The 144,179-nt window shown below is 39.4% G+C and overlaps 1 protein-coding gene across 1 annotated transcript; it reads left to right on the plus strand.

The window, feature by feature from the left end:
* Positions 1-34,385: 34,385 nt before the first annotated feature.
* On the plus strand, positions 34,386-108,556 carry lrrc4ca (leucine rich repeat containing 4C, genome duplicate a). Its single transcript, XM_056239181.1, has 3 exons — positions 34,386-35,479; positions 88,678-88,748; positions 106,468-108,556. The coding sequence occupies exon 3, from the start codon at positions 106,522-106,524 to the stop codon at positions 108,466-108,468; it is 1,947 nt and encodes a 648-aa protein (XP_056095156.1). The 5' UTR covers positions 34,386-35,479; positions 88,678-88,748; positions 106,468-106,521; the 3' UTR covers positions 108,469-108,556.
* Positions 108,557-144,179: the final 35,623 nt, after the last annotated feature.

The following is a 144,179-nucleotide window of genomic DNA, read 5'->3' on the forward strand; positions in this document are numbered from 1 at the left end:
TCCTGTGCTCCTCAAGCCTTCCATGGTTTCTGCCATGGAGCTGCTCGTTGAAACGCGGGAGCTTTGTGGTGTTCCAGCAGAGAATCCCTTTATGTTTGCCAGATGTGGAGCAATGTCAGCCTACAGAGGTGGAGAGTGCATCAACAAAGCTGCTTGCGAATGTGGCATAAAGAACCCTGAAGCACTGTCATCAACTAGGCTCAGGAAACACATAGCAACCATGTCTAAAATTCTTAACCTTGATGAGAATGAAGCAGACCAACTGGCTGATTTCCTTGGTCACGATATCAGAATCCACAGACAGTATTACCGGTTACCAGAGGGAACACTGCAGCTGGCAAAAATGAGTAAAGTCCTAATGGCCATGGAGAAAGGAACACTGTCTGACTACAAAGGAAAGAAACTTGATGACATTGAAATTGACCCAAATGGTATGAGTATATTTAGTCTGTGTGTATCTGTGCTGTACTTATTTGCAAAACACATCATGTCACAGATACTAAGTATAAGCAATATAGTGTTAATTTTATTGTCATTTAATTATTTAGAGCAACTTGAGGCCCAAGGTGATTCCATGTCAAGTGATGAGGAGGACTACAGTGACCTATCTCAGACAACAGCACCAGCAGAGACTGATCGACCTGTTCAACCTGTTCAATCTGATCAACCTGTTCAACCTGTTCAATCTGATCAATCTGTTTCACAGGTGGATCAATGTAAGAAAAATCTCTAAACTGCACAAACAACAATAATCAAATAAACATGAATTAGCTCCAAGCAGCAATATCCAGCCAAATTCAAATAATCAACACATGAGGACACAATCTTGATTTGGTCTTTACTCACCGATTTAGTTGTAATGAGAATTTACTTTTTAACTATTTCATAGGTTCTTCACACGCTCCAAAAAAGAAATGGGAGGACAGTGAGGTAAAAGCAGTAGAGAGACACATGATGAAGTTCATCAAGACATGCAAAGTTCCTGGTAAGCAAGACTGTGAAAGATGCATTCACGCAGAGCCAGAAGCTTTGAAGCAGCGAACATGGACTGGTGTGAAAAATTATGTGCGGAACAGGATCACGACTCTTAAAAGAAAGGGTGGTTTGTAGGGAGCCATCAACACTTCAACACTTTGCATATTATGCTCTTTTTGTAAGAAATTGAGCTTAATTAAAAGAAATGAGGATAAAGGTGTAGAAATATTCTGAGGATGGAATGAAACAGAATATAAAGTGAAAAGTTAGAGTATAAGAAAGCTAATGAAGAAGTAGAGGATAGTAATATAGTCTAATTTCATTTATTCAGTTTTCTTTGTTCAGTTGCAATGAAGTTGGATGGAATGTCATGTTAAACTTTTTGATATTTCTGTTATAGAGGGAGGAGAGAATGTAAAGATGATAAAGTGAAGAGTGATTAGCTGTGTTGGACATGGGCTGTGGCTGGATGTAACCGATCGGTGAGAGTTGCCGTGTGGAGGCGGGAGGAGCTGAAAACTGAGACGTGAGTTTGACACTTTCTGCTTCCCGTAGTGACGCTTGCGCTGTGTTTGCATACTTTACCACAGCTGAAGTGGAATAAATGCATTATTTGCCAAATACACCGATATTTCAGAGACATTTTGATTCAATACATGTACTGCTTAATACAGCGTCTGTTTGTACAAGAATATAGTTCAACATAAGCCTAAATCCCAATGAAGTGGGGTCTACATTGTATCAGTTTTATTTTGATAACCATGACAATATAACATCGCGACTACATGAAAAGAGCTTTCACTGTTATAAAAAACAGATTTGTGCGGTGGATTCGGCAAATCGTGGATCAGTTGTGTCGTCATCAGAGCTCGTGAGTCGCTCTGGAGAAAGTGCTCTGGCTGAGTCCTGCTCTCGAATCGCTCTCGCCGTACTCTGAGACCATACGTCACAGTCACGGGGCGTCGCTGTCTGAAGCCGTACACAAGCTCTAACCGTCATGCACTGCTCAAGTCAGCCGTCTGTGCAGCGCTGTCCAACAAGTTCAACAAGCATAAAGCTCTCCTCCCTCTTTACATCATCTTTATATTCTCCTCCCTCTTTACATCCCCTTTACATTCTCCTCCCTCTTTACATCTGTAAAGTAAAGGGGATGTAAAGAGAAGGAGTGAATGTAAAGAGGAGAGAATGTAAAGAGGATGTAAAGAGGGAGGAGAGAATGTAAAGAGGATGTAAAGAGGGAGGAGAGAATGTAAAGAGGATGTAAAGAGGGAGGAGAGAATGTAAAGGGGATGTAAAGAGGGAGGAGAGAATGTAAAGGGGGTGTAAAGAGGGAGGAGAGAATGTAAAGAGGAGAGAATGTAAAGAGGATGTAAAGAGGGAGGAGAGAATGTAAAGAGGGAGGAGAGAATGTAAAGGGGATGTAAAGAGGAGGAGTGAATGTAAAGAGAGAATGTAAAGAGGATGTAAAGAGGGAGGAGAGAATGTAAAGAGGATGTAAAGAGGGAGGAGAGAATGTAAAGAGGATGTAAAGAGGGAGGAGAGAATGTAAAGGGGGTGTAAAGAGGAGGAGTGAATGTAAAGAGGAGAGAATGTAAAGAGGATGTAAAGAGGGAGGAGAGAATGTAAAGAGGATGTAAAGAGGGAGGAGAGAATGTAAAGAGGATGTAAAGAGGGAGGAGAGAATGTAAAGGGGATGTAAAGAGGGAGGAGAGAATGTAAAGGGGGTGTAAAGAGGGAGGAGAGAATGTAAAGAGGGAGGAGAGAATGTAAAGGGAATGTAAAGAGGGAGGAGATAATGTAAAGGATGTAAAGAGGGAGGAGAGAATGTAAAGGGAATGTAAAGAGGGAGGAGATAATGTAAAGGATGTAAAGAGGGAGGAGAGAATGTAAAGGGAATGTAAAGAGGGAGGAGATAATGTAAAGGATGTAAAGAGGGAGGAGAGAATGTAAAGGGAATGTAAAGAGGGAGGAGAGAATGTAATGGATGTAAAGAGGGAGGAGAGAATGTAAAGAGGAAGGAGAGAATGTAAAGAGGGAGGAGATAATGTAAAGGATGTAAAGAGGGAGGAGAGAATGTAAAGAGGGAGGAGAGAATGTAAAGAGGGAGGAGATAATGTAAAGGATGTAAAGAGGGAGGAGAGACTGTAAAGAGGGAGGAGAGAATGTAAAGAGCATGTAAAGAGGGAGGAGAGAATGTAAAGGGGATGTAAAGAGGGAGGAGAGAATGTAAAGAGGGAGGAGAGAAGAGAATGTAAAGAGGGAGGAGAGAATGTAAAGGGGATGTAAAGAGGGAGGAGAGAATGTAAAGAGGGAGGAGAGAATGTAAAGGGGATGTAAAGAGGGAGGAGAGAATGTAAAGAGGGAGGAGAGAATGTAAAGGATGTAAAGAGGGAGGAGAGAATGTAAAGGATGTAAAGAGGGAGGAGAGAATGTAAAGGATGTAAAGAGGGAGGAGAGAATGTAAAGGGGATGTAAAGAGGGAGGAGAGAATGTAAAGAGGGAGAAGAGAATGTAAAGAGGGAGGAGAGAATGTAAAGAGGGAGGAGATAATGTAAAGGGGATGTAAAGAGGGAGGAGAGAATGTAAAGGGGATGTAAAGAGGGAGGAGAGAATGTAAAGAGGGAGGAGAGATTGTAAAGAGGGAGGAGAGAATGTAAAGGATGTAAAGAGGGAGGAGAGAATGTAAAGAGGGAGGAGAGAATGTAAAGAGGATGTAAAGAGGGAGGAGAGAATGTAAAGAGGATGTAAAGAGGGAGGAGAGGATGTGAAGAGGGAGGAGAGAATGTAAAGAGGGAGAAGAGAATGTAAAGAGGGAGGAGAGAATGTAAAGGGGATGTAAAGAGGGAGGAGAGAATGTAAAGAGGGAGAAGAGGATGTAAAGAGGGATGAGAATGTAAAGGGGATGTAAAGAGGGAGGAGAGAATGTAAAGAGGGAGGAGAGAATGTAAAGAGGGAGGAGAGAATGTAAAGAGGGAGAAGAGAATGTAAAGCGGGAGGAGAGAATGTAAAGAGGGAGGAGATAATATAAAGAGGATGTAAAGAGGGAGGAGAGAATGTAAAGAGGGAGGAGGGAACGTAAAGAGGGAGGAGAGAATGTAAAGAGGATGTAAAGAGGGAGGAGAGAATGTAAAGAGGATGTAAAGAGGGAGGAGAGAATGTAAAGAGGGAGGAGAGAATGTAAAGAGGGAGAAGAGAATGTAAAGAGGGAGGAGAGAATGTAAAGGGGATGTAAAGAGGGAGGAGAGAATGTAAAGAGGGAGGAGAGAATGTAAAGAGGGAGGAGAGAATGTAAAGAGGGAGGAGAGAATGTAAAGAGGGGGGAGAGAATGTAAAGAGGGAGAAGAGAATGTAAAGAGGGAGGAGAGAATGTAAAGAGGGAGGAGATAATGTAAAGAGGATGTAAAGAGGGAGGAGAGAATGAATGTAAAGAGGGAGGAGAGAATGTAAAGAGGGAGGAGAGAATGTAAAGGGGGATGAGAATGTAAAGGGGATGTAAAGAGGGAGGAGAGAATGTAAAGAGGGAGGAGAGAATGTAAAGAGGGAGGAGAGAATGTAAAGAGGGAGGAGAGAATGTAAAGAGGGAGGAGAGAATGTAAAGAGGGAGAAGAGAATGTAAAGAGGGAGGAGAGAATGTAAAGAGGGAGGAGATAATATAAAGAGAATGTAAAGAGGGAGGAGAGAATGTAAAGAGGGAGGAGAGAATATAAAGAGAATGTAAAGAGGGAGGAGAGGATGTAAAGAGGGAGGAGAGAATGTAAAGGGGATGTAAAGAGGGAGGAGAGAATGTAAAGAGGGAGAAGAGGATGTAAAGAGGGATGAGAATGTAAAGGGGATGTAAAGAGGGAGGAGAGAATGTAAAGAGGGAGGAGAGAATGTAAAGAGGGAGGAGAGAATGTAAAGAGGGAGGAGAGAATGTAAAGAGGGAGAAGAGAATGTAAAGAGGGAGGAGAGAATATAAAGAGGATGTAAAGAGGGAGGAGAGAATGTAAAGAGGGAGGAGAGAATGTAAAGAGGATGTAAAGAGGGAGGAGAGAATGAATGTAAAGAGGGAGGAGAGAATGTAAAGAGGGAGGAGAGAATGTAAAGAGGGAGGAGAGAATGTAAAGAGGGAGGAGAGAATGTAAAGAGGGAGGAGAGAATGTAAAGAGGGAGAAGAGAATGTAAAGAGGGAGGAGAGAATGTAAAGAGGGAGGAGATAATATAAAGAGGATGTAAAGAGGGAGGAGAGAATTTAAAGAGGGAGGAGAGAATGTAAAGAGGATGTAAAGAGGGAGGAGAGAATGTAAAGAGGGGGGAAAGAATGTAAAGAGGGAGGAGAGAATGTAAAGGGGATGTGAAGAGGGAGGAGAGAATGTAAAGGGGATGTAAAGAGGGAGGAGAGAATGTAAAGGGGATGTGAAGAGGGAGGAGAGAATGTAAAGGGGATGTAAAGAGGGAGGAGAGAATGTAAAAGATGTAAAGAGGGAGGAGAATGTAAAGGGGATGTAAAGAGGGAGGAGAATATAAAGATGATGTAAAGAGGGAGGAGAGCTTTATGCTTGTTGAACTTGTTGGACAGCGCTGCACAGACGGCTGACTTGAGCAGTGCATGACGGTTAGAGCTTGTGTACGGCTTCAGACAGCGACGCCCCGTGACTGTGACGTATGGTCTCAGAGTACGGCGAGAGCGATTCGAGAGCAGGACTCAGCCAGAGCAGTTTCTCCAGAGCGACTCACGAGCTCTGATGACGACACAACTGATCCACGATTTGCCGAATCCACCGCACAAATCTGTTTTTTATAACAGTGAAAGCTCTTTTCATGTAGTCGCGATGTTATATTGTCATGGTTATCAAAATAAAACTGATACAATGTAGACCCCACTTCATTGGGATTTAGGCTTATGTTGAACTATATTCTTGTACAAACAGACGCTGTATTAAGCAGTACATGTATTGAATCAAAATGTCTCTGAAATATCGGTGTATTTGGCAAATAATGCATTTATTCCACTTCAGCTGTGGTAAAGTATGCAAACACAGCGCAAGCGTCACTACGGGAAGCAGAAAGAGTCAAACTCACGTCTCAGTTTTCAGCTCCTCCCGCCTCCACACGGCAACTCTCACCGATCGGTTACATCCAGCCACAGCCCATGTCCAACACAGCTAATGTAAAGGATGAAAGAGGGAGGAGTGAAGGTAAAGAGGGAGAAAATGGGGAGGAGTGAAGGTAAAGAGGATGGAAAAGAGGGAGGAGTGAAGGTAAACAGGTTGAAAAGAGGGAGGAGTGAAGGTAAACAGGTTGAAAAGAGGGAGGAGTAAAGGTAAAGAGGATGGAAAAGAGGGAGGATTGAAGGTAAAGAGGGAGAAAATGGGGGAGGAGTGAAGGTAAAGAGGATGGAAAAGAGGGAGGAGTGAAGGTAAAGAGGGAGAAAAGAGGGAGGAGTGAAGGTAAAGAGGATGGAAAAGAGGGAGGAGTGAAGGTAAAGAGGGAGAAAATGGGGGAGGAGTGAAGGTAAAGAGGATGGAAAAGAGGGAGGAGTGAAGGTAAAGAGGGAGAAAAGAGGGAGGAGTGAAGGTAAAGAGGATGGAAAAGAGGGAGGAGTGAAGGTAAAGAGGGAGAAAATGGGGGAGGAGTGAAGGTAAAGAGGATGGAAAAGAGGGAGGAGTGAAGGTAAAGAGGGAGAAAATGGGGAGGAGTGAAGGTAAAGAGGATGGAAAAGAGGGAGGAGTGAAGGTAAAGAGGTTGAAAAGAGGGAGGAGTGAAGGTAAAGAGGGAGGAGTGAAGGTAAAGGAGGAGGTAGAGATTTTGATGGGTGGATGGAGGAAATATCGAGGATGGTTGTGCACTGAGAATCATTCCCACCTCCAAGTTAATTGATTTTTCATTGTTCTTTTTTTTTTTTTTTATGTTTTTGAATTTCTGTCATTAACTGCAATGTGTACTTTCAACACAATGTGTTCAAGACTGTTAATATTAAAGAGTCATTTAATTGGAGTGTGTGTCACTCGAGTCCCCAAAGAGTCATTTAATCGGAGTGTGTGTGTCTCTCAAGTCCCCAAAGAGTCATTTACTTGGAGTGTGTGTCTCTCAAGTCCCGAAAGAGTCATTTAATCGGAGTGTGTGTGTCTCTCAAGTCCCCAAAGAGTCATTTAATCGGAGTGTGTGTGTCTCTCAAGTCCCCAAAGAGTCATTTAATCGGAGTGTGTGTGTGTGTGTGTGTGTCTCTCAAGTCCCCAAAGAGTCATTTAATCGGAGTGTGTGTGTCTCTCAAGTCCCCAAAGAATCATTTAATCAGAGTGTGTGTGTGTGTCTCTCAAGTCCCCAAAGAGTCATTTAATCGGAGTGTGTGTGTGTGTCTCTCAAGTCCCCAAAGAGTCATTTAATCGGAGTGTGTGTGTCTCTCAAGTCCCCAAAGAGTCATTTAATCGGAGTGTGTGTGTGTCTCTCAAGTCCCCAAAGAGTCATTTAATCGGAGTGTGTGTGTCTCTCAAGTCCCCAAAGAGTCATTTAATCGGAGTGTGTGTGTGTCTCTCAAGTCCCCAAAGAATCATTTAATCGGAGTGTGTGTGTCTCTCAAGTCCCCAAAGAGTCATTTAATCGGAGTGTGTGTGTCTCTCAAGTCCCCAAAGAGTCATTTAATCGGAGTGTGTGTGTCTCTCAAGTCCCCAAAGAGTCATTTAATCGGAGTGTGTGTGTGTCTATCAAGTCCCCAAAGAGTCATTTAATTGAAGTGTGTGTTTTTTTTGTTTGTTTTTTGGACAATTACTACACTTTACAGAAGAACATGACTAATGTGTTAAAGCCCCAGTGAGTTAGCCTGGCTCCGCCCTCCTACGCACTTCCGCTCAATTTTATTTTCCTTCAGTACTACGTCTGGGATTGTGCTGTAGACTTTGGTTTCCAGAAATAATTTTTTTACCGGTCCAATCAGCGAACAGAGGGAGTGGCTGAGAACGATGACGTTGATGTAGCGCGTCAGTTTGAGTTGGAGTTCAGTAATGGCAGCGGAGAAAGACGTGAGAAAATCTATTCGGTCCGTTGTTGCAAAACTGCCGAATATCCAGAAGTTAAAGCCGGAGCAAGATCAATGTTTGCTAAGTGTTGTTGGTGGCCATGATGTTGTGGCCCTCCTCCCCAAGGGGTTCGGGAAAAGTTTAATTTTCCAGCTCACTCCGCTAGTGGTGAATGAGTTAGCTAAGGCGAACGATAGGATGCAAAGCCGATAGTTGTTGTCGTCTCCTCTTGTTGCACTAATGGAGGACCAAGTGAGGGAGGCAGAAAGGTTAGGAGTTGGTGCTGGGCAGCTCGGCGTGCACGATGATCACTGTACAGCATTTGCGGCAGATCCGAAACGACCGCAGCGGCGTATTGTTAATGATTACACCCAGCTTCGACAGTTGACTGAATACATCACTGTCCTTAGTGTCAAATAAACATTTAGAATTTAGAATTGTTCCTTGAACTCTTAAATTCGATGAACAAAACATGCAGCTCTCGTTGACAGACATCTTATTCTAAACATAATCCTCTGATCATTCGGACTTGTTTTTTTATTGCTTAAAACAATACACAAGTAATAACAGAAAACATAATACAAAAACAAACAAAAAATAATAATAAAAACAAAACAAAAATAAAACAGTAGGAGGATAATATAAAATAAACATGAACAAGTTAAGAGAATTACATGACACTGAAAAAGGAAAATAATTACAAACAGTTAATGTTTTTAAGGCTTTTTTTGTTCTCAGACAACTTAATTGAAAAGAGGTATTTTTAAAATTCTTTCACAAATATAAGAAAGAGAGGTTTAGCATTTAGATATTTAGATTTATGAATATGGAATTCGGACTTGTTGTTTCCAGCCGGTTACGGCGCATGACATACGTCACGACCACACGTTAGCGATTGGCTATGGCAGATCCTGAGTGACGCTGGGCAGATCCAATAGTTTTGAACTTTAACAGAGAACCCGCCTACAAGGAAGTAAACGTTTCTCAATGGAGCGAGGCCAGACTCTCTGTACAAATGAAATGTACGAGAGTCTGGTAGAACCAGGCTACCAGTGAGTAGCCAAAGACTCAAGATGTTTTTGTGATAATGATTATTTTGCAGTCGATGCTAAATTAACTAGAGGGATGCAGGCCGTGGTCTTAGAAAAACTATTTAGGCTATATATATATATATTAGTTTGCGTGCCGTGTGCTCGGCTGCTTGCTGTGTTGTGATCGTAATTATACGATCACGCGAGAGAGAAAGTAGATGTGTGCAGTTTCAGCCGTCCTCCTCTGATTGTGATGTGATCGAAATAACAAACAAAACAATTTTGTAAAATGATATATGAATCATTTTTATTTTATCATATATCATTTTACAAAACTTTTTTGTGCATGTGCTCCCGCACACACAATTTCAGTCACAACACGCAGTCAGAGGATGCGCTGAAACATCAGCTCGCGATGCTGTTCCCTTCATTCATAACTCGGACTGAGAAGGATAGGCTATATTTGTGTAAATAGTTGTGCAACTGCGCAAACTTTATGAAGTTTAATGTTTGGGTTCCAGGGGAATTTATGACTGTTTCACCTTTTCAACCTCATCAAAGTTTCGTAATTAGTAAGTTCTGTGCTTTTTCTCTTTTTTTTCTTGTGTGCTGACTGATGAGGGGCCGATGTGCCTTGGTGAAACGGTGTTTGTACATGTAGCTTATTTTTTTAATTATCGTGGCAAGCAATCATAAAATACAGCATATTGCACAAAAAAAAAGCAATTTACTGAGAAACGGACCTCGGGTTTGGGTCGGGCTCAGGCTTAAAATATAACCGTAATGTTCGGGTCAGGTTAAATGATTTCGGGTACGGGCCGGGTTTGGGCTTAAGTTTAAAGCCTGTGCTGACCTCTACTTCAGGCACATAACTTGTAAAATTTCAGCAATTATTAAATGACTTCTGTAGAGCTGTTTTACAGTTGAAATAGAATTGAGCTGAATAATGACACTATTGTCTTCAGTTCCATCTTTGGTTCTCTCTGATAGTCAATCAATCAAATACAGTCAAATGAATAATATTTCTGAATGTTAATTGTCATTCCCCAACTGAGCAGTGAAGGACACTTCATCTCAAGCTACAAATCAGACAAAAATGTTGGCTACCCATTTTCTGTGATCTTGACGAAATAAAAATAAAAATAAAAAACTGTTTACTCACTAAATATATACCATCTCAACAAAGTCCTGATATTATACCTTTACCAGAATCTGTGTATCACCATGGTCCTCAAAGTATGACTTAACCAGAGTCTGTGTATCACCATGGTCCTCAAAGTATGACTTGATCAGAGTTTGTGTTTAATGTCCCCAAAATGGACATAAAAAATACTGTCCCTAAAGTGAAGGCAAAATGTCAGGTCTTTAAGGAAGACTTTTATTAATAAAATCAAGTGATAAGTGTGATGACAGCTTCTCCAGAAGTGCAGTCATGTCTTTCTTTTGTCTCTAGACCCTTCAGAAAGGGGTGTCCCTAAAGGTAGGGTTCCCAGTCATACGTCCTCACATTGTGGTTAAGTAGGTATGTGTGTGTGTGTGTGTGTGTGTGTGTGTGTGTGTGTGTGTGTGTGTGCGTGCGTGAGTCGCCCGCGCGATCGAACAGTGGAAACTGTTGTTTTTAATACCTCGTCATTATGTTAATACAGGACATCATTCAAACTGCAAAGTGTTAACTTGTTTATTATCCTCGCAGCCATAACCTCCGTCGTTGTTCTGACAAAAGCTTAGTATTCTCACATTCATGAAGTCTAAAGATGGGTATACTGTAAAATCCAAATTTAACTGAACCTCCGGCACGATTTGAACATCCATTGACCCAGCAGGAGATGACCATTTTCACTTTTTATCACGAAATTAACTCGTTTCAGCTTCTTCTTCTAATATTCTGCCCGAAACATGCCCAGAGAAATGGCGCCGGGTCGGCAAATGCCCGTATGTTGTGACGTCATGTGGGAACTATGTATTGTGTCAGCACAACTGTGTTTACCTGTGGGTTGCCTGGCAACACTTGTTCGTGTGCTGTCGCCTACTTTATCTGTTCATAGTGAGAATTTGCTGTTTTGCTTTTGATTGCAAATATTAGCATTCAACACTTTTGTTGTAGCCTATATTATGCAGTGATTTCTTCACATAAAATACAAAAAAGACTAACGTGCAACCCTGTACAGAATTTGTCCATTTATTCCAACCCAAAAACACTGTGTGAATGTTTACTGCTCATCATCACAGATCAGCAACTTTCTCCAAGAGTGATGAACCATGTAGTAAAGTGAATGATTTTAACAGGATGAGATGGCGGGGGCAGTATCCTTTTTTTCCCCATATATATATATATATATATATATATATATATATTTGTAGGAGGTATTCAGTACTTGTAGGAGGTATTCAGTACCTCAGAATGAGTAGGCGGACGTGTGGGATCTTGCTGTAGGGGTAGCAAACACGGTTGATGAATTTCATGGTTTATTTATCTCTCCATCCTATCAAAACCAGAGCAAAGAACAAAACACACACATCAGGATTGACTTGCTACGACAACCAGTCAAAACCTTTTTTAGAGCAAAAACGTTGACCCTGCTGGTGGTACGCTAGGCCTCTAGGGCTAGAGAATGATCACATCACTCTGAGATCCCGCTACAGACTTTTACTTAAAGAGAAAAAGAGCTGGAAAAAACAAAGGAGACAGTTCCGAAGCAAAACTTGAAAGAACATAACACAAAGCCGGCAACCGCAGGTAAATCCACAATTTTGAATTCAGTTAAAAGAGGTGAAAAATCTCCTCAAGTTGTTCTCCTGAGTGCTAGAAAATCTAAGAGCTTCCCATGAACTTTGTTTTTATCTGTGTACTTTGTGCTTTGTGGCAAGCAGACAACGTAGACATACCTTGCAATTTCCAGACCCCAGTGTCAATTTGAGAGAAATGCAAGAAGGGAAAGTACAATAAATAAAAGATTCAATTGCAATTCAACAAAAGGCTATGAATCAAAAGTTTCTGTGCTCTGTGAAATCAGTTTCTCTGCATACACTTGCTAGGCTGGAAAGTTTGTCAGGAAGTTCTTTAGTTTCTAGAGGTACAGCATACTGAGTGAATTGATATATTTTGCCTGTTTTCAGCACATTACGAGAAACAGATGGAAACTTGATGTCTTAAGCCGTTCATCTGCAAGAGGTTGATGTAAGTTGGTTTCCTACTGGGTCCACATTGAGAGTAAAGTGGATAAAGTGTGATGATTCCTGCTGGGTAAAACGGATATGGCTCAGCATGCCACTCCGGACTCTGAGGGAACCAGGGAGGATTATCAAAAACCAAGAGCTAGAGCTTCAACATCAGGTGCTATAGACAAGGCTTAAGCAAGTTAATTAGGTTTTATATTTTTCCCAACCGCCAAGCCAACTGCTTGCTGAAGTTTGCATGGATTTTATGAAGTCTGTAGAGTTGTATGGGTTCCTGGAAGCTATGTGCCGCAATAGTCACGTTTGCATAAACAACCTTGTTTTAGGTGTGAAACGTGTGAAAAGAAATGGTGGCAAATCAGATGAGAGTAAAGAGTTGCAACATTGCTGGAGAACTTCTGTATTGATGTGGTGTGTGAGCATTGCCAGATCGAGTAAGATTCGGACGTTCTGATGTAAGACGTCAGCTCTCTGTCTGATGCAGTTACTTCATGCCATTTGCTTGTGGGCTTATGTGAGGCGAAAATCTTTAGTTTTACTGTTCATAGCAAAAATGCAGTAGACTAAACACAAGCTATGTTGCCATCCAAAGACAGTTCTGGAAGGTAATTATACCAAATCATTTTGATGGCTCAGGCTTTTCAGAATGACCAAATCAACATTTGAGATGCTGTGCGATGAAATTGGTCCACTGGCCAGTTCAGTTATCCAATCACATCCTCTGTTGAGGCAAAGCACGTGCACATGTGTTTTTTTGCATTGAGGGATTTATTCGGTAAATGTGTTTTTATCGTAGTGTATGTGCATCTCTTCTTACCGGATGAAAAATTATCCATCTCAAATAAACACATACGGTTTTAATGTGCATTTTTAGAATTTATGCGCACCTTGGTGTTTCCATCCAGTGTTTTTTTCATGTGCTATCCCAAAATTTGCCTAAAAATAGGTGGATGGAAATATATATGAACAAAATGTATCAGCGCCGAATAAATCATCTCCCTGTCCCATTCATGTTGGTTAATATAGCCTAGATGTATTTCCTGACAATCAACAAACATCTGGTCATATTCTATTTCAGTCTCACTAATATATAATTGTGTATATAAAATTGTATTGACAATATCATTTATTATTAAAATTGACTTTGTCATATTGCCATCATTATCCTTTCAGGAAGTGAACTGTTTTTGCTTTGTTCATATATCATCATTATCATCACCACCATCACCTGCTCTGAGTGAGCGACTCCTGACATGGCTCAGCGTTTGCGTGTTTTATTGTGAAGGTTTTTTTTTTTTTTTTTTACTGTTTTACTGTTTTACTGTATGTTATCTTTCACGTTTTGTTCGTCGGGATGTTGAGTGAAATAGCTCTGTATCTGGCCTATCTTTGGCTAATGATTGCCAATCTAAAGTATGTAAATGGACTTTGTTTACAACCGGTGCAGCCTCTCACTGCAGCCCTGCATACTCACGCGACTACCTAATGGAGCTGAGACACCGGCCGGGGACCGAGGGATCCCTCCACACAAACAGCATACCACTTGAAATACTTCGGGGGCACAAGAGAAAGCAGATACGAAGGAAAAGAGGCTCGAGAGGAGGGATACGGAACAGATTGAGGAGAAGAGGCAGCCGGCTACCCTTACCTGCCATAAGCCTATCGAACAAGACCAAGGAACTTTCCACATTTATCAGATATGACCTGGACTATTGGCAGACCAGTCTCTTATGCTTTACCGAGACATGGCTTATTGAAGATACAAATTTTCATCTGGATGGTTTTAATGTCATTCGCTTTGACAGAGATGCAGCAAGAACACGGAAGTCAATTGGGGGCGGGCTTTGTATGGCTGTCAACGACAAATGGCCAACAAATACTTCGGTGAGAGAGACTGTGTGTTGCAAACACTACGAGCTAATGACTGTATCCTTTAGACCACACTATTTAACCCGAGAATTCTCCCAGATCACTGTCACCTTAGTATATGTTCCAGGGCCCGACTTTAATCTAGCCGCCGAACACATAGCTGAGAGCTATAACAGAGCTGTCAATCAGACTGGAGACTAACCAGTGTTTATTCTGGGCGACTTTAACAGGTGCGAAATCACCACCTATATGCCAAATTTAGAACAATATGTCACAATCCCCACCGGAATGCAGAATACACTTGACTTACCCTACAGTAACATCCCAGACGCATATATTTCAAAATCACGCCCACCTCTCGGCCACTCTGATCACAATGTCATTTTGTTACTGCCAAGATACAGGTCACAATTGAAAACGGGGGAACCCATAACACAATGCATTAGAGTAGGGTATAAGGAGGCAGCCAAATCCTTAAGGGGCTGTTTTGAATTAACAGACTGGGATTTATTTTTTAATGATAGTGACAATGATTTTAACTTTCTAACAGATTTACTTACCTCCTACATTTTATTCTGTGAGGATACTGTAACACCCATCAAACAAATAAGTATCTTCCCAAATAATAAAAAATGGGTTAACAAGGACATGAAAATTTGCCTGCTCCAGAAGAAGAAGGCCTTTCTGGAAGGAGATAAACTCAGGGTGAGGGAACTGGAGAAGGAGTTTAGGAGGAAGGCCAAGCTGGCTAAGATTGATTATAATAATGGCAAGGCTTAAACATTGCCTGCCCACCAACTCTGCCCTGTAAAATACTCTAAAATACTACAGACCAGTGGCACTAACATCTGTGCTGTGCAAATGTATGGAGAGGGTGGTCTGTAACCTCATATCGGGCATGGTGTCAGACAAGCTGGACCCATTCCAGTTTGCCTACAGGGCGGGACGTGGGGTGGAGGATGCAAGCCTCACACTTTTAGACACTGTCACTAAAAACCTGGACTCAGCCCATCCACATACCAGGATTTTATATAGACTTTTCCTCAGTTTTTAATACCGTGAGCATTGACAAACTTTTATATCACCTCTCTGATCTTCAGGTTCACCCAACACTGACCCTGTGAACAAAAAGTTTTCTGCTGGACAGACCACAACAGGTGTCTTTTAATGGGGTTAAATCAACCAAGCTTACCTTAAATACTGGACTCCTCCAAGGCTGTGTTTTATCCCCAATCCTCTTCTCTGTGTACACCAAAACATCTTGTGTAACAGTGAAGGTATGGCACTTTTTAAATATGCCGATGACATCGCTTTGGTTGCACTCATGTGTCTAACATTGATGCCCTAACTCGCTACCAGCAGATAGTAAATAATCTGTCCCAAACTTTTGTTGAGCTCTCTTTGGAGCTCAACATTACAAAAACGAAGGAGCTATGCTGTGGGGGCAGAGACAAGGCATCACCTCTGTTCCAGCCACTTAGCATCCAGGGTCAGCCAGTGGAACAAGTGCAGGTATTCAGGTACTTGGGCACAGAAATAGATACTTCACTGTCCTTCTCACAACACACAGATACAACATACAAAAAAGCACAACAACGTCTCCGCCTGCTCAGAAAACTTAGAACTTTTCAGATCAGCAAGGACGTGTTAACTTTGGTATACCGCTCCCTCATTGAATCAGTTCTTACTTTCAATATCTCTTCCTGGTATACCAACTCACCATCAAACACAAAATAAGACTTTCACGTATAGTGAATCACGCTGCCAAAATAACTGGCTCCCCCCATCCCTCCCTATCTGAGCTGTACAGCCGCTCAGTGATCAGGAAAGCCAACCTGATCACAGAGGACCCCTCTCACCCCCTCCATCACTCTTTCCAGCTATTACCATCAGGCAGGCGTTTTAAGGTACCACTGGCCCGCAACAACATCTACAAGAAATCGTTCTTCCCCTCTGCAATAGCCATACTGAACAGCAAAAAATTAACACTAGAGTCAGTTACTTGTATATGTCTGTGTGAATGCCTCTTTGTGACTGAAGCCTTGTCAAAGACATTTTTCTGTAACCCTTGTGTAACAGACAATAAAGTATTATCTTATCATATCTTATTATATCGTTATATAATCATGTTATCTGTTTTTTCTGTAATGTGCACTATAAGATTGCAGAATTAATGGAAATAAAAGCTAGTATTTGTTCTTTAAAAGGGGAAAAGTAGGGGCATGAATTGATCAGAACAGGTTTTTATGTGTGTGAGTGTGTGTGTGTGTGTTATTATTTCATAGTGGCATGATTATCCTTACATGAACTGAACTCGCTAAGGACAAATTAAGGACATTATTCATTGATTGATTGATTGTAGTTTTGTATTTCCAAGCCAAAAAAGACCCATTAATTAGGTTTCTTGTGTGACAGTTTTGTAGCCGTGTGTTACATCACTTTGTCCAGAGGACAGTGGAAGCCAGAGCAACAATGCGACATAATAAGTGTATTTTAAATGTAAAACTTTTGTAATGTTATTCTACAATGTGTGCAACTAGATGTCACAATAACATCTTTCTGGAACACGACAGCAAATGTTCGGATTCCCACACTCTGCCGCGGACACCCTTCCTGTCTCCACATTCTTGATCTCATTCTGCTGAGATAGAACGCCTCCAAGTCTCATTCAGTTTCACTCTGATAGAATCACTCCCAAGAAACCAACATTCGCAACGAGCCACATTGTACTGCGGCACAAAAGGCACCAGGGTTGTTCTAGCCTCATTATGCTATGCACCTTCTAGTGCAGTTAAAGAAAGGAATAAAGACGTAGATAAATTAGCTAAACAATGTCCTCACCAAAATAACATGAATTTCAGACTCATTTTACTGTTCGCGAAAAGTAGTTAATGCGCACACATCCTGAGGAGGTGCTCGGCTCGCAGATTAATCTTTCCTGCCAATCTAAAAATGCCAGTGAGCACCTTTTCTGCATCAGTACATTACGAGCACATAAATCACTAGATGTGTCTAAAGAAGGAGTCTATCAAATTTTATAGCTTTTAGGGACATTTCAGCTAATTTAGCACACTTCGCTACATGACATAACGATGATGAACCCACAGTGATTTTTCTAGTCAGTATCGCACAAACATCTTAAAATGGTGTCCTCTTGTTTGGCTCTGAATTAAATTTTCTTTCACATTAAAAAGGTCTAATTTCTGGAGAAAGCTATTTTGCTTCCCATTCATCTCAATGGCAGCTGTTAGGAAGTAACTGCAACCTGCTGCCGTATTATCTTATTTACCTTTTTTTTTCAGTGACGTACAGTGTGATTGACTGGGACATTTTAGTTAGAAGTGCAGAATTTCAATTACTTCAGTATCTCAGCAGGAGACATTATTCATGTACTATGCTATATACTTGCTATAAGCTTTCTGACTGTGCTGGAAAGAACCAAAGGAAAAGTGTGTAATTTCACCACTTGTAATATCTCAGCAGTGTGGGCAGCCTCGGGATGTCCGCTAACAGTATACCACTGGATACGTATTTGAACTTCTTTTTACCCATAAGCAAAGGACGAAAAAGAACTTCGCAATGAGTATTTCAGGGCTTTAAGTAGAATGTCTAAAGCTGCGTTTCCACCAAAATTACCCGGAACAATTTGTCCCAGTACTTTTTTGTCCCCCAGACATGTTGCTGTTTGCGTTTCCATCGCGGTCTAAAGTACCGTGAAGATTAGGCAAATTAGTCCGGTGACGTAGGACTGCGCACTACTTTCCAGTTCCCGCTGGATTTCATCCTCTGAATCTAAGCCTGAACCTTGTCGTCGGTCCATCGGCCGTATTTTTTAAACTCCATTGCTGATGACAACTATTACTGCACGCACCGCAACAGACTTTTAAAAATGGTGGTTGAAATAAAAATGCCGGATGGAGTCAACCAATCGAAATGCTGATTTAACTCAACCAAACAGCATGTTCAGCGCCCAAGTCCCACCCATCAAAAGTTTCTGAACTTTGAAAAAGTACTACCTCGCCAGCAGGGACTTTCTGAGTGGGAAATCTTTAAAAATATATATATTTTTTAAATTTCATTTAGGCCCTGGTTCTTGCGGTCGAAACACACCGACTACCACCCCAAAGTTCCTGCAGTGGAAATGCTGCTTAAAGTGGACGATCGAAAAAAAGTGTAACCAAAAATGAATCCCTGATTGTAAAATTCACAGTCAACCCCTCAGCATTTGTCTTTTCAGGAGCAAATCCATAATAGATTGTTGATTTCACCACACAAGGCAAGTGTTTCTGGGAATGTTCCATATTCCAAATCTGGTATGTTTACAGCCAAATCAAGGTTAACTGCATCATCATCTACTCATTTGTCTCCACTCAATGCTGGCATGAATGGCACGCTGGTGTTTTTAAGAGACCAACTGCAGCAGCTGGCGTAACCGTTGCTTTAAATCACACCGGACCGCAAATGCGGCTAAAACTGCTTGATGGTCAACAGGGTCGTTTCACCCGCTCTCCTCCCCACCTGCTCGATATTTCACTCCGTTCTTCCACGAAATGCATTTTCACAGTGTTTTTTTTTTTCTCAGTCAGTCTGACCACATCTCCTCCTCCATTAAGCAAAACGGCCTTTGAGCACTGAAAATCAGATTCTTATGGCGACATTTTTTTTTTGCGTTTTAGTTTGTGTATTTATACTATGCACTGGCAGAGATCAAGTGCCTTTTTGCCAGCAGGTTTCTTTGTGTATTTTCTCTCTGCTGTTATTTATATTCTCATAGTGCAGAGAAGGAACCTCTTACGCTGACTCAAATAGAGAATATGCCTTCCAGCTATTTCTGCGTTTCCAACCCTTCCTCTCTGCACATGAATGCCAGTCCCTCGTGTAATTGTTGCTCTACTGTATTTTTCAAACAGGATTTCATTTGTTTGTATAGATGCCGTTGCGTTCTGCCACACCAGCTGATGTTAACGTGAAGAATTCGGCTGGTTTCCCTTGCGATGGCTCGGTTTGTGCATTGTAATATATGTATGTTTTTTTCACTTGCCAAAACATTCGAGCGTCCCTCCACGGCTGTCATGCCTTTCTGTTCCGGCACAACTTCAGTTTTTACACAACATTATATGGCCCTGCCATGGGACTGGATCGATAAAAGTCCCACTCGCAATTTAATTGCAAAAGGATGCAGGGAGAGGAGAGTCCTTGATGGGAAAGCGAAGAGTAAAACAATTATTTTATGAGTTAAGAAACCTTGGCTAAAGAAACGATGCCACACAGAGAGCCATCGCGATTGGAGTGTGTCCTGCGAAGATTGTTTTTCACAAGCTTGCGGCGGATAATACTGCGAGGCTGTTATGAGCCTTTTAAAACGATGTCACTCTGTGGAATTTCTTATTTAACAAGCAATTCATCTAGCCACCCGCCTGGCCTTTTTTCCTGCATGCCAAAACGCCCTCCTTTGCCTTCTTCAATTTGCTTTCCGGTGTTGTCAAAACGATGGCGGCATTATTCGCTCATTATGTGGATAGAGGCTGTGGCTTGTATTTGCTCACTAGATTGTGCTTTGGCTATTACCTTGAGGCCTTTATACACACCAGGTTATTACTTGTTACAGAGAGTTAATTGCAGGGGTCTGATGCATGCTTAAATCTGCACCGCAAATCATTTATAAATAATTTACCGTATTATTGCTGTATTTCAAAAAGGAGAACTTCTCGTGAAAATTGTCAGCATAATTCACTAATGCACATGAACTTGTTCCTAACCTTGTTCTAATGTTAAAGTGCCTCTGTTAGTCTTTTTTAAAGGTTCCTGATTTTTGGAGGTCTCCTACAATAGGTTTACATGAATTCAAAGTAAAAAAAAACACTAACTCTTTCCCCGTCATTGACGGAAATTTCCAGCTTCCCGTGTTTTCACTGTTATACGGTAGGGGGGACTATGACACGTCTTCTGAAAGAGTACTGAATCTCCTGATTCAAACCCAGGCAAAGAAGAAGCAAAATCTAATTTTCATCATTTTAAACCGCATATAAACCAGCATATAAATCAAACATTAAACAGCATATAAATAGCTGTAGGACTGTGAAGCTTTGTGGGGTGTTGATGGACTCGTTGTTTTGATCATCGTTCTGAATCCGGTCTGGATGTCTTTGACAAAAACACGTTTTTCTCAGCTTTTTCTCTAGATGTTGCTTTTTCAATGAAACAAAATATTCTGGGGGCCATGAAACTTTTGTGAAAATGATTAAAAAAATGCTGGCAATGGCTGGCAACTTTTTCCAAAAACACTGGCGGGGAAAGAGTTAATTTTCTCATAATATACATTACACATCAACCTCAGTTTAAAGAGTCGTTCGAAGATTCAGTCTCTCTAAACCCCTCCTTTCTGAGAGCTTCCTCTGCTCTGATTGGTCAGACGGCCCAGTCTATTGTGATTGGTCTACCACTTTTAGTGCGTATTACCATATCTGAGGCCCTGTTTACACGAGAACGATTCCGGGTGAAAACGTAAAAATATTTTATCGGATGTGCCTTTCGTTTACACGGCAACGGCGTTTTGGGGACTTAAAAACGCAAAAAAAGTGAAACCACCCTCCAGAGTGGAAATCTTAAAAACGCTCCACCGTCGCGTTCCCATCTAAACGGTAAAAACGCAAATCTGCTCACGGTGGCTCTCGTCGCGTACGCGTTTACGTCACATGCGTGCGCCAGTGCAGGAAAATAACAACCAACATGTCAGATTATTTCCATACGTCGGACCTTCAAGATGCCCTAGCAGCTCTGAAAAACATACAAGAGTCTTTTCAGCAGTTGTACAAAATATTCTAAGATATTGGTGTTGTTGTGTGGCAGTGCTCCACATTGCCACCTAGCCGCCTGGAGTGCATACTACATCGAATCTTTTGCGTCACCATATGCACGCGGATTTCCCAACCATAACGCTCGTCTAAACGCAGAATAAAAAGTGATAACGCAACGCCACTTTTGCGTTTTCTCTTTAGATCGTTTCCGTGTAAACATAGCCTGAATTTCAGCTTTGGATGCTTCCTCAGCGCTTGATACACAGTGATACGAACAATGGTGTGGTTTTTCCCTATCAATACCAGCTCGAGTCCTCATCCTTTGGAAGTGCATGAAAAGTGGATTACAGCACTGTAAACAGAGTCTTCGCGACATGTTGATAACACAAACCAAACTCCAGGCCTTAGCTACAACTACAGTGTTTCAGGGTGGGACAATAGACGTCGTTTACAGGCAGCCAATGAAGACTGTTGGCTGGCATTATGCAAAATTGTCACATAGGTATGTAAGAGGAAGTGAGACTGGAATTGCTGACGACTCGTTTCGGCAGTTCAGAATCTTTTTTTTTTTTTTTAGGAGACAATAACTTGATTTATCGTGCACTTTGATCTCTAAAACTTTGCAGACGTTTCACAAACAGCCATATTACACTCTGCATGAAAGGATATATTCGAAAATGCATAAGAGGGGCACTTTCTAAAATTCTAAATTATTTTAGAGAATTCTAAAATAAATGGCCACAGAGTGAACTGACTTTAGTAGGGTTATTTAAATGGTGTGAATTTGTCGTTTTATTGAATGATTTCAAAACACATATTGAACATATGGAACACATTTATAACAGTTGAGTTAGCTTGTTCTTTTGTTTCTTGATATTTGATTTGATACCAATAAATAATAATATTTATATAATTTGCAAGAAATTTACAATGACACAGCTACTTGCCGACTATGTGTTTATTTTTTACACCATAGTTTTTGGGAACCCAAGTATTTTACAGTCTTAAATGTTTCTATTGCTTGTTTAACTTATGGTAGATAAGTGACTAAAGACAGTGAGCAACCAACGACTACACTCTTTCCTGACCTTTGTGTTGTCTTATTTAGTTTACCTTGACATCAGTCATCTGTCTTGTTTGCTGCTCGGTGGCAATATGACGTCTCCGAGAGAATCTCCCAGCGCTGTTCGTAATTTAAATCTTATCAGCTCAGAGGTGACGAATAAAACGAGTGCCAAATTTGATATGACCTCTCAATTAAACCTCGACAATCATGTGTTTAAGGAGAAAAATAGCATTTAAAATCATATTTTGAAGAATCAACCTGATACTTGTGCATTTAAATTGTGCTTCCATTTGAAATTGTGCTAAATTATCTCCAAGAGTTGACTTTGAAAAAAGCGCATTTATTTAAAACGTAAAGCATCTAAATGTCACTGTATTTAACTATCAACTCAAACTTGAATCCATATTTTTATCTGGGAGCTGATTTTTACGCACCGAATTGATGCTTTGTGTGAACTGCAACTGATCCAGCTAGCAATTTGTTATCTCCACGTGCAAGCTGTTTCTTGAGGGAGGAAGCCTGCTGAGGTCGAAAATTTATCATTTTTGTAATGTTTAAGGCACCTGCAGAAGCATAGAAAGATGTTACAAGAAACAGCAGGGTGTGTGGGGTGAGAGAACATTATGAAGGGGTCAAAAGTCTTGATATATGATTAAACTTTTATTATGGTTCTTCAATCACGTTTTATTTTATTTTATTTTATTTGGAAAGACACTCACAAATCATAGTGCACGACCCCTGACCGCCCCCATGATCTTAAATACCATAAAGTCTATACCATTTAAAGTCTGCATTTGGGTTACCAAGGTTGTGCTTTTTGGCAAGAGTTAGGTCACTCTCGGAAGAGCACAATCGCATCTTATCCTTTCTTTTTTCTTTTTTTTTTTTGCATCACGGATTGAAATGTTCTCTGTCTGTAGTCAATTAAATCTGCATTACATGGTCTTTTATGTAATTATGAGATATTAAGTCAAATTTATGAAACAAAATTGTGAATGTGCAGTACGGATGGTGCTTTTTTTATTAAAACAGAATAAGATGAACAATAATTGCAGGCTTGGTAGATTCATTCTTCAGCGAATTACATCTAAGGGTTGTTTAAACACTTTGATGGTGGATAAAAACAAGCTCCTCTCTAATGCTGTTGTTGTCTGGGGTTAGTCATAATGGCTCTTCATCTTCGGACAGTAATTGCACCTTGTAGCCTTTTATTTCTATAAAATGTGTGGTGCTGATCAATAATGTCAAGTTTACTCTATTTGGAAAACAAGGATTATATATGTATGCTATATATTTATGCTGGAAACATTCCTCATTCCGCACTCCAGATTTTGGTCCATATTGACATAACATCATTCTGCAGGTTTGTCGGCTGCACATCCATGATGCGAATTCTCCATTTCACCACATCCCAAAGATGCTCTATTGGGTTGAGATCTGGTGACTGTGGGGGCCATTTGAGTGTAGTGAACTCATTGTCATGTTCAAGAAACCAGTTTGAGATGATTTGAGCTTTGTGACATGGTGTGTTATCCTGCTGGAAGTAGCCATCAGAAGATGATGCACTGGTCATAGGGGTGGACATGGTCAGCAACAATACTCAGATGTTTAAACGATGCTCAATTGGTACTAAGTGACCCAAAGTGTGCCAAGAAAACACCCCCCACACCATTACACCACCAGCAGTCTGAACTGCTGATACAAGGCAGGATGGATCCATGCTTTCATGCTGTTTACGCCAAATTCTGACCCTACCATCTGAACGTCTCAGCAGAAATCGAGACTCATCAGACCAGGCAATGTTTTTCCAATCTGTTGTCCAATTTGGTGAGCCCGTGTGAATTGTAGCCTCCTGTTCTTAGCTGAAAGGAGTGTCATCCGGTGTGTCTTCTGCTGCTGTAGCTCATCTGCTTCAAGATTTGACGTGTTGTGCAAGATTTGACGTTGAACGTGCATGATTCTTTTCATCCTACAATTATTGCATCTATTTACTTGTTGTTGTATTTTAATTGGTATAATCTAAAGCCATTGAGATCTGCACCATTACAAATAAACTGAATGTTTGATATGTATTCATCTTCGTCATTTTGAAAAGACACTTGTGAATGTTCAAAAGTGGGAAACATTAGTATTTTTCTTTCCATGTTTCCATTCACCAGCCTTTGAAATGCACAGAGCGCCTGTATTTGTGGTTATTTATTCCATAATCAGGCGGTAGTAAACAGTGATATGCAACCATTAGGTAGTTCAAAATACGCCTGGAAGCTCTTTTAGTCCATTATATGTTTTTTTCTTGTCAGAAAACGACGCCCCTGCTCCAAACCTAAGTAGAAAAAAAGCCCTCCTTCATCATCGAGATCCTATTTGCAGTGACAAGATTCAAAGAGGCATGTTGTGTTGCCTTTTCATTTATCTGCTGTGCGTACTACTGTGCAGGTTCATAACACTAATTAAGATGCAACTTAGAATGTCATCGGCCCAGCAGGAGAGAACCTTTATCGCTAATGCAGAGTCTTCCCTTGCCAGATCTGTACATTGATGTGCTGTTGTAAAGGGATATTTCAGTCTGAAATGGACCTTAGCTGTTTGTTTAAAAAAATAGATATCTTAGGATGTGTTCACACTAGGCAGGTTTGGTTTCGATTCAAATAAACTCTGGTGTGATTGCTCTGCTAGTGCGATTCATTTGAATAAGTGTGAACGCTGCCACCCGAACCCTGGTGCACACCAAACAAGCGGACCAAGACCCCTGAAAAGATGAGTCCCGGTCCGCTTCCAAACAAACTCTAGTCTTGCATAGCCAGACCAGACTTGCTCCTTGTTTTCTTCATTATGCTACAACTGCTGTTGATGGTGTTAAAAGGGGCTTTCACATCGGGTAGTTCTAGGAAATAGCCACCAGGGTGGTTCCCCGAGAACTAATGGTTCCCCTAGGAACATTTTCCTGGTTGCATTCGCACCGCCAGTAGGACCTCTGAAGTGACGTAAGCCACGCTGACTGTTGTGACTTTTATTTTGACAGCGTGGCGGACCACGCTGAGAATGCCAGCCAGAACCTGAGCACACAGTCCTCGCATTCTCTGTGTTCATTAGTTTACGATCTGTAACAGTCCTGTCTAATACGTTAATAGACAGAACTGTTATACATAGAAAGTAGACTGTATATGAAAAGGTGTAAGCGTATACCATGTGGTTGATGTCCAGTGTTGCTAGCTGAGCAGAAATACATAATCATGTTTTGCTTGGTCCCCTTAAAGTTGCGTTGGATATTTTCCTTGGCGTAAGAGGCCCATCTATCACTGTTTTCCATGTTCGTGGAGTTAGTTTCTGGAGTAAATATATAGGCTATAATCTGTGTGTTTTCAGCCAATCAGTGTACACTAACGTCACTGGTAGTTTCTATAGTGCTGGTTTAGACCCTACTCTGAAGTAGGAGTTAAATTAGTTCCTCCAAAAGGAGTTCCTGAAACTAAAAGTTCCTAGTTCCTGCGGTGCGCATGTAACCCCTCCACCCAGGTCCCACTCGACCCGCTCCGAGCGGGCCTCGAACCCGGGTCTCCGGCATGAGAGTCAGGCGCTCTAACAAGGAGGCTAAAGACTGCAGCCTCTAGCATCTGTCGCTAGAGAGCCTTTTGAGATCAGAGGAGTGAGGTTTACTCCGTCCTTCGGATGAGACGTTAAACCATCCCAGGTCATTAAAAATCCCAGGATGTCTTTCGAAAAAGTAGGGGTGTAACCCCGGCATCCTGGCCAAATTTGCCCAGTGGCCTCTGTCCATCATGGCCTCCTAATAATCCCCATATATATATACACTGATTGGCTTCATCACTCTGTCTCCTCTCCACCAGTAAGCTGGTGTGTGGTGGGCGTTCTGGCGCACTATGGCTGCCGTCGCATCATCCAAGTGGATGCTGCACATTGGTGGTGGTTGAGGAGATTCCCCCTTCCATGTGAAGCGCTTTGAGTGCCTAGAAAAGCGCTATATAAATGTAATGAATTATTATTATTATTACTCGCACAGCAACTACTAGCTGGCCTCCGTTATACGCACACTCCAAAAAAAACGTGTATTTCCGCCAATAGTTCGAGGAACTATGAAAAGGTTCCCCCGGTGCGAAAGCCCCTATTGAAACACCGAAAAAAAAAAAACTATAAAAGTGGTCCAAACAATGTGTGTCTTATACGGAAGAATTTTAATTTTGGGATTACTAATTTTTGGGTGAAAGCTCTCAGTAATGTCCTTATCAATCTCTTCGCCCTAGTGGCCCCAGTCTAGTACACAGACATAAGAGGCGGAGCCTGCTAATTATTCCGATGTACCCTGATGAAAGGCTGTAATAAAGAAATAAAGTCCACATCCAGTCTGTGTTGAAAATCAGGAGTGTGCTCTTCGATTGCAGACCCTCCGGGCCAGAAGAACCCTTGGATAATGAGTACGATGAGAGATTAGACTGGATCAAAGTGGAGATTAAACAGGGCAGCAAACACATCAATGCTTCTAATTAGCAAGTCTGTGAAATTTCCTGAATTGGTGCAAATATCATGGATGCCGCTGAGGTGTTCATATCATTCCATTATTTTCCAGGAAACCTATTGACTGTGCCAAACCCAAAATCACACGGAAGAGGTGAGAGGTGCAAGAAGACTCATCTTAATTAGGGAAATTGGTGAATTATTATTTGTGACACATGCTTTTGGTGAGTCACGCTTTTTGGAGCGATCAGTAACTGTGATTAGTAATGTGTCGTTTCACAGCTGTGATGGCAGTGAATCTTCAATACTTTGATCAAAAAAGGCCTTGCTGATACTAATGAACATGCCCAAACAGAACCCGCTGACTATTTATACATTTTCAGTGCGGTTTATAGCAGTGTGTGTGTGTGTGTGTTAGGGCTGTCGATTTAACATGTTAATTTAAATAATTAGTTATGGAAAAATATCGTGTTAAATGATTTAACGCATTTAAAGCACCCGCCCCAGCACAGACCTATAGGTCATCTTACATTGCATATAGTCAATTGTTGACGAACCAATATAATGCGGTTAGAATGCCCCTAAAATTCAAGATATCAGTGGCAAAAATGACCCTGTATGAGATTTTGTCTCATATTAATATCATGTGATTAAGCAATATTACACGAGTAATTAGTGCAAAATCCCACGAGTGCTTTTTTTGTCCCGAATATAGCATGTGTTGATGATTTTATACAACAGTTAATAAATAATAAGTTAATTTTGTGTAATATGTCAGACACAATATTGTCTAACGTTTTTGCCAACGGAAATACCTATAAAGTCACAGCAGAACTGTTCAACACATTCTCATCCTTTGGCGTCATATAGGTGACGCCATGTGACATTTCGTCGAAATCTTACGCACATGGCATCCTTTAGCGTCAATATAACACGCACTGTTATGGGTAGGTTTAGGTCTGGGGTAGGGTACGGTTATGCCGCCTTGGGTTCTGCGTCTCATATTGACGCTAAAGGATGCCATGTGCGTCGGATTTAGACGAGCGTCACCTGTATGACGCCTTGGGTTCTGCGTCTCATATTGATGCTAAAGGATGCCATGTGTGTAAGATTTCGACGAAATGTCAAAAGCGTCACATGTATGACGCCAAAGGATGAGAACGGGCTGAACTGTTGTATACATCTCCAAACAACACAGCTGTGTTTAGTTTTTGAATGAATCGTTTTCAACAAAATGGGTGAACCAATGATTCAATGGCCTATTCATAAAGAGAGCCATTTACTTAATTCCTGAATGAATCAGCCATTTGATCGAATCAAATTAATTAATGACTCAATGACTTACCCATTTAGACATTGAACACCACCTACTGCAATTAAAGTTTTTTATAGGTATTGTAGAGTATCATTTCGTTCCCTTTTTGTCAGTCATGTTTGACATTATGTTGAGATTGGGGCTCCCAAGTTTGACCCCTAATGTCGTCACCTTAACATAACGTCTCCGTTCCCTCCATCAGGGAAAGAGGGTTACACAAGTAACTGAGACGTTCCCTTTCTGTCAGTCACGTTTGATGTTATGTTGAGTGATGGCATTAGGGGTCATACTTCGAACGCGACTGACAGAAAGTTTTTTTTTGTGAAACATTTTATTTTGAAGAATGTTGGTAACATTGACTTCCATTGTATGAATACTGAGACATTTCTCAAATTATCTTTTATGTTTCACAGAAGAAAGAAAGTCATACAAGTTTGAAACGACACGAGGGCGAGTAAATGATGACAGAATTTTAATTTTCGGGGAACTATACCTTTAATACCCATTTAAAACCCGTTAATCTCGTGCCATTATTTAAGTGTTAATGCATTCATGCTACCTCTGAGCTGCAATAAACGGTCTGTAGATATATCTACATACCAATTCAGATGCATAGCTTCAGTAAAAAAAAGGCTAAAAATCTGTGTAATAAATTCTGTTGAATCAAATAAAATACTTTTTGTAAAGTCTACTTGACATTTTTTTTTTATACTAATTATAGCTAAGAATAATTTGTACTCTTGAAAGAGCAGGTAATTGTTGTAAGTATAACTGCTGATGTTGTGCATTGGCTGAAGTTTGAAAAGCTCCATCATATATAGGCAAGAATAGAATATTTCACACAAGGGAATAGCGTGTGGAATGATGTGCATTGGAATTCTATGGAATTCTGTAGCAGATTCTATATGGTGATGCTTTTATGCCGAATTAAGCTGTCTGCTTTGGCAAAAGTATTTGAAGATGTGTTCTTACAACCTTTGAGGATGATGACAGAAGCCTTGTATCAGTGGTGCTTGCCATATAAAGGAAATATATCCGTTTTGACGCATGCAACATGGATATTGCATTATCCCACTTCCCTCATGTTTAATTCAGCTGCTAGCCGCGTGTTCACCCCAGGACAGAAAAAACCACAGCTGCTCTCCTCTTCAAACTCTGTTAGATCGTATCTGTGTTTTCTGTTTGTGGCGTAAGTGCAAAAGATTAGTCTGCTGCATGTAAAACGCAACCAGATGTTTCAACGGTCAGGCAATGACAAGGTCCTAACAATGAGGTGCCCTGCAGGGTGTGTGATATTGACCCCCTACCCTGTGCTCGATATGTTATGCTGCATAGTGATTGTTTTGCTGTGACGTTTGACCCTCCTTTAGTTGTAAAGTCCCAAAAGATGGAGAGGACGCAAGGACTGAAGGGCGACAAAGATTTATTCTCTCACGTGGATAGTCAACTGTACTCTTTGGTCTTTTCCTGAAGGACGCAGCAACATCAGCCAGGACAAATAGACAATTTTTTTTTTTTTGCTCAGTCTCAGGGTGTGTTTTATTTTGAGGTTTTCTCTTCGCATTAAACTCACGATGAGTTGTTTTTGCAGTCATTTTGTTTTCAAGCTTCAGAGTTGCTCCGACTTAGGGATTTGAACTGAGAACAGGTTCATTTAAAATGTAGAATAGCTTGGTAACTCTGACTTCTTAAGAAGTACATGGAAGACCGTAGCAAATATTGCAGCAGTGTTTTTTTGACGGGGTAATATAACAAAAAGTAGAGCTTTACATATAAATAACAAATAAGGTGAAACTTTACTATAAGGTCTCATTTGTTAACATTAGTTAATGTATTAACTAACATTAATTTAACCGAGAAATACATTTGTACAAGTATTGATTTATCTTTGTTAAAGGGGTCATATAATGCCATTTTTGTACAAGCTAGTATGATTCTTTAGGGTCTAAATTAAAAGTTTGTAATATACTTTAATTACAAATTCTCATTAGTATTGTAAGAAAACACTTATTTTACCTGGTCAAAAACAGCTCTGTTTTCAGCACGCCGTTTCAGTGCATATGACTTTAAATGATAATGAGCTTTGCTCACCCCGCCCCTCTGTTCTGTGTGTACACCGTTTGAACACAATAACACAATAAACATAACGCGTTGTTCAGTATAAACGTGGGATTATGAATTATATTGAGAACATCATACATAGAAAACATGCCGTAATGTACCCTAAGTGTAAACCTTAGACGCATTCATTGTGAAACGTGCAGCTAGCGATTGGCAAAGATTAATATAAATATTAATATAAAGTTTAATAAAACGTTACACTCACTTCATTTGTTCTAGAGGTTCAGCAGGAACACGAATATCTGGTACCGATCCTTTTTTCATGAGCAGCTTCTTAGCAAAACCAGCTTTATACTGACCCTCCTCGTTTATAAAATAAAGCAGTCTGGTGAGAAATGATTCGCGCAAACATGAAAGCATTGACGTTGATCGTGGGGAATATTCCCTTCGAAAACAAACTCAGCCACTGCGTCTTCAGCGGTTCGGATTTAGGAACATCAAAATGACTGCTGTGTTCCTTATTACACCCAAGAACAGAACACCACAATCGCTTAGACGCCATTCTGCTCATAGACAGTGCTCCAGCATATCAACAATGACCGCGCCGGTCCGCGCAGACTATGATTGACAGCTGGCTCACGAGCGAGGGCGGGTCTGTGTTGAAACGTTGCTGTCAATCAACAATCGTGGGAGGGGCTTCCGAGCGTGTGACGTCACAAGGTCGAACGGCTTGATTTGAGACAGGGGAAAACATAAGGAGATTAAAAAAAAAACACTGGATGGATTTTTATCATTATATGATGGTTGTGTACAGGCACTGCCAACACACATTTCAGTACAATCAACTTGTAAAAGTGCATGTACCATTATATGACCCCTTTAACATTGGATGGATGCTGACAAAAATACAACTGTTTATTGTTAGTTCACAGTGCGTTAACTAATGTTAACAATTACAAATACATTATTTTAATCAAATGTTGTATATGTTGAAATTAACTTTATCCAAGATAAATATGCTGAAGAAGTATTGTGGGGGACTTTTTTGCGAAACGCCCAATCTTGTCGATTCCTATTGAAATGAATGACTGGATTCTTTGTAGTGATTCAAACACATACAGCGTGACCAGTGCAGTGACGAGTGAATGATTCATGAGCCATTTTAGTGAATCAAACACAAGCCAGTGAAATCAGTGTATTTGCAGAGTTGTTCATCTGACAATAGTTAAAAATACAAATTGTGAATTTTGTAGGTTTTTTGTTGTTGTAAATGTTACGTTAATTTGATACCTTACCACATTTGTATTTGTTTAGTAGCTATTATTTAATGTATAATTATTAGATTGCATCCCTGAACTAATGACTCTTAAGAACTGACTCTTTTTAGTGAATCAATCCCAGTATAGTCCGATCGATTCCCGAGCAAATGATTCTTATGAGCCTGTTCTTTTTAGTGAATCAAACACTAGCTAAGTATCAGTGTAGACTAGTTGTTCGTCTGACAATGAGTATTTTAATTTTATAGTATTTTTGTAAATGTTAAATGAATGAATTTACCACATTATGTGTTTAGTAGCTATTATTTAATGTTTAATTATTTTAATTTGAATTATTAGAGTGCATTCTACAACCAAGACAGTGAAATTGACACTGGAATTGAACTTATTTTTGTAAAATATTCTATAGTGAATTCTATACCATCCCCCCAACACAGAAAACCTCTGTTTTATGTGATACTGGATGCAAAGGTCTTGTTGTGTGTTAACATGCATAAAGGACAAGCATTGACATCCTGTCTACTTCACCATTACAGCCAGTGAGAGGTAACGACATGTTTTAATTTAATTCAGCTTCTTCTCTAAGCTCAACCTGTTTCGGAGTAAATTGAAAGCACTTTGCTATAGAAATGTTCCGTCAATCACCTCTTCCTCTGGTGTCCCCGTAGAGAAATGAATGGTTGCATTAAGATAGATGTTATGGTCATTCAGATGGTTCCCACAGAGCAAATAACATCCTAAGTGAAACGTAGTGGTCGCAGGAGAATCATCGGAGGGCTGTAAAATGAAAGCTTTAAATCTGGACCATTAGATAAGGCTGTCATAACAAGGCTACCTTGCCATCACGTTGCTGTGGGCATATCATTCAACCGGGAACTGTCAGATAATGTATTTATGTTTCAGAGATGCATTGAGAAATGTTAGATGATGTTAAAGCCATTGTTAAGTGGGCCTCATATGCGTTTGCTTGTGTGAATACTAGACCACGATGGAAACTGGACTGTCAGTCAAAGAAACACACCTGCCCTTTAATGTCAAACAGTTATTAGAATGACTCAATCAGACAGCAGGAGAGGAGGAGCTGGTCTTCACCCATATTTAGCTGATTTGGCCGCGTTTGACGGACAGGTGGACAGGCGCGCGGACAGATAAATGACGAGATGTCCGTGAAGCGTGAGGATGTGACGGGATGCTGACAAGCATGTTCCGCCAAAGGAATGAGAAAACAGGTTCTTAAAATTTCACTCACAAAAAGTTTGGAAGTAAGTCTTTTTTTTTATTTGCATGCAAATATGATGTACTCTAGTCTTGCGTAGCCCGACGGAAGCAACCAGTCACAGTTTAGGGGTGTGAAAATGTAAAGTCGATGTCAGTCCCCACAATATCAGACCGGCGTGCAATTCATTTGAGGTTTGTGCAATTTTACTGCAACAATGGTCCTGTGAACTTCATATTGATCCTGATAAAGGTTCATTGTCTAACATTTTCTTTTTCCATGAGGGGGTTTGGCTTCATTGTGGCTTTGTTTCCAGGCGGACCGTTGATAACGTGACACACACCTCTCCCGAAGTGTTTCCCATTTTGTGCGCTTTATGCTTAGACGTTCAGCCAACGGTCTGAGGCTGATATATATTTGAAAATAACTTAAAAATATGAGTTTTAGATTATTCGCTTTGACGTCACCTGTATATGCTCCTAAAAGCAGATATATGCATTTAAAATGGACTTTCTTTCTCTTTTGGGGAGACAGACCAAAATATTCATTGGGGTGTATCCTAATTTTGGTCCTATAAAATGCATTTTAGTATGATGCCAATGCCAACTAGCAAAAGAGCACAACGGCCATTTTTAATGGAAGTATTTTCCCCATTAATTTTCTTCATAGGGATTTAAATGAGTACTAAGCTTTTCACTAGCACAGCCTTTTTTAAGATGAATCACTACATTACAGCTTTTGATCTGAAGCAAAAGAGAAAAAAATATAGATTTTTTGTTATTATTATTATTATTATTTAATGTGTTTTATAAGAGTATGAACTACAATCTCTTGAAGCAGTGTGTGGTGCAACAGAATAAAAAATGACAGTAAACATATATGGATGTATGGTCTGTATATCAACTCAACCAGATCCCCTGCCTGATAAATGAAGAAGAAAGCCAAAATATTGAATACCGTGGATGAATATTTTTTTGCGAAATCCACTATTTGTAATTACTTTGAAAAAGGCAGCATCATTATTTTATGGTTGGTCTATTAATTTGACTTCCTTTCTTGTTGCATTATGTACCAATGGTGACAGTTCCCCCAAAAATTCCCCCAAGTTTGCATGACTGTAACTCAAGAAGATTATCTATCCCTTTATATTCTGGTTCTTAACAAACTTCCCTTTTGTCTGTCATTATTTTTAAGACGATTCAATTACAGAGATATGGGATCTCAATGTGGCTCCGTGAGTAAATTGTACTCATTTTCAGAGGTCAAAAAACAAATGTCAGTCACTTTGCACACAGCTGTTACTTTTTTCTTTTAAAGAGGAAGTCTGAAGAACAAATGTGCTTCTTTCTTTCTTTCTTTCTTTCTTTCTTTCTTTCTTTCTTTCTTTCTTTCTTTCTTTCTTTCTTTCTTTCTTTCTTTCTTTCTTTCTTTTTTTACAATGCACTCCCATCCATGTCCAAATTAACTTTCTTCGTCTTTAGCTATTTTTGAGATTGAAAATCCTTCTATATGTTTTGCCATGATCTGTGCGTTTTGCAGTCACCGTGAGCGTATTACTGACTTCATAACCGTCGGAGGCGTGTGCAGGTCACTAGAACGCGCTTATGATCTACGGTTTGAAAATTACATGCTTGCTTTCACGCACCAGGTTTCCTTTTTTTTTTTTCTTGTTGCTCAAGTGGTCGTAAGGCAGAGTGCGGCGTCTAGACAGGGGACGGAGAGTCGGTAGATGGCAGTCGTGTCCCTTCTGCACTAGACAGGAAGAAGCAGCGCATCAAACACTCACACTTAGTACCCAGGCTATACACAATCACACACGCACATGTGTGCGTCAAACAGGCACTATACAGACCTGTCCGAACGCGCGCACACCCCCTCATCATATAATCTATAGCGTTCAGGGTTATTGCACTCGACCAATCATTCGTAAGATGGAAAAAGATTATAGGACCATTGACTTTTACGCATCCAAGAAGACGCCAGTGAGGACAGTCAGAAGAGTGAGACTTTGGGCTGAGGGCTACATCAATACGTGTTAGAAGATTCTTGGTGTCACCAGCGGAGTGCGCTGAGCCGATGCCCACCGAGAGCCGCGCGTCATTGGACACGTCTGGGTAGCACACTAGTACTTCACACTAGAACTTCATTCACCGAAGAGATCTCGACGTATTCGACGAGTCTCACCTCTTTAGATGTTCCTGCTCGCGGAGTGACTCACTTGTAGCTGCTCTCCGACCGTAATACGGCTCGGCGCGGAGCGCAGGATCATTCGCGTGGATTTTCGTCGCGTCAGTGGATTGCTTTTCGTCGGAGTTGAGGTGAACTGTACTGAGTATCTGGCGGGATGTAGCTTTTGATGAATACCTCGTCTCTGACAAGTTTATGCGCATCTGAAAAGGAACTACGACAGTCGGCTATATTAACCAATCAACTAACTAAGAAAGGGATGATTTGACTCACATTTGGCGCATTTTCATCCACTTTCCTGAAGAGAAAAAGAAACTCGGAAGATTGTGTCCTTTTTTTCCTTTCCAGATGATGCTGACTTTCTTGGATATGATGTGATACACGAATATTTGCGTTTGCCAACGCATGAGGCTTTCTCTCGCAAGGCATTCCGTAGGACATAATCACATTTCAAGGAAATAAGCATCTTGAAATCCGCACTGGGCTGTGAGTAGAAATCTAATCAGATCGGGTGCGTAAAGGGGGAAGAAAAGTTCCGTTTTAAAACCATGACTGTGGAATAAGAACATCAGCTGTCTGCGTTTATGGGCTGTTGAAGATTGAGATGAAGATGCAGGGAATGGTCCATCTCAGGGATAAAACCCATCTATGCGTATTTGCTGAATGTGAAAACCCAAATCTGTAGTGCTGAACGCCAAGAATGACACGCAGAACGAGGGAGACGACGAATTAATTGATTTATCAGCAGGAAAAGACTTGGTACACCGGATTTTGATGATGCAGGGCAAGAAAGCATCGAGATATTTGCTCTAGAGGCACTCGACCATATGATGGCATTGACAGGAAGACCGAATGGATATACGGGAGCGAATTTCTTCTCATAGAAGCTTGTAAAACTGCTCTTGGATAGCTTGGATAGTCCAAAGTACACGCTGAAGAACATTTCATTCGCACCGCGCCACGTTCCTTGAGAATTGCGGATTGATTTTCGTGCTTTGGACGCGAACGGAACGGTGATTTGAACCTCACCGATTGAGAAAGTAAGTCATTCATGTTTTGATATTTGCATCACTGGACACTTTGACGTCTTTCTGACATCAAATGTTTCTGGTTGCCTGGTTGCCATAAACGTTAAGTGTTTTAAAAACAATAGCGTCCTTGCCATAGCCTTAACATTTAAGGGCACTTAACATACAACGGACAATGTGGTGATTAAAAAGGTAATTTGAATAGTATTTCAGTATATATTCATACATGTATCCACAGAAGCGTTCTCTCACCGGCTGTGAGCTCTCCACCCCGTCTTTATCTCTAGTGTGTGTGTGTGTGTGTGTGCGCGCGCGCGCGCGCTCGTGCGTGAGTGTGTGATAAATGTGTGCGCTATTGACAACTGCACAGTGTTCCACCTTTGCGGTCGAATCTTTTCTTCATTCATTCATTCTTCCATTCATTCAGTCCGAATGTGATGCCACATCCGTTTTTAGGAATGATTTGGTTCGTTTTATTTCATACAATTATTGATCTAGGCAAAATGAACAGTTATTCAGATGGTTATCAGCTAAGACTCGGTCAGAATGAGGGTTATAGTGCAGAAAGTACTGTTGGGCACTGGAGGCAGAATTGCGGGCTGTTGCTGCTTTGCTTGCTGATTGGTCCGACTCGTTTGTGCATATATATAAGGTAACACTTTATTTTAAGGTGACGTAGTTAGACGTTACTACTACGTGTACTTACTAGCAATAACAGTAAATTATGCATAATTACAAGCAACCTACCCTAAACCAAACCCTAACCGCAACTCTGTGGTAAGTACCAGTACTAGTTAATTAACATTACTCAGTACAATGTAACCACGTCACCTGTAACAGTTTAACTATATATATATAAATATATATATATAGCCTATATGGCATAATTTAAACTCATAACAGTATTTTTTGTTGTTATATTGTTTTTATTGTATTTTTATATTTTACTGTAAAAGTATACATATTGTCTTGCAGATTTTCTCTTTAAATTACAGGTTTTAAATTCATACTTTTTACTTATGAAAACCCTTTTTTATAATATTCTACTGTATATAGTGTGAGCATACATTTTTTTATTTAGTTAAGTTTTACTGTAGCCTTTATATATATATATATATATATATATATATATATATATATACACACACACTGTATATATATATATATATATATATATATATATATATATATATATATAATTGAAAAGTTGCTAATGGTAACATTTCGTATAGATTAAAACAAATTAAATGCCTATAAATGCCATTCACCCGTATTGGTTGTATATGTGCATACAGTGCTTTTATGAACAGGCCATGATATGATTCAGGGCTGGAGAGTTTGGCCTTTATCCGGGAGCTGTCCGTGGTGCTGAAATCCCTGCCAGAAAACCGCATAACCGCTCTACTGTTTGTGTTTCTCTGCTTCCTACTGCCTTATGTTGCTCTGCCTCTGATTTTTTTATTTCTTTTTTATAATCAACCATACAAGCCAACCATATTGAAGTGTGGATTACATTCCTGCAGGAAAGGAAAGCATCTACATCAGGATAATATCGAGGAGATCCATTTTAAGCGGATAGACTTGAACAAACGTGCCTAGATTAGCCATGCGGCATATTCTGAGGTCATAGCTGTCAGTCATAATTAACTGTCCTCTCTACCTGAGGAAAATGATTATGTGCCTTGTACCACAGGTACCGGCGGTTTTCTTTTTGACTTCATTATCATGTGTAACAAGTCAATAAAACCTTGGCAGAGAAGTTCTACTTTTTAATTTGTAATGAATAGCCAGAGCAATCCACGAAACGGTCTTAATTCAGATCAGTTCAGGATGTTTTGCTTTCCCGGCATCCCGGCTGATGTGTATTGGTTTGAAAAGGAAGTGATAAATGAGGCAACAGCCAACAGCTTATGCTGTGTGAATGTGGGATCTGAAGGAGCTGACCAGGTTGACCTTGAAAGCAGAAGTCAGGCAATCTTTGACTGTAGTCTGTGCTTATTTGTTCCGAAGAAACTAGCTCATATAGTGCATAGAGCATCTTCAAACTGCAGTCTTGTTATTATGTTTCTTCTCATGAACCAAATCTCCTCTGAAGCTCGGTGTATACAATCTAGACTTTCATCTTTCCTTTCCCTTTTTAAGATCAAGAATGTGAAGCTCTAGCTCTGCTTGATGTTTTGAGGTCACGAGGTGAAGTTCAACGTTTTTCTGAAAGCCAAGTGGAATGAATTGGAGGCCGTGCGTGTAATGACTGAATTATATCCATCTGTCTGACGAACTCCATTTTGTCCCTTCGAAGCAGGCTGTGCATGGCCGCCCACTCACCGTCACCCTTTGGGAGAGCTTCCTGTTGGCCGGACGCCCGATCCGAAGCTTAGTCCTGCGTTAACACAAGACCCCTTTGCTGAGCTGTTATATACATAGATGTTAGACTTGTAAAAAATGTCATAATTTACTCACCTTTATGTCATTCTTAACCTGTATGATGTTATTTTTTCTATGAAAATAGAATATTACTTTTTCAAAAATATTTTTTTAAAGAAACAAATTTAGTAAGGATGCCTTAAATTGATCAAAACAGTGACAGTAAAGACTTTTATTTTGTTATAAAATATTTCTATTTCAAATCAATGTTGTTCCTTTGAACTTTCTGTTCATCAAAGAATCCTTAAAAAAAAAAGTATCATGGTTTCCACAAAAATATTAAGCAGCACAACTGTTTTCAACATAATATTGATAATAATAAGAAATGTTTCTTGAGCACCAAATCACCAAAATGCAATCACAGAAAGAAAAAAAAGTAACATATATTTAAATAGAAATCAGCTATTTTAAATAGTAATAATATTTCACATTATTACTGTTTTTTTTCTTTTTTATCAAATAAATGCAGCTTTGGTTGTCATAAGATACTTCTTTCAAATCCATAAAAAAAATCTTAGCAAACTTCAAACTATTGAAACAATTTTTTTTTGTTGTTGGTTCATATGCTGTTTGGACCCCATTGACTTTCATTGTATAGAGGATTGCACTTTATTTTACAGTACGTGCACTTACAGTGTACTTACCTAAGAAAACACTGGGTAATATAAGGTAACTATATGGGTTAAGGTTAGTAGGTTCAGGGTTAGTATCTAGTTATTACATAGTTATTGCAATTTCTATAATAAGTACATAGTTTGTACATTGGGAGCATGGCTGTAAAATAAACATTAGCAGTATTCTTCAATATATCTTATTCAAAAATATTTTATTTTCTTAAATTCCACAAAAGTCAGTCATACAGGTTTGGAACAACATGAAGGAGAGTACATTTAGACAGCACTTTCTTTTGCGCTGTTACGTGTACGTGTGAATCGGATCATGAGTAGGAGAAATGGTGTTGAAAATGAACATGCAGAACTATATTTAGATTATTCCAGATCCAGTGTCAAACCAAATAATGACACAGGAAGTAAGAATAATAAGTTGCCGTAAACAGCGCCAATGTTTGTCTTGTTAACAACCGAATATAAACAAAGCCTTCATCGCATTCGCACCTTCAGGCTCCTGCCCCTATTCCCTGAGGTGAACGAAGGATTTTTTTTCCCTTTATCTTCGCTCTCTTCCAGGTACTTGATGGAGGGAGAAAAAAAAAAAGTAGTAGAGGAATGATGGAGTGATGTTGCCTTGGGGAGACGAATTGGGCCGCTCATTTTATGTTCCTTTGCTGTCAGGAGCTTTAGCATGATGAAGCTGCCGGGTTGGGTGGAGAGATGACATTTGTTTGTTGGTGAATGATGCAGCGTGATTCATGTTTCTGCGGAGACGCTCCATTCCTCACTTCGTACATCTCCCAAACTTTTCTACTCGCTCATTCCGGCATGGGAACCCGGCGAGGAAGGTAGAACATCCATTTATCGAGTGTTTTTTTTTTTTTTTTTAGGTCAGTCATAAAATGCAGATGTCAATACATTTATTGTCCAGCATTAAGATCGAGCTTCGCATTGTAAATGATTTGTGGAATTGCCTCGGCCGAGATTTTTGAGATTTATTTAACCGGTTATGTTGTCACGTAATTGATGAATGACATTGTTTTTCAAGCCCCAAAAGAAATCTGGGTTTCATATCAGTCGTATTTATGGGGTGTGCTGATGGATTTCTGGAAACGTGTGCAACTCAGGGCTTGTTTATTTTACTGTTCGAGTGTGACAGTGGTAATATCCCATGAGTCTCTTGGGTGGCTTCTACAAAGTGATGCATGAACAGGGATTAATGATGGTTAAAATAAAGCCACTTCCTTGAGATGTAAATCTAGTCCCTCTCTCTTTGTCCTTTTCCATTGAGAATCACCTAGGAAGATTTAATGAACAAAACTTCAGAAGAAAAATTAATAAATAAGTAAAGCTCTAGAGATGTAACATTACGTGTACCAGGATTGGGTGTAATTCAGAACTGAATTGAAAATGCTTTTTATATTCCTGAATCTAAATAGAATTTGAATCCAGTTGATTGGTAATTAGAATCTGAATGTAATGAAGTACATTTTGAAAGGATTTTAAATTCAAAGACGTTCATATAAATCAAGCGTAGCGTCAGTTCTGGCAGGTCACGCTAGTCAAGCTCGCATCAGCTGACTCTCAGCTGATCCACGTCTACCTATAGGAATACGCCGCCTATCACTGTGTACATGTGTAAGCTCCTTCAGTATTTTCAGCAGCTATCGCGTTTCTCATGAGCGAATTACCCACCTCCCTCCCCAGCTCCTCCTCTCGCCCCGTTAGGATTTGGCTTTCTGATTCCCGTTGCATCAGAATGAATTCTCGAATTATGTTGTACTTTAAAATCTTGAATTAATGATATCTGTATACATTCATGTTGGTTCTGTTCTGTGTACCCTAAGGGGGGGTTATTGGTGCTCTTATCCATGCTATAGGCTGCATGGATGCGCAGGGAGTTCTCGCCCAGAACGGAACCATACCGCCAATCCAAACTGTATGCTAATTGTCAATCGTATTTGACGATAGTGGTCCTGACAGAACTGTAATTTTCAACTAGAAAAGCACAAAAAGCGACAAGGATAGATAGATAGATGGATGTATGGATATAGAAAACAAATCTTTCTCTGAGGGATAGAAACTTTTGATCAATTTAAAGAATTAGTTAACTCCAGATTTCAAATTTCCGGATTATTTACTCACCCCCATATCATCCAAGATGCTCATGTCTTTCTTTCTTCAGTCGAAAAGAAATTCACTTTTTTGAGGAAAACATTCCAGGTTTTTTTTTTTTCCATATAGTGTACTTCAACGGGGACCAACGGGTTGAAGGTCCAAATTGCAGTTTCAATGCAGCCTCAAAGGACTCTACACAATCCCAGCCGAGGAATAAGGGTCTTATCTAGCAAAAAAAAAACAAAAAAACATTTATATACTTTTTAACCAAAAATGCTATTTTTGCACCAGCTTTGCAGCGCGTTTCCACAACTTCACTTATTACGTAATCACGTCGGAAACGTAATCCATGAAGTCGTGGACGCGTAACGCAGAGACAGTGCAAGATTTGGTTAAAAAGTATTTTTTACCGGGGACCAATGGGTTGAAGGTCCAAATTGCAGTTTCAATGCAGCCTCAAACGACTCTACACAATCCCAGCCGAGGAATAAGGGTCTTATCTAGCGGAAAAATCGGTCATTTTCGGAAAAAAATAAACATTTATATACTTTTTAACCAAATGCACTGTCTCTGCGTTACGCGTCCACGACTTCATGGATTACGTTTCCGACATGATTACGTAATGAGTGAAGTTGTGGAAACGCGCTGCAAAGCTGGTGCAAAAAGAGCATTTTTGGTTAAAAAGTATATAAATGTTTTTTTTTTTTTTTTTTTTGCTAGATAAGACCCTTATTCCTCGGCTGGGATTGTGTAGAGTCCTTTGAGGCTGCATTGAAACTGCAATTTGGACCTTCAACCCATTGGTCCCCGTTGAAGTCCACTATATGGAGAAAAATCATGGAATGTTTTCCTCAAAAACCTTTAATTTCTTTTCGACTGAAGAAAGAAAGACATGAACATCTTGGATGACATGGGTGTGAGTAAATTATCAGGAAATGTTAATTCTCTCTATATATATATTATATATAATATATATATATATTTCTTTGAGTTATAGTTCAGTAAATGTTTCTTCCTTTCATTCCAATTCAAATTCCATATCAACTTCCTCTGAAATGTGGCAAATTCAGTTCAAATCCAAACTCGTGAATTGCAAGGGAGCCAGTTCTTCAATTGTGAATTTTGCCCAACCCCAAATGTGTACAGCATTTCCCTAAAACCCCGTGATTCCCAAGCTTTATCCGTCAGTTCTGCGATTCGCACCCTTTGCTATACACAATAAACACTTTGAAATCAGAGAGATTAGTGTAAGACCCAGTTTGGGCGTGAATTAGCATTCATTTCTTAAACTGCTGGAGACTGCTATCAAAAATGCAACCCATCTGTCAAATTTCTTTTTTTCGCATCCCGAGGTACAATTTCTCCCAGGGGGATTTGGTTTAGTGTGAAAGGCAGATTAAATGACGAGAGAACCCTGCTTGACGCGGTACCTCACTCTCCATTGTCTAAATCTTCCATGTCACAGCATAGAGATTTCTTTCCCGGGAGTCAAACTCCAAGGCCGCGTACGGGAGGTTATGTAGGTAGTGTGTATTGATTGATGGACTGGAGTTGTGGCGAGGATGACATTGAATTGATGTTTTTGTCTTTTTTTTCTGTCTTAAAGCAAGTGGGTTTTCTATGTCAGAATTCAGCCGTCAGCAAATGCTGTGTATTTTGTATTCACTGCACTGGTGTGAGCAAATGGGCCAGTCGACCTTGCTTCAGAGAGAGGATATGACCATATATAACACAATAACACATCTAAGAGCTTTTAAACAATCATTTCAAGTCTTCTAAAACTCTCTCTTCAGGATCGTGATATAAGCTGCATTTTAGAGGTTATCCTTATTAAAGGGATAGTTCACATTGACCAAAATAACAATTCTGTCATCATTTACTCACCCTCAAGTTGTTCCAAACCTGTATGAGTTTCTTTGTTCTGTTGAACACAAAAGAAGATATTTTGAAGAATGTTGGTAACCAAACAGTTTTTGGTCCCCATTGAGTTCCTTAGGAAGTCAATGGCTACTGTCACCTGTCTGGTTACCAACATTCTTCAAAATATCTTATTTTGTGTTCAACAGAACAAAGAAACTCATACAGGTTTGGAACAACTTCAGGGTGAGTAAGTGATGACAACATTTTCATTTGTTGGGTGAACTATCACTTTAAGTCCAGATCGGTGTGATTTGTGAATGAATCATTCAAATGGATCAACTGATTCATTGAAAAGATCGGACTCAAAAGAGTTCGCCAATTAGTTCACCAATTAGACAGCACTACTTGTACTTTCCTCAGAAACAGAGCACGGAAAGCGGAGCGGATCTCAATATGTTCAGTCTATTTACTGTACCACACTTCAGTAGGGCTTCAGAAGAGTGAGTCATGTAGACTACTTCAATAATGCTCGTGTGCCCCTTTTGAAGTTTGAAAGTAATTGCATGAAAATCAGGATTTCAAATATCTCCCTTTGTGTTCCACGGAAAAAAAGTAAGTAATTGGAAAGGTTTTGGAAAGACATGAGGTGAGTAAATGATGACAGACTTTTCATTTTTGAGCGATCTATCCCTTTAGCAGATGCGTTCTGTACATTTTTGCTGCATGTACGTTTCACCCCAGCCCTGTACGTTTCGCACACACTTACATTGACCTTCCATTCATCTCCTTCTCTTTGACCTGAGTGTCTTGAAGTGTGAGCGTGTGTGTTTTTCTCGAGTGGTGTCTCATCCACAGTCCCTCCTACGGGATGAGCGCAGCACATTCCTCCAGTCGATTCCCTAATCAATCAGCACTCTGCCTCGCCCCATCAGTCTTCTGGAATAATCTGCCCGACATCATAAAACGGCCATCTTGACGTGCTGGATAGACACCGTTACCCCCCACACACACGGCCTGGGTAATGTGGATGGGTTAAAAAAAGTATACATATATATATATATATATATATATATATATATATATATACTAAAATTAAAATATTCAATATAAAATTATTCTAATGAAAATTTTTTTTATTATGAAATACATTTTTGTATATACAGTGCATATATATGATAGATTATGGTAAATTATATATATATACGTATATATATATATATATATATATATATATATATATATATATATATATGTATATATATGTATATATGATGGGTCAGGACAGTTGACTAATACAGGAATTGTTATTGAATAATTATTATTAAATCATAAAAATTATAAATTACATAATTTTATGTTTTCAAGGTTTCATTCCTCCTTAAGACTATTTTATTGACAACTAGCATAGGCAACCTTACGAAGGTACATCTAATTGATAATAAATAATTTACACATATTTACACCTATTTTTATTTTCCACAGTGCTGTCAAATCAATTAATCTCTTCTAACATAAAAGTTTGTGTTACTATAATATATGTGTATACATATATATATATATATATATATATATATATATATATATATATATATATATATATATATATATATATATATATATATATATATGTATGCATATATATGTGTTTATGTATATATGTACAGTATGTGTGTGTGTGTGTGTGTGTCTGTGTGTGTACGTGTATGTGTATATAAATATTAAGGCTTGCATAGACTAGTCGAGAGAACGACTACTTCAACCACTAGTCGGCGCTGTCGGAAACAATCGACTACTTGAGCGTGCATTAACCATAAATTAATTTAAAATGGCGAACGTCACCAATAGACATCACACATCAGATGTGTAGAAGTATTTCATCAAGGATGACAAAAGTATCATAATTTGCCAACTCCTTTAGACTACTTTAAAATACAACAGCAGTACAACAGCTATTCACAACCACCTAGATTGAAACATCCAACAAAGCCAAATGCAGCATTGGTGAATTCTGTAAACGTCCGATTCCAGAGAGGAGAAGATGGGAAATAACAGATTTACTTGTGGATTTTATAGTGAAGAATATAAGACCACTCTCTGCAGTTTCAGAAGAGGAATTCAGTGGATCAACTTCTTTGAACCCAGTATACACCGTTCCATCGAATGCTACACTCTGGAAAATAATTGGCCACAAATACGACTCTCTAAAAGCGGACATTGCGTCTGAAATGAAAGGCAAGAACGGCTATTTATTTGGCTTTACTCTGTTACATGAAAATTAAAATATGTAATGTCATGTTTTGAGAGTTTACTTATGTAATTGTTGCATTAGACTATGAATTAATAACAGTATCATCTAATTTACAGTAGCGTGAACCACGAGTAGTTGAGTAACTCGAGTATTGTTTTGATAAGAAATCGACTAGCAGAAATCATTAGTCGTGCAACCCCTAATATATATATATATATATATATGTATGTGTGTGTGTGTGCATGTATGTATATATATATATATATATATATATATATATATATATACACACACACATATATTAGGCCTAAATAAACACAAACTTTTATTTTGTAATCGATTAATCGCGATTGATCAATTTGACAGCACTAGTCTTTACACATGAAAATATATAGCTGCCTTATTATTTCAGACAATTGGAGACTCCTTCATAGATAAAATCATCTAGCTTGGGGGTTCATGGCATCCATAAGTTTGAAAACCCCTGCTCCAGTCAGCCGTCCTCAGATCTGTGGCAAAGGCAGCATGTCCTTAAAAAAACATAGCTAAAGCAGGCCTCATGACTCAATAATGCGTGGTGAACTCCCCCACCCAACCCAAATCTAAGCTCAGCTAAAAGAAAATGACCTGAATCAGCCTGTAACTTGAGTCACGTCCGAGCTGACGTCAGCGACCTCTGATGAGCCCTGCAGCTGGGCAGAGACGAGCCGTACCTGTGGCCAACAGCGTGCACTACAGGTGTGTCCACGAATGTGTGTGCGCAAACTGTGCCTGGGACAGTCTCCCTTTCTGGGTTGCACCTGTGAGGCATCTGTTCAAGGCGGTGCGGAACTGGCCATATTAATTCTGCTGCTAAATTGAAAGGTTAAAGCCAGCAGCCGAGGAGGTGACGGATTGCAGCTCACCTGGTTCCTCTGCTACTAAAGCACCTGTTTAACTGAGGTGAGGTTCAGTTGTCCTCCTGTCATAGGAGAGAAAGAGAGAGAGGGGGGATTGTTAATGATGAAGCCTGGGAGAATCTACATTTAATAGGTTATTTGAGCGAGCAGAATAAAATAAGAGCCGCTGGAGTTGATTGTTCTTATCAGAGTTCATTAATGCAATTTCCTCTCACAAAGGGCTTGTGCAGAAAAGCTCTCTGCCTCAAATAATGACTGGATCAGCCTGTGCAGCCCTCTGCCGCTGAATAAGACAAGTTTTTTTTTCTTCTTCTGCCGTGCACCGACGCCGGCTTTGGTTATTTACATATAGAGAGGCTCTTACGGACACCGCCAAGCCTGTCTCGGTTTTGATGCACTTTAATCGTGAGTACATCATTCCGCATGAGAGCCGTAAACGGTTGTTGTAGCTCTTCAAGGTGTGGCTGTGAAACTGATCGACTGAGGATTCTTAATAGAGTGGTGTAAGTGTCAGGCTCTTCCCGAACCAGGACCAAAAGTTAAAGGACATTCAAAAATATTTGTAGCGACAGGTTGACCTTAAACCGTTCAGAATTGAACTGAGAATGGCTTTTGATTTCCAGTTCGATTCCTGAATCTGAGTTGGCCTACCAAACAGGATACAGAATTAAAAATGGGGATGTTAGGAAGGTAATTTCATATGACTGTACTTTCAATTAGAAAACTTTGCATGTTTGCTTGACAAAGCCTTATTTGAAAGTTCTGAGAATGTTTATAGACTTTACAGGCAAAAATCATGGATGGATGGATAGACAGATGAACAAATAGATGGGTAGAGAGACATATGATTAGATATACAAATTGAATGATACATAGATGGATATACAGACAAACAGATGAAGAATAGATGGACAAACGGATGGATGGATGGATGGATGGTTGGATGGATGGATGGATGGATGGATGGATGGATGGATGGATGGATGGAGAGGTAGACAAATTGATGGGTAGATTAGACATGTGAAAACTGGATAGACATTGAAAGATGTATAGAAAGATGATTTGATAGATAGATAGATAGATAGATAGATAGATAGATAGATAGATAGATAGATAGATAGATAGATAGATAGATAGATAGATCATTGAAATCTTTGATGTACAAATTGACAAATAAATAGACAGATGGATGGATGGATGGATGGATGGATATACAGACAAAAAGACAAAGTATAGATGGAAAAACTGATGGATGGATGGATGGATGGACATACAGAGAGATAGAGAAATTGATGGATGGATGGATGCTATACCTATTGAAAATGGCATAAAGAAAAATGAATTAAATATAATATTTCAGCTAAATCCAGTTACGCAACCCAACAGTAGTGTCAGGACTCTCAGCAGCAAGAACGCCCACAAGTAACCAAAAGTTCACTGACCTAGCAACCTAAAATCACTGTCAATATGAACAGGGAATTATTCAGAGCAGCCAATGTTATTCCTGAAAGTCATCTGAAGAAAGTCCAGCCAAGCTGCTGTATGTTTCTGCCCACAATTTGTTTGGTTGAGTTCAGAGAATAGTTTGTGTAGTAAACAGAGATGAAAGCAGCGAGAAGGCGTCTCGGGCCATGATGACAACAGTTATTCTCTAACAACTGGGTGAGTCAAGTGAGTTCACATCAGGTCTCGACAAATCCCCGATTGCCTTGAAGTTTGTAGATGTGTGCATTTGTAAATGTAGGCCTACACAGGAGACCTTTTGAAATGATCACTTCAGCCATTAACCGTTTCCACTTGGATAATTAATAAACAATTTTCCTATCCAAAAATAGGAATTGTTCTTCTCGCATTGATTGTTAGGCTCCATTTTTTTAATAAATTAGAAAAATGGAAACAATAGTGGATCCTTAAATAACTCCCCTGGGTCTCTATATACTGGTATCGTATATATATATACGATACATATATATGGAAAATACCATATGGGTCGACCGCTAGTCCTTTGTGGAGGGTTTATTGCATTTCCTCACCACTTTTGAGATATACAGTACGGAAGGTTCATGACGTTTTGATTGAATTACATTGACTTAAACTTTCAGGCTATCCTCCTGATGCTGCAATATGATTACCATCTACCCCCGATGTTTTTATATGGGCTTAAAGATAAAGGCATCCATCCAGCCAGAAACAGAGCTCCAGGCAATAACAGCATCCCACCGCACCTGAGATGTGTCCATTCAGGTCCATTAAAGCACAGCTGGTGTCATTTAGACTCGGAAAGGACGATTCCCTTCGCATTTTATAGAGTTGGAGAAACAGCGAGCCCCTTAGCCACAGTGCTCCATCACTCCAGCACAGCGAAGCATGTTTTGATATTCAGACGTTAACATTAGCCTAGCATACATCATCTGCTCCGGGCTGAATTAGATGCTCACATGTGAATGCTAATAGGCAAAAGTTTCCAAGTAGAAATTTGAAAGGGAAAACAGAGTCTGTTGCCAAAATCTGCTCTCCTGACTGATTAATATGCATCAGATAAACTCGTAAGCAAAGCATAAAATTGATCTAAAAAGACTCAGTCAGATGTGTGTGTATGCTAGATTATGATGTAATGATTGCGCTAGCGGGCTAGCATACATAAGTCTTTTATAATAGCATTGAGGAGATCTATTTGTGCCAGTTTAATAGATAGCCGTCTAATTTAATCTAATCTAATTTCTGCTTCTCCAGAGTCTTGTTCTCCTGGTGGTCGTGCAGAGAGATGGGTTTTGTGGTGAAGTGTGAGTGTGTGCATGTATGCATGTGAAGATTAGACCAGCCATTATTCATATTCTGTCACATGGTCTAGTTCATTTCTAAATGCCATCATAGACTTGGAAAGTCGGAGACTTGAATAGAAACATACTGTCGTTTTGCACTATTTACAATTTATCAGTGCACTATTTAAAACGAAGAAAAAGTCAAACCTTTGGTTCCATCTCAGATGCCATATATATAAATTAGTATGTTGTATATTGTATATTTACATTAAAAGTTGTTAGATGCCTGATTTTGGAATTGTCATTCATAGTAGTTTACCGTTTATACCTGTAAATGTTAAAATTATGGCTTTCATATAATGTAATAAGATATAATTAGTGAAATATCTATAATAACCCACTTTTTTTTTTAAATTATATTTTTTCCATTTTTAGAGTTAGCACTATTAATAGGTATAAGTTTGAAAATAGGGTAAATGGTATCTCTTATTACTAATATTAGTTTGTGTAGTCCAACATAGCTGCACTGGCTCAACCAATAGCATGAGTTTGGGGTGGGGCTATCTGTTTGTGTAACCAATGACAGGCAGTTGGAGTTTGAAAACAATCTACAGTAGCAATTCGTATTATGATGCTAATTCTGCAGAAATCTTTATTTTTTAATTTTTTAGGTAAGCTTAAACTTCTTAACAGCTTGGATGAATAAAATATCTATTACCAACTTTATTTTAGATTTTTTATTTATTTTTTATTTGAGGAGTTATCAATATCTGTGAAATTTAACTTTATATTACTTGGTATTATATTCAAAAGAAAAAAAGCGATATCTTTTATTGCTACTGTTAGTTAGAGCATATCCCAAGCATTCAAACATAGCAGCACTGGCTCAACCAATAGCGTGAGTTTGGGGTGGGGCTATTTGTTTGTTTGACCAATGACATACAGGGTGATGTACAAGAAACCTGTTTGATAACAGTATTTACTAGTTTTGCAATTCTGTGAAATTGGACTTGATATCACTAGGTATTAGGTTGAAAATAATCAGTGGTATCTCTTCTTGCTATGCTAACAGTTGACCGCTCCACGGTACGAGGTCCCGTATCTTTCTTGCTCGCTCTCTCTCTTTACCGAAGACCCCCACACCTCTTTGGCTTAGTACCCTTGGGCATTAGGAAGCTGTTGAGATGTAGAGTGAGATATGATGTGTTACAACTGTGGACACACTCCACTGTGTCCAATTCTCTTTCCTTCTCACCTTGACACTCTCTCTCCTTTCCTGTCTTTCACACTTCCTCTCCTCCCTTTCGCCTGGTTTGGCCTGTCATCGCTCATCATGTTTCCCTCTTCATCCTTTTGTTTTCGATTGTCCTGCGATTCCTTGTTGGCACATATCTCTTTCTGTCCCACCATGAATCTGTTCCATTTTCTACCACTGTCCACCATCATACCTCCTATCTATGCTGGATGAACGAAGGTGTGTGAAGGGGGTGGATGATGCCGAGGCGGAAGCATATGTTGGTGCCCCGTGTTGTGTGCCAGACCTTTCTCCACAGGGGGACACCATTGTTTGGCATGATATCACAAATCCTACATATAAAAATGATATTAGAAACATAATAAGTGCTCATTAGCTGGATATTTTAGCAGAATTTCAGCAAAGTTAAACTGTTGTCGACTGTCGTCAGTCATTTTTTTTATTTGAAATGTTGAAACATAATTTTGGCAAGTTGAGTTTTTAGGCTTTCTACGTTTAAGGTTTCCCAAACGAGGGTTTGCTAACCTCTTGGGGTTCATGGAGAAACTGCAGGGAGTTTGTAATTTTATCACATTAGTTTACATTCACCTCATTACATAAGTTTTATCATTTCACTAGATTTTTAATGAGAAGTATTTAGAAACCTGTTCAACTTGTAGTTTTATGCCAGAATAAAAGCTTGAGGGTTTAAAGTTTGAAAGTGAACAGTTTAAGACATAAATATTAGTATTGGAACTTGTAGTGTAAAATACAATTCTTATTTTTAGTCGAATTATTATTTATACACACACACACACACACACACACACACACACACACACACACACACACACACACACACACACACACACACACACACACACACACACACACACACACACACACACACACACACACACACACACACATGTATAAATAATAATTAGACTAAAAATAAGAATTGATTTGTATATACCGGTATTAATCTTAAACTGTATATATATATATATATATATATATATTGATTAAACGCTCCATTGTGAATGTGATGTGGACCATAACTTATATACACACACACACACACACACACACACACACACACACACACACACACACACATATATATATATATATATATATATATACAGTGTGTGTGTGTGTATGTGTGTATGTATAAATAATAATTAGACTAAAAATAAGAATTGAATTGTATATACCGGTATTAATCTTAAACTGTATATATATATATATATATATATATATATATATATATATATATATATATATATATTGATTAAACGCTCCATTGTGAATGTGATGTGGACCATAACTTATATTGTAAATAAATCATTTTAAAATAAAAACAATAAAAATAAAATACTAAAATGTTCCATTTTGAACATGGAAATGTGTTGTTTGTATGGGTGGTTTCACTACAGTGGTTCAGGCTGCAAGATTGCCAAATGACTAAAGAAACTGTAAAACTGTACATTTCTGGTCTATTACTGTACCACCCACTGCTACTTATAACAACGACGGAAATAAGCACAGATAGAATAGCAAAATATGTGGGAGAGCATTGATAAAGTGTGACTACATTGTATTAGAATAGCTTGCACTTCAATGTCAATACTGAATCAAAACTAGTTTGCACATAATTCATAATTAAAATGGTTTAATAACAGTATATTTTACACATTAATTGGTAGCAAAATACATGTATAAGATGATAAAACAGTTAGAACAGTGTGTGAGTACTTTGAGGGGCACACTATAAGAAACAATCTCATCGTCTGGTGTCTTTATTGACTGACAGTTTTGTGTTTTCTGTCATGTTGTTAACGTCATGATGCACAACGCACACAATGACTAGTCAGTGGATTACTGGAACAACTAGTCGACTTCGTAAGGAAGCTAAAAGACACCAATGCAACTTTTCTGAGAGGATTTCATTGCTGCAAACGATTAGCCTAGCATGCTAACAAAAGCTACACTGCTAAAAGTATCAGAATTAAAATTGAAATATCTCAAACTAGTCAACCTCACTACCTAACAATGGTTCTTAGACAGTACAGCGGGAAGAAGAGCTTTACAAATATGGGTTAGATGGTGGTTGGAGGGACATGTGCTTGTAGCTAGCTAGCATTTTGGTGTTTGTTTTGGTTCCACTACCTGGCCCTCCATTTGCACACATCCTTTCACAATTGAATTGGTCTTTTGCTTGTGGGAAACGATGCAAACCTGAAAACTGGTTAGTTTTAAAAGTTTAAAATCTGCGCTAAAAGAGCGTAATTTTTTTCTCTGTCTGTTTTTTTTCTCTTTTTTTCCCCACAGAATTAAAAGTGGATAGAGCGACTTGCAGTGTGTGCTTAGCTTAATGCCTCATTGATTTTGAGTGTATCTCTACGATTTGTACAGTGTGATAAAACAAATGTGCAGGTAGGAAGACAGAGGCTAAGGAGCCATTTATGCATAAAGAGCGATTCCTAGATTCATGTCCTTTATAGGCAAATGACCCCAATTTGATTTTGATGTGAGCGCAGTCTATGATCAGTGCCAGATCTCATACTCGTCCTGAATGTAGGCCATACCCATAGACTATAATGAGTTATGAGTGACAGCTATTTTGAGATGAAATATTAATAAGAATAGAGAAATCTATTTATGGCTGGATTTTTCTTGGGTCAGGAGAGACGGAACGAACAGGGCATTCTTAGAATGAATACTTAATTTGAAAAGTAATAATACACATAAAATAAATATATTACAGGAAAAAAAGGGTTGTAGTGATACATTGCATTGGTGCATTAGTAATACAATACATTGGTTTGATTTTCAAAAGGAAAGTTCACCCTCATGTCGTTCCAGACCTGTGTGACGACTTCTGTTTCTTCTGTGGAACAAATGTGATTCGGTTTTTATTTTATTTTATTTAAGTCGAAGTCAATGGGATCCAATCAGTGTTGTTTTGGACCCCATTGACTTTCATCATATGGACAAAAACAGTTTGAAAACATTCTGCAAAATATATTCTTTTGTGTTACGCAGAAGAAGAAGAAAACATTAGGGTGAGTAAATGACAGAATTTTCAGTTTTGGATGAACCTCCCCATTTATAAAGACACTTGATGCCCAATGTAAAATCTGGGTCCTGAAGCAAAACCAGTTAAACTGCTGATCAATTATTCATAATCACATCTTGAAAAGGAAAAAGGGCCTTATAGCACCTGTCTGAAGCTAGGCTGCAAAATGGTCCTCTGCACAAACTGCCACACAAACCATTAAACAAAACATATTCAAATAGAGCGCTAACATCTGGCTCACTGATCCCAGAGCTGTTTTTAACACAAGCCAACTCACTTTGCCCCTGCTGTTCTGTAATCCCGGTTTGCTCAGTTGCTTCCGCTTTTCCCAATTTGGTGACTAACCCGAACTGTTTTATCTCCAAGAGAAGCAAATGATGCATTTAAGCAGGCAGGAGAAGCTATCTGGGGGCTGTGACTTGGCGAGTGCAAATTAAGTCTTGATGAAGACGGAAAGTGGGCCGGTACTTCGCCTTCAGATCAAGCGCAGTGACTTTAGCCCCTTTGATGAGACGTTCATTATGCACGGTTAAGGAATGGCAGCTATCAATCTGCAAATGAGCTGTATAAGTTGTATAAATTACTCTAATAGTGTGAAGCGCTACCTAGAAGTGTTGGAAATGCAAATTGACCCTAATTGATTGCCGTAGGGACAAGTGTTTTCTCCCCTAAAGTCACTCTTGCTCTTTTTTCCTCCTTGTGTGCTGGTGACCGAACCCTCCAGAAGCAACTGTCAAAATGGTGAAAGTTTCAACAATTGAGGACTCAAATGAGCAAGAGTGCTGTCATACTGAATTTGTCCGTAGTCACAGCCGATTGCGAGTGTGTGGCCGATTAAACGTTCAAATTTTTACATTTTCACCCCTCATTTTAATAGAAACCTATATGCAACGCTAATTTAAAAAAAAAAAAAAAAAAAAAAAAAACTTTTTCATTTGGACTAAAATGGCATCAAATTCTTTTGACTTTTTCACATTCTAAAATAACATTTAGTTTACATTTATGTTTACATTACAGTGTACATTTATTTTCTAAATTGAACACAATATTCAAACATTTCACATATATATTAGATTAGATTAATTTCTGCTTGTTTCACTTAAATGGTTTAATTTTTTTAATCTAATTTTAACCTTTTTTGTTTTAGTCATAGATTTTATCAAAAAAAGTCATTTAAATGTAATCTATTTTCAAAATTGCATCCAATTCTATTCTGCAAAAATATTTAGTTTATGAAAAAAGTGTGCAAAATGAAAGACATATTCAAATATTTTATATTAATTATATCAATTAATTATATTAACGTATGCATGTAGAGTACAAAATTGAACAAAGTTGTGATTTTTTTTTTTTTTTTTTTGCTTTTATATTCATTTTCCGTGTTTTGAGACGCATTTTAGCGTGCTATTATAAAAAAAAGTTAATTTCCACATTCTGGCTAGCAAGTAACTTAATTCAAGGTCGCTTCAAGTTATTTTGTGCAGATGCAAGTTGTAATTGCCATATTTTTCTTCTGAAAATTTTGTTAGTGGATTGATATTATGCAGTGTTATTGTTGTTATCTATTTTAATGAAAACTTTCATTATGATGCAAAATTTTCTTTGTTGTCTTAACCTTGACAACAAAACATGTTTAACACCTTGTTTTAATCTTTTTAATAATGTGTAGCCTTATCACCTAGGTATAGCCATTTGACAAAAAGCAAAAGAATTTGCTAAAACGATCAAACTAGGACCCATAATGCAAGCTGGAAAACAAATGCACAACCTAACTTATTGATGGTGAAGGGTGAGGTGGGTGAACCTTGCTCATCAAAGTCTCTTAAATATTCATCATTCAAATTGTGATGCATATAGCAATCATGCAGCTCTATTGAATATTGATTTACAGTGGCAATAACAGCATCCTGATGCGTCAGCTGGAAAAGTTGTGTTGTTTTCCTGGAGGTTGAGGTTAAAGCCAGAACCATACAGCCCTTTGCCCTAAGAGACGCTGAGTTGACAGACCTGTGCTGGGTCTCTCTGACACACACACACACATAAACACTTATACACGCATAATAAGACCACACAGTGAACCTTGCTCGCTACCGTACGCAGCAGCGTCCTTTATCTGATGCTAAGCCTCGCGGTTTTTCTCCGCATCAATAACGCTACAACATTGCACGTCCCTAAGGCTCTTTGTTGCTGTTTTTCATCAGTCGTTTTCAAAAGGCTCATGAAGTTTTTCAGGAAACGCTATTGCAAAAGCAGCATGTTTAGCTTCTCTCATGCGTGGCTTTCCACCTTTGGGGAGTCTTCTCTTTTTCGCGAGTCTGAATACACGAGTACAGAGTGTAGTCTGACCGGTCTCATTTGTAGTCAATGAACGAGCATAATTGGCATGCGTTTCTATTTGTCCTTTGGGCCCCTATAGGCTTCCGTAGTGCCATTATCAAAGAGCCCCTTGTACTGAGGGGAAACGGCAGGTTTTCTATTCAAAGACCTCCCTGTGGAGGACGACTGCGGGTCTGAGAGGCCGAGCGGGGGAACGCTCACCTCAGGGTCTCTGCTAGACTCGGGCAAACACACGACTTCATGCTGGGCCGCCTCAGACCAGGCCAAGAAAAGGATCCCTGCTCTTTCCTCGACTCCAGACTTTAGAATTTTCTCTCCTTCTATTGCTTTCCACCCTCAGTTTCTCTCTGAGCTTAGAATGGAATAGCATCGAACTGCTTACAGCGCCATGTATTATATGTGAGTTGTATTACATGTGAAACTGTATGCTGTACACAGTTAGTTTATTATTCATATAGTAGTATGCTACAGTATTGTCACATACAGTATACGTGTCATTAATATGCCAGGGCAATGATAATTTGATGAGTTTGCCTCCTGTTCATATGTCACATGTAGTCATAAGTCATGTGCATTGCATTGTGGGATATTACAGAGCCCATAAAGGGACATTAGAGGGGGAAGGAAAAAATATATTTGCGTAATGCATTTATTATATATAAAGGCTTTGAGTAAAGTGTTACCCTTATTTCTACAAAACCAGTACTTAGTATTTCTATTTTTTTTAGTATTTTTAATGCCATTCTGAACATTCTAGTTCCATTTGTGGTTCATGTCTCTCTTTCTATCTGTCAGTTTTTCTCTCTTATAACATTTTTCCAAATCACATTGTCTATTTTTATTCTGTTTTACCCCTTTCAGTGCTGTATTCTTGTGTCTAATCTGTATGTCTTGTGTTGGATGTCATGTAATTGGCTGTTTCTCTCTCTGCCCCCACTGAGGCGGTCCTTTTGCTCCTCAGCACAGTTCCTGTTCAATTAAAGGCACGTTCTGCTCGGTTTATTCCACACTGTCCCTCAGATACAGTGACATGACAGGAAAGCTGCATATTGACTGACACACATTAATATACAAATACAAAGACACATGTATACACAGAGACAGATATACACTCAAATGTTATACGAGTTAATAACTAAATGTAGTGAAGATACCTACATTGTTTTAGTAGTGTGACAGTAACTCGTCAGTATCATAAAATGTTTGCTTTTCCAGTAACAAGCTACATTTTCCATCAAGAAGCTGAGTAACGTGAACAACTCTGTTGTTGTTTTACATGCTCTTCTGTCCTCTTTTTCCTCATATGTTTAGTGTTGGGATGTCTGATTTATTTTAGTAAATTGGTTCATTCAGATGATTCATATTAAATAAATTGACTGACCTATTCATTTGAATTATCTCTGCGCTGAATATCTTTGATCTTCCCAGTTAAAAATAAAGGTTAAGTACTTCTGTTAATCACTGTTTTTGACTCAAAAGTGATGTTGTTTCTTGTTTTTTTTTTTTTTTTGTTACGTTTAGTCTAAATTCATCTGTTCAAGCTTAATGTTGTCCTAAATAAGGGCAACTGTCTCATAAATGCTGTTCCTTATGCTTACATAACGTATTTTTCAGTCTGGACCAGCCAATGCGCATGTGCAGATCTTACTGCGCGTCTCGGAACACTGGCGCTGTGTCAGCAATTGAATTCTTCCCTACTATATAGTAGCCTATGCAAAAAATAAGTACCCCAAAAGAGTAGTAAGTCTGAATACATAGCACTTGAAAAACAGAAGCGAAAAGTCCCGGGTTTACCTACGACTTCCTCCGAGATTCTAAAGTACACATTTGATGGGAATATCCAATTCTCAATATTAACTAACTGTTAACAGCGACTTTAACCTCAATAAACTCCTAATTACTGCTTATTAATAGTTAGTAAGGTAGTTGTTAAAGGGATAGTTCACCCAAAAATGAAAATTCTGTCAGTATTTACTCACCCTCATGTTGTTCCAACCCCATAAGACCTTCGTTCATCTTCGGAACACGAATTAAGATATTTTTGATGAAATCTGAGAGCTGGATCACTCCTCCATACTAGTCCATAGGCTTCTTCAAGGATTGAACTTGCCGGCCTCGAAAAGTTATTAAAGACATTGTTAAAATAAGTGACCAAGTGCAAGTGCAGTCCAAGTGACTACAGTGGCTCAATCTTAAGTTTATCAAGCGACGAAAATACTTTTTGTGCGCAAAAACAAACAAAAATAACGACTTTATTTCAACTATTCATTTCCTTCTCTTTGGGCCTCTAGTCAGTTAACGTAGTGTGATTCCGTAGAGCTACGTCACACGTAGGCTCACTATTGGCCGACGCTGGTCATGTGGGTGATGCGTGTGACGTACAACAACAGAAGCGTACGCTATAACACAAGTGAACTGACTCGAGGCCACAGAGAAGGAAATTAATAGTTGAAATAAAGTCGTTATTTTTGTTTTGTTTTTGCGCACAAAAAGTATTTTCGTCGCTTGATAAACTTAAGATTGAGCCACTGTAGTCACTTGGACTATTTTAACGATGTCTTTAACAACTTTTCGAGGCCGGCAAGTTCAGTCCCTGAAGAAGCCTATGGACTAGTATGGGAGGAGTGATCCAGCTCTCAGATTTCATCAAAAATATCTTAATTCGTGTTCCGAAGATGAACGAAGGTCTTACGGGGTTGGAACAACATGAGGGTGAGTAATTACTGACAGAATTTTCATTTTTGGGTGAACTATCCCTTTAAGTTTAGTTATTGGGTAGGATTAGGAATAAAGAATAAGGTCATGCAGAATAAAGCATTAATGTGCTTTATCAGTACTAATAAACAGCCAGTATCCTTGTAATGTGCATGCCAATACGCAACTAGTTAATAGTGAGAATCGGACCCTAAACTAAAGTGTTTCCAAATACTCTCCTACCACAAATGTTGTGTTTGAAAGGAAAACTCCTACAAATGTATATGCAATAAAGATAACCATGTCCATGCCTTTTCAGCGCTGATTTTTCACTGCGTGTCTTTAGTAAATCCTGACAGTAGTTTTTAACTCTAAAATGGGGGTTGCACTTATCAGTGCACATCAGTATTATTATTTTTGGTAACACTTTATTTTTAAGGGGATGTAGTTACATGTTACTACATGAACTTACTATAGTAATAACTGTAAATTATTTACCTAACCCTAACTCTATAGTAAGTATGTAGTTAATTAATATCTCTCAGTTCTAATTTGAGTATTTTAGTAAGTACAATGTAAATATGTCACCTTAAAATAAAGTATAACTTTTTTTTGTGTAAAATGCATATGCCCTCATAATCTTTAATCAAAATAACTTTGCCTCCCTCCGTTTTTTTCTCTGATGATATTTACTGTTGCAAGACAACCTGTCACTCACATGAGACTGACCAATAGCAAACCACAATCATCCAACCATCCAATCAATTCCCAATGGATAGTCAAATCCAGCCCTACATGTTTGTTTGTTTTTCTCATTGGAGAAGCCAATTTACTCAGATACGTCACAATAGAGAAGAAGACTATCGCAACTTCCGTTTCATCCTGAATTTAAGTAATGCAAATATTGTGTTCCCATGCTGTTACTTTCAAGTAAGGTCCTCATTCTCATCCCCATTCAAGATAGCTAATCGGATTCGTACAGTACTTCATACTTTACTTTGTAGGACCTGATAAGTACCTTATAGGACCAAACCACACCAGGTTCTCAATATTGACTCCAGGGAATAGATCTCATTCTCGTCATCTCTTTCCCGCTATATTTCTACGTAATACATTTTTACTCTGAATCATCACGGACATCTTTAAAGCAGCGGCAAACATATTGCAGGTTTTAATCTCCCTACTTTTAATCGGATTAGACCAGCGTCCCCAATGATGGTATCCAGGATGAGGTTCCCAACTGTTAGACATAATAACATGGAAAAGAAGAGGCCGGTTGAACGAGGATGGCAGTTTTTTTCAGAGGCAGTGACGAGGGACTCGGGTGGAAAATCTATCACGCGCAGATCCGGCAGCCATGACTGATTAGGGCGCATGATTAATTATGAGACAGATTGCTAAACGCTCGCTCGCTCCTCGGATGCGGTGAGGTAAAGTGTCTCTGTGGACTGAAATGAAGACCCCTCCCTGCCCCTTCCATCTCTCTCTCTCTCTCTCTCACACTCGTTCTCCATGTACCGCCCTCCTTCTCTGTCTATATATAAAGATCTTTTGGGCTAATCAGTCCTCTAGGACTCCAGCCCAACAACGAAGAATCTCCTCGCAGCTGTGCACTGTCAGGGCACAACAGAACGCCGTCTTTTTAACCCTGGATTGTAGGGTTTGTTCTAAAAAATAAAATAAAAAACTACTTCAAATTGCATTGTAGGAATCAAAATGGCAGGCTTTTATAAAAACTGTCAATATTTACTCAACTCAACTTTCTTAACTTACTTTCTTCCATGGAACACAAAAAGAGGACATTGTGAAGACCGTGATGGTCGCTCTTTATATTTAATAAACATTAGAATTTTAAAGATGATGCAAAATAACCATAGACGTATCATAAAAGTAGTCATAACGACTTCTAAAGACAAACAACATGTGTGACAACAAATAAACAGTTAGATCCTCAGTTTATTCCAACTGCAAATTAGTTTTCGGCTTAATTTTATGTGTGTGTGTGTGTTAGACTTATGCTCACCAAGGCTGCATTTATTTGATAAAAAAATGCTAAAAATAGTAATATTATGAAATATTACTACAATTGAAAAATTTTGAAATGTCTTTTTTTAGGGATGAACGACATATCGGCCACCATATCGGTATCGGCCGATATATGTAATTTTTTTATTATGTCGTTATCGGTCCGATAACAAAATTTGGCCGATATATTAAAGCCGATAAGTAATGGATTGTTTACTTCAGCTGAGACACTTCAGATGTGCACTGTTCGCCATGATAGTTTTGAACTGCTTGAAATATGTTTAGAATCACTTCAAAAAAGGAAAATACAGTTAATGCAGCAAGCGGAGTGCAAGCCTGTCATATAGGCTACATACAATTATAAAGAGAACAGTGTAATTCTGTGCTTGGGACAGGGCTTTTAATGGTGAGACTTTTGTTTTTATAATCAGGCTTTTAAATAATTATATACAAATTTGGATGTATAGTTATTGGCCAATATATCGGTTATCGGCTTTCAAATATAAAGAATTATCGGTTATTGGTATCGGCCAAAATTTCCATATAGGTGCACCCCTAATTTTGTTCATTTATTCCCAATTAAATGCTTCTTTGTAGAAGTATTAATCCCCCCCCCCAAAAAAACAACAACAAAAAAAACAACAACAACCAACCAACCAACCCTACTGATACCCAAACTTTTGAATGGTACTGTATTTGTATTATTTCTAATATAACTTTTTTTTGCAGTTTTGGCAAAATGTCATCTATGTTAGCCAGCTGGATAACGTTGTTGTTGCAGATGCTGATTTCTCAACGTAACGTTTACATTTGCAAGCCATAAAAAATGTACTGTATGAAGAAGATTACTTGTTCCATTAATTGTTCCGTTAGCCGTTTCAAAACTCTCTCTGAATTGGCGTGCCATCCTTCTTGTTGTCGTGCGGACCGATACAGTCCGATCCATGAACACATGATTCAGACCGGTTTGAACGGCTGCAGTTTAATTCAAAAGATAAAATATTCAAATACTTTTATCGCTCTTAAGCCCCCCTTTCACAAAAACACTGACAAGATGACCAAGAGCCTCCTGTGCTATGATCCTGTCTCCTTCCTGTTCCCTCTGTCTTTCTCAGGCCACTCGGTGCAACTCTAATCAGGGCAGTGTTCCACCATTTTCATTAAGATAAGCACTCTCTCTCTCTCTCTCGCCTCCATCCTCATGCCTCCCGCAGAGCTGCAGGCCAAGCAGGGAGGCAGCGTGTATACTGTAATTTATACGCATGCATATGGGGAATTGGCCCGGCGTTGATGGATGTCTCGCTCGCTGGTCGCAGCTCCTGCGGGCGACTCTTGTGTTGTGGAAAAGGTGGCGTTTGCCTCAGAGGACCACAGCTTCAACAGATGCAGAAACCGGCAAACGGATGCTTATAAGACAATAAAACGAGCATGGAAGGTGGGTAGCGATGTTTGAGAACATTTGAGAGAGGCAGACGCGGAGGTTTTATCTGGGAAATGGAGGCGCTGTGCTTTTAGTTTTCAAACAGACTGCCTGATGGAGGAGAGACGTCAGTGCACTCTCTCAGGCCAGAAATAGAACATGTTGACATTTTTTCCCCTTGCTTATATAGAGATTTTATTTTTGAATAGCTAGTATTACAGGTACACCATAAAGGCCTGTTCACATAACGATAACTAAAATGATAATGATTTAGTTCTAAAAATCGTTCCAAATGTAGAAGAATAGCAAAGTCCACACCACAGCTATAACGATAACGAAGCAGAGGAAGGAAATCGTTGGAATCACTTTCAGAATTATTATTTTTTTTTAGCTGTTGAACAATGGAAGCAGTAACAGCCAATCAGAATCTGTCCTGCTTTAAAGAGCTTGAGCATTCAAAGCGGCATTCGACAAAACGAATCGGTTACCTAACGTAACCTCGGTTCTCTCTAGAAGAGGGAACGAGTATTGCGTAAGCTAGCTTACGCTGCGGGGAAAGATTCATCTTTGCTGAGATATTGAAGCCAAAAAATTATATCATAATTTTGTATCCATACACAACGCAGTTCCTCTGCGGCAGACCTAGAGCGGGCTAGCTAGCAGCTCATTGGTTCGCTCAGAGAGAACTGCTTAAGCCTATGGGAGAGCGGGGCTGAACCCGCTTCCAATGAGAGGCGCCCGCGCGCTCATTGCGTCATGACCCGCCAGAATGGGCGTGGCCATGGTGTATATAAGGAGCTCTCCCAGGCTTATATGTTGATTTATTTCAGCGTGAAGCGAAACGCTAGTAGCGCAAGCACGGCCGGGAACGCAATACTCGTTCCCTCTTCTAGAGAGAACCGAGGTTACGTTAGGTAACCGATTCGTTCTCTTACGAGAGGTTCTCTCGTATTGCGTAAGCTAGCTTACGCTGCGGGAACACCTGGCCAACGCCGTGCGCGCTACGAATCCACTCATGAAAAAACCCAGGGATATACCGGGGAAATTTTTTAACGTGGAGTGAATGTACAAAGAGGCCGCAGAGCGGGCTCATGAAGTGTACACATAAGCATGTATGGGGCCAGCAGAGCGGGCACATGAAGTGTATAAGCATTACAGGAGAGCACAAGGGGCGAACCGGTTGTGAAGGACCTCCAGAAATGCAGCTTCTTAGAGAGCTGTTCGTCAGACAGCTAGTAATTTTGCCTGCAAGGCGGGAACTTCCAAGTTATAAAACCTGACAAAAGTGGACGGGGAGGCCCATCCCGCGGCCACACAAATGTCATGAACGGAAATTCCACAGGACCATGCCCACGATGAGGCCCTGCCTCTAGTGGAGTGCGCCCTGATGCCCAGAGGGCAGGGCAGGCATTTAGATGCGTAAGCAGAGGCGATAGCGTCCACTATCCATCTAGACAGTGTCTGTTTTGAGGCGGCCAGACCCTTGGTGCGCCCCCCAAACGACACGAAAAGCTGCTCAGCGCGTCTGAACGCGGCAGCGCGCGTAGTGTACAATCTCAGAGCCCGCACCGGACAAAGGAGATTGGCATCGCGCTCACTATCGGATGAAGGCAGAGCCGATAGGGAGATAATCTGAGCCCTGAACGGGGTACCAATCGCCTTCGGGACATAGCCATGCCTAGGTTTGAGAATGACAATCGAATCATTCGGTCCAAACTCAAGACACGCGGCGCTGGATGAGAGCGCGTGAAGATCCCCAACGCGTTTAACTGAGGACAGAGCCGTCAGGAAAACGGTTTTGAGCGAGAGGTATTTCAGATCCACAGACTCGAGCGGTTCGAACGGGGGTGCTTTCATAGCTTCAAGGACTATAGAAAGATCCCAAACCGGAACCGACGGGGGCCGCGGAGGGTTCATCCTCTTAGCTCCCCTGAGGAAGCGGATGACTAACTCGTCTTTGCCCAATGACTGAGCGCGTCGGGGTTCCGCGAACGCCGCGACGGCTGCCACATAAACCTTGAGAGTGGAGGGGGACCTGCCCTTGTCCAGCATCTCTTGAAGGAAAACAAGCAAAGACGGCACCTCGCACGACCGTGGGTCCAGCTGTTTGTCGGTGCACCATTTTGAGAACACAGACCATTTAGACGCATAGAGCCTTCTCGTGGAAGGTGCTCTAGCCTGTATGATAGTGTTTCTTACTCCCTCTGGCAAATCAACGAATAGTCTTTGATCACCCATGCATGTAGCGCCCAGCGCTGTGGATGGGGGTGCCAGATCGTGCCGCGAGCTTGAGAGAGGAGATCTGCTCTGACTGGGATGGGCCACGGGGCTGTCTGTGACAGCTGCGTGAGCTCCGGAACCCAATTCTGACTCTCCCAACGCGGGGCTATGAGGAGCACCGAGTGGCGTGTGTCCCTGATCCTCTGAATTACCTGTGGTAACAGAGCGATCGGAGGGAATGCATAGAGCGGGCGGCGAGGCCATTCCTGGGCTAGCGCGTCCTCGCCCTTCGAGAAATATATTGGGCAGTGAGCGTTCTCTTCTGACGCGAAGAGGTCTACTTCTGCTCTGCCGAATAGTCGCCACAGTGCGAGCGAGCGAGAGCAGGCGGCTCTGAGACCAAACTAGAATGCGGTGCGTCAGTAGACAGAGATTTCTGGATCTGACACCGCCCTGACGGTTGAGATAGGAGACCACGGCCATATTGTCCGAACGGATCAGGACGTGGTGTCCCTGGATGCGCGGGAGAAAGTGCGAGAGCGCGTTCTCGACCGCCAGCATTTCCAGACAGTTTATGTGTAATGGGCTTTCCTGAATCGACCAGTGGCCGAAGGCCGGTGAGCCCTCGCAGACTGCACCCCAACCCGTGTTGGATGCATCTGTCGAGATGACTTTTCGGCAGGAAAAGGTCCCCATCGTGACGCCTAGACGAAACCATTCTGCTACTGTCCATGGCTGCAGCGCCGTGAGACACGTTTGCGTAACCCTGATCAGCTGGCGGCCCGTGTTCCACGCGCGGTGGGGTACACGGCTGTTCAACCAGAACTGAAGCGGGCGCATGTGCAGAAGGCCCAACTGAAGTACAGCGGAGGCTGAGGCCATGTAACCCAGCATCCTCTGAAAAGTTTTCAGAGGCCTGCGGGTGCCCATCTGGAACGAGGCGGCTAGACGCTGAACACTGCGCGCGCGCTGTGTAGACAGGCGAGCCGTCATCGTGACCGAGTCCAAATCTATTCCTAGGAAGGAAATCGATTGACTGGGATGAAGGGAGCTCTTTGTCCAGTTGACAGAGAGGCCCAGCGTTTCCAAATGGTCGAGGAGAACTGCGCGGTGCGACAGAAGCTCCGTCTGTGATTGGGCCAAAATCAGCCAGTCGTCCAGATAATTCAGAATGCGCAGCCCCTGGCTTCGCAGGGGGGCGAGCGCCGTATCCATGCACTTCGTGAATGTACGGGGCGCCAGAGATAAGCCGAACGGGAGAACGGCGTATTGATAAACAAGACCCTCGAAGGCGAAACGTAAGAATGGCCTGTGACGGGGATTTATCTGGATCTGAAAATAGGCGTCTTTCAGGTCTAGAGATATGAACCAGTCCCCCTGGCGCACCTGCGCGAGGAGTTTCCTGGTAGTGAGCATCTTGAACGGTCTCTTCATGAGCGCTTTGTTCAAAGACCTGAGATCTAAGATCGGTCTGAGGCCGCCGTCTTTCTTGGGAACCAGAAAATAACGGCCGTAAAACCCCGACTCGGTCATAGATGGCGGGACTCTCTCTATCGCGCCCTTTTGCAACAGCGTCGCAATTTCTGAGCGGAGCGTGCCGGCGGCCAGCGGGCTGACAGAAGATTCGAGCTGCGCGCGCGCACGAGGCGGGCGGCGGCGAAACTGTAGCAGGTAGCCGTTCTTTATAATGCTTAACACCCACGGGGAAATGCCTGGAATGGCTTCCCACGCTTTGGAACATGCGGCTAGTGGCCGAATGGCTGTATTGCCCTGATTGCTGCACATAGCGGGCTGGACACAGTGTGTGGGCGCGCTTTGAATGTGTGTGGCAACGGGATTTGCACTCAGAGAGGAGTCCATGGGCCGTGACACAGAGCGAGCAGAGAGGGGACACGTGCACGAGCTCGTGGGCGTGTTTATGTTCTCTGATATTAGAGCGGGCTGTGCCCGTTTCATGTGATGGGGCTCTGATAGAGACACGGGATATGTTATGCTTGTGTGTATGGGTGAACACATGATTGTGGGCACATTTTCTACACAACTGGCAAAATTTCTCTTTTTGAGATTTCTCTGGGTAGCCGTAAAAACGGCTTTTTGTCGCTCGCAAGCGGGCTGGGACACCGGCTTGTTTGTGGCGGTCAACACTACAGCAGTCGGCGAAATAACGGGGACTGGCAGAGGGCGAAGCTTTGACGGCGGTCCGGCCGCAGCGGGAGAGCACCGTCGTTTTCTTGACATTGTTAGGCAGACTTCTGATGATCAGGCTTCAGCGTGATCTTAGGTCGCGGGCCACGGGGGGGCGGCGGTCTGCGGCGGCTGTCAGAGCGAGAGCGAGGGCGAGGGCGAGGGCGGCCGCTCTGACTGCGCTGAGCTGTTTGAGTCTGCGGAGGGGGGCGCTGTGATGGGGCTCTGGCGGAGGGCTCGTGAGAGCGGCCCGCTGAAGAGCTAGCGCGGCGGGGTAGAAACAAGTTCATCGCCTGAGTAGCTTTCTGTACTTCAGAAAAGCGATCGACGATTCCCGTGACGGCAGATCCAAACAGGCCCGTCGGGGAGAGGGGCGCGTTGAGAAACGCGGCGCGCTCAGAATCTCCCATGTCGGCGAGCGTGAGCCATAAGTGTCTCTCAGCAACACAAAGGCTGGCCATGCATTTCCCCAGAGCTTGTGCGGCGGCTTTAGTGGCGCGAAGGGCGAGATCCGTAGCACTTCTCAAATCCGTGACGGCGGGGGGGGTTTTTCTACCGCCTTCGGCCCATTCACGGAGAATATCGCTCTGTAACACTTGGAGGACAGACATAGAGTGAAGCGCAGCGGCGGCCTGACCGGCGGCGGCGTAAGCGCGAGCATGAAAGCTCGAGGTCGCTCTGCAAGCTTTCGAAGGAAGCGTGGGTGAAGAACGCCATCTAGCGGAGGGCGGGCAGAGGTGCGTGGCGACCAAGTCCTCGACGGGCGGCATGGCTGCATAGCCTTTCTCGGCGGCTCCGTCCACCGAGCGCAGCGAGGCGGATATATCGGAGCGATTTCTAGCCGAGAGCGGTGCATTCCAGGATTTTGTCAGCTCTGCGTGAAGTTCAGGCAGGAATGGAGCGGCCCGGGTGCACGCGGGGGTCGAGCGCCGATGAAAAAAGCTACCGTCCATTCGGTTCGGGGCCTGCTCGGGTGGAGGAGACCACTCGAGACCGAGGCGTTCGACGGCCTGTGAGAGGAGGCGCATCAGCTCCTCTTCTATCCCGGCGCGGGTCCCCGTCGACTCTCTCGCGGATCCGAGAGATGACCAGTCTTCACTGTCAGAAGCGAGCAGTGAACAGGAGTCCTTCTCCTCCGCGGCGTCATCGGAAACAACAGAGCGGCCACTCGGCGGCAACTGAATGTCCGGCAGGGGCGGGGAGGGAGAGCGGGAAGCGGGAGGCGGCGGCGGCGGCCCGCATGTTTCCGCTGGGGGCTCCGGCGGCCTTTGAGAGCGGCGTTTCTTTTTACGCGGCGAGAGAATAGGCGGCGCGGGAGCGGTTTTCACTGCCAGAAGTCGTGCCCGCAGGGACGATAACGGCAGGCTTTCACAGAAGTCGCATCCTCCATCAGCGAGGGCGAGTTCTGCATGCTCGAGTCCCAAGCAGAGAGCGCAGATGACATGGCGGTCTCCGTCCTCGAGACGAGCGCGGCAAGAGCCGCAGGAAAAACGAGACATCTTTAAAAAGACGCTCGGCTCTTTTAGATATAGAGAAAAGGATACAAATCGTCGGATGGCCTAGCTTGCAGGGCGGCTGAAGGTGGCGAAGACGGCCGGCTTCTTCAGGGTCCTTGAGCTCGCTAGAGGATGCCTTCTTCGACGGCGATGGCTTTTCTCAGGAACAGCAGAAGCGTGCAGCTTGCTGAAGATGAAATGAATCAACATATAAGCCTGGGAGAGCTCCTTATATACACCATGGCCACGCCCATTCTGGCGGGTCATGACGCAATGAGCGCGCGGGCGCCTCTCATTGGAAGCGGGTTCAGCCCCGCTCTCCCATAGGCTTAAGCAGTTCTCTCTGAGCGAACCAATGAGCTGCTAGCTAGCCCGCTCTAGGTCTGCCGCAGAGGAACTGCGTTGTGTATGGATACAAAATTATGATATAATTTTTTGGCTTCAATATCTCAGCAAAGATGAATCTTTCCCCGCAGCGTAAGCTAGCTTACGCAATACGAGAGAACCTCTCGTAAGAGAACTGCAGCGCGCGCTTAGCATAAACAGAACGATATCATCCTCTGCGTGGATGCTAATTTAGTTATCGTTATAGTTATCGTTCTTGGTGTGAATGGGTCTTAAAGGACAGTTTGCGTCTGTCAGTGCAGTGTGAATCGACCTTAAGTGCAAAACTATCATGATTTCTGTTATATTTGTGTGCATTTGTATAGATCAGTCAGTGGTTCTCAACTGGTTTTGCTTTAAGTCTCAGATTTTCCATTGGAAATCGAGTGGAATGAAATGTATTCATATAAGTCAGTCACCTTTATTTATATAGTGCTTTTTACAATATAGATAGTTTCAAAGCAGCTTTACAGTGATTTGCAACAAAGTTTGATTCTGCTGTACAGCAGATTTAGAAGCGTTTAGAAGCATCATAGTCCAGCTTAAGTAAGTTCAGTGATTTTTCATTTTTGTTGTAAAAAAGTTATTAATTTAGTTAATTGTTATATATATATATCTAGCCACTCTGGAGAAAACCTCGATGTCATCATATTAATAAATCAATTAAAATTTGTGCTAAAATACGTCAAAAAACAATAAAGGTTTTTACACAGATTTTACCAGTGTAGCTTCTACCAAATGCCAAAATACTGAAGCGTTTGATTGAATGCTTATTTTTGACATTAACAACCAAAAACATGAATTCACATTTTGATAAGCCTATTTATTTTGCTATCCTAACTAGACATAATTATATGCTTAGCTGCATTTTATTAGTAACAATTAGTATTGTGTTTCCCCCATGTCCACAAACCAATCAGAACTGCCAACCATTGTTGGGTTTCAACACAGCAGATTTGTTATGACTCATAAAAACTGCATTATCGATAACATTGGCTACGTTTACATGCAACTAAATGATTGATTAGTAATCGGATTGACCCCTCAATCGGACTGAAAAGCCTTCATGTAAACACTTTAATCGATCCCAATGAAATTTCGATCGGATTGAAAGTAATGGTTTATTCCTTTTCTAATCCAATCGAGAGAACATGTAAACACTTGATCAGATTGAAAACCAAAACTGGAAAGGACTGCGAATGTGCAATCACGTAGCATTGGCGTAACGACGTATGATGCGCGGAACGAGCTATGGTGGTTAAATCAAATTTCATAAATGACTTGTGTTATTCTAAAATTCTCCTACCATTTATCATCTCTGAAGTGGAGCTGAACAATGTCCCATCAGTCCTCACTTCATCACTTCATACTCTCAGACACTTTATTTTGGGTGCGGGAAGGGACATTTTTTTACTGTTTGATAAATATAAGCAGCACGGCACACCGGTTCATGTGCTCGTCGTCTCCTGATCAGGGTATAGATCAATTATAGATCTGTAATAGATCAATATTAACCCAGCTAGCAATTTTGCATTTAAAAGACGTCTAATAGCCGTCCAAACACAGCCCTGACGTCTAAGCTAAAACAAGGCAAAATGTGGGCTGTCAGTGAAATTGTAATAGACGTCTAACCATGAATAGACGCACAGGCTACGAATAGAACATGTCAAAGAAATGAAACCAAACACCTTGTAATGACTGTTGACTTTGCTTACAAGATGGAATATCATACATCTCGCAAGTTATTTTGGCTAGAAGTGGGTTACTCGTAGCCGGATTGTATTGGGTCTATAGTTAACCTAGGTGGTGAAATGATGGCTATTGCTTGCTGGGGAATCTCCTCTTTAAAACAAAGAAGCAATTTAGGAGAAGATTAGTATGCACAAACAGCAGAAAATGCTGTATATTTGTGCAGTGTAAACGCACACATTAACCCAATCACTTTATTTACTGTTCATGTAAACACTACTTTTGGATTAATCAATCAGAAGGACAAAAGATGTGCATGCAAACATATCCACTGTGATTCAACGTAACGGGATTCCCTAAAGGGATACACACTTGAACTTGCTTGCTTGTGTATCGTAGGTTTCTGCCAAGGCTTCAGGCTGTTGACCAGGATAGAGACTAACAGATTCCAAACATGTACAACATGTCTAGCTGTTTTATTCTTCCTATCATGTGAGAGTTCTTTGCCCTGAAGTGCAATGCCTATTTCTGCCCGTCTAATTAGCTGACAAAAAGTACTCGGATTAGCTTCTCTGATGCTGAGGATTACTTGCGTTTCAAGAGCAAAATTTGAAGAGTGATATTCTGTTTTAGATGGCGTATTCGCTCGTGGAGATCAGAACACTCCGTCAGATCTGCCTTTCATTAGTCTGAACGAGATTCAAACGCGAACTTCCGATAAGACTATAACTGGGATTTAGGCCATGCCATTCTTGAATACAAGCATGTGGAGAGGCAGTGTGTGTCTCTGACTCATTTGCGTTTTTATCTCGTCTCCCACTTCCCCCGATTTCTAAAAATAACCCTGCAAACCTGCTTATTATTGTTTCGATGTCACACGCAGGACTGACAGGGCGATTGGAGAGGCAAAGCACAAGAGCGTCTGCTCCATTATTAAAACAGTTATGTAAAAGCGAGTGCTTTCTAGGGTGAGGTGTGTTGGGGTAACTGTTATTGACTTGTATAAAATATCCAAAGCACGGTAGAGAGGCCATACCTTTGCGAGACGGAGATGGAGAGGTGGAAGGGAAATACGAGACAGACTGAAAATGCTGTTAAATCCTAAATCTATTCAAATCCAATTCGAGATTCACTGACCACACAAGTGATACAATGGCCAGCATCTCTATGTTCGCAAAGCTGAATCCTGTCTTTATGCATTTGCGTTTTACACATAACCAGCCGCAGGCAAACTACAACATGCTTTGACATGATTATCTTGGGTAGGGGTGTGCGATATTGACACAGGATTATATCTCGATATATTTTATTGATACTGATAATTAGACCATATTTAGCAGAGTGTGTTTTTGTGCTGGTATCTCGGACTGCCGTGGACAGTTTTTGATATGCTTCATGTTCTGTGCAGGGGTCAGTTCTCAGCTGTGACAGAAATGATTTTTTTTTTCAATAAGTTTAAATTGATTTGTACCTTTTATGGGCATTTTACCTTTAAAAAGCCATTGTTTTCTAACCTTATTAAATGTATGCTTTTGTGTCAAGATTCTTACGTTTAATCAATACATTAAATTCGCAATAATAAAACACAGTATGGCTCAAATGAAATCAGTATAAACAAAATTCATATTTGCAATGCAGAGGAAACGCAGAAGCTGAAATGTAGATGTATTTACACTGACTGTTTAATGCAGCTCTGAGGCGACATGAATGCATTTAACCTGCAGTTACAACAGCATAAATAATGTTTTATTGTTTTAAACATAAAAAGTTGAATATAGATATTTAGATTTTTTTTTTTTTTTTTTTTATAAAAAGATGCTTTAAATATGAAATTAAAACCGCCAAAAGATGGCAGCAAGTCACTTTTAAAGGGTAACTAAACCCCTGGTCAGAGCCTGACTCCACCCACTGGCAATTTTGAAAAATGCTGGAAAAGTGGGCGGAGCCCAGCGGAGATAGAGGGGATGAACGGATACTCTATCCTGATCGTTTTCAATACTCGCAATTCCAACTCCTGACTCGCTACAGTGGTTTTGACGAAACAAGATGGTTTTTATACTGCCATGGACGTGGTAGCTCGTACCAAGGGCGTGGTAAGCTGAAACCTGTCAGCTCTCACCGCTACCGTCACGAACTACCGCAAACATCCAATAGGAAAATTCAACTGCAGTAGCCACCGTTCAACCTGAAGAGGGCAGCACTCAGATGTTTTTACACCATATATTGTAGAATTAAAACACTTTATACCCAAATGTCAAAAAAGTTACTCGAATCAATGAACAGCACTAATAAAGCCCCAGTCTTACAGATCATTAATTAATAAAAGTTGGTTTAGTGTTTAGTTACCCTTTAATAAGCGAGTCATTGAGATTCAACCGATTCATTCAAATGGCTAGTTCATTCAGGAATGACACATTAATTAGTCTTAATTATTAAGTAATTGAATCATTCATTCAACCGATTCCTTCAAATAGTTGATTCATTCGGTAACGAAACACCACTGTGTGTCGCTCAGAGACGCAAAACAGCGCTGTGGCTTGTTTCAAACTATTTACATTGGCGAAATGGAGCAAAAACAAAGTATGTCACTAATATTAACCTCTTGTTTATTGCACAATATTTCAATATTGTTTTTAATATTTATTTCAATACAATTTTATATATTATATTAAATCAATATCACACTTTTCTTGCTTGTATTACACTCTTTTGTTGTGCTTATGGCATTTAGCTCACACCTTTGACGATTTCAGTTAATGCTGCTGTTAGTTACTCTAGGCTTTTCTTCACCTTTTGCGATGTGTTGTGTGAGCTGAGATCTCATAGTGTGTCTGTTGGCTGGAAAAAGATGACATGGACGTTAGCTATTGGCCATTCTGGATTCCCATCCTTTCTTAGAGGTGGTCTAGGGTGAGATGGCGCATCGTGTGACTTATGGTGAATGTCTACGAGAGCGCATTCACGGCAACAACTTTAAGACCACAGCGAGACCACGGCTAGCCCGAAGCAATGGGGGCAGTGACTCAAGTTGAGTGGGGTTTAAATTTAGACTTCATCTGTTCTCTATATGCCGTTTTTCCTGTTTCTCTCTCTCGGCCTTTCTTTCTCATTTATTATATAACCTAATTTGGCAGTGAGGACCAAAATAAAGTGCACTCTAAGGCCTAATTGCCATGGACTGCTTCTTCAGCATTTCCCCTCTGCCGACTGGATGGAGAAGGGTGGCGGCAGGTGGAGGGAATATTCAAAATAATTAAACTAATACATTCTATTAACTAATTTGAATGATATTACGTATACAAATATAAAACATAATTAATAATGTTAAATATAATTAAAATATAAACTAATTAATATAATATTAAATTGATATATTCTACCTAATTAAAGGAATATTAAACTTGAACTAATTAAAAGATTATCCTCGGTTCAATACAACAGCATCTGTGGCAGAATTTTTAGCAAAATGACTAAAACTTGGAAAATGAAAATATAAAAAATAATAGCTAAAACCTACAATAGTATCTCAATGATACTTAAAAAAAAAACACTTTAGCGAGGCACTTACAATTTTGAGTGAATAGGGCCAATTTTTGTAGGGTTTAAAAGCAGAAATGTGAAGCTTACACTTACATGCATTCTGTTAAAACGTGTGCATCATTTGAGCTGTAAAGTGATTTGAACCATAATTTCTTTACAGACATGTTTGGTTTTAGGATTACTTTTGTACTGTACATTTGCAACGGAATTGCATAAAACAATACACAGAAAAGGCTAGTAAGCGATTTTATCGTACTAAAATTGTGTCAACATGCATATTTGTATGTCTTGTGGAAAAAATATTGAAACGGTGAGTATCTAGGTATATCAAAACGATTAATTGTGATTAATCGCATGTAACAGGTTTTTAAATATATAATGTGTGTGTGTATATACACACATATATATACTGATACACACAGAATTTTGTTATATGCGATTAATCAATTTGACAACACTAATTTTAACGTTTTCAAACAGTGTTGTTATTGTTATTTAAATTTGTTTTAATTAATTGAAATAAAGCTAAATAAAATATTGGTAAATATAGTAGATAAAAAACATAAGATTATAAAAAAAAATTGAAGAGAAATGTTGCCTTGGTAACAAACTGATACGGAAGTTTAAGAATTAAACTTGAAAAAGAAAAAAAGATCAATAAAATATATTTAAATGTAATAATATTAATAAATATGACTAAAGCACACAACAAAGCTTAAATTAAAAAGAAACTGAAAATATAAAAGTAGTAGCCATTTCAAAATGTCAATAGTAGAGTATATAAATAATACTAAAATAACAAATTGGCCCCATCTACTTTGATTGCAAGCGCTTCACTGTCACCCAGAGTTGTCATTTATTTATTAATATAAATATATATATATATATATATATATATATATATATATATATATATATATATATATATATATATATATATATATATATATATATATATATATATATATATATATATATAATTTATTTATTATAAAAAAAAAAGCTACAAGTGGAAATTAATTTTTGTGGTAATCACACAACCACAAGTGTTGTCTATGAAGCTTAACTTACTTACCCCCAGACTATTCCTGGAAGAGGAACTTGAAAGGAGGGATTGAGGTGTAAACCTTTTGATTTTGCCACTTCCATTGTTGCGCGCTGAATGCCTGCACCCTATCTGGCACTGGCGAGCAGATTAGCAGCCATGTGGACGTGTTTCTATTTGAGGAAATAATCAAGGCCGCCTGCTCTGTGCTCCTCATGGTGTAGCACCACGCATCCACTGCCGAACCAGATAAATGAGGCCATGTTAGATATCCCAGTCCCCTCGGCTCCGGCGGCTACGTGCACGGGGACCTGAGTGTAGTCGCCACGAGCGCAGTCAGAAAAGCAAAGGACCCAACACCATCATCAGGTGAGAGTTTGCAAGAGGATGTGCCAAAGCAGCTCCGGTGTCACCTTAATTATTCTCCCTCGGTAAACGTAAGCTCAGAACTTGCTTGATTACTACAGGGAAAGTTCCTCGGTGCCGGGTAGGGCTGCGCCACTTATTTTTAGCATATTACTTTCTCCGCTACTCTCCAGAACCTCCCAGATGAGATCTTTCCTGTGAAAGAATTTGACATTTTTGCTCATTAAAAGTGGCGGCGAGTAAAGACGCCAAGTTAGTTAAGCCCCTCGGTGTCGCTCAATGGACTTTCCATGTGTTTTTTGGGAGTATCTTCTTCAAATCTGGCCAATTGTGGTTATGTGGACTTGTAGAACATCAAGTCACTCACAAACCGCTTTTAACACTCTGACTAGTTTGAGTTTGTCTACTAATGTCCAAAAGTGTACACTAAAAACAAATCAGTAAGATCTTTAAAAAAAATAGTATATTGTGTTCACCAAGGCTGCATTTATGTTTAAAAATTCAGTAAAAAAAAAAATAATGTCATGAAATATTATTACAATTTTGAATATGTTAAAATGTAATGTATTCCTGCGATGCAAAGCAGAATTTTCAGCATCATTACTCCAGTCTTCAGTGTCACATGATCTGTCAGAAATGATCTAATATGCTGATTTGAAACATTTAATATTATTATCAATGTAAAAACGGTTTAATATTTGTGTGCATTGGTATATATATATATATATATATATATATGTGTGTGTGTGTGTGTGTGTGTGTGTGTGTCTGTATATATATATATATATATATATATATATATTAAATATTACAATATAAATGTTTAATAGTTTCAATATTTAATAAATATTTTGATCAGTATCATATTTTGAGATTGAATATCTGTCCACTTTCGATGGACTTTCGTAACTTTGCATCTACATGCCAACTAACTCCCTTTAGAGTAATAGTAGACTGTTAGGTTAGAATGAGTTGACATGTACTTATAGTCAGTAGAATCTATGTTAAGGAATCATCAAAATAAAGTGTTAGCAGATATTAAGCAGACAGTCTACTATTACTCTAATGCCAGTTATTTGACATTTACAAAGTTACTTATGGTCAGTAGAATGTCTAAAGTGGGCCATCGAAATAAAGAGTTGCCTATAAAGGATAAAGAACTCGTATCTGTAAGAAAAATCAACCTGTGGGACATAAAAGTCCCCATAGCTGAAAGAATGCAGAAATTCAGCTGCATGCTAACAGAATTAGCAGTCGCTATTGCCACTAACCAGGAAAAGCACTAGAATTTGCTCTGTGAGACCGAACCATGGGAGGCAACACGATCTATGTTTTTCCATAATAAGGCGAAGTGTACTGGCCCATAATGAGCCGTCCCATGGAGCGCACGTTCCTGAAGCCTGATGGGACTGTGGATTGATTATGGAGAACCAGGGCTTTCACTTGGTGGTATAATTGAGTTTGAGATGAGAAGGAGGACACCTATTGAGGAGGCTTTAAGAAAGCGCAACTATTTAGGTTGAGAGACATCGAGCAACAGTTCCCTCCTTGAGATCAAGACGGCCGAGAGTGGGAACGAATAATCCCGGGAGACTCCTTCGAACTCAACAGTCTCCAGTGTAATTCCGCCTGGGCTCTCTCCATATCACTCTTCACTTTCCATTTCTAGATGAAAAATAAATAAACCTCTTCAGACAGAACATCTCACACAGAAAGCCGGCTCAAAAGAAAAAGACCTGGTCTCTTTCAGTAGGTCTCCTCCTTTCCTGAACACCACCATCTGTTTCATCCCTGCTTGCTCATTCTCACAACCCATCTTTCCTTCTCAGACACATGCTGGAAGTCGGGATTGGGAGGGCTGGTTTTGAAGGTGTTCCAGTACAGGTTGCAAAATGTAGCACTGTTTGTAGAGTGATGCGGAGTCAAGAGCTGATAGGGGACACACAAAGCTTGATTCTTTTAGAACTATTTTCAGTGATGGAGAGGAAATATATGAACCAACTGGCCAAATTCAGTTTAATGTACACTGCCATTTAAAAGTTTGGGGTCAGTAAAGTTGCATTCCTTTAAATTGATCAAATGTGACCGTTAATGACATTTCTAATGTCACAAAAGATTTCTATTTCAAGTAAATGCTGCTCTAAGAATCCTGTAATAAATGGATCAATATTTTCCCCAAAAAAATATTAAGCAGCACAAATATTTTCAACGTTGACAATATAACAATATGAAGCAAATCAGCATATTAGAATGATTTCTGAAGAATCATGTGACACTGAAGATTGTAGTAATGATGTTGGAAATTCAGCTTTAGCATCACAGGAATACATTATATTTAAAAACATTAAAAGAGAAAAACAAGCTATTTTAAATTGTAAACAAATTTCATAATATTACTGTTTTAACTGTATTTTTAGGTTAAATAAAAAAAAATCAAGTGTAGTGTAAGTTTCTCCATATTAGCTGCTTGTTTTATTGAACTTTTGAATAAAAATGGAATCTTTTGAAGCAGACAGCAATCCGGTTGCTGTTCATTTTTACATTTTTAATTTTAGTTGTGCTTTTTGTCTTTTGACAAAAATATCCATTAAATTGTATCAATATTTTATTGTGTCATGTTGATTTGCTTTGCCAAATTTAATTTAATTAAGACTGAAATTAAATGTGATATTATAAAAAAAAAAATAAAAAAAAATATTATGCTTGAAACTCTCTTCACATTCTGAAAGCAATCAATAATATAAGTGATTTAATATTTTTTTTTAAATGACATTTTCTGTGGAAGTCTCATTTTCTCTGCAAGACCAAAAAAAAAAGTTTGTCCAATCATTGCATTCGGACCGAATGCAATGATTGGTTGATTTATTATTGTAATGTTATGTGCTTTGAGGCCTAAGGTAATCTAACCCCGTCTCTCGTGATGCTTTGCAGACTCTGCTGTGTGTTCAAGTGTTTTGAAGGTATGGCTTCGGAGACGCTTTGAAGGAAGGGTGTAATCTCACGCTTTCAAAGCTAGCTCGCTATTGCTAGCCTCTCCGAAATTGCCTATCTTTTAAGTACTGAGCAATATTATTAACATAGTACTTACTATAGAGTTCGGTTAAGGGATTGGTTTAGGGTTAGTTGCATGGAATAATGCGTAATTTACTGTTATTACTATAGTTAGTACATGCAACATGTAACAAGGACACTGTAAAATAAAGTGTTACCGGCTATTTCGTATTGTTACATGTATCCCGTTTCTCCTCATCCCTGCTGGAGGTGCTCTTTGATACTGGAAGAAGAACGGCCTGGGCAAATATTTATAACCTGCCTCACGGCCTAACTTCCCTGCTGTGGCGTGTTCCCCAGTTTAGGGTTTCTTAAGGTGCACCTGCAGTGCTCCTTTCTGCAGTCATCCATTACAGAAGGTACAGAGCAAGCAAGGGCTGCTTGACTGATCTATGAGCCAAGGGCAGAGGCTCTTACGCAAATAGATTCAGCCTATGGCCATATATCAGATTAACTCCCCGGCAAACGCAGAAGGACCCAGCGAATTTAACTTGAATAGACTGACCCTCTCATTTTGTCTCCATCAGGAACCATCTCAGAATTTCGCAGCGTCTTCTTGCTGGTCTTTTATCACCCGGAGTGTGGCCCGCGGCTTGTGTGTGAACTTGTGCAGATGATTGTGAACTTGGACCATGTTTACAGGCGGAGGGGATGGTGTCTGCGTTGTCATGAAGCTTTACTGCTCTGCTGGGTTTGTGATTGGACGCTGTGGGAGGATGCTGGGAGATGTAGCGGACAGGGCTCTTCAGGCTAGGCTGGCTCTGAAGTCTTCCATAGGAAAACGGCCATGATTGCTGAGGCATAACGGAAGTGTCAGTTTATCTAGTTTATAGTCATTGTTAAAGAAAGCCAGTATAAATAATACATTTAAGTCGAATTGCTTTGTATTTAAACATTTATGATGACTTTACAGTCTATGCTGTGATGGTTATATTCAGGAATAACTGGCAGGGATTTTATTTTCAATTTAGTTTTTGTTTTCATTGCTTTTCATTCTATTCCTTTGTCTGTTGGTTGGTTGGTTGGTTTCTTTCTTTCTTTCTTTCTTTCTTTCTTTCTTTCTTTCTTTCTTTCTTTCTTTCTTTCTTTCTTTCTTTCTTTCTTTCTTTCTTTCTTTCTTTCTTTCTTTCTTTCTTTCTTTCTTTCACAGCTTTCTAGTTTTAGATTTAGTTTCCATTCCTATTTTATTTATTTATTTGTACAGTGCCCTAGTTTTGCTTTCGGATCCAGTGTGTTTGTTTGTTGTTGTTGTTGTTGTTGTTGTTTTCTTTACAGTTTTCTAGTTTTAGATTTAGTTTCCATTCCATTAGATTTTTTTTTTTGTTAATACTATTTATTCATTTATTTAAATCTGTGTATTGTTTTGATTTAGATTTTTTTTTTTTATGTTTGTTGGTTGGTTTGATTTATTACATTTTTTTACAGCTTTCTAGTTTTATATTTAGTTTCCATTCCTATTTTATATATTTTTACAGTGCTCTCGATTAAGATTTTTTACCCTTACTTGTTTGTTTGTTTGTTTGTTTGTTGGTTGATTAGTTGGCTGGTTCTAGTTTTAGATTGCATTCCATTTACTTTTTATTTATTTACAAATTTTTAATTTTATATTTGCAGTTGCTAGTTTCGATTCCTTTTTTTATTTTTTTTTATTTTTACTGTGTTCTAGTTTTGATGATTTTTTTTTTTTTTAAATGAATACTCATAAAATGAATATGATTGATATCTGGCATTTCCATATTTAATGCATTCGGGTTGTAAAGGTTTATTTATTCATTTTAATTATACCATATATGCAAAGCTAAAAGTAATTTGCTGATATTTTCATTTCATTTTAGTTTCTTTTGGAGTCATGAAAATGTAGGTTATTCTGAGTTAAATAATAATAATTATTATTATTTTTCTAGTTGTGTTCTACTTTTTGGTTTTAGCTTACGATAGCACTAGACATCACTGGGGCTGTTCCTTTAAGAATATTCAGCTGGTCCTAGATCAGAGGAGGGGGGAAAAGGCATTTTATCTTGAATAATGGTCCTGACAGACTGCTTTTCTTCCCAGGGAGTGCAGTCATGGCCACTGAAGCATGCCGTGTTCCCCCCCTCATCGCCTGGCACTTTCCCCCTCTTTCCTTCTAGAGGAAACAGAATAAAGAAGGGAAGTGAGTGATTTATAGAGCACTCTGATGTGTCATCACATTTTTTTGGGAGTATTTACCTTTTTTCGCTCTGCGGATGGTAGTACCAATCCCCCCCTCCTCTCGTCGTAATTATTGTCATTTTCATCAGCATTACCACAGGAGATGATGATTATCTTCATCTGTGTTACACATTAGCCGGATGGTGTGAGTTACTTGTATCAGTCATGATGTAGAGGAACTGACAAGTTCATTTAATGCGTATGAGCAATTGTTCAGCTTTGCTGATGTGAAATGCTATCACCAGCGCAGTGCACATCGCCCTCTCCCTCTGACTGTTCTTTGGATAAATGTTGTTGCTTCTTGCTGATTCCTAAATTTGCTTAAAGGGATAGTTCACCCAGAAATGAAAATCCTGCCATCATGTATTCTCCCTCTATTCATTCTGATCCTGTGTGATGTTCTTTCTCCTGCCAGGCAGGAAGTCCACGCTGCTCTTTTCCACACAATGAAAGTAAATGGTGATTAGGGGTTGTCAAGCTCCAAAAATGTCAAAAGAAGCACCACTGTAACAGTAGTCATTCTGTACATGCCATACAATAGCTTTGTATGAGGAATATAGGTCGATATTCACTGAAAAGCATCTCCTTATCCATAGTGCTCGATTCTTATTTTAGGGGATCTGAATATGCGCATAATAATATGCATATGAATCATAATTATAATTTGGCGTATAATTTGGCATTTCGGCGTAATTGGCATCAGATCTGATGTGGCATGTTTTTACGCACCTTATTTGCATATATGCAAATTTCAGTCAGATTTGAATATGATTAGCTTAACTTAAACTTTATCACTCTCTCAAAGAGATTATATACAAGAAATGAAAATATTTTAATGGTAATTTTAGTTTTGGTAATTTTGTTATGTGCTTTTATTGGTGTTTTTTTAATTGCAGTTTTAGATGTAGTCATTTAAGTACTTCAACATTTTCAAGTTTAAGTTTCCCATCTAGTGTTTCTATTTCTATTTCAGCTTTATTTCAATTAACAAACAATTATTTGTAATATTTTTTGTTTTATTTTAATTAAGATGGATCCTTTTAGGATATTTGTATTGTGCTTTATTTTAGTTTTTCCACAGAAAATAGAAAGTCCTAAAGGTTGACAAATGACAACGACATGAGGATGAGTAAAAACGATGACAGAATTTTAAAGTGAAAGTGAAATATCGCACATTCTCATACCACTTTCCAATATTAAACGCAGCTAAACTTGTTTCAAATCAGAATATAAGAGCAACACCAACTAAAACGCTTGCTATGATCTATCATCAAGCTATAGCATTGCATTTGTGAGATTTGCAAGCGCAAACATTTATCTGACACTTAACACATTTGATTCAGCCAAACAGCTTTACTTGTGTAACATTGTAGTGTGTAGATTTTGCCACTTGGCACAACATCAGCGCGCCTCGACTTAACTCAGCCATCAACTCTAGATACCTGTATGAGCGCTCTGCTTTTAGCTGATATCCCAAATCCTCTTAAGAAAATGATTTGCAGCGACGGTTTTGCGCGTACACAGAATGCTCTCTTAATCGGAGGTGCCAACTTTCTGACTTTGTGGAATACCTTGATCGAGCCTGTGGAGGAACTCACTCCAGTGTTTGCTCTTCTGCATCAGTTGTACGGTTGCAGAAGCTTACATGCTCTCGGAGCTGTTAATCTCTCCGGCTACGGCACTGATCGGCTCCCAAAGCAGCGGGACGCCGAGATCCAGACACTTTTTGCTAGTAGATCAAGGACAGGTCTTAAGGGTGGAGTAAACACAAGGATAGTTACAGTTTAACACTTTTTTTGAGGGTCAAGCACACTGCTGAAAAGGCGCTAATGAAATATCTGTATATAGCACTAGTTGTTCTTTTGTGTAGGGCTGCACAATATTGGGGGGGAAAAATGAAATTGCGATATTTAGTTTTTCTGCGATATATTGTGAAATACAGGATTTTTTTTTACCAGATGACTTGAATAGCTATTGTATATATTTGGAAAGAATAAATCATTCTAGAGTGAGTGGGGTGATTTTGTTGGGGGAGTGCATGTGATTAGAAAATAAAAATAAAAATAATAATAAAAAATAAAAAAGTTGAAAATATGTTTTTCAATGGCAAATTCCTTTTAGGACTGAACCATTTAGGAAAAGCTTCACTGTAATAATAAATATTGTTTGAAGTTGTAAATAAAACAAATATTAGTGGAGTACGTTTTACAAGAAAATAATACTAAAATCTTTTTACTTAAAAATGTCATGTTTAATTCAATGTTTGAATTAAACATTGCCGTTTAAAAAAAAGTTTTCGCAAATACGCTATTATTTTGGAGAAAGCTGATCCTAAACTATCAGTTATGGGCAGTTTTTCTGTTAAAAAACAATCAAAAGCAGCAGCACACTCTAAAAGAAAAAATCTGTAAATTCAACATAATTTCTTAATTATATATTTTTATTTAAAGGTGTTTTACCTGTATTTCTACCCGTACTCTTTCTGTTATTTTACAGATTTAAAAAAAAAATTTTTTTACAGTGCAGGCATTGGTTTGAGTCTGATAATTCAATGCTATAATCTCAAGTCAGTGGTCTCCGCATATGCCTACAACAAATTGTTTCTAGTGTCGATTTATTTTTAAAATAACATCTTTCCACTTGAGTTTTCATAGGCCACATTCCCACTGTTTTGACCAAATCAATATGATTTTAAAATATTTTTGTGATTTTTTTATTAAATAAAAAATATCAAACAAAATAAGAAATACTGTAATAACACTATTGTATTGTAAAATAGTTGAGTAAAAAAATTGAGCTGTCAAAATTATTTTATTTTACTGTAAAATTGCAATACCAATATTTACATCTTAATTAATTCATTTTCAAATGGCAACCCATCGAGCTTTTATTTTGACAGGGTGCCAGCTAATTAACATTTGCGCTGCTTTCAGAGTGAACAGCGGCACATGAATATCACATGACATCAGCATCTCAAAACAGCTCAAATCACAGTAAATGAGCCAAGCTGTTCTGAGACGACGTGTGGAAGTGAACTACAAGTGTGTAAATGCCGCGCTTCGCTCTGAAACCTGTAGCGCATATATTTCATTTCATCGCAGCCTCGCGCTAAGCCATATCATGATATCGATTTTATTGTGCTGTATCATGCAGCTCTACTTTTGTAGTAAGTAATTAACAAAACTATGCAAAAATTGCAGTGATAAACACTGGTTGTGACTGCAGGTTAATAGGTTGTGTGTAAGCGCATAGTTAGCGTGTTGCTAGCATGCCGTGTGCATCGTTCACTCTGCTCTACTGCCCTGATCAATAGCCTCATTTTCTCCAGGTCTTGCTTTGCACTACTGAAGGTTAAGAGGTCTGGAATGGTATTGATCAGGGTATTCACACACCATCTGTCACGGCCATTAACGTGATGATATGTCATTGGAAAAGGCCACTTTTTTTTCATGCTGATTTGGAAACTTTTGTGATTTCTTATGTGGAGGTGCTGAAGGAAGTTGTTTTAGTCATAACAGATTGTATATCAGTATAAATAATATATTGTGCACACTATTTAGAAAACGAGGGGAGTGAATTATTATATTGTGCGCACAATTTACTTAAAACAAGGGAGCTAATTAGTGAAACGCGCTGACGTATAAGTTGTGAATTTAGAATTAGAAATATGAATTAGAATTTTTTGTAACCATATAAAAGTTTTTACTGTCAAGTTTGATCAATTTAATGTGTCCTCACCGATTGAAAGCATTAAAACTTTTCAAAGCTCTTCATAGTTATATATATATATATATATATTTCTTAACGCTCCTCATTTTACAACAGCCCACACTGGTCTTTTGGCACATACACACTTGCAAATCTACAAACTGGCATGTAATTAGCAATTTAGAGTACTTCTGGTTACCATTTAGGACAGCATCCGTGATATTCTATTAATTACAGTTACTGCACCCTTAATAAAATAAATCTGAATGTAGATTAATTATAGTCTCAAACCCTCACAGCGTGAATGTGATTGGACCAAATTGAAAACGTCTAGGGTGCTTTCTTGTAATTCTTTTTTAATATTCTTTAATGATCAGCATGTTCTATCAGTACATTAACAGCCGAATGTGCGCCAAAAACGAATGATATCAATTTAGCTAAGGATAAAAGAAAGACAGGGTGGAAAACCACTCCAAAATTTAATTCATGGTTTCGGTCTAGACCAGGGGTTCTCAACTCTGCTCCTCGAGGTCCACTTTCCCTAATAAAACCCCTGGACAAAGCTAATCAAAATCTTCAGGATTACTAGTGATCTACATGCCGGAGAGTTTCATCAGGGTCGGAGCAAAGCTCTGCAGGAAAGTGGATCCCAGGGGCCAGAGTTGAGAACCCCTGGTCTAGTGTATGTTTCTGACACTTTTTGGAGACAAAACTGCAGATGTCTCCAGAAAATAGCACAAAAAAATCTCTTTTTGGGGAAGTTTGACGTTAATTCAAAATTGACCCCATTTACTTTAATACACATTCCTGGTCTAATTGCATTATTTATCAGTGTACCGAGTGCCTGATTCAAAGATATAGGGCGCTATCATACACACGGCGCAATGCAGCGCCAGGCGCGGTGCAAGTGTTTTTTGTTATTTAGAGGCAACTGAAATAGACTGCGCCATTGACCAACAAAAACCTGGTCTAAAGTCAATGGCGCAGTAATTTTTCTTTTTTTATTTAAAGAGCGCATTAGTAATATGAGCCTATAGGCGGGTGCGCAATGCGCGTACACTCTGCTTATTACACACACAGGGACATGCAGCAGCACACAAACATGCCAAATATTAAAAATAAAAAAGGATTACAATGTAAAAGATTCATATTGTGTACATAAAGATGTGGTGGAACCTGGCTTGTCCCGTAAATGGTCTGCTCCCGCTCTGTTTCCTCTCCGGAGTCGACTCGCGTTCAGTCTTTCCGCTTCCAAATTCCGTCATGTAAATAGCGAATTCGCATGGCGCGAGCGCAACTTGCTTTTAAAGGGAATGGGAGATGAGACTCTGATTGGTTCATTGCGCGTAAAGCCCAAAATACACCCATTACTCATTAAGAGAACATTTTTGTGTGCATTTTTCCCGTCGTTGAACTAGCAAAAGTGGATTCGGAACACCCTAAGTGCACTTGCGTTGTGCGCTTTAAACCACGCGCTTAGATCGTTAAAATAGGGCCCAGAGAGCTTGTCTTTGCAAACTTTTATCAAAATATAACAATTTGTTCTGCCTCTGAAACGACTTTTCTTTTTTGATGACATTACCAATCCCTTTTACTTTTCAGCCCCGCCCCTTTAAATATAGTCCCGCCCTACTTTTTTCCCCTCATCAAATATCCAGTTTCACTCAGAAATGCATCAGGTTGAGAAAGTAAAGTTGTTTTCAAGCTTTATTATACAAAAATAGACATCATACAGCATCTTTAAAGGGGTGGTTCAGAATTAGCACCGGCGAACTATGCAACTATGCACATTTTTGAAAACTGTCTCCACTGATAAATAACACTAAGGCTTGGAAATGAGGCCCGATGTCCAAATTTCTGAACCACCCCTTTAAATGGAAGTCAAGGTACCATATGAGCTGAAATATGATTTATGGCTGGCCTTACTTCCTTCTTCTCTCTCAATCTCACGCTCTCTCTCCTCTACCTTTACATGATGCCTCATTATGTCTCCCGTAGGGTCATCGTTATTTTTCCTCGTTGTGGGATCCTCTGCTCAGACACAGATAGATTTACCATTCAAAGAAGACAAATGGACCAGACAACCTTGCTGCTGGTTTCAGCTTCTCTCGGCATTCACTTCCAGTGTGTCCGCTGGGCCATTGATTTAAAGGTCATTTGCATTTATGTTTTTTTTTTTTTTATCGAGGGTGATGCATCCTGACCCTACGGGTTCAAATCAAAGCAGAGATGCACCCCAGGGACTAAAGGATGGACCTCGCTTGCACTGAACAACAAAGCGCGAAAGAAAGAGAAGGAAAACAAGACAACAGAGGTGATCAAACAAGTTGACCGTAGCGCTACGCTGGAAGCAACGCAAATACGCTGCTGAATTTGCACTCTCACAAAACACTGTTGGTGTTTTGATCTACTCACAGCAGCAGTTTAAAGATAAAAGGGCTCCAAAGTGGAGTGCGTCAAAACCAGCCTCAGGAGCATGATGGGAAACATATTTATAGATTGTTGGGTCAGGGTTGATGCTGCCGGTAGCAGGCAAACGATGTGTGGGCAGGGAAGGTGGATTGTGGGATACAGACTGGCACTCTGTGCTTCACAACTCCACTGCATATTTGTTTTGATTCCTTCAACATGAAGCATGTGTTTATCTTTTATTCAGAGTTGGTGTTAAAGGGTCGGATCTTCTTAGATTAAAGAGTTCATTGTGCCATGAATAATAGGCTACTGTCGCTTTAAGAACATAAAACTCCTTCAAAGTTCAGAATGTGCATATATGTATATGTATATTGTCTTTCTGCCTGTCTATCTATCTATCTATCGGCCTGTGTCTGTCCATCCATCCATCCATCAACCTGTGTCCATCCATCCATCCATATCAATCATTTCTTGGCTTTTAAATGATCACAAGGCTGTTTGGGTTTTCATTCCCCCCGCAACATCCTTGTCTAATGTATGCATATTTAAATATGTATGCCCGCTATACTAATTATAGCTAGCATATATTTTCCTCCTGCCAGGAAGACATGTAGCTACCTCACACGAGGTGGAAAAAACTAAAAAGACGATCTAGAGCACTGTCAGGGGAGAGAGAGATTGGTGACTGTGGCGCTGATGATGGCGATTAAGAGTCTAAGCATTAACTGGAGCTTAAATATGGAGTCACTTTTTTACCATCAAAGGCTGCAAAACATATGAAGTGAAGTCTGGAGTCGATCAAACAAACGCAACAGACAAGCTCACAAAATATATAACAGACTCGAGCTGCTTTGTTTGTTTACATGCATGCGGTATCAGTTAGCTTCGAGGATATGAAGAGTTAAAATGAAATTTAAATCTCTGACTAAAACCTATTTGGCCAGGAAGAGATTGTTTGACTGGCACATTTAAAGTTTAAGTTTGAAATATCTCATATTTCATTGTAGCTGCTGGTAACTTATAAAAAACAACAACTTTATTTTCAGGCAGACTGGTAAAAACCAGTTCACTGTGACTCCTGGAAATGGCATTATTTAATCCTATCAGATTAGAGCTTGCAAGTTTGAGAAAGTGGATGCTGTTTTTTATTATTTAAATGCATTAGATTGTCAATGGTTGGATTGTAGGTTGTCTCTGAACATCCGAGGCTTATATTTAAACCAATTCAACAATCGTTTGTGTTTATTAATATGAGGAACTGCTCTCTGAAGACTGCAGATAGATGCAGTGCTCATGGGAGATTCAGCCTCGCGGTTCTTATGTGTGCATTTTTGTATCATGCGTCTCTTTTCTCCATATTATTAGTCAAAGTCTCTCTCTGTATTATATAAGACTTCCTGAAAAGCATGTTGTATAGCTCATGTCACGCCCCCTCATTTTCTGGGACAGAAGCAAACGAGCATTACTGTGCAGATGAGTACATATTGTATTATATTGTATTGCACAAACAAAAAAGCCTGCATATATTTGGAGAAGAGTTTATGCAGAAGAGCATTATGCATTATATTTATTTTCATTTAGCTTTGTTTGCATATTAATAATCATAGTAGTCGTTTGTGTGAGTGTGTTTGGGGCCAGACGCTCAATTGCCTGTAATTCATATTGATGAAAGGATTTTAAATATAATACTCATATTGATTATACTGATGTGCAGTCAATTTCAGTTTGCCTGAATATGCACTGCTACTGGGTTTAACTACAATACTTTATTTGGAGCAGTTACATTTTATTAAAAATGATAGATTCTGGAAACTGTAAACTTTCAGCTTGAATACAAGTTCACCTAAAAAGTGAAAATTCTGTCAAATTTTGAAAGCTCCAAAAAGGAAAGAAAAAGAGAAAAAGGGGGAAAAACAAAGTTGAGGAAAATTGAATTTGTAAACCGGTGCAACATTTTTGGTTATGACAGTGGCACTTTTTATTAATGACGTCAAACCTGACATAATGCGCCAAGCTCCATTTTTAAATTTCCTCCCAGAAATGTTTCAGAATAGAAGATGATCAGAAACTAACATAAATGGTTAAGCTATTGCATTCCAAATCTGAAAGAAACAAATTGTACTGGTGCTTTTTATGCTGCTTTTCATGAACTGTAAAATATATATTTTGTGCATTTATCATATTTATGTCGGATATCCATTGCAGTAGTTTGCAGGGCTTGCAGCACAGATCAAATCCACTATTGTTTTACATAGAAATGTTGTATAGTCTATACAGTATTTAATGCAATTACATCAATAATAACTAATTAATTACACCCAACACTGCAATTAACCATGTATTGCTGTCTTTGGAAGGCTTTTGTCTTCCAAAACATTAAAATTTACAATTTCATACCATTTAATATTTACATGCAATGCAGGGATTCCCCAACTTTTGTTTGCTCATAAATTGAAAAAACTCATTATAAAAACCCATGGAAAAATCTCAAGGGAACCAGTGGTGAATTAGTCGTCCAGGTCTCGACATCATCCCTGCACACTCCATTTGGTAAATAATAACAGAATGATATATTTTTTTTTACTATCCCTTTAATTTGCGGTAGCAAAGGCGCTTTTCATTGGGTTTCCCACGTTGTAAATGAGAGTTAAACATCAGGTCAGCAAAATAACTATGTACACACACTATCCACTTACCAAAAAGCACTTAGACATGAGAAACTTGAGGATCAAACAAAAATGCTTCTGCTTGTTTAGCAACTGTGGCGTCTGAGTCATCTCCTCTGTTCAGGAAACTGTGAAACATTTCTAGCTGGTCATTGTGAATGAAACCAAGTGAGGATATCTGGTGTTAGTATTTATAAAAAGCACATCTAGTATTGTAACCCGTGTGAAGTAAGTCAGAAAACTCGTAAAAATACGTTTTGGTTCCTCGAAAGAAAGAAAAAAAGGCCATTTTAATAATCTAAAGAATAATATAAAGAACCTTTTGTGAGTTGGAAAGGTTCCATGGATTCAAAAAGGTTCTTCATGGAACCATCGATACCAGGAAAGCACTTTATTTTTAAGAGCCTCTTGTTTCATATGTTTTTAAACTAAGGTTTTGTCTTACCGCAGTTCCCTTTTCGAACATTTGGAACCGAGGAACCGACAGCATCCAAGTGGTTTTGCAATTGTAACGTGGCTGTTCTTCTCTTTTGTGTGCGCAGGGCAAAGCCAGCTAGCGAAACCCGAGCGTGAAGATGTCCAGAAGCTGCTGGCACTGTGGAAGACTTGGCAGGTGAGTGTACAGGAACAGGTTGTGAGGAACACACTTTGGCTGATTTTAGATCAGGCACTGAGTCTTTTCTGAAGATGGGATCTTGTGTGACATACACACGCTGATGGAGGAACTGCTAGCACTGTCTCATTGGAGAGGAAAATGGAAGAGATCAAACAAGACTGTTTTACAGCTAGTTCATGTGTCTGTTGTTTATTTATTTTTAATACTCCCAGACAAACACAATATTTTTAATTAATCCCCCAGCTAATCATAAACCCCCAGTTTTCACAGACGAGGCTTAAAGGAATAGTTCATTCTGTCATCATTTACTCAAAATATCTTCTTTTGGGTTCAGCAGAAGAAAGAAATTCATACAGGTTTTTAAACTTGAGGGTGAGTAAATGATAACAGAATTTTCATTTTTAAGTGAACTATTCCTTTAAGCCTAGTCCCAGTCTAAAATGCATATTTGAGCTGTTTTAAATGTAAAAGCTACTTAAATGTCAGTTGAACTAAGGCCTACGCCTGGCTTAATCTAAACCCGGTTTGTGAAACCAGGCCAACATGTTGTAGTTTAACAGGCCTTTCACACATTTACATTTATTCATTTTGTAAACATTTTTTTTGTACTCAAGTCTGATTTTTTGTTTTACCAATCGTGTGCTGAAATCACCGAATAAGACCTGTAGTTTGCGGAGCTACGCCGTTTTCACCAGCATCATTTCAGAGCGTAATCAGCAGTGAAATTGCTCGTATCCTGTGGAATTGTTTTTGTGGAATATTCAAGCAGATTTTCCTATGCAATAGATTGTACGGGCTTGCAGAACAGAGCAAATCAACAACATATGAAAAAAGTTTGGTGAGAGATATTTTTGAAAACACTCTCCACCAAACATTTGAGATGCATGCAATTCTGCGTTAATATCAATTATTTTCTTTGAAAATATTCATTTAAAAATATTCATTTTTGCTGACAATATACCCTACCGGTCAACAGTTAGGGGTCAGTATGATTTTTTTTTTTTATTATTATTTACAAAAACTTTTATTGAGCAAGGATGCATTAAACTGATGAAAAGTGGAAGTTTTTGATATCATTTCGATATCAAATGAGTGTTGTTCTTTTGGACTTTCTATTCATCAAATAGGTTAAAAAATTCATCGGTTTCCACAAAAATATTATGCCGCACAACTGTTTTCAAAGTTGATAAAGAAGAAATGTTTCTTGAGCAGCAAATCAGCATATTAGAATGATTTCTGAAGGATCATGTGACCCTGAAGAATGGAGTAATGATGCTGAAAATTCAGCTTTGCATCACAGGAATAAATTACATTTTAAAATATATTAAAATAGAAATCATATTGTAAATTATAAGAATATTTCACAATTTTACTGTTTTTACTGTAATTTTTTGCACATATAGTAAATGCAGCCTTAGTGAACATAAAAGTCATAAACAAAACAAGTCAAAACCTGATAGTGTGTGTGTGTGTGTGTGTGTGTGTGTGTGTGTGTGTCTGTGTGTACTGTTGCACCCCTGCAGAAGTCCAGTGTCTCAGTAACATTAGTGTTTTAACTTTTTTTTTTTTTTTTTTTGGATTTACTAACTTAACAAAATGTCACCATCCAAAATAACCTATTTTCATTTAAAGTGAAAAAAAAAAGAGAACAAAAATGTATTTCGAAGCAAACAACAGAAATAAATAGATCTAATAACCTTTTGGACGTAGATGGCCGTGCACAGTATGTGTAGTCAAACCTCACACACCTATTCACACTCATGTTCACCCTTCTGTAATATTATTTTTTCTTTGGATGGGGGAGCTGTGGGTGAGTTATGGGTCTGTCCTAAATGTACCCCGGCTGTGCTGTTCCCCTGCGAGGGGAGCCTGTGTCAGCTGATTAAAAAGATAATGAGTTGAAGTGATAGATTTATGTTTTTTTCTGCAATATGTGGCCTTTTGCCATCTCCCGCAGGAGGCGGTAACTGTATAAATAACAGATGGTGACATTGGAAAGCAACTGCTCCCTCGCCTTAGTTGTCTCAGCCTTTTCTGTGGCTTTGTTAAATTAAACACCACAGTGATTAGGGCCCACAACATCCAGAGCATCAAACACAATCCTGCCTCCTTCAGAAAGCCTGTCCTGACTCATGCATATTGACATTTGATCAGGACAAATTTGAATGGTTGTGTCTGCTCGTTTGTACATGATAGATGCTTACATAACATACATTAGCTTCGTTTTGACGGATTGTATAAAAGCTGGTCCGAAGTACAAAGGGGTTTGAATACGACGGTACGGCTGCACGATATATCGACATTATTTAAAAATTGATGTACGTTGAAGCAATTAAAACAATTAAAAATAATTACAAAGAAATAGCAAGTAACATGAAATAAGAGTGTCATTTTGATGTATTTTTTTGTAATAACTAGTTTGATAATCGGTTTTATTTACAACTTTTAAAAAAACTTTTTTTTACCATGTGTTTTTAGTCATGAAAATACTTTGTGTGTGTTTTTTTTTTTTAAGGTTATAGACAGGGTTATTAAAACAAAATAGTAAAACTATTAAAAACATTTCTGTTAATTAAAATGAAGCTGAAATAAAATATAAATTGTGGTTAAAATATATATATTTTTAGAAATGTTTCCTTGGCAATAAACAATGATTAATTGGAAATAAATAAAACAAACTGAAATCAAAATAAATTAAACATAAATAGCAATATTAAATATATATATATATATATATATATATATATATATAATAAATTGACAAAAGCCCATAAAAATTACAAAAATGATTTATCATTTATTAAACTAATATAATTAATTATTAAACTAAAATTAACATGAAAACTAAACTAAAATAACACTTGCAGCCTTCGTCCCCATTCACTTTCATTCAGCAACTGGGACATTCCGCAAAACATCATCTTCTGTGTTCGACTGAAAAAAGAAAGTGTTTTGAAAGGCGTGAAGAGTACATGATAACAGAAATTTCATTTTTGGGTCAGTATCCCTTTATTAAAGATGTTATAAAGAAAAAAATCATATTTTGTTGTCATAGGGGCACTGTAGGGCAAAGCACAAAGCTGTCAGTAAATAAGACCTACTCGCTTACAGGGACTGGAAGTACAGATGCCTGTCGAGGACACACCGATGCGCTGTTTTCAGTCGTGATGCTCAGCGGTAGCAGATTTTGCAGAAGCGGCGTTATTATTCTGAACCAGGAGTTTGCTCTGCAAACCCGAGACGTTCAAAGACTGATTTCACATCAGAGAAGAAAGCAACCCTGGATGCTGAGTTTAACGCACGGAGCACAGTGTGTTCCTGCACCTGCAGCTAAATTATCTGTTATTAATTCAACAAATGTAGTGTAACATGAGCATGTCTTGTCTCCGCACTCCTGCAGGGATTTCGCCTGCGATCTGCATCTCCTCCTACCTGAGGTTTTTAGTGTGAAAATTACAGAGTTCCTTCTTTTGATGCAGTAGAAAAGAGATACATTAAGATGTATAATGCAACCAACCTTAATTTTTATTATTCTTTTCACTTCTTATTGTTGTCGCACTTTATTTCCCAATTTTCTTCTGTGAAAGGAGAAGTCTCACTCTGTTGTAGCTGACAAATTTTCATATGTAAACAGCAATGTGTTGAACTTATGACTTGTTACTATTAGTTTGGATTTAACTTAAATCCAAACAGGGACTTTTTTTGGTGTTTGATTAGAAGACAGAATGTCAGTATAGACGCTGAGGTGTCCACATAATACAGATGGATTTGTTCACAGACATGAGTGTATTTGATACAGGCGGGACTGTAAGGACTGACTGGAGAGGCTCAGAATTGCCACTTGACTTTATGATCCTGAAAGAGGTATCCGTCCTTCCACGCCCCCTTGACAACCTTGGAGCTCGACAAGGAACAAAGACAAACGCAGGATGGTTAGTGAAAACACTCCAGGGAGGTGATTATTATTATTGAAGGGCGCAAAAGAGGTTGTCGTGATGACGTAAAACTCTTCAGGTGAATGGGCTGCGTCCGAAAACTTAGGCTGCTGACTTGTTGTCTCGCTGCTTTATTAGGCAATGACTTTGCAGGCAGTGTTTGCGCACGGAGGCACCTCACGAAACTGATTTCAGACAAACTTCTGAGGCAGCGTAACGGTTTCAATGATCTACAGTGAAATAGAGAGAGCTTTGGTGAAGTGAATGTTTAAAGGGGTCCTATTATGCCCTTTTCACAAGATGTAAAAGAAGTATCTGATGTCCCCAGTGTGTGTATGTGAAGTTTTAGCTCAAAATACCCCACAGATATTTGGGATAGCATGTTTAAAGTTATCATTTTTTGAGGGTGAGCAAAAACGCGCCGTTTTTGTGTGTCCCTTTAAATGCAAATGAGCTGCTGCTCCCGGCACAGAGGGCGGAGCTTTAAGAGCCTGTGTTTTAGCAGCTCCAATTACCTCACGCAACTAAGGCTGCGTTTACACTTGGTATTAACATGCGACCTGTATCTGGATGTTGTCCACATACACATTGAAAAGACAAGTGTAAACGCACATCTGATCGGAATGTTATCCGATCAGCGTGTCCCGGTTCGGAGGCAGTCGAGGACGCATTGTGATCGGATCTCAGTGTAATGTAAACGCAATCCAGCCATCGTGTCTGCATTCACAGGTGAAGGTAATTTAAATCCCCGCCCAGTCTCCCCGCGTGACTGTCAGAAAGTAATGGCCAGACGCAGTTTAGACACGAAATTAAACTTATTTTAACTATAAACGTCAATCTTTAAAACAGTTTATTTATGTGTGTCATTTTTTCATTTTAATTGTGCAACATTATCTGAACGAGGCGATCGCCTGTACACTCACAGTCAGTTATGAGATCTTAATGAAGAGCTGCTTTGACAGAGGAATAATCGGAATCGGAATGTTTTAAATGTTGAATGTTTTTATTGTTTCAGCATGTTTATCAATCTCCCATTTCTGTCAATATAGTCATTGCACGCAACCTTAAACCCAGATGATCGATGATGTGACTTGTTTAACATGTTCAACCCAGTTATTTTTGTAAGATCAACTCTGGAAGTATTCCTTCTTTCAAAAAATATAATTTAATCTAATGAATGGAGATTGCATATGAAAGTAAAGTGAGTGAGTGAAAGCAATTGGGATGTTGTTTAATTTGTATCATCTTTACTATTAATCTGGTGTCGTGCCACAGACCTGATTTAAATATTATGCGGAAACAGAAATCCGATCGGTTATCCAGATACAGAGGCTGCTTAATGTGAACAAATATAAACGTACCATGTCCTGATTGCCTAATGATCCGATCTGCTTGATCGGATCACGGTGATCGCATGTTAATGCCAAGAGTAAAAGCAGCCTACATGTGACAACATGTAGAATGCAACAGGACATTTCTGAATGCTTTTTTGATGAATTTATGTAGCTGATGTGGAGTTAAATATCTTCTAGTCATTGATTAGCATATTCTGTCATGATAACCTATAAATCGCATTCCCGGGATCGGGGTTTATGCAAATTTTAGGGTTAGTGATGTCTCCTACCAGCCGTTTGTTGTAGTCGTTAAAAAGCGATATCTGTAAAAGAAAATATCTCCCTTTGCAACTTTGAGCTTCGTAACTTTGCAGACGTTGTTTATGCTCAAACAGCAACATTACACACTAACTAAAGTTAAAAAAGTGAAACCATAATCAACCACCCCTTCAATGACTACAATAGTAATTTCTCGCTAGAAATGACATCAAAAGTGGAAAACGTTGGTCAAAAATGTACATTTCCACACAAACTGACGACCAGGTGCAACTTTCAGACGCCATCTTTGTTTTTTAGCTCAACTTTCACAGAATGGAAAGCACAGGATTGTGGGATATCAAAGGAAGCGAAGGATACATCTATGCTGCCTTCAAAAATCCATCAGATGAAGGTCGAGACAGGTAGTGAAGCTAACATTGCATTCGGACGTGCCTTGATGCCTTCCGACCTTTGAATGCGTTCCTTCGAAGGCAGCATTTATCAGTGTTCGGACACAGCCGTGGTATTGTGGGTGTCTTTGAAATGACGGCGGGAGCCAACAGCATTCGCCTTTTGTGAATTCCCTTAAGTGCCGTCCAGGCAACTTTCTTCCTGATGAGCTCTGACGGTCTCCAGCTGTGCCTCGCGATACGCCACCAGGCGTGCCCGTACCTCCAAGCCATGTGTTGGCAGCGGGCCGCCGTCCTTGGTGCCGAACAGACGCAGCTGTGAAAGGAACATCGGTTGTGAACGCACAGATGCCTTCACCAGAAGTGAAACTTCATCATACATCAATACTTCCTCAATAAGACAACCTTCTTCCCAAGGCTGCAGATACTATTTGGAGAATTAATCCATAATGTAATATAACATGTTATGAAAGTGAAATGTGTTGGGTATATGTAACATCTCTTCGTGGCGTATTGTTTAATTGGATTACATGACGACTAACTTTCTCGCAAAAGAAGCATCCGGACACATATAATAATGTCTAGACGTTGATTGTGAGAGCTGATCTCCTCAGCGGGGTCCGATCCCCCCGCGGGCAGATCCGATCGATACGGCATCTGTGTGTCAGACACAATTCTGCCTAATTACACTAATACATCAAACCAGGTGGCAGCGATGTAGGAGATAACGTCACGTCTGTATGTATGCGTCAGGAGATTATCTGCGGTAACGATTTCCTGTCATGTTTTCTGTGTTTTTGATGGTGTATATGTGGATCCGAATGTGTAATTGTTTTAGATAGAGAGAGAGGAGGACGTCAGCGGGGGATACTGTATCCCATGATGCAATGTGCTCGTCTTTTTACCACTTTTACCACGTCCAGTGTGACTGCTGGATGCGATGTCAAATGTGGTTGTTATAGTCAAAATTGACACTGTTTTTGCACATCCTGTTGTATGTTATACACGTTCCTGTAAAATATGTTATCTATATATATCATGAAAAGATCATTATTAAATATGTAATTAAAATTAATATAATCACTAAACACAAAAACACACACACACACACACACACACACACATACAGTATATGCACTACAACATTATGTGAACATATACTGTATGTATGTATGTATATATATATATGTGTGTGTGTGTGTGTATGTACACTCACCGGCCACTTTATTAGGTACACCTGTCCAACTGCTCGTTAACACTTAATTTCTAAGCAGCCAATCACATGGCGGCAACTCAGTGCATTTAGGCATGTAGACATGGTCAAGACAATCTCCTCCAGTTCAAACCGAGCATCAGTATGGGGAAGAAAGGTGATTTGAGTGACTTTGAACGTGGCATGATTGTTGGTGCCAGAAGGGCTGGTCTGAGTATTTCAGAAACTGCTAATCTACTGGGATTTTCACGCACAACCATCTCTAGGGTTTACAGAGAATGGTCCGAAAAAGAAAAAACATCCAGTGAGCGGCAGTTCTGTGGGCGGAAATGCCTTGTTGATGCCAGAGGTCAGAGGAGAATGGCCAGACTGGTTCGAGCTGATAGAAGGGCAACAGTGACTGAAATAACCACTCGTTACAACCGAGGTATGCAGCAAAGCATTTGTGAAGCCACAACACGCACAACCTTGAGGCGGATGGGCTACAACAGCAGAAGACTCCACCGGGTACCACTCATCTCCACTACAAATAGGAAAAAGAGGCTACAATTTGCAAGAGCTCACCAAAATTGAACAGTTGAAGACTGGAAAAATGTTGCCTGGTCTGATGAGTCTCGATTTCTGTTGAGACATTCAGATGTTAGAGTCAGAATTTGGCGTAAACAGAATGAGAACATGGAACCATCATGCCTTGTTACCACTGTGCAGGCTGGTGGTGGTGGTGTAATGGTGTGGGGGATGTTTTCCTGGCACACTTTAGGCCCCTTAGTGCCAATTGGGCATCGTTTAAATGCCACGGCCTACCTGAGCATTGTTTCTGACCATGTCCATCCCTTTATGGCCACCATGTACCCATCCTCTAATGGCTACTTCCACCATGTCACAAAGCTCTAATCATTTCAAATTGGTTTCTTGAACATGACAATGAGTTCACTGTACTAAAATGGCCTCCACAGTCACCAGATCTCAACCCAATAGAGCATCTTTGGGATGTGGTGGAACGGGAGATTCGCATCATGGATGTGCAGCCGACAAATCTGCGGCAACTGTGTGATGCCATCATGTCAATATGGACCAAACTCCCTGAGGAATGCTTCCAGCACCTTGTTGAATCTATGCCACGAAGAATTGAGGCAGTTCTGAAGGCAAAAGGGGGTCCAACCCGTTACTAGCATGGGGTACCTAATAAAGTGGCCGGTGAGTGTATATATATGTATATGTACGGTATATGTGTGTATATATGTGTATGTATGTACAGTATATGTATGTATATATATATATATATATATATAATCAATCATTACATAATAACTTAAACAATATTTATATATTAAATTCATTATTTAAGGCTAGTAATGTATTGCAGACTTTCTAAAATCGAAGTTATTTAAGAAAATAAAAGTAATTTGAAGTCCTGTACTTAATTTTATTCTCTTCAAGAGAATAAAATTGCAGTGAAATTAGTTTTTTCATGTTGATTTTAACATATCTTCATGACTTATTGTTTAATTGGATTACAATACTAGTATACACAATTGAATCAAAGCGTAAAATAGCCCTATTTTGTCCCCAAATCATATATTACTCCACGTGTGAGCTTGCAATTTCAGGACCATTGGTCCAAGGCATGTTCCCGGTGCGACAGTGGGGTTGGATTTTGCACGGCTCATTTGTCTGTAAAATGTGTTGCCTTAGGCCAGGCCTCACACCCCTCTCCATCCTCCGACCGGCCCGTGGAAATGATTTAGACTCAATTGTTTGGTGAATGTGTGCCCTGTGGATGTATTGGTCAGTCACTCATGATTAACTGCACTCATCTACTCCAAGCCCACTTTTCACGTGTAGGTCAAAGGGTCAGGGGTGACTCACACCGTATCATAGACAGATGTGACCTATTGAAATATATAGCACTATAATAATGCTGTACGGTAAACGCTGTACAGTATATACATACATACACAAACACACACACACACACATATATATATATATATATATACTGTTATGATTATGTTATTATGTTATAATTCCATTTTGTTAAATTTGCAAACATTTGTATTTTTATATCATTTGTATAATTAATTAATAATGAATAACATGAATAATTTATTTTGCAGTAAAAAATATGGAATACTTAAAACAAGATAAATGTACTTTATCTTGCGAAATGTTGCGAAATATTAATATATTTTTGTTTTCAGAGAATATATGTTTTATATTGCGTAAAAAATGTATAGTTTATTTTATCGTTTATAATTAGCTATAATATTTCTCACACTATTAAAAACATTTTCCCAAGCTTGAACCTCATTTAATTGTTGAAATCACTTTGTCAAATGTATTATCAAGATATTTTCTCTGAAAGCAAGGCTTAATATCTTACTTCAACTGTTCAAATATATATTTTTTTTATTTACTGCAAAGCATGACTTGATTAGATGTAAACGCCTAGGCCACAATTATTCAGATGGCTAGTTAACTGGTCTAATAAATGGGTCCGTTGGAGTTACTTTAGATTTAGTCCCTGAGCAATGTCTCCCCTCAGACCTGCCCTTTGTATAATCACGATAATTCCTGCAAATGGATGAACGTCTGTGCAAATCAAGCCTGATGTGCCGCTCTCCACCAGCCAATTTACATGAATGGACTTTTAGGGAGCATTTTACATAAGAACAGCTTACATCATACAATCTCACTGTGTGTGTGCGCCAACTCTCTTTGAGAGAGTCTCTCTCTCTCTCTCTCTCTCTCTCTCTCTCTCTCTCGCTCTCTCTCTTCTACTTTATTGCTCCAACAAGCACAGAAAATCATCCCCAAAATATCCTTCAGCCATTTCAGTTTCAAAAAAGACTGACAGTAATGTCTTTTAAAAAATCCCTCAGCCACTAACAACAAAGGTCATGCGGGATTTGTGCTTTATCCGTTTATTTAATGTATCTCAATCACCAGGCATTGGTTCATTCCATTAGATAACATACATTTCGGCAAACTTGGGAATCCACTAGGGTTTTTGAATATGAATAGAAATGGGTAAATTGCCATGCTGAGCTTTGTCTGTTTGTTGGATTGGCAGAGAGAAGATTGGTTCTCTTATTGACATTTTAATCAAGTCTAGTGGAGAGAGTCTTATTGTGAAGGCATTAACAATGCAACACTCTAGTGGCGTGAATCGTTTCGTTCCTTGTCAGGAATAGAATAAGTTTGGATATGGAAAATCCGAAACGGTCTCAATTAGGGAAGTGTATTTCTGTCTGAGTAGCAAGAAATAGCAGTGAAGAGTTTCTATTCATAGATCTGACATAGCTGACATGTGTTAAGCTCAATGTCTTTTTTTCTGCAATCAATTATATATGAGATTTGTGTCGAGTCACTGTTTCGTGTCAACAAAATGATGTCGGTGAAGCACAAATGTCCTTTGACGCTTCTTTACGAAAGATAACTAGTTCAAAAAGAAGGCTTTGGTGTTGATTGGGATGATTCTGTTCACAATTTGTCTCCATCATGCCTCCTTGCAGGGGGGTTGGCATGGCAACCAAGGACAGGAAGTAAATCAGTGCCAGCTGGAAAAGTGGTCGCCAAGGAGACATCGAGCAGAAACTTTGCTGCGCCCATTGACAACAAGGTGGGAGGGATATCTGGGGTCCTGGAGGGATATCTAGGGTCCGGGAGGGTGGCGGGGCTAGTTGAACTGGGGTGTGTCGAGGGAAGTGATATAATTGCAGAGATGCTAATGAGAAGACAGAACTCATTTGCATAAACAGTGCTGTTTCTGAAAAGAGTTCTGGAATACAGAATACGCCAGATGGCCACTTGTTACTTTGGAAGTGCCTATTCTGTTGCAGAATTACGATGCTTCAATCTAACTCATCCAGAATAGAAAATGGGTTCTTAATTAAATTAGCGGGTTTTGTAGCTGGAGCCGTTGAGGCAAAAATAGTCAGATGTGTTGTGTTGACTAAGTAAGGTCAATTGAGTATGGGTGCTGACTCTTTTATTTGCAGGTTCTGCCTGTTGAAATGGTCACCGTACAACATGATTTGCCCAAATATGACATTATTATGGGTCAACGTCCTTTGTTGGCCCTGCAACAACATTTGGCCAAACCCCAAACTTACCTCAAAATATGATTGCTTGATTAGAATGTGGTTCCAGGACCAATGAAGATGTTGATCCAAGAAAGTCAGAATTGAATTGACATGATGTGAAGGCCAAGTATAGCAAATCATTCTCGGAATGTGCCCTCTGCATTTAACCCATCCAAGTTAGTGCAGTAGTGAACACACACTGCAAACCGTGGACACACACACCCGGAGCTGTGGGCAGCCATTTTTGCCCAGTAATTTCCTGCTGGTATTGACAATCTAACCCGCAACCTTCAGGTTACAAGTCCGACTTTCTAACCATTAGGCCACGACTGCCCATGACTGAACGTTTCCTAATTGACCGTGTTGGTTTTCATAATTAAGCTGCACAATTGTGCATGCATAAATTTGGTCAGTCCAAATATTTATTTATGATGCTCTCATGCACGACACTCCTGTAAACAAAGGGGATTCAGTGCCGCAGCTGGATAAATTGCATCAGATGAAATTTTTTCTAGATGTTATGAATGTGTATTCATTCAATAACCTCCATGTCTAAGACCACATGATGAATGATTACATCCAGAGCTTTTTCCACAATAAAGAATCACTTTTATTCTGCACTATGAAGCGTGATCAATTGACGTAACTTAATAATTTTAAGGCAATGGGTTTCCTTACTTTTTTAAGTAATAAGCTTCATGTGTAATTGAAAATATTAAGTTATGTGGACTTGACAATTCCACCCAACTTATTTTTTTCAATTACGCATGAAGATTATTTACTTAATTTTAAGGCAATGGGTTTCCGCACTTTAAGTTAATTGATCACTTTTCACAGTGCAGAATAAAAGTGATTCTTCATTGTGGAAAAAGCTCTGGATGTAATCATTCATCATCTGGTCTTAGACATGGCTGTTATTGAATGAATACACATTCATAACATCTAGAAAAAAAATCCATTCAGTTTCATGTGATGCAATTTATCCAGCTGCGGCACTGAATCTCCTCTGGTTGGGAATGATATTAGAGAGAGAGAGAGAATTTGCCTTAATGGAATCTCCACCATTTTATTGCACCCCGTTCTCCCCTTAATTTCCCTGCTGTAAAAAATGCAGCTGACCTGCTTGTATCCCGCATGTCATTAGATCGTCGGTCTGTAGAACTCTTCAAAGAGCACCAGTATTTCTATCAGCCTTCATGTATTGCCATCGTGTCATTGTGTACATCCAGACACCTCTTTCCATTTCTTCTCATCAGGCGAGTTTTTCCTGACAGTGCTCGCCTCGTCTTTCTCTGTAGGGGCCTTTCCACCACTCTCCCTGCCAGTGCGTTTCCACCTGCCACCACCGCGGGGGTCTGGACTTGCGCGGTGCTAACAGATAGTCTGCTTTTGTTTCCACGGTTGCCAAAACCCATTTCCTTGCTGTAACCTCCAGTTGCGACTGTCTGACGGAGCCCACATACTTCGTTCCATACCATTCCTGAGTATGAGCGTACAGTGATGGATGCCGTTATCCCCCCTCCCCCCTTTCTGTCCCCCGTTCTCGAAGGAGCTGCAGTTCCGCAATGCCCTATAAATGAAACACTGTTGCTCTTTACTGATTTGGCATGACTCATCCTTTTCATCCCTCTTTTTTTTATTGGAACCAAGATCCTCCTTGCTGCAGAATTCACAGGATTACTGAGAGGGAGAAACTCTCTTTGGATGGTGGCTAAAGCATTAATTCGTCCAATTTGTTAAAAACATGGACTCATTCAGGAATTAAACAACCATCCTTATGAGTGAGTCACTGAAACGTTCACAGCTGATTCATTCAAAACATAGATTCATTCAGAAATGAACTAAATGACTTTTATTAAGTGAGTCTAAAACATTTACTCATCCAATTCATTCAAAAGCACTGAATGAACTAGTGATATTGGAGTTATGCATAGAATAATTTTCAACCAGTTATTTCAAAACATTGATTCATTCAGGAATTAAGCAAATTACTATTTATGAGTGAGTCACTGAAGCATTCACTCGTCTAATTCGTACAGAACACTGATTCATTCAGGAATGAAACAAGTGACCATCTGAGTCATTGAATCATTCTCAATCGATTCCTTCAAAACATCGAATCGAAGAGAAAGTCATTTAGATGTCATTTAAACATCGAATTCTGCTCTGTGTATTTAGAAATATTTTCATTGGCAAAGTTAAAATAGACACAGTGACTTTAACCCAATATTAACAACAGCATTCTTGCTTGTTTGGTGTTACTTCACTATTTTTCCTGTTGTACGTGCCTTATCATAACATCTGAAGGTTACCACTGCTGCAGGTTACTTGGTGATTCTACAGTCCATCAGCTGTTCATCCGGGTGTAGATGGATGACCCTGTGGAGAACTTCCACTCCAGCTTTCATTTATATGAAGCAATTCCCAGTCTTGTAAAGCAATGGCTGAACTATCATAGTTTATTGATGCTATCCAGCATACCTATGAATTGTGCTCTAGCAGGCCTGCAGATAAATGAAACCTGGCTCAGGGCCTCTCTCTGGCTGCGATTGAAAAATCTAAAGGAAATCTTTAATTTCCCCAATACCTTGGGGTTTTGAATAGAGCAGTTTTGATATGACATGTTTGTTATACGACAGCATTACTCATAGTTCAGCTTTACCCTCATCTGTGGCTTGGGTGTGTTACCAAATGACGATGCAATGCACACGTGGATGTTTTCTTTCTCTTTTTTTTTTGTCAAAAATATCCTTCTCTTCTATTCTTTTTGTACTTTCTTTTCCCCTCTCCTTGCTCTTCCTCCTAATTTTCCCTTTCTATTCTTTTCTGTTCTCATGTACATTTTCTTCCTCTTCCTCTTCATGTTCTATTTTCATTCCTTATCTCTCCTACTTCCATTCATCCTTTTCCTCTTCCCTTTTACTTTGTCTCCCTCTTCACTTGCTCTTTCATTGTCTTCTCTTTCCTCTTTACTTGCCCTCACCTTCCTCTACACTTCAATTCCCCCCTGCATTCTCCCTCTTCCGTTCTACTTCCTCTTATTCTCTCCTTACTCCTTTTCTCGTTTCCTCTTCCCTTTTACTTCATCTTCCTCTCTGCTTTCTCCTGTTCTTTTCTTTCTTTTTTGCCCTCTCCCTCCTATTCATCTCTTCCATTCTATCTCTTCCTTTCTACTTACTCTTATCCTCTCTGACGTATTTTTTCCCCCTCATTTTCCCTCCTACTTACTTTTTCCTCTTCCCTTTGACTTTATCTTCCTCTCTTCTTCCTCCTCCTTTTCTCTTCTCCTTGCCCCAACCTTCCTGTGCACTTATTTCCTCTTCCATTCTCTCTCTTATACTTCCGTTTCTTTTCTCCTTCCACTTTTTTTCCTTTCTTTTCTGTCCTTCTTCAATTTTCTTCACATTCCTCTTCACTTTTATTTTCTCTTTCCTTTTTCTTCTTCATGATTTTCACTTTTCATAGTTTCTTCCCCTTCTACTTCATCTTCCTTTACGTTTTATTTTCTTCTCCCCTTCCCTCTCCTTCTACTTCCTCATGTCGATCTAATTCCTTTTCGTCTATCCTTCTTCCTCCTCTTCCTTTCTACTTCCTTTTTATTTCACCTTTCCCTTTTCCCTACTTATTCATCTTCCTTTCACCTTCCTCATCATATTTCTTCTTCCATATCTTACTCTTTCCTTCCTTCCACCACCACATCCTCTTCTCTTCTTCCACCCTTATCTTCCCTTACCTCTCTCCTCTTCTCGAAGTTGAACACCATATTAATCCAAAATGGCTCTTGACATTTGATTCTTTTGTGCGGAACTGTATGATTGCCATAATTGTTCTCACCTCAACCTGCTCACCCTGCCGTGTGATGGAAAGTACAGAAGCTTTTCTAGCCCGTGCTGTGTAAAGAAGCACACAGCCGCATTGTTGTCAGCAGCAATGGCATTCACTTTTTATGTTATTTGAAAAAATTAATTCACTTTGTTACACCTCACACCTTTCAAGGCTTTCGCCGCTTGATCCTCTTCTTTACCTCCCTCCCTGCTGAAGTGTTTGCCGCCTGCTTCATCATCTCTTACTGGGCCAGAAGTTTAAAAATGTATTCATTTCATAATCTTATTTTTTGTTTATTATTTTTTCATCTAATTCCCTTCCCACACGAAATCCAATTTTGCAAGGCTCATTGTTTGAGAAGCAGCAGGATTTTTGTGGAGTGCTTTTTTGTTTGCCCCCCTCTCTTTCTCTCTCTCTCTCTGTCTCTGTCTCTATCTCTATCTATCTCTCTCTCTCTCTCTTGACTTGGATCAACCTAGATTGTGTTATGCAATTTTATTAGTGTAAAATCAAATCAGGGAAGATAAACCGGACCCCGCACTTGAATCCAGCAGGGCTTCTTTTTTTTAAGATTTGTGATGTTAAAGTTTTATCTTTTGTTGTAATTGAGCATTTACACACAAGATATATTACAATTATCTGTGCATGAAATTCGATTAAATTAAGTAAAAAATGGGCATATCGTTATACTGAAAGTCATTCTCCTTTAAAACGTTTAGTGATAACATGGTTGAGTTTCATGTGTGATCATCACAGTCTAGAAGACTTCAGGGCAGCAGTACAAGTAGATTTGCGATGAAAGAATTGATTGTTATGGCAGTCATTATTAGGTTAAGACCAGTACCCTGCCGAGAGGAAGAGGAAAGGCAAGCAAGAGAGTGAAAACTAGTACAAACCATTTTGGCAATGCTTTCAATACATCGTGTTGTAATGCCCAAAGGGAAGAACATCCATGTTCAACGGTTCTCCTTAAGGTCCTACAAAACCGACTGTGAGCAGATTTTCCAGTGCTCAAAGTGTCTACAGACATAATACAAGAATGAGTCTAATCTAAACGCCCCTACAAAAGTCTCGCCTAGTTACACATGACCCTACACTTTAAAAATTGCTGGGTTGTTTCAACCCAAAGTTGGGTCAAATATGGACAAACCCAAATGTTGGGTTAAAAATGTAATTTAAAAAATGTACAGTTGAAAGTGAAAGTTGAAGTTGGGTTAAAATTTTAAATTACATTTTTAACCCAACATTTGGGTTTGTCCATTTTTGACCCAAATTTGGGTTGAAACAACCCAGCATTTTTTAGAGTGTAAATCCAACTAATTGTATAATGCTTCTTCAAGACCAATCAGTCATTCAAGAAAATTTGCAGCTAATAAACATAGTAAACATAGTAAAAAAAAGTTTCAGGGTTTCAATACAAGATTTCAAAACTAACACATGCTAACGTTAGAGAAATTGTGTTTTTAAACTAGCATGCCACTAGCAATGCTAATGCCATGGCTTTGGTTATCAGGGAGTGTATGAACTGAAAGATTATATAGTACCTTGAGTGCAAGGGTAAAATCATTTTATGTTTAAATAGAACATCTGATAAATGCATAAATACAAATGTAAATGAATGCTAAAAATGCTAAAGCTAAAAACAAATGTGAAGAAAAAAACTAGACTCTCTAAATCTAGACTCAATTGACTAGTCAGCTGGTTGATGACTAATAAACTAGTTAACCTGACCAATTCCTTTCAGAATAGACACTAAAGTGAGTCACATACTCAGCTGTGAACAAGAGGGTGCAACATGCGTCTGTCCACACACTTCCTGTCCCAGGTTTCATTCTCAGTCCAGTCACATGCATGTCTTTAAGTGTGTGTTCGCTTTAGATATGTAGGGTTGACTGAAGGATCGGTAGGTGGGAAGCCGTGCTTTTATTTATGCCTCCTCTGCAAGAATAAATAAAGTGACACAGACAGACAAGGCAGCTCATATCTCCCTGACTGAGGAGAGGGAGAAACAGAGAAAGCAGACCCAATATTGCGGTGCAGCTTTATGTGACTTAGATTGAAAGTGGTGTGCGTGCAAAGACATGAACTCTTAGACACCACACGCACTCAAATTTTTTTTTTTTTTTTACAAAAAAAATGGATATGAAACACTCTTGAAGGTCACCTGCGATGCATGTGTGTGTGAAAAATATTTTGCCTGTGATTCACTTCCACTGGGCTAAAGGGACTTGTGTGGCTATACAAGAGATATTGTTTTCATTGCTATAGTACAGCGACTGGCTGTTCCTCTGTACGTTTGTCTGTGCTTGTGTGTTAATGAGACAAAGAATGTTCTCAAGATTGCTGTGCTATTTATTTTTTCCCTAGTTTTTCCAATTTACTTATTTATTAGACAGTTAAGCCCTTATAGTGTAGATTTGCGCCATGTAAAATGATTGCAGCACAGCTTTTATGGCAGTGTTTTTGGCTAATTTAGTGAATCAGGCACCAAAGAGTATGTGCTAATAAGCATTTGACATTGTCATAGGAGTATTATGACATTTTAGTATGTTTTATCTATTGTATATATCTGTATTAGCATTGATTCGTGTCAGTCAGTTAGTATTCCAAAGCTTACATGGTTCTTTCTCTGTCTCTCTCTTTTTTTTTTTTGCAGTTTGGCCTAATATAACCCTTCCCAAAAAGTGGAGAACCTGTCAGCGAATTATGAATGATAAACAAGATGACCTCCTCCCTGATGCAGCAGACGATGAGAGGTCCTAGGTGGAACCGGGCCCTGTCCGACCCATTGTTCGTGCTGTCACTGGCCCTGCAGCTTCTGGTGGTGGCTGGCCTGGTGCGAGCGCAGACCTGCCCCTCCGTCTGCTCTTGTAGCAACCAGTTCAGCAAGGTCATCTGTACACGACGTTCCCTTCGAGATGTACCTGATGGTATTTCCACCAACACAAGGTACCTGAACCTTCAGGAGAACCTCATCCAGGTGATTAGGGTTGACAGCTTCAAGCATTTGAGGCACCTGGAGATCCTGCAGCTCAGCAAAAACCATATCCGCACCATTGAAATTGGAGCTTTCAACGGGCTGGCCAACCTCAACACTCTGGAGCTCTTCGATAATCGTTTAACCACAATCCCCAATGGGGCTTTCGAGTACCTGTCCAAACTTAAGGAGCTTTGGTTGAGGAATAACCCTATTGAGAGTATACCCTCTTATGCCTTCAACCGTGTACCATCGCTGCGAAGGCTAGACTTGGGTGAGCTGAAAAGACTCACTTATATTTCAGAAGGTGCCTTTGAAGGCCTCAGCAACCTGCGGTACCTGAACCTGGGCATGTGCAACTTGAAGGAGATCCCCAACCTTATTCCTCTTGTTCGTTTGGATGAGTTGGAGATGTCAGGAAACCAGCTCTCTATTATTAGGCCAGGGTCTTTCAAAGGCCTTGTCCACTTACAGAAACTGTGGATGATGCATGCACAGATCCAGACTATCGAGAGAAATGCCTTTGATGATCTTCAGTCCCTTGTGGAGCTCAATTTGGCCCACAATAACCTTACCCTCCTGCCTCATGACCTCTTCACCCCACTACACCACGTGGAGAGGGTACATTTGCACCACAACCCCTGGAACTGCAACTGTGACATCCTCTGGCTCAGTTGGTGGCTAAAGGAAATGGTGCCGGCCAATACCAGTTGCTGTGCCCGCTGTGCGTCACCTACCAGCCACAAAGGGCGCTACATCGGCGAACTCGACCAGAACTATTTCCATTGTTATGCACCGGTGATCGTGGAGCCCCCGGCGGACCTGAACGTGACTGAGGGAATGGCAGCAGAACTGAAATGTCGAGCGAATTCTTTGACCTCAGTCAGCTGGATCACGCCCAATGGGTCCATCATGACGCACGGGGCATACAAGATACGCATTTCCGTGCTCAACGATGGGACGTTAAACTTTACCAATGTCACGATGCAGGACACTGGAACGTACACTTGTATGGTGAGCAACTCCGCAGGCAACACAACAGCCTCCGCTACTCTTAATGTGTCTTCGACAGAGAACAGCAGCTTCAGTTACTTCACTACAGTTACCGTCGAGACCACAGAATCGTCACATGATGAGGGCCACCCAACAGTACAGCAGAAAGGCGCCCCAACTCCTTCTTCTGGAATTTGGGAGACTTTACCACCTTCTTTCACTACTACCACCACCACCACAGCACGGACGCCACTGTCCACCAAGGCCACCGATAAGACCTACACCATCCCTGTCACGGCCCTGATCGACGGCTCCCTCAACACCTTGGATGAGGTCATGAAGACCACGAAGATCATCATTGGTTGCTTTGTGGCCATCACGCTGATGGCGGCCGTCATGCTGATCATCTTTTATAAAATGCGCAAACAGCATCACCAGCAAAACCACCACGCACCGACACGAACCATTGAGATTATCAATGTAGATGAGGATTGCGTGACGGGTGGACCTACCATGGAGAGCCACCTCACCCTTCCCCCACTGGAGCATGAGCACCTGAATCATTACACTGCTTACAAGACTGTGTACAATCACGCCTCCACCATCAATTCTATACACAGCTCCGCCCACGAACCTTTGCTAATTCGGGCCAGCTCAAAAGACAATGTACAAGAAACCCAGATCTGAACTGCTTTTCATAATGGGGATTAAACGAAGAAAAAAAAAGACCTCTAAAACTCTTAAGGAACAGTATGTGACATATCGATTTTGAAGATTGTCGAAACAAAGACAGTAGACTGATGCAAGACGTATAAGAAGGATGTTGACCGGTAGAAAAGGACATTGGGAGTTGAGTGTACGTCAACCGTTTCAAAAGTGTCTTTACATAACAGAAGTTATTTATTTAAGGAAAATAACTATTGTGGTTTAATCAAGAAAAGATGTAATCAGCAATTATTTTTCCAGCAATTATTTCTCCATGTTTTTGAATGTTATTTTAAGAGTTGTTGGTTTACTAATTTGCTTTTAAACTCTGTTTAAGTCTGTTCTGTATGTAAGGACCCAATTCAAAGTCATTTGCAGCTGAATCTGAAACCTTTCCATCTGTCTGAAACTTTAAGATTCACATTTAGTGTCAATACTTTTAAAATATTAGGTTATAGATTGTCATATTAGAAAACTTTCCACCCTATTATTGTTTAAATTGACCATGTTAATTCTAAATGATTATTTTTTTGACTCCCCTTAATTAATGATATTTGACCAAATCACATTATTCAGTTACCCTTGCTGAAAAATAGGCTTTTTAAACCAGATTAAGCAGGTTTGCTGGTCATAGTTGGTATCTCAGCCTGGTCAGGCTTATCTGTTGGCTGGTTTTAGAACGGTTTTGGGCACTTTTTAAATTGGACAGTTTGGGAGACGAGCTTAAACCAGCTAATTTTTCAGCAGGGATGGCTGCTACAAATTATACGCAGATGTATACCTGGCTTCTCTAGCCTAAAATTTAGAACAAATAGCCCTGGAAACATGTCCCCATTTAAAACCAGGCCAAATGTCAGGAACACATGTCTATTTGATGCATGCAGGGCAATTAATATCGAATTGTTTCTGTGCTCGGACCAGAAGATTTATGGATTAAGTTAGCATTTGGGGTCTACCCACTTGCTCTTAAATGCATTTTAAGGTATCTCCTGCTTAAAATAAGCTTCATGTTATTAAACTGTTTTCTTCATCTTCTTTATCATAGCAAACAACATTGTGAGTTCCTGTGGCAGTTCACCCTTGATACCCTACTGAAGTTTCCCAATACTCTTACACAGATGCAGCACACTCATTCTATGCCAAATGCTATATGGGCAGGAGGCCGAAGACTGTAGGCCTTTATTCAAAGGTTGACAGAGTAGAAATGTGGTGAAAGCATGGAAATTTCTGACGTAGCACCATTTTCATTTCAATCCATTTTTTATTGGTGCTGTCCATGGATACAGTTGAATGAATTCATTCTGGGATGGTCTAAAAGCCAGACATAGAGCCCTAAATAAGAGGGCAAAGTCAGTGGCGCTCAGATCTAAGGCTTCCAAAGATGCCACAGGTTCGTCTTTATAGATTCTGTAAACCGACTGTGTTATTTTTTCCTAGTTTTTTTCTTCCATATTCTATCTATCGCTGTCAATCTTTTTATAGGCAGTTATGCAATTCTTTTTAAACTTCTAAGTCATGTTCAATCATTTTTATTTATTTTTCGGCACAGATCGAGAATGATACATTTGGCTTTAGACATACTCTAGCCTTTGGCTGCAGGGGTGGATGACTTGAGATTATGAATTAATTTATGAAATCAGAATGGCCTGAGATGGTCACTATAGAAACCAATGACCTTGGACAGGGTGGGTGGGGGCGGTGAGTGGCCGACAGACATTGGTTTGACACTGTAAATGCATTCAGAGTCAAACTGGAGAGCGGGGCGGGGTGAAAGAGCCAAAGTGGACTCATTTGAAGTGCATCATTTAATCTATAAAGCAATCTAGAGGGCTATAGGTAATTTGAAGTAAACCAATAAACCTGTGACATTTCATTCAGATTCGTAGTGTTTTGTTTTGGCCATTCATAATTAATGCAAAACGCACAGGGGACTGACAGGAAAATGTTTCTTTTGCTTTTCTGTTCTTAATATAGATGCCGAATGATACCATGTGACATTTGGTGAACATTTTAGTATCATATTTTGTTCACATACCAGATGCACTCTGATTTGAAAATATCTAATGCAATTATGCTTGTCAGCTTTGCTATTTCAGTTCATTACAAAGAAAGTTTTTGAGAGTACCTCCTGCCCATTAGAAGCAAAGGCCATCTGGTACATGTGCTAATCAAGATATCCAAGCGTGCAAAAAAAAGACTGTTCTTCATCTGAATATGCTGCTCTTTCGAATCTCAATTCACTTCCTTTTCTTTCTGATTTTATTTTGTGTTGTCACTGAAATTGACGTCAATCCGAACATTACAGCGAAAGAAGATCCTTATTGTCTATGGAGTTTAGCACAAAAGTAAACCAAGTCATTGAGTTGAGTGTTGCTTTCAGTTGCATTTTATTTGATTGGTTTGAGGATTTGGATCATTGTCTTAAATTGCCAATTTTTGGAAAACCTTTTTTTCGTATGTTTGTTATGTCCCATCATGTGAACACATCTGTGTTTTGGGTTTGGGTTAAGGAGGGAACGAGATGCTTTTCTCTCCGTTCCACGTAACTTCTTTCTTTTCGTCTCTGAGAGGGAATGCTGTTCTAGTGGTAGATTTCTATAAAAATACATTTTGAAAATAAAAACAAAAAAAACAAAACAAAAACTTTTTAAATTTTAATTTTACATGTGCCAACCTGTTCTAAAAGATTTAACAACAAAAAAAAGAGAGCGGGATATGCTGTAAAAGACGACTGGATTGATTTTCATGTAAACATTATTTCATGACCTTTAAAAAAAAAAAAAAGATGGAGTTCGATTATAGAAATCAGAGTTTGTAGTTCATACACAAGATAAGGTTACAAATAAACTATCATTGTCTTTTCTCTGTTGTCTCCTTACTTTTCTTTGTGTCTTGTGTTAAAATGACATGTACAATTTTAAGCAATAATATTGATGACTGTAACACTGTATTTTAAATGACATACTTTGGGAAAACATATTTGGGTGTGTATAATGCTTATCAAAACAACATTAGCCTGCTGTGTGTGGATGATTGATTCAGTATGTAGTGTGTGAAAGGCTCCACCTGTTGTTTTCGAGTCGACAGAATTAGAAATGAGTGAATAGAGAAAAGGCACACGAAATGTTCTTAGTTGATCTAAAGCAGCTGGACGTAGTGCATGTTGCAGTGTGAATACATTTCACTGGCTGCCTCATTGTGTTCATCTGTGAGCACAGCAGTGCTGTTTTCCAGTGCTGTGCTCAGAGACAAATACCTACGAGACGAAGCTCTACTTGTTTTACTTGTGCTTGACTGTTTTTAATGAATGTAATTGAAATATTTAAGAGGAGAGAAGGAACATCTGTTAGAAATGATGTCAAAAAGACATTTTTTTCAGTTTTGATATTTAATTTAGCAGTATTTTTATTATAAATGTATCAGTGTTTACCAACAATTTATCACTAGACAAAAAATTTAGCATTTAATCACATTTGTATTTAATCATTTAGCATAGGCCTATGCTTCAAAGCGGCTTACTTACAGATAATGAAAAACAAGCAATTTTTCATACAGTACTCAACAACAATGTTCAAATAGCAAATTTGGGGAATAAACTAGTGTGTAAGAAGAGAGAGAGAAAAAAAATCTAATGGTAAAATGTAATGTCATTATATTTGGACATTATTTTGAAGCCCTTCCTTGATGCTTGTTTCCTGCTTCACATATGTTAATTCCCCTTGTTGATGTCATAGCCTTGATGAACTGTCCTGTGGCCGTTTGATATGGTACGTTTACACAACGATGCACTAAAAACAGAAACGGTTTTACTTCGCGTTTTTTGCGTACAGAAGACAACGTTGTCAAAAACACTCCACGATCTAAAAACGCTGTATGCTGCTGCCAGGCCAGTAGATGGCAATGTAAAGAAGCACTACGCGAGACTGAACTCATACTCATGCGCATGGCATCAGCGTTTTCACAAATTCACATTTTTGTAGTTTACACGGAGATGTAAATAGATGATAATGGTAGTTTTCTAAAACGCTGTTGTCACATAAAAAGTTTTCCGTTTTGAGTTGAAAACGGTGTCGTGTAAATGGCCCCTAACGCGTGATTTTTTAAAAAAAAAATTCGCCCCCCCCAAACCAGTTCAGCGGAAATCCCGCCCTACAGCTAATTTAATTGGTTAAGGTTAGGTTGAAGTAGCCTGGGAAAACCCAGACAACTTCCGGCAAATTTAGATTTGCTCTGAAAGTTAGTCTGGCAAAGAGCTCATTCAAGCCCATTTTCAATCCGTCGAAATCGAGGCACCAATCAGAAACGTTGGGTAAATGGCAATGTAAATGTCGCTGTTGTTTTATGTGACAACAGCGCTTTACACAATGACGACAGCGCTGGGATTTTGAAGCAGATTTTGTAGCCTACATGACAAAGATGGATGCCGCTGTCGAACATCACTCGTTCGAATCAGCTATCGCGTCTATTTTAAGCGATTTGAACGTTTCCTTTTTGTTAAAAACCGAGCAAAGATCAACACTCGGAGATGTTTCTCCGCCGCTCTGCATACGCTCCTTCATCGCTCTGATTGGTTTTAGGTCTATCCGCGACGTCCGTTGGTGACGCCCCTCTGGAAATGATTTGTCTATGGCGCTTTGCCAGACCATAACTCAGTTACAACTGAGAATGGTCTGGTTTTAACCAGGCTAAGGTTGAGTGGTAGGGTTAGGGATTAGTGTTTGGTGTAGGCCATCAGCCCTGTGATTTACGACCAATGAAATCTTTAGAATCGGCTGGGGGGCGGAGTTTCCACTGAACTAGTTTAAGATTAATTCTGGAGCAGAAGGGCAGTTCACAGAGGTTTGCTCTTGGAACGTTGACAGGAGTTTTTTCTGGGATACTGCCAACCCATAATAGCAAAATGCCACCATTTTTAGTTGTTAGCTTAGTCTGTTGCTGCATTTAGAAAAGTATATAAGCAAGGACACTGTTTAGCTTGAATGCCAATGTTAATATTTCATTCATGAATATAATACGTAACGTTTGTGTTCCACAGAAGAAGGAATGTCATTCAGGTTTGGAACTTCATGAGGGTGAGTAAATGATGACAGAATTTTCCTTTCTTTAAGGAAAAAAGATGTTTTAGAGAATTTCTTGCTTAATCGCTATTCCCCGGGTTGTTGTTCAGCTCAAAGGTTTATTGACTAGCAAAGGATTGACACATTTGAGCATTCACATCTTTGCATTTCATTAACAATGTCGAGCAGCGGCAGAGAGCAAAACCATCCCTGCGAAGACAACAGGCGCATTTACACAGAGCCGCACAATTCACTCGGCAGCAATTATCAGAGCGTTTTTGTTTTGATTAAAATTCGCTGTGTGCCCTTTGTAGTCCTGCGTACTTTGCATGTTATTGTTTTCTGAACACATCCCTCGAGTTTCTGTCTCTCTTGCTCGGTATTAGTCCTGTCTGTGAACTTCTGCACTGCATCCTCTCTTTCATCTCCCCATTGTGCCCTGAACACAACTGTTAAAAAAATTTTTTTAAATGGAAAGAGGAAAACGATTGTCCCTGGATACCTCTCGTGGAAAATGTCTGTTTGTATTTGTATTTGTATTTGTATTTGTATTTGGTTTAAAAGGCTTCAGGGAGCAAATGCATCACAGTAATGAGAGGAAACCCTGGGACTGTGGCTCATGGTTATGTATTTGTGGTGAGTAAAGGAGGACACATGTCCAGGCAAAAGTAGCTATATATTTGGCCCCTCCGACCTGTGACCTAATCACCAGCAGCCCGAAGGAACATCCCCAGATCTTTGATGGCTCATAAAGACTAGACAGGGCTTATTTGCTCCCTAATGGACTGGCCACATGGAGTACAGGGTTTGTCGACTAAATAATGGGGTCTGATTTATGATCTTGATATATTTTAAATGTCAAAGAAAAATATTTATTTGAATAAAAAAAAATATATATATGTGGGGGTGGGGGTGGGGGGGGGGGGGGGGGGGTCTGGTAAACCCTACATTATGGGGACAAAATGTCTATGTCAAAAATGTCTATGGAAAGTCCCCATAAAACATGAAAACAACGTGTGTGTGTGCGTTACATTTTTAAAAATGTTTAATAATTTTAAATATTGAATATGCATTATTGTTGTTGTTAAATATATTTGATTGCATTTATTTACATTTCTGTTGCCTTTGCAAATGTAAAAAATGGCTGAATGAAAGTGAACAATATATAGAAACTGATTAGATTAGGCTATTTTATACACATGCTATTTGCTGTGGGCGGGTCAATCCCTGCCCATTAGATAACCGACATAATCCTGTTTTCATATTTACATTAATGATTTGTGTTATAATTACTTGAGCTTCCTTTCCTCTGTCACATACGTTAATCACTGCTCTCGTTTAATCAGATCTATTAATCAAGCGAGCAATTAAAAGCAATGCGCTGCTGCCTACGGTAAAACAAATGTTACACACTTTTTTTCAACATACATGCTTTTGCTTTGTTTTCTGTTATTGCAGGGTTTTTTTTCTTTTTTTTTTTATATTCTGGACATCCAATTAACTTCCAACTAAATATTTGTAAATGAGAGCGGCACAGAAAGGCGTTTGCAGGAGTTCTTGCAGGAATCCTTTCTCCTTTCATTAAGAGATGGGTAATTAGTTTATTCCAGACTGAGCGTGAGATGTGAGAATAATTAGTTCCATCTAATCATGTGGAAAAGCGCTGGAATGGATCCATGGCTCTGATCCGTCAGCAAACATTCGACAGACAAACAGAGTGATGAACGAGGGATGAATGGATGTAATTGGTCGATTTAGATTGTCACCAAGTCTGCGGTCGGCAACACAGACACTACAGAGCCACGATCATGTTTAAATTCCATAGAAAGTTTCACGGATACAGAATATGAAGGGATTTTTTTAGGTTCCATAATATTTAAAACTTTTTTTCAAGGGATAGTTCACCCAAAAATGAAAATTCTGTCAGTAATTACTCGCCCTCATGTTGTTCCAACCCCGTAAGACTTTCGTTCATCTTCGGAACAGAAATTAAGATATTTTTGATTAAATCTGAGAACGTTCTAACTCCTCCATAAGCTTTTATGTTATTGAAACTTGCCGGCCCAGAAAAGTTAGTAAAAACATCGTTAAAATAGTCCAAGTGACTACAGTTGCTCAACCATAAGTTTATCAAGCAATGATAATACTTTTTGTGCGCAAAAAAAACCCTAAAATAACGACTTTATTCAATTATTCATTTTCTTCACGTAGTGTAACAGCGCAGCGCTTCTGTGTTGTATGTCACACGTAGGCTCACTATTGGCCGACGCTGGTCATGTGTGTGATGCGTGTGACGTATAGGCCCACAGAGAAGGAAATAAATAGTTGAAAAAAGTCGCTATTTTTGGTGGGGTTTTGCGCACAAAAAGTATTCTCGTCGCTTGATAAACTTAAGGTTGAGCCACTGTAGTCACTTGGACTATTTTAACGATGTTTTTACTAACTTTTCTGGGCCGGCAAGTTTCGATCCCATAGAAGCCTATGGAGGAGTGAGAACGCTCTCAGATTTAATCAAAAATATCTTAATTTGTGTTCTGAAGATGAACGAAAGTCTTACGGGGTTGGACCAACATGAGGGTGAGTAATTACTGACAGAATTTTCATTTTTGGGTGAACTATCCCTTTAAGATTTAAGACCCACCATAAGACATGAAAAAAAAAAAAAAAAAAAGATATATATATATATATGGACTTTTCTTAAACTGCGTCTAAGAGAAGAGTCAACAGCGTTCTTGCACGTCTTTCAAAATAAAAAAAGTATTGTATCAGAAAGAATTGTTGTTTTGTTCTTTGTTGTTTCATATGAGAAGGTAAGGGTGCAGCATGACCAAGAATGTGCTTTTTATTAGTTTATTCAAAGTAATTTCTTTATTTTTAACCTTTCTATTGCCATCATGCATGCATCTCGTACTTGCAAAGTGAAGAAAATGGGTTTGTTTCCCAGAGGCAATGTGCAACAGAGGGTTAAATATGAACAATGAATGCAATTTATAACAAACCTCTTTAATGGCACACCAGGAAGTCTGCATTTTATGCTTCTTTTGAAGCTCTCCAGACAACTTAGTGTCAACTTATGAATCCGGTTAATAATACTCAGTAATTAGGTGACTGGAAAAATACAAAGCGGTTTTCATAAATGGCCTTTTTTTATGAGGCAAAACCAGAGCTTTCAGCATGTTTAATGACTTCTACAGTAAATAGTCTATTGCCTCCGTACACTGTGACGAATTCCCCAAAGCGTTCACTTTGAGAATGTCACATGGTCGTAAATTTTTGGTTCCACTTCATATCCTGCTTCAATGTAGTTGGCTATTTGTAATAATGGCAGTAACAGAAGCAATTTGTGAGCACAGATGTGTGAATGTTTGGGGAAAACTGTGCCAAGAAATAAAGGGTATATGAGGTATTACAAAGATATGAGTTTTTTTTTGTTTTTTTTTTTTGAACAAATGTATGGATACATCTGTGAAGTATTCCTCCGCTGTTCACTGTAGTGAAACCGTCATGGCATATTTAAGCTGTGAATGTAAGACAACATCATCCAGATTCATTTTCTGACGGGATGCTTGATTTTAGATTAGAAATTTCCAGCAACACAGAAACACACATATTTGCTTCATCCAGTTTGTGTGCTGCTCGATTCCATGCAGGAGCCGAGCAGATCAAGAGGAAATTCGAGGGCACAAGAGAGAGCTTCCACAAACCATCTGCGGCCATCTGCTCTCTGGTGAAACCTGACATAGCAACAGACCTCTAGTGGAGTGCAAATGTCAGTTACATTTGCCAGCGCGCCTATGATCTGAATATCAGCGACTATACACTATAATTAAATTAGAGTAAGAACTTCTGTGCATGGCTCTGAGGAACGTCTTGCACTTTTTGTGACTTCTGGGGCCTGAAGACAAATGATCATGGAGACATGATGAAGAAAAAAGAAAAAAACAACATTTGTCACTTTAATTTTCAAGATGGAATAATCATATAATGGTAAAAGAGCTAGGCTTTGTTTGAGATCTGAAGACAGATCTTCACATGCAGCTTGCAGCCATTTACAAAATAGGTTTATATAATGTAATCACATCAAAACCAATAATTATTTTCTTTATGAAAAGTATTAAATGACATCCACAAACTGGTACATACCACTTTATGAGGTTGTCAAATTTAAAACTATAGTCAAAAGTATATTAAAAATGAGTTTGCCTTTATATTTTAAAATATCTATCTATCCATCCATCTGTCTGGGCTTTTTTTTTGTCATATATGAACAATGTTATAATATATTTGAGCAATTATGAATTATGTATTCACATTCCCGTTAGACAACGGGACCCTGAACTTATAAAACAGGCTCAGAAAAAGCTTAATCATATAATAAGAGAAACCCGTAAGAATTACAGAGATTTAATTGATAGTGATTGAGTAAAAATCCAATAAAGCTGTGGTCTAAGGTAAGGTGTATAACTATGACACCTAAAAGGATAAGCATGCAGGTTGTAAATGAGGAGACACTGGCAAATGAGCTTAATGAGTTTTATTGTAGGTTTGATGTTAATTCTAGTGACTGTAGTGATGTACTGGGACTATTGGGATTGATAATTCAGTGTCTAAACCTCAAATAAGTTTGTCTGATGTTGTTAAAGGCTTAAAAAAGCAACTGGGCCGGATGGTCTATCGGCTTTTATTTTGAAAACCTTTGCAGAGGAATTAGCCCCTGCATGGGCAGAGAGTAAAGAACACATGGAGTAAAGAACATCGTTGAGTAATTAATGTTAGAAAAACAGAGGAAATGATTTTTGATTCCAAATTAGTAGGCAACCACTCACTTTAATCATGACAAACAATGAGCCCATTAGACAGGTTGCTTCATACAAATATTTAGGTCTGCTTATTGATAATAAAATTTCATGGGGGGTGCATGTGGATAATCTGTGTCGAAGGGAATTTTTTGAGTTTCTCGGAATGTCATGTTGATGTTTTATCATGCCTGTATTGAGTCCATCTTATATGGTTTAGCGGCCTGGTTCGGTAATTTGACAGTTACTCTTATACCTCGTTTCCACCAAAAAAGAACTGGTTCGGAACTGGTGCTGGTTCAAAGTTGGTTCAACTTGCGAACCTTCTCAGAACCTGTTTGCTTTTCCACTGACTAGAGAGCCCAGCGAACGACGTCGTTACATCACTGTGTACGTCGCCATACGTCTTAGCTTTCCCATTCCCGTCGTGTTGTTGTTCACAGTAACCCGCCCCCAGCCCCCGACGTAAGCATGACGTGGTAAAAGAACGGTTCTAGTCCAGCAAAGAGTTGGTGCCGCTTTGGAACCAATTTTCCTAGCCGAGAACCGGTTCTTTGGCTGTCGAAACACAAAGAACTGGTTCGCGAGTAGGAACCGGCTCTCAAAATGCTTTGGTGGAAAAGGGGTACAAGATCTCAGTTGAACCGTTTGGTGCGTACAGCAATGAAAGTGGTTGGTCTGGGGGTTTACCCCAATATTCAGTCTATATTTAACACAATTATTTTTAAACAGGCGAGGAAAATGACTTTGGACCCTTCTCATGCGTTTTATCCAGAATTCGAACCACTTCCATCTGTTCGACGTTTTCGTACCCCATGGTTTAGATACAACCTTTATAAAATGTATTTTGTTCCTTTGGCTACAAGGCTGTTAAACTCTGGTGCAAAGGACACAACTGTGTGATTGTTATGGAATTGATGTGAGTATCTTGACAAATTTCCCTTTAAGGGACAAATAAAGTATAAGTAAGTATTAATCAGCATATATGAATTATATATGATATTATTAATATAATTGTGCAATATAATTTGATTAATTATGATGTAATTAATTCAATATGTTTAATTACCATTTTTGTTGTGTGACTGCTCTAATAATTATAATTACATTTCATGTATTTTATCCCTAGATAACTGCTTTTGTGTGTCATGACAGAAGAAAAGACATGGATATGGAATGACTAGATCATGAGGAATAATGCACAGTTTCAGGTGAAGTGTTCTTAAAGCCTCCTTTGTCTCCTCTCAAGGTGAGTGTTTGAGTAGCATCAGTGTGTCTGGGGCGGGGGGGTGTAGGGGCCTCTTGTTGGGGGTCCCGCTGTTAGCAACACAAGAGCGTTTAGTCATTGTAGACAGGCAGACAGCTGTGGTTGGGCACAAGGACCCTGTTGCTAGATTAATATCCCTCGCAAGATCGAGCGGAGATGCCGGGAAGAAGAGCTGACTCAACTACATCAACCCTGGAGCTGGATTTAGGGCCATTTTATTGATACATCAGAAATGTTAAAACTGCAATGAATTTTAAAAGACTGTATGTATCGATTTCTGCAGGCCCATATGAGCCGCTTTCACCAGATAGCTGTTGTGTTGCAATAATTTTTTTGCCGTATCTATTTATTGTGTAAATCTCGTGACAGCTTTAGCTTTGCGCATGATTAGGATGTCAAGAGAGGTAACATCTCCCCTCGCCTCCTCTTTACTGTACGACTGGAAAACTACAACAGATTATTCGTGAATGAATTAATGAATGAACTCAGTTATAGTGATAACATTCCACTTGAACAGTTATTAAATAAAAGAAAAACACCCCAAATTTGCCTACCCGAGTCAGAATACATGCAGGGACTCGGATAGTTGAATATTTTTTTATACGTTCATGTACATTAATTGTCCCAACGTACAATGGAATAAAAAAAGCTTCCATAAAAATGAATGTTGGCTATTTCACAAGCAAATATTTGCAGAACAACGGTAAATGTGTTAAAAAAGAAAAAAAAGGACCATTCAGGATGAACTGAATCACAAAAATGAATCAGACTTTCTAACACTGCATATGAAAGTATCATTTAGGATTATTCAATTCACTGAAATTAATTAGACCAATGCAACATTAGAGAGAGAGAGAGAGAGAGAGAGAGAGAGAGAGAGAGAGAGAGAGAGAGAGAGAGAGAGAGAGAGAGAGAGAGAGAGAGAGAGAGAGAGAGAGAGAGAGAGAGAGAGAGAGAGAGAGAGAGAGAGAGAGAGGACCGTTTAAGAGAACCAATTATTTCTAAAGTATAATTTGTTCAGCGCTAAAAGATATAGAGATAATTGTCTAGGTGGGCGAGTTTTATTACCTTTTCTTAGACATTACAAACTGTGATGCAGCTCGTTATTAAGTTTTATATGTTGTGTGTTGTTTATATCAGCTTTTATTAAATAAAAGAAAAATTTGAATCTAATTTAAGAGCCTCGCAAAAAAAGTATAGGCCTGCATTTAGATGCATCACAACAGAATTTTCACAAAAACATGAACTCTAAATCTGTATTTGCTTTTTCTCTCTCTACTTGAGCACTTACAGCATTTGTTTGAACCTCATGGGGGAAGCAGAGCGATTGTTTTAGGAACATTCATCCCAGAGTTCAGTAGCGATTCAGTTCAGGTCTACGTGCATGAATGTGGACCCTCTTCAGAAACCACACTTTCATTTTTTTTATTTCATTTTTTTTTATTATAGTTTTCCACTTGTTTTCAGTTTGGCATCAGTTTTCTATCTGTTTTTCATTTTCAGATACAGGGTTTATATGCTGATAAATGAAATTTCCCTGTGATTTATTGTTACACATTTTACATATGAGGAGGGTGTTTACACTTAACACACTTTGAAAAACGTGATCTGTGGACCTTGGAGTAACAATGTCCTACAGTAATGATGTTGTGGACGTTGCCAAGTACACACTCCTTTATCTGAGCTCATATTGGCCCTGTTTCCCCTGCCAATCAATCTGAAATTCTTTTGTTAGGAAAATTGCATTTCCTCTAATTCAATTTCGTCAAGCGTTTTTAGGCCAAAGGCATACATTCACTTCTTTAAATCAATGGCGTAAGTGGAAAGGTTAGAGCTAAAGTGGAAATAGTAAAAACACTCAAAGCCACTACATGATGACTGAAAGAAATAAAGTATTTTTCAAACAGAAATGGCTTTGGAGTAAACACATTTGTTGTGACCATTATTGTGATTTAATATTCAATCTTTCAGCCATAAATAATAAACAAACTACTTGTCGCCAATTATCAAAGGATGATGATCAGCGAATAATTTAGATCTTTTTCTCACACAGAGCTATCATTTGACTTTAGAAGACTTGGAATATTACGGATCCTCTAAAGAGACATGGAGAAGGAAAATAAAATGAGATGGAGGAAAGATTATTTTGTCAATGCTGTTGCGTTCCCCCGAGAATCTTTGCGTTCCCTCGGAAAAACATTTGCGTTCCACCGAGAAACTTTGTGTTTTGCGAGGTTTCGCGAGCGAACGCAAAGTTTCTCGAGGGAACGCATAACATTTGTTAGAGAAACCAAAAAGTTGGCATTATTTTTCCTCCCATCTCATTTTTTTACCATGCACCACCATTTCCCTTTGGGGGCTTGGTAGAAAATAGACCACTTTTGACAATAACTTTTAAAATGTATTAGGGGAAAAATGTTGGTTTGCGTGAAAAACCTGTATTTTTATGATGGACTTTCAAATTTTATTACAAATCTGGAAAAATAATCGTAAAGTTGTAATGCAACCTTCATATAACAAACAGTAAAATGTTGTGATGAATAATCAAAAAGGCCATTTGAAATAAATAAATGACTTGTATTTCAAAACATAAAGGTTTATAGGTCTTTCTCAGGGCAGAAATGGCTTTGTAGTGAACAAACTTCCATTATTGTCTATATATACATATATTCTTGTATACACTGTTGTAAAGTTCTTTGCTGTCATAGGTAAATCATTGGTTTTGAGTGTTGAAGCTGGAGACTTCCTTCCCTTGACCTCTAAGGTCCTCACGCTATTTCACATCCACTCGATAATTAAGCTTAATCAATATCAGAAGAGGGAAAAACAGGAAGTGTGCCATTTATATTATACACCATCAGCGAGATGGAGAATGCCGCTTAATCATCTCTGGCTGCATCTGTTTCAGATAACGCCACACGTATCGATCTGTGTCTGGTGTCCACTGCGAAGCCGTGCAAAATTAATCAGAATCAAAATCAATGCAAAACAAGCCTGCATGGTGAGTAATGATAAATGGAAGAGTCTTTGAAAGCATCGAGAAGAACTCGTGAACCATCAAAAATAAACAACTAAATATCACGCCATACTCTCTCTACTGTAGCTGATGTGATCATTGAGCAATTAAACTCAATCAATAACTCTATCGGGCAAACAGGAAGTGAGCTATTCTTTGAACATCATCGCTGAACGTCTGAGAAAAGGGAATCGTGACTAATAAGTTTCAAGCTTCATTTGACCTCATCCAACACCATGTTTATCGATTTGTCAACAGAATGTTCTGTATAGCACGCAAAGATATTTCTCTCTGCTTATACATAATGCACAACTTGCATATAGCCTATCAATAGTCCCATTTGTTCAATTCTCCTCTATGTTAATTAGCTGAGACGTAAGAGCTCCAAATTGCTAAAAGCAAAATTGCATACTCTCTTGGGTAGGCCTTTACGACCACTAAAATGTAAGTTCTATAGGCCTAAAAGTATGAATGAGTGTCTAGTATGAATGGAATCCAGACATACTTTTTTTTTTTTAAATGCATAATTATATTTCAGTATAGGCTACAAAAAAAGAGATACAGAACAAGGAACAAGAACATCTGGAGATACAGAGAAGAAGAAAAAAAAAATCCAGACAAGTACTACATTCGCATTACATTGTTGTCATCATCATGTGACCTACCAGCGTCAGTTGCCTCATGGGATAGTAAAGTGTCATAGACAGTACAAGAAGTGGACAGAGCCATCTCATTGGAACTCAGTTGAGACAGTTGAAGCCCATTTTTAGCGATTTTTGAGCACTTCCGTTCCTGACGCGCAGACTCAAACCGACTCAAACTAAGCTTGATGACGTGAGCAACCTGTCTGACAGACGTAAATCTTCTAGTAGCTGTGCGTGAAAATTGCCAACGTTAATCTTGCAGAGACGGGGAACTTGAGAAAAGAGTTCTTTGGCGTGAGTGAGCAGGAGTAAGAATTCCGTTGCTTTTATGGACTCATTATCCATGGGCTTCTCCCTTGACGGGACATCCCGCCGATTGCCTGCGAGCTTCTCCTCCTGTCTGTACGGTAATTTCTGTACAGCGCGACAGAGAGTCGAGTGGTTATGACGCAATCGTTAGCCTATTTTTACAAAATCGGTTTCTACGGGCCATAATGTAACATAGAAGGTAATGGAGCCCTTTATACATTGTCGTGTTTCTTTAGAAATAAATAATGGACAAATGGAGTCTTTAAACGCCTCAGATGTAAAGTTATTCGCTGTCAAAGTGACGCCAAAATGAATGGAAGTCAATGGAAATGCTAACGCAAGCGAAGTTCTGCTACAACATGGCGGCACCCGGCCGGCTTCAACTTCCGGTCGATGGATTACCCCCTTGTAAAGTGTCCGCACTTCAGAATCTCCCCGGAAGTAGTAGGTCATCCGGGTACATTTATCTTACTCTTTTACTGTGAGTTCTTTTCGCCTACTAAGAATGTGGTTTCAGATACAGCTCTAGTTGTCATTGGCGATAGTCTCGAAAAGTTTGTTTGCGTTCACAATACCGTTTCGTCAGATATCTCGTACATCTCGCGTGCGCCAGCATTCGCAGCGCGAACCGTGGTGTTTGATTCGCGAACAAATGACTCTTATGAACCGGATCCTTTTTTGTGATTCTATCGAAAAGATTTGCAAACCTCGAACCTGTTTGTAATTTAGCGGTTTGTTTAATTGCGATCTAATCGTTCAGACTCATCACTGAATTAGCAACCGACTCTATGAACCGTGTATCATTTTTTATTTTCGGTAATCTGGAAATCTTTTTTTTTTTTATTAAATACATGTTCACAACAGAGTTTTGTTGTAATAAATGTTATTCATTCAAATATTTCACAACAATATTAGTAGGCTTAATTATTGTTAAGCCCTGTCCAAATTGTAGGCTAATGTTATTGATTTATAGGAAACTTTTTGGAGTAGCCTATTTGTCAACTTACAAAGTCAGTTTATTTTAGGAGCCAAAGGTCCCATAGTAGCCTATTTTGTTTAGTGTTGAGCTCTGTGTTAGCTAAGGTTTGCATTTGCTCAGACTTAGGGTTGAGATTTGAACAAACCCCTAACACTAGCGTTAAACTTTGACATGTAACCCGTCCCACACAATGTTTATGCTACAGACATGATGGTCTAGGAGAGATGTGCTATTACTTCCAGCGATTTCTGCTTGGCGGATGATAAAATGGGAGAAAAAAAAAATCCCACAGATTTACACTGAAGGAGGAACTCGAGTCAAAATATCAAAGATTCTTGGGGGTGGACTCTTTTGACTTGGGCCAGTATGCATCCATCCAGAACACCCCAGCAACCGTATGGCTGTGCTCCGCCAACCACCCACAGCACCTTAGCAGCATGCCAGCACCACTCACTTTTACTTCTGCAAAACTTTCTTAGTCGCCATGGAGTGTAAGAACACCTCTTTCTATAATACATAATAAATACTACACAACATAAAGCACATAAGGCCTACATAATATAATATATAATTGACATTTTGCTTTCTATAATGCATGCATATACCGAGATATTTTAAAGCATTATTCGGTTCAATCAATGCATTCAATCCTCTAATCTAAACCGACTGAAATAATCAGCCTGTTCTCACGTAAATGCGTCTAGCACGCATTGTGTATTATCGTGCAATTTATACGCGAAAATGAGTTTTTACGTGCATTTGATACGCTGTTCATTTGCGTCAAATTGCATGTAATACACACGCACCCCACACCACTAATTCTACCCAAACGTATAATACACATGCACCCCACACCACTACTAAACCTACCCTAACCAACTCATGTGTATCCTATGCACGTAAAAACTAATTTTCGCGTATAAATTACACGATAAACAACACACCGCGTGCTATAGAGACGCATTTAGTGTGATCGGGTTGGAAATAATATGTACACATTCAAAAATGTTATGTTTTTGAAAGAAGCCTGCATTTAAGTGATCAAAAATACAGTAAAAACAGTAATATTGTGAATTATTATTATTACAATTTAAAATAACGGTTTCCTATTTATTCCTAATAGTATATATTTATTCACATACTGAGAGTGAATGAGTCACACTCTCATTCTTTTATTTTAACCTAAACATTGCAGTTCCTTATAATATGATACAGAAAAAAAAGTCATAAAATAGCCAATGAACACGATCGTTTCCATTTTCAAGACTGCCATTCAGAAATGTTTATGAGGTAATCAACTTTTCCATCACAATGAAATGACAATAGTTCATGAACCATCTACGGTTTTCGTAGGAAACTGTTAAATGTCATCGTCCACTTGATATGATATCCACACTATCAATTCTAACAGGGCAGAGAAATCCCATCAGAAAAGCCATCTGGACAGAACAGAGCCCTCCCTTTCCCCACAGCGCCTTGTGAAAAACACTCAGCTGGTATTGGATTAAGGAAAGCAGCCAAACCGTCAATGAACAAACCCCAGCACCTCTTGAAAGGATTACATCTATTGACATTTTGACATTTGTATACACAAATTATATCCACGTTTTGGAGAATTGAGATGTCTGTCTGGCTGCCAAAAAGAGGAGAGTTTTAGTCTTGACTGACAGGAGACAAGTTTCCTCCAGTGACATAATACATTGGGAATTGAACTCAATGTCAAGTCAAAATGATGTGTGAAAATGTGCCTCCTTCTCAAGTTTGTTTGTTTGTTTGTTTGTTTGTTTGTTTAAGTTTTGCATGCCTTATTCTGCCTCAATTTTATTACTTATCCCATATGTTATCTCAGAATTTTTGTATAAAGTGTGCTGTTTTTTTCATCATTTATTTATTTGTTTGTTTGTTTGTTTTAAAAGAAGGAAAGAAAGAAAAAAAGAAAGTACTAGGCAAGGCAATAAATAAATCTGTCTTTTTTACAAATGTAATCTTAAAACAGACCGCAAAAATATTACAAATTCATTAATGAAGGTATTTATTTATTTTAAGTTTTTCATGCCTAATACTGTATCATATATTTGTTTGTTTGAATGAATAAATAAATAAATAATGAAGAAACTAAATTAGCATGAAAATGTATAAATAAATTGCTCATGCCTAATCCCATATCTCTTTATTATTGTATAAAGTGTGCTGCGTGTGCTTTTGATTATTTCCCATTTTAATAAATAAATCCTATAGGATTAAGCATAGAAATAAATAAATCTGTCTCTTTCACAAGTTTAATCTTAAAACAAAATATGTCATTTAACATGTTATATTTATTCACTTATTTTGTTTTTCATGCTTAATATTGTATGCAGAGGTGGACAAAGTACACAACTTACTTGAATGAAAGTACAGATACTGGTCAAATATTACTCTGTTACAAGTAAAAGTTGAAAAAGACTGAATTTTACTTTAGTAAAAGTACAGAAGTACTCGTTTTAAAACTTACTGAAGTTTCAAAAGTATGTCTATGCATTGTTTTATTAGGTGTTCAAGCACGAAGTGCTGAAAACCTATTGTAATTGCTATTTGAAAAAAAAATCCCCTAAAACGCATCGTGCAGCCCAAACTGTAAGGCCTAGAGACTTGAAACTCGGCCAGATGGTAGGCCACACTTTTGGGGAGAACCTTTCAGAGTATGACCCCGATTGGCCCATAGGTGGCGCTACAGCAACCAAAAGTACTAAACTGCTCATAACTCCTAGGCCGTTGGTCCTAGCCTCAAGCTTTTTACACCACTGTGATCCTTGGCTCAAGACGGACAAAATGTACGTCTCCAATATTTTCCGCTATGTCGAATTTTGTCCAAAATCTACTTTTGCGAACTAGTCCCTGGTTTTTCGCCCGATCGGAACCAGACCAGTCTAGGACAATTCTCTGGACTCTCTAGAGCAATAATTATCGAAAAAAAAGGTTGCAATTTTGCAATTGGGTGGCTGTAACCAACACATTCTCATCCCAAGGCGTCATCTAACTGACACTTTTGACCATGCGTCAACATGCCGACGCACATGGTACCCTTTAAGCGTCAATATGAGACGCTCATCCTCGGGCGTCATCTAACTGACGCTTTTGACCATGCGTCTAAATCCGACGCACATGGCACCCTTTAGCGTCAGTTAGATGACGCTTCCGTTATGGGTAGGTTTAGGTCTGGGGTAGGGTTAGGGTTAGACCACTAGGAGGCGCGTCTCATATTGACGCTTAAGGGGTACCATGTGCGTCGGCATGTTGACGCATGGTCAAAAGCGTCAGTTAGATGACGCCTTGGGATGAGAACGGGCTGCTGTAACAGGGTCATATTGCAGAATACAGTCAAAAGCCTATAAATCATAAATAAAAACTCAGAACTTCACAAAAATTGATGAGCATATGTGTCCTAACATGGTTAGGAAGCATGCAATATAGGCGCTATAACTGTTGAAAAGCTTTAAAACCATATATTTCCTATGGTAAATTGCCTGTATTGGCTGTAAATGGTCTTTTCCATCTATTATGTCAGTGGTTAAATTAATGCTAAATAAAACTTAATGTCTTTCGATGCTTTGGAGCTTAACGGCCTTAAAGGCCTTAACTGCTTGAACACCGCTAAATGCTGCTTGCAGCTTTAATTATTGTTGCATTTGCTTTGTTGTATGAAATACTTACAGTACCTTATGCCTCTGAATCTATGCCTGCCAACCCTCAATAGCAAATTTATTTCTAGAACACAGTTCCAGTAGTGGGATTAAATGTGAGATTGAAAAAGTGCACTCAATAACGTCCATAATGGTTTTGGACACCCAAATGGCTGTTCCCTCAAATAGTGCCGTATTTCAAGTTTTGGGGCTTTTAGTATGAATATGTTAGCCTTACTGTTATCTATAAGCTAGTGTGCTCCAAAATCCAAAACAATGACAAAATTCGCATTTAGAACCCAACGTTGAAAATCAGGTTGATGTCAGAATCCAACGCCAGATTGACATTAATCTCCAACGTTGGACAGACGTTGTATTGTGGTTGAAAATGAAACTCGGGTTGACGTCAGAAATCAACATCAGTCGTGTTCTGACGTAAACCCGACTTTCATTTCCAAACAAAATCCTCCCGTGCGTGACGTTACGACTCTCTACTCAAGGACCTTGACAGAAATGTAGTGGAGTAAAAAGTACGATATTTGCCTTTCAAATGTAGTGAAGTTAAAAGTTTCCAGAAAAAATAATTCTCAAGTAAAGAACAGATTCTCAAAAAGTATACTTAAGTACAGTACTCAAGTAAATGTCCTTGATTTAGTCCAAAAATGTCCACCTCTGGTTGTATATATGTATTTATTCGTTCATTTCTTCGTTTCCATGCCTAATCCTGTATATCCGTTCGTTCGTTCGCTCGTTCGTTGGTTCACTCAAAAAAATAAATACATGAATAAACAGGTTTAATCTCCATCATTATTATTGTATAAATTCTGTTGTTTATGGGCTTTCATAATTTCCCATCATGCCTTGTTTACTTTTTGCTTCTCCTCTCTAGATTGTTTTGGACTGGGCCACAGCTGCCTTCACAGCTGAAAAGATTGTCCCAGCTGCAAAAACTGTTACGATTCCATGTGGTGCAATATGTTTGATTCATCCCAAGAAAGCAGGCATGTTATTTACTAATTCGTTGTCCAGTTCAGCGTATTTATAGGTGAGACACCATATGTGAAATTTTGGAGGTGAGCAAGCAGGACTTTGCCATGTAGCTTTCTCCTCTGTTTTCCCCAGAGGAGTTGCATTATTTATTCACACAGCATATCATAACGTTTTCCGAATGTTCACCATTGACGATGACACATACAGTATAAGGAATCAACAGCTTTATCCATCTGAAATATTTAAGGAATCTGTTAAATCATTGATATGTATGCATATGCTGTGTTATGAAAAGTTATTCGTTCTACTGACATTTCTAACTGCATACTCCAGGTACTATCTCGCCTGTAAACATTTCACACTACTGTGTGCACAAGATAAACAGCGTCTGCAAAGTAAACAGATACAAGGATATATATATCTCGTTCGCCTCTTGAGAGATGAATACATGCGACAGCACACACCATCCATATATTTGAAAATTGTGACTCAGTGCAGTCAGTTAATGTAAGAGTTTTACTGTATAAGAGAGACCGGGGCTAGTTGTCACAAGCACTGGAAACAAATTGGTGTAGGTTTACTTAGCACTAAGACTATTTTCTTGTGAAATATACCCCAATAATTGTATGTTTATAATTTTATTTAGTTTTATGTACAACTGTGTTTTGTGTTGTGTGTATATATTGCAATTTTAGACAATTTATTAATTGTTAAATGAACAAACATTTGTTTGATATCCTAACTTTTCCGGTTTTGCTCTTTCTTGAAATTGTTTCATAACTGTTTTATTGATTAAACTTATAGCCTAAAATAGCCTAACACATTTTAAATATATTCATAATATTTACAAAAAGATGTTGAATTATTTTGACTTTAGATAGCATTAAAAAAATGTATTCTCAAATCAGTGTCAGTATGGGATTGCCATTGTGACAACTTATCCTGTTATATTCAAAAGGTCAACATTTATTCAGTGTATTTATAAGATTCAGCTTAGAGAAATGACAGACTGTACGTTTACTTTTTTTTAGATGAAATTACCTAAATAGTTTGCATGGAAATTATAAAAAGATGCCAGCGCAGAGTAAAAACTCTTATTTCAGCACTTTAGCCAAGTTTCTGCAGTAAGCATATATATATAATGTGTAAAAAAAAAAAAAAAGTGTAGTACAAAAAGTAAAGTACACTTAAAATAAAGTGTAACCAAAGATTATGAGAGCACATGAATTAAAAAAAAAAAATTATAATAACAATATGATGCAGGGATATATAATTTATAACAAATACTGCAATACTGCAATAATCTATAATAAATAAGAATTGTCAATTTTTATGTCATTATGACTTCAACTAAAATCACTGTAACACTTAGACTTTCATATCTTATTATTGCTTTCATAAAGGGATCTGATATTATGTTATAACCAAACAAAAACACTTTAAGAAAGCCTCCCAACATGCTGTGCCTCTCCAGGAGGCTTCTTTTGAAAACCTCAGACAAAGACTTTATAAACAGCAAGGATTCAGCTTGTATGAATTTGTTTCAAAAAGAAAAGAAAAAAAATCAAGATTTAAACGGCCTATAATAATTCAATCCCAATATCTTTGCTATTCCCCAACCTGCAACAATTATGGAAATGCTGTTTTGACTTGTGAAACAAGCAAACTAGTATGTAATCTTTCCCACATTCCAATTTAGCCTATTACAACGGGATAACCAATCAGGACGAGCTTCACACCGCACACAGGCACACGAGAGAGGAGAGCGACTAACTGCACTTCATACATTACATTACATGACTCTGAGCGGGGCATTTATTGCCTTCGTGGCGACAGAATACACTGGCCGACTGCATTTACCAGATGGCTCGGAATTCACTCTGAGGGGGCCATAAAAGTCGATATATTTCAGAGGGAATATCAAAGCATGTCTGATCTATTCTTCATTGCAGAGCATTGAATCAGCACCTTCCCCCTGTGCTTATTATAGGCGGCGAAGTGAGGAAGAGATTTTCATGATAGGGGGCTGGAAAGACATAAATGAATAAGAGAATAAAGTGATTTGCCCAGAGCTCTTGCGAGTTTAATTTGCATGAGTAGTGTATTTTGTTTGTCTCCCCCAAGCTTGATAGATTACACCATGGACTCTGACGGAATTAAATGCATCAGCTAATTAGTTTTATACGGTCAGTGCCATAAGGGTTCTAAGCCCAGCCGTGAGTTCCTGGAGCATTCTCTATCTATGCCAGCATCCGATATCTTTATTACAGGTGAAACCAAACAATGAATGCAGATACTGTAATATTCCATAAAAAAATCATAGTGACGATGAAGAAATGAATGGCTTCCCTTGTAATGGGAGAAAATACGCTTTTCAGAACTTTAAACAACTCTCTGCATGAACAGTGCTTATGTACTTCCAGTAGAATCTCAGCCAGTGACTTCTCTGTACTAGTCAAAATGCTTCCATAAGATTCATTTTACAACGATTCATTATATAAAGGCCCACTGAAGTGCCTTGAGATGCACAGCATTATTCAATGTGTTGACATAAGGGGCTTTCGCACCGGAGGAACTTTTTCATAGTTCCTAGAACTATTGGCGGAAGTTCCCGGATTTTGGCGTGTTATCACCGCAGGAACTAGGAACGATTTTAGTTGTAGGAACTCCTTTTGGAGGGACTAATTTAGCTCCTACGTCTAAACCAGCACTATAGGAACTAATAAGAATGCGAACACTGAGCTCAGGCTCTGGCATTCTCAGCGCTGTCAAAATAAAGGTCCGCCACGCCATCAAAATAAAAAGTCACAAAAACAAGCGCGGCTTACGTCACTTCAGAGTTCCTATACTGGCGGTGCGAATGCAACCGGGAAAATGTTCCTAAGGGAACCTAGAAATGGAAGCTTTAGCATTAAGTTCTGCCAGGAAGACTTAATTACTACGTCAATATTACCTTCACATCTATCCAATTATGTCCTCATACTCGCTGCATAAAAGATCTGTACTCACCATGTTTGAGTTCGCAGATACCGACGCGACAACTACCTCCACCATCCCCACCACCACCAATATGGTCCTGTCCATACCCCCCAGGGGGTCGGCTGCACCCCTGCCTTTGCTCCAGGCAGGAAATGTAGATCCGCTACCCTCGGATAATGAACTACGGACGGGGCCTACGCCAAATAACTTTATAATTGCTTGCTGGGCTGTCAATAAATTTATGTTGTTACATCACTATTTCTCCCGAGTCTTTCTGGTAGAACTAAGTTCCTAGAACTACCTGGTGCGAAAGCCCCTATAATTTCCACTGAAACAGGAAGACAGGGTGGGACATATCGAGCAGCTCCTCCCCTTTTTTAAATTAGCCAATAGCGTTTTCGTTTATATCACGACTCGCACACAAGATCCGCTCCATACTATCATGCCTCTGGGCCGAAGCAGACTATGTGCGCGCCACAGCGGTTCCCATGACATAATTGTGAAACCAGACTTCATTCGCCCCAATGGAAAATATACACTCACCTAAAGGATTATTAGGAACACCTGTTCAATTTATCATTAATGCAATTATCTAATCAACCAATCACATTGCTTTTGCTTCAATGCATTTAGGGGTGTGGTCCTGGTCAAGACAATCTCCTGAACTCCAAACTGAATGTCAGAATGGGAAAGAAAGGTGATTTAAGCAATTTTGAGCGTGGCATGGTTGTTGGTGCCAGACGGGCCGGTCTGAGTATTTCACAATCTGCTCAGTTACTGGGATTTTCACGCACAACCATTTCTAGGGTTTACAAAGAATGGTGTGAAAAGGGAAAAACATCCAGTATGCGGCAGTCCTGTGGGCGAAAATGCCTTGTTGATGCTAGAGGTCAGAGGAGAATGGGCCGACTGATTCAAGCTGATAGAAGAGCAACTTTGACTGAAATAACCACTCGTTACAACCGAGGTATGCAGCAAAGCATTTGTGAAGCCACAACACGCACAACCTTGAGGCGGATGGGCTACAACAGCAGAAGACCCCACCGGGTACCACTCATCTCCACTACAAATAGGAAAAAGAGGCTACAATTTGCAAGAGATCACCAAAATTGGACAGTTGAAGACTGGAAAAATGTTGCCTGGTCTGATGAGTCTCGATTTCTGTTGAGACATTCAGATGGTAGAGTCAGAATTTGGCGTAAACAGAATGAGAACATGGATCCATCATGCCTTGTTAACACTGTGCAGGCTGGTGGTGGTGGTGTAATGGTGTGGGGGATGTTTTCTTGGCACACTTTAGCCCCCTTAGTGCCAATTGGGCATTGTTTAAATGCCACGGCCTACCTGAGCATTGTTTCTGACCATGTCCATCCCTTTATGGCCACCATGTACCCATCCTCTGATGGCTACTTCCAGCAGGATAATGCACCATGTCACAAAGCTCGAATCATTTCAAATTGGTTTCTTGAACATGACAATGAGTTCACTGTACTAAAACGGCCCCCACAGTCACCAGATCTCAACCCAATAGAGCATCTTTGGGATGTGGTGGAACGGGAGCTTCGTGCCCTGGATGTGCATCCCCCAAATCTCCATCAACTGCAAGATGCTATCCTATCAATATGGGCCAACATTTCTAAAGAATGCTTTCAGCACCTTGTTGAATCAATGCCACGTAGAATTAAGGCAGTTCTGAAGGCGAAAGGGGGTCAAACACAGTATTAGTATGGTGTTCCTAATAATCCTTTAGGTGAGTGTGTCTGAATCATTCCCTGTCCTCTATACAGTCCACTATGTGTCATTCACCATATAGAACATAGTAATTGTGTGAACAAGTGACCGATTTCAGCCGCAGCTTCAGCGTCTATTTATGGTGTAAGGGGCGGAGCTTCAGATTCTAGAGAGCAATTGAAAATCTGATGAGAAGCTGAAGTGCAGAGTGATGTCATTAAAATCATTTATCCATATTGGCGAGAGAGATTCTGTACACTTTTAACACTTATATCTTCATATATCTTTTTTCATTGTTTTTGAGCACTAGATAACTTTAAGGCTATATTCATACTAAAAGCCAAAAAACTTCAATTTTGATTTCATTGGGACTTTAAGAATTTAGGTGTGTTTGACTTGAATAGCAAATACCAAACAATGACTTAGTTTTCTGATTCCATCTGTATTTTCAGCATCATTTAGAATCATATGGCTCTATTTTATATCCAACAAACAAATGACTGTTTGAAAAGAACCACAATTTGGAGTTACCGGTCTGAATCATTCTGAAGATTCCTTCTAGGATTACTTCCACCGAAAAGTTGAAACAGTCTGTTCAAACACCTTGTTGTCAATCATTTAGCTAACGAAGCATTGAAATGCAGAAGCATCCAGAGAACCTATGAGTGAAAGAAAAGCTTGAAATGATAATGACCAAACAATGAGCATATGTTTGAGCTATTATATTATATCCAAAAAGAAAGTAAACCACAGTCAAATGGAGCGCAACCTCGGGCATTTTAAACTATGAAAAATACTAAGGTGCCACATTAAAAGTGACTGATTTATTCATTGACTTTCAGAAAATACCGCTCTGGGTTCTCTATTATTCATTTGCACAGATCTCAAAGATCTGCACAGCGTCCTACTGTTTACATCTCTATGACTGTGCAGATGAGAGGGGTAATTGAAATATAGCACTCTCTTAACCCGTATTATTAATAAGGATCTAAAGAGTTAGCAAGCTGGACATTGAAATAATGAATGTTCCCATGTTCTCCCGTATGCTGGAGCTCGTCATTGAAGGAGATAAAGTGCATGTTTGCTGTGTGGAATCCCATTATCAATTCATATGCGTCTTCTCTCAGGTGGAAATGATGTTTTCAGGGAGTAGGTACCGGTATATGTTCTCAGAACAGATGAAGGGATTATGGCGCTGGGAGGCCTCGCTGATCCAGACAGACATGTGCTACATTAATATCATGGCTTATGCAGCTGAGATCTATACTAACACAGCTGCACCTGCTTCTGTAATAGTAGGAAGATTTTACTACACTACAACAATCCATTTAGCCTATGCCTTAAGGTTTTTTCAATGAATTGCATGCGTTAACATTGACAGCCCTAATATGTATTATATTTTTCTGTATTTTATTTTTCACGCTTGACTTGTTGTCATATAATTTAGATTGCAACTGTATATATATATATATATCAACGCTATCTCACGACCAATTCGTATGAATCGATTTGACTAAACCCCAGTGATGGGTTAGGGGCGGGGTCTGGGGCGGGGTCTGGGGTAGGTCATTCGTACGAATTGGGCAACTCATAAAATATGTCAGATTTAGCAAAAATCGTACGAATTCGTACAAGTGAGATCGTATGAATTTGTACGAATTAGTCACCTTGTAAAATATGAATTTCTGTGAGATCGGGTGAATTTCTCTGTTTTTGTGCTAACGTTTTGAGACCAACATTCTAATAATGTTACTGGAACAACATGTTCATAACTTTGAGAGAACCTTGCCAGAACGTTGGCCAAAGTTCTGAGAATGTTTCGTTTTAGCTGAGTAGCAATGTGAGGATCCTACAAAGATGGCTGCTGAGTGAACTAACTTTGTCTTGATCTAGCGGTATACACAACCGGTTGAGTAAATGACACAGTGACTCGCTCTTAAAGGTAAGTTGTTTTGTTCTCGAACGAATCAGTGTTTTTGAACGAATCGGTCAATGAATGATTCAATGACTAAGCGCAGACAACTGTCTCCACCTACTGGCGTAATGGTAAAACCTGCAGATGAGAGTCGCTGAAAAATCCCTACCACTCATGCACAGAGTGACAGCCTGTCACTCAATAAAAGTTATGACAGTACCAAAAAAACAGGTTCACGCTGTGTTAGGAGTAGCCCAGCAGCAGCACAAAGCGAAGAGTTCTCAGAGCGACCGTGATAGGCAGTGATGATCCCTGCCATCTCCCTCAGGAGGGCAGAGAGAGAAAGCGTTCGTCCGACATGGCTCGAATTAGAATAAAACATCCTACAGGTGGCTCCTCTAGGGCTCCTGTGAACTTTACTTTGCCTGTATCATACGCTTCCCTGGAGAACCGGTCCACAGGAATGTCTGCGGGAGGCAGTATGCATGCAGTTCAGCTCTAAAAAGGTAGACAGACAAAAAAAAAAGACAGGTGTGACGTCTTTGATGAGTCATTTTACACCTTTGCACAGTCTGGGATAAAGAGCCCGTACACTGTGAGCTGTCAATGTCTTAGGATGTTTAGATCAGACGATCAGCAAGCAGATGTGGCGGGACAGCAAGGACCCCGCGTAATTGCAATAACGTAATATATCATTGCTGTGCGCACAGAGCCAATATGTTCCTCAACTGATAATTAATCAGAAATTAATTAGAAAGTTATTAGCAAAATAGGCAAACGCTGTAGGATTTGTTGGCATGGACAATCTTAAATGTTTTTGTTATAGAAATTCTGTGCAGAGGGGTTTTAGTACTCCAACTTCAGCTTATTTATTTCAGTTGGCCCCAAAGGCAACATTCAGGTTTTTTATTTTATTTTATTTTATTTTATTTTATTTTATTTTATTTTAATTTTATTTTTATTTATTTTTTTAACGGAAAAAGCTTTTAATTGTTTGAGTTTTAGTTAACAGTAACAGCACTGGCCCAAACTCTGTTAAGCTTCAACTGGTGGACAGATTTACTTTTCCTGCAGTGCCATGATAAACTAATTTTTTAGAAATCATTTTTGTTGATGTTCTCCAGGCCTTGAGGCACCAAAACAGCCCCAAACCTTGATGGCCCCTGCTTTTCTTTTCTCCACACATAGCCGTGTGTGTTTTCCCAAACAACTCAACTGGTTTCAACTTTGGAATGTTTTGCCAGTAGCTCCGTGTAACATCCAGGTGCTTTTTTTTTTTTTTTGACTTCAAACAAGCAGAATGTTTTTCCGACATCAGTGGCTTCTTCCATGAATAGCTAATGTCTGAAACGGTGATTTACCTCCAATGTACCCCCCTTAGATTTTAGAGCTAATTTTATGACCAATAAATGCACAAAATCATACTTGTTTTCTTGCAAACATTTTAAAAGTGTGTTTCAGGGAATAAAACCCACAACCTTGGTGTTGCTCACACCAAACTCTACCAGTCGAGCAAAAAGAACATTTATTCATGAACTATTTACACTGATAAATAATCTACTTGCTCACAAATAAAATATGTCCAACCAGATGCTTTCAAAGACCCGTTAAGATCACTTTGGACGGCGTTGCTCTTTAATGTTTGCTTTTCTGCTTCCTGCTTTCTCCCAGATCACTTGTACTTTGAATGAGAGCAACACAAGCCGGGACGACCAGAAAGCTCTAATGTGTGACTCTGAGAGTAAACAATTTCATTTATTGATAAAAACTAAAACACCCCCGACCATGTTTCAAATGACTCCTGCAGACATCGAGAGATAAATCGGCCTCACTGCGCCTCTCACGATCCCACAGTTCCTAACCGTTTTCCTCTCTAACCCCTAAGGAATTTCTTTGGCTCAACTGCTTTGGCTCCGTCTCAAATCACACCTACGAATTCAAAATAGTGATGTTTCCTCATGTCTAATGGGTGAAGATTGAATTGGCCACACAAAGCGGTACAATGAAACATATCACACTATATCTGTGGTTCGGAGGAGATCTAACATATTCTAAATTACATTTACAGACTACTGGGAACAATGCGTGTATCACAAACCAAACCTCTTAGATAAAACCACAGCATGTACTGTGCACACAGCTTCTGAATGTGTACTAGCTGTATTATATCTGTTGCTGACACTATTATTTATTAGTTTTTGTATTAATGTTATTTATAGTATATCGTGTTTTTCCTATCAGGACATTGTAGACTTTAGGTTCTTAGTAGGATTCAAGATATCTGCTTTGCCTCTTGGTGTAAACCAAAAAACTGTTGTTTTAAATTGTAATAATATTGCACAATATACACTCACCTAAAGGATTATTAGGAACACCTGTTCAATTTCTCATTAATGCAATTATCTAATCAACCAATAACATGGCAGTTGCTTCAATGCATTTAGGGGTGTGGTCCTGGTCAAGACAATCTCCTGAACTCCAAACTGAATGTCAGAATGGGAAAGAAAGGTGATTTAAGCAATTTTGAGCGTGGCATGGTTGTTGGTGCCAGACGGGCCGGTCTGAGTATTTCACAATCTGCTCAGTTACTGGGATTTTCACGCACAACCTTAGGGTTTACAAAGAATGGTGTGAAAAGGGAAAAACATCCAGTCTGCGGCAGTCCTGGAGGGCGAAAATGCCTTGTTGATGCTAGAGGTCAAAGGAGAATGGGCCGACTGATTCAAGCTGATAGAAGAGCAACTTTGACTGAAATAACCACTCGTTACAACCGAGGTATGCAGCAAAGCATTTGTGAAGCCACAACACGCACAACCTTGAGGCGGATGGGCTACAACAGCAGAAGACCCCACCGGGTACCACTCATCTCCACTACAAATAGGAAAAAGAGGCTGCAATTTGCAAGAGCTCACCAAAATTGGACAGTTGAAGACTGGAAAAATGTTGCCTGGTCTGATGAGTCTCGATTTCTGTTGAGACATTCAGATGGTAGAGTCAGAATTTGGCGTAAACAGAATGAGAACATGGATCCATCATGCCTTGTTACCACTGTGCAGGCTGGTGGTGGTGGTGTAATGGTGTGGGGGATGTTTTCTTGGCACACTTTAGGCCCCTTAGTGCCAATTGGGCATCGTTTAAATGCCATGGCCTACCTGAGCATTGTTTCTGACCATGTCCATCCCTTTATGGCCACCATGTACCCATCCTCTGATGGCTACTTCCAGCAGGATAATGCACCATGTCACAAAGCTTGAATCATTTCAAATTGGTTTCTTGAACATGACAATGAGTTCACTACTAAAATGGCCCCCACAGTCACCAGATCTCAACCCAATAGAGCATCTTTGGGATGTGGTGGAACGGGAGCTTCGTGCCCTGGATGTGCATCCCCCAAATCTCCATCAACTGCAAGATGCTATAATATGAGCCAACATTTCTAAAGAATGCTTTCAGCACCTTGTTGAATCAATGCCACGTAGAATTAAGGCAGTTCTGAAGGCGAAAGGGGGTCAAACACAGTATTAGTATGGTGTTCCTAATAATCCTTTAGGTAAGTGTAATTGTTTTTACTGTTTTTGATCAAATAAATGCAGGCTTGGTGAGCAAAGAGACTTCTTTCAAAAACATTAAAAAATCTTACCGACCCCAAACTATATATATATATATACATATACATATACATATATATATATATATATATATATACATACATATATAATCATTCCAATATCACATTATCTGAGTAAACCATGAGCGATACACTCTTAAAAATAAAGGGATTTTCACAGTGATGGCATTGAAGAACCATTTTTTGGTTCCCCAAACAACATTAGCAGTTCTTAAAATAACCTTTTTTTTCTTGGTGAAAAATAATCTAAGAACCATTTTCCATTATAAAGAACATTTTGTGCAATGAAACGGTTCCATGGATGTTAAATGTTCATTATGGACCCATTGATGCCATAAAGAACCTTCATTTTTACAAGTGTAAAGTGTTACAAGACAGCATCTCCCAAAAAAAACCAATAACGCTCAGAGTAGCTGTTTTTGGATGTAACGTTTTATTGCAGAATTTACATATGTTCAGGGCAGGGGCCAGCATGTTTAATTCACAGTACTATTTTTTTCCCTCCCAAACTTTGGAATTTTGGTGGAATCGGTGTGAAAATATACGGCTTTATTTCCTAGTCACAGCACACACCTGAGCGTCCCCTTCAAGCATTTATCACAAAGATTCATTTTACTTCTTGGTAGCAGCTCAGATTAATGAATGGTACCGAGGAGCAAAACTCACCTCTTAAACCGTGACCTTCAAACACGCAGTTCCAGAGCAGCTTAACAAATGTATACACCGGCACCCTAGCTAGTGTCATGTAAGAGTCATTATTTATTTATTGAGATCACAGTTGCCACAGTTTACCAACCATTTTCTTTATTGCCTAAAGCACAAAAGCAGCCCCTGGTCACCCTTCACTTTCATTGTATGGAAAAAAGCAGCGTGAACACTCTGCTAAACATCTCCTTTTGCGTTCTACGGAAGAAAGAAAGTCAAGCGGCTTTGGAATGACAGAAGGTAAAATACAGGTCGCTAAAGAAGCACATACTCGCAAAGGCATTATTTATACCTCCTGTGGTAATATAAGCTACCGGCTCGATAAAGATGATGCAACGGCGGCCAATTCTTTGCAGACTCAAGTTTCAAGATGCTCCTTAATCAAGTTTATTAATAACATTGACCAAATATAGCTAGAGTAAAAAAAAACACACTCCATCCCACTTGTACTTCAGTTGAGAGGGAATAAAATGTGGACTGACTTTTTCCCTCTTTCTTTTGAAGAGAAGCTCTCTAGCTTGCACCTTTAAAAGCATTCGCTTTAACAAACCAGCCAGGAAGTGCGACACCGTCTGGTTTATGAGCACACATGGAGTCAGTACATCCTTGATTAAAGTCAGGATAATAAAAGTGAGGATTCTTATATTTCTCCTGTGACCGTTGGCAGATACAGTGAGGCATTTTATTTTAAAACACTGATGTGTCTCTAAACTCTCAAGGTGTTTTTGAAGGGATTTAGTGCATATTTCTATGCAAATCCAGACATTTTACACCAATATCTTCGCCGTAAATAATGTTAGCAGGTCTTGAATAATGCTGAAGGAGGTTTTATGCCTGGAAGTATTTGGAGGAGGGATCTACTACAGTTGGGTACATTAGGCTGAAAGCCAGGCCGGTCACTGCCATATTTGCTGACTGAAATTAACAGAGCCTTTTTGAGAATAAAGAGTCCATCACTTTAAGTTTCTCTGACAGGTTGATGTAAGGGCAACAGATATTGCACTCCATCTCCTCTATGAATTAAGTTTCCCTGTCTCAGGCCTGCCTCAGCGCCAGTTTTACCGTATGCTGCGGTAAGTGCCTGATCTGTCATCGTAATCATAATCAAGTAAATGAGAAAGATTTTCTCTTAATTGAGATTTTTTTTTTCTTAGAAATGAGACAAAAAAATAGCAGAAAAATTGTTGGGGAAATTCTTTAAATATGTTTCTTTCTACACGTTGTTACTCAATTTTAAAGCCCTTGTCAGTGAACAAATCAGGGGGCGTTTATGCGACACCGTTTTCATCTAAAAACTAAAAACAACGTTAACAAATGAAACTTTATTGTAAAGTGTTTGTGATTTGTTCACATTAGCCTGAAAACTACTTGATTAGTTACATTTCATGACAACACTGTTAATATTTTGCTATTTAGCATGCACAGAGACTTTTACGTAGAGACTTGAATCAATGAATTATATTTTTAACCTGATTCATTTTGTGAAGGGTCTAAAACTGATTCACTAAAGTGAATCCTTTTTCACATTGATTCGGCTACAAAGCTGCATCAAAGACTTTTTTGACTCTTGTTAATATGGGAGAAAGTGCAACATGCAATATGGCGGAATAAGTCCCGCCTTCTAAGTAAAAGAGCCAATCACCAACTGGGGAAGTTGCGTCACTGCAGCTGCCATTAGAAGCTCTGGTTGCCAGAGAAAAGTAGAAGTCAGTGTTCTGAGTTTTGTGCTCTTGCGTATATGACTGCACATGCTCATTGGCAGGTCCAGCCTGAAAAATTATTTTCAAAATATAGCCATATTTTCGACATAACTTGAGCATTTAAAAACAAAATTCATGAGACAGTTGTTGTCAGTTGTTTCAAATATAATAATGTAATCATACGCTTTGGAGAATTTGATGTTTCCCCATTCAAAGAGTAGGAGTTCTACTTGCATGACTGAAATAGCTGCACGAGAGGCGTTTCAAAGATGGCCGCCGAGTGAAATGACTTGCCTGAAAGGGACTTTGGCTGCATGCGCAATACAGTCTAACATTTAAATATTATGACACTACAGAAAAACACTAAGAAAGTCTGTAAAAATACAGCCCAAGCAGTGTTAATTTGAAGTCACTGGATATGAATATGGAAGACAGCAGCGAAGTTACTCAGTGGAGGGAAAGTGAGCTGTCTTCAAAATGCTGCCTTCGGAGGAACGCATTCCAAGGTAGGAAGGCATCAAGGCACGTCCAAATCCAATGTTAGCTTCACTTTCCTGTCTCCTGAGATACCTTCATCTGACGGATTTTTGAAGGCAGCATAGATGTATCCTTCGCTTCCTTTGATATCCCACAATCCTGTGCTTTCCATTCTGTGACAGTTGAGCTAAAAAACAAAGATGGCATCTGAAAGTTGCGGTTGGTGATCAGTTTGTGTGTAAATATACGTTTGCGACCAACGTTTTCCACTTCTGATGTCATCGCTAGCAAGAAATTACTATTGTAATTAAATATTTGCTTAATTCTCACCAAAGCTCTCTCTGTTTTGCTGTAGATTAATAAACCGTTACGCTGCCTATCAGTTTCGTGAGGTGCGTTTGTGCGCAAACACTGCCTACAAAGTCATTGCCTGATAAAGCAGCGAGACAACAAGTCAGCAGCCTAAGTTTTCGAAAGCAGGTATTACAGTGACAGCTCTACACAAGCAAAACTTGGAAAAAACTGTGCAAGAAAAACTTTCCTCTCTTTCTCCTCATCCTTGTCTGCATCTCGCTTATCACATGCGCGCACAAATTTGCTGGTTTCCATGGCACATCACCTTATAAATAAACAAGTGCTGACTTCAGTATGACGTGCTACGTGCCATCTTTGTTATTGTTCCTTTGTGCATGGGTTGAGGATCGTAACCTGTTCACACTTGAATCTGATACTGGCCACATTTAAAAAAAATCGGATCTGAGCAATAAATCAGAATTGAGGCTTGCACTGTGAACTGAGCCTTATAGAATCACACCCCATCTTCCCTACCAAAAATGAACCATGGTTTTATTATAGTAAAAGTGTAGTAACCATGTTTTTTTTGTGTGTGTGGATTGATTACCATTTGTATAACCACAGTTTTACCACATATACCATGGTAAACTAGGGTTGAAATAGAAATAAAGTTGAAAAAGTATGAAAGCAAGGCAGTTTTGGGAAAGCTTCCCTGGCAAGTTTTTCTTTTTCTTGAACAGGTGTGTATGTGTGGTGAAGAAAAGCAGTGCATTATGGAGCATTCTGAACACTGTTCTCAATCTGTGTCACACACGGACAAAATGCCCAACCTGATTCTGCCCCATCATCCTTGCCATATAAGTTGGGGTTTGGGTGAGTTTTGCCAGTTTTAAAAACGGCAAAGCATTTTAACGTTGACACCAGGTTCTGTAATGCTTTCCAATAACTCAATTATTTCTGCAAGTACGTAACCAGTTTGCTTACAGATTGTCCGCATATTGAATCAATTATGATTTATGCTTGATTTCTGTTTTTTAACGGCAGGCTTGTGTTGTGAAACAAACATTCAAGGGAGACCCCATGCCGAAGTGTCTTGCTGTCAGCTAAACTGAAATAGCCCATGCCCAGGAGACAGAGCAGGTAGACAGTGGAAGCATGTGGTGATCAAGGCAGACAGGGTCAGCGGGAAGCAGAGGAACAGGTCTGCCATGTCACTGACTAAAGTGCTTGCTTGGCAGTGGGAGAAATATAAATGAAGCATTGGCCAAACAAATGCCACTCAGTATATATAGATCGGCACACAAACACACCGACAAATGAGGCAAAATAAGATGCCCTTGCTAACTTGAACGTGCCTTCGAACACACTTTATTGCAAATTTGTACTTACCTTCTTGAGACATTGTTACATCTGGCGCCACCGCTGTGCATGTCAGACTTTGCATTTGATTATCTACAATTTGATTTGCTCAGGGAAATCCACACTGTGAACATATTTGTATTCCTTAATAAGGATAGTGTACCTTTAATTGTATTATTCCTTTT

The sequence above is a fragment of the Rhinichthys klamathensis genome, unplaced genomic scaffold, assembly GCF_029890125.1.
Source record: "Rhinichthys klamathensis goyatoka isolate OS25496 unplaced genomic scaffold, OSU_Roscu_1.1 h1tg000557l_1, whole genome shotgun sequence".
NCBI classification, from domain to species: Eukaryota; Metazoa; Chordata; class Actinopteri; order Cypriniformes; family Leuciscidae; genus Rhinichthys; species Rhinichthys klamathensis.

What these genes read in the sequence shown, in the direction of transcription:
- lrrc4ca (XM_056239181.1), top strand. Translation starts at nt 106,522, where the DNA reads ATGATAAACAAGATGACCTCCTCCCTGATGCAGCAGACGATGAGAGGT.